The sequence below is a fragment of the Liolophura sinensis genome, chromosome 6 (assembly GCF_032854445.1).
Source record: "Liolophura sinensis isolate JHLJ2023 chromosome 6, CUHK_Ljap_v2, whole genome shotgun sequence".
In the NCBI taxonomy this organism is placed as follows: Eukaryota; Metazoa; Mollusca; class Polyplacophora; order Chitonida; family Chitonidae; genus Liolophura; species Liolophura sinensis.
Window position 1 is genome coordinate 61,531,830 of NC_088300.1, and position 144,179 is coordinate 61,676,008.

General features: G+C 39.5%; 1 protein-coding gene across 1 annotated transcript; it reads right to left on the reverse strand.

Annotated features, from left to right (window-relative positions):
* Nucleotides 1-3,067: 3,067 nt before the first annotated feature.
* LOC135468498 (gamma-aminobutyric acid type B receptor subunit 2-like) lies at nucleotides 3,068-85,996 on the reverse strand. The gene is made up of 23 exons (XM_064746778.1): nucleotides 85,552-85,996; nucleotides 66,900-67,546; nucleotides 43,629-43,766; nucleotides 24,360-24,542; nucleotides 23,839-23,940; nucleotides 23,334-23,435; nucleotides 22,806-22,871; nucleotides 21,559-21,753; nucleotides 20,565-20,783; nucleotides 19,125-19,185; nucleotides 18,475-18,558; nucleotides 17,249-17,399; nucleotides 15,825-15,957; nucleotides 15,126-15,233; nucleotides 13,668-13,790; nucleotides 12,667-12,768; nucleotides 11,628-11,852; nucleotides 10,350-10,508; nucleotides 9,302-9,449; nucleotides 8,624-8,780; nucleotides 6,854-6,994; nucleotides 6,236-6,399; nucleotides 3,068-5,325 (listed from the first exon to the last, which is right to left on the reverse strand). Exons 2-23 carry the CDS (start codon nucleotides 66,963-66,965, stop codon nucleotides 5,264-5,266), a joined length of 2,889 nt encoding a protein of 962 aa, XP_064602848.1. The 5' UTR covers nucleotides 66,966-67,546; nucleotides 85,552-85,996; the 3' UTR covers nucleotides 3,068-5,263.
* Between the last annotated feature and the right edge of the window lie 58,183 nt (nucleotides 85,997-144,179).

Genomic DNA, 144,179 nt, shown 5'->3' on the forward strand with positions numbered 1-144,179 from the left:
AAATAAGAACAGTAAAGAATATCAACAAAACTGAATCTTTGAAGAAACTTTGTGACAGTGGCAATAAAAGTTCCCCACGACCTTGAAAGAGTCCCACTGAAGTAAATCTGACAATATATTCCTTGACAGACACAATTCAATTAAGCAGTATTGATAAAGAGGCTTTTATGCCCCAGCAAATATCCCGCCGTTCGATTAGCTCGCGAATAGAGAGAGCTGTCACGTTACCGTCTTATTGCGCTGCCCCCGTCTACAATAATGGATTCATTAATCTTCATTCTCACCGGTCTTATAACAGGCAGTTGTCTTGACCACTATGCCAGTCGCCCCGGGATCCCGTCCGGCTTTTTGACCACTCCAACCTAGACACAAAGGCAAGAAATTCACACAGTGGTACCCAAACGGAGCGTGATTAAGGTTGACAACACCCCTGAAAGATTCCATTCCACCAACGTTCGTGGATCGATTATTTAGGTCAATGGGAAGAGTAGGTGAAGCGTTCCCTGTCTTAGGCTTAGTGACTGACTGACAGACTGACGAATGGCTCATTTAAAATACTCCAAGACAGGTCTGATTTATTCATTTATAGAGATAATTTTGGAACAATTGAACGTATCACTTGACTACTTCACTAAGTGTTGATCGAATGACTGAGTGGATGATTTTATGATTAAGGAATTGATGACTACCTGACATACTGATTGGCTCGTGGTTTTAAATATTTTAACCACTGGGTGATCAGCCAGGGATGTGGCCGCCGGACTGACTTGGTGTCACTGTTCTTATCTTGTTAGTTTATTATTCGAAGAGATTGTAAGATCTTTTTGTAAAAGAGTGTCATCTGCTACACTATATAACTGCCCCATTAACTAACCTATATGCTAACTGATCGTCTAATTGATATATTAGTCAGTCATGTAGTTAGTTAGTTGGTAGATTCACTGTCTCGTTTACCAATGGCTTGCCGGTCTGACAAGTAGCGACAAATCAGGTGTCTGAATGAATTTACTTGAAGAATGTTTCTTTTAAAATTGATTTCCATTCCTTTTTTGGTAAAAGTGGAAGGATTTTAGTTTCCGTAAGGCTTCAACTGCGCATTGCACGTACTGTGAACTACCTTCGCTGTTTTGATAAAACTTAGCTGCCTGAAGAATACATGCTGTTGGGTATTTTTTTAAAAGTTTCCTATAAAAAAAAACAAATGAATAATTCTGAAATTCGGCAAGAGTGAAATTTTAATAAAAAAGCTCTTTATTGCATGGACATTTTGAATAAGATCTGTGATAGAAAACTTTTGATTCTAACAGTTAAGAGTAAATACAGTTGTGTTGTGGGGCTGTTAGCCTAGATTGAATACAAGGATTTTTATCAAATGATCAACTTACATCTGTACATTTCTTCCGTGTGGCAAGGAATAAAATCTGCTCCCCTCGTGCTTCATCTATTCCATTAAAGCTCTGTAAAAAAGTTTTGCCCAGGGCCTAAGTTGGCCTTAACAGGACTTTCTGTGATGCTTGTTTAAAAAAAAAAAATAGCCAAAGCACGAATTGCCCCCAAAAATTGGTAATGTTCACAACTCGGGATGTTTCATCAAGAGCATTTCTCGACTTCCACGATGCCCATAGTTATACTTTGTCATAAAGATAAGGCTGGGTTAAACATGGGATAAAATATCAAGGGCGTTTTACACAGTGACCCACGAATCGGATCTGGCGTTGGCACATTAAGAAGTATTGAGCAGACTCTTCCATTCTCAGCCCATTCTAAGACTTGTGCGTATGTCTCCTGATCTTACAAGTCAACCACCCATAACGATCCTTCCACTTCAAATATACTCTACGACATCACACATAAATTTTCTTGATCCCTTCTCAAGTTCGACCTTGCGATCTTTTGACTTTGGTGCCACTTTGCGGTGTTTTATCGAACTGAGCAGAGGTCGCAGTAATGGGTTATCGGCCGTGGCTCGGCCCGACTTTTCCGCTTTGCTCTCTAATGATTCCGCTAAACTGTCTGTAATAAATATTTCTTTGCCTTCTTCATAGGGAGCATGCGCGCCGCGTGAACAATCTTCATTTTTATCTTTGGTGTCCCATAATCGCTTCCACGTCAGCTGAATGGCTTTTCTCACTAATGTCATCGGCTCTTTGGACAGTATCTTTCCTTTCCAACAAGAACATCCAACGTTTTGTCATCTTTGGCTTCATTATCACAACCGACATGTGGCCAGGAACTAAATAAATCCAAAGTATCCACTGCGACATCCCTGGTTTTATCCAGATTGTTGTCTTCTCCACATAAGATATCCATGCTGATGGTTTCTTGAGTGACACTGGAACCAACTACATCACCATACAATGTATCAAAATTCTTAACATCATCATCATCACCATCATCACCATTGTCACAATCAGTAATGGTTTCGCCGTTGTCACCAAATTCGTCTGCAATGTCTTTATCATCTGTGTCTTTCATACCACAACCTTGCATTACCTGAGTGTTATTCTTGATGACTGTATCTTCTCCAGACATTTTTTCCTTTTCATTGATGTCAGCGATATTACCTTCGGCAGTATAGACAGCACTTTCATATTCGAACAAGACATCTGGCTGATGACACAGAATATCTTCTCTGCGGCTGAGATCGCTGTCATCAACACACCGTATGTCGTGGTCACCTACTTCCGTGTTTTCAACAGTTATGTGCACCGCGTCATCAACATTTACTGCTACGTCATTCAACTTGACGTCAACTAAATCCGTGCTGTCGTCGTCAGGGGCGTATTCATCTGGCCGTCAGTTGAACCTTCTGTTACTGTGTCATGCCCCAAGATACAAACCAATTTTAAACTGTCATCGCACGAAGGACTACTGTTAAGAGCTGAGCTGTTTTCGCCAAAGTTTAAGTTGTCGGCAATTTTGTCCGAATTGTTGTCCACCATGTTGGTATCGGGACTGGCAATTGGCATAATGTCATCCGTAAATTCTGTGTTTTCACCTCTGGGAGAATCGGGTCGTCTTTCAGAGTACTCCTCTATCATTACACATTCCAACTCTTCATGCCATCCACTCGGTATTATCAACGTCATTATCGACATTTTCACTTTCGCTTTCGCTCTGAATCTCACAGAACTGATTCTCGCCAATCTGTTCACTGAGAAGCCCTTCTTCCTCAGGACTTTTTCCTAGATTTTAAAAACAGTGGCTCAAGTAATTAGGGAAACATTATTTGGACAAAGTAATAAATACTTAACTTAACCAAATAACACGTATTCCAGGTTTTTCATACAAATTCTACGTTAAACCCCAAGCACTATCTCATTCATACAAATACTTTTTTCAGTTTTAAAAGAAAATCTTACCCTTTATGTAGACCTTTCCGCTTATAATATATTCCATGAAAGGCTAATCAATGAATTTTACAATGCTGGTTGAAATTTCAACAAAACAATTGTTGGCAAAACCATGTTTTGCCATGCATATTTCAATGCGTACTAATTAGGATTTATACTAGAACACTAGCATCATTTTGAGGCTTGTCTTCGTAAGTTATTAAGTAGTTAAAAATTGTATGCCTCGAAATATTTATTACACTCAGATTGACCATTTCTACATGATACAGTTAATTTAAAGGGAGTAGATAAATTTACCATATGGAGAATGGTGTAAAAATAATTGAAATGAACAGAATTTCTGGCACGCAATTAGACAGATGGAGATTTCATAATGTGTAAATGATTTGTAGGTTTTGATTGATCTTCAGACACCAACTTTAGTGGTAACCATACAGCGGTCTTTCCCAGTAATTCCAAGTGTTTGATAATCCCAGAGTATAATGATTTAGTTCATGAGTGGAACCTATACAAATTGGCACAATAAAAACATTAATCTGTTAATCTTAACCGAAAATCTGTTGTCTGAGTGATGTTAGAATGTAATCTGTTATTATAACACAATATTCTGTCATAATATCCTTTTAGTTCTGATATAATCTTCATGTTGAATTAATAGAACACGAGTGTTAAATTTTACAGGAAAATCTGCTGCTACAGCAGAATATATTCTGGAATCACTCAGACAACTGACTTTCTGTTAAAAATGAACAGTCATTTTTTGTGTGTATTTATGATAAATGAATGTTATTACGTTGATTACACGCATTTATGTTGTCAAGTGATAAATATTAGTTAATATGCAGTGATAATTACAAACTTCCGGTCGTGGCCTGACCGCGGATTTAACAGTCATGAAAACAGATGTCTTGGATTCTTCTAACAATTATCCCTCGAGAGAAAACAATAGATGCGAGCTCATGGCAGATGCTGCAAAACATCGAAAGCTTGTTAGTTTTTGTTAGTAAAAAGTAGGCAGTTGGTTAGTACTTGTTAGTTAGGACAGAAATGCAGCATACAGCTATATGAATGTAAACAATATAATATGTACATATGCAATTACTGATAAAAAAATATAGAGATGATAATAACAAATGTTAGTAGAGTTACAATGTAACGAAGAAAAGAGTATTGCCACATACCACAACCAGTGTTATGTTAGTAAGGAAGGTAGTAGGATCGAAGTCATCTTCATGCTCTGAAATATTAAATAGGTGTTAGTAGGCTAGCTACATCACGTGGCCACTGGAGGTGGTTAGTAGAAGCAACAGGAAGAAGACAATGCGCATGGGTGGTACGAACAGTTTAAGCAGCTTGTGTACAGTCACTTGAAACACGGCTTAGACAACATAGCATGCACCAATACAACAGGAATAACGTAAAACATTGGCACCGCAAAACAACCAAACAAACCAATTTTAGTAGCTTTTTTTGCACGTATATTCAGCTCAGAATAAAATCAGAAAAAGTAACGGAAACCTATACACTCAAACTGAACAAAACCACTTGAAGAATCTTGTCACATTTTTACAACAGAGACTGTTTTAAGTTTTAATAAATACCGCCTTTGAAAAGGTAAACTTTTTGGTTGATCTTAATCGCCTTCTAAAGTTTAAGTGGGCTAAATCTGGACAAACGTCCCTGTATTGTCAACAGAGACGAGTTTTCACAAAGGTAATCGCCCATATAGGACAATGGTACAAAAGAGTGACGTCCAAATATCGCACGACAAATGTACGATAAAAAATGTCGTACGCCGCTAGGTGAAACTGGGCCCTTGAATCTGAAAAAAGTTCTTACTTAGGCAGATCAAGTTAAAATGGGTTAGTTTTTAGATCAGTCCAAACAAATCTATATCTCTTACCAAATATTCATTCTATAACACTTGCTTTGTGGTCCTGATCAACATTTTCAGAACCAGACACGAAATCCACTGAAACATAAACAAAACATAAACAAGAAAAAAAAGAAACGAATGCATGCATGTATAAAATAAATTTACATAAAATCAGTAATAATCAAGCTGTAACAACACCAATTACATGCACATTAATTTATAGGCAATTTCGGCCTGAGCCATTTACTGCCTTGACTTCGCAAATAACGCGTTTCGTTTTTAATTTCGACATTTTGTGATATCCTTTGGCGCCATAAATCAAATTTTACAAATAACTCTTTAATTCCATAAAACAGAAAAAAATTAAACACTTCGTTCTATATTGGCGAAGTGAAGTACTGAATCTGAAGCGTAAGTTACCGGACCAATCCAGCATCCGAAAGTAAAGACTTTCCCCTTTTCCAGGCATTATTTAAACCTAAAGCATATTTTTTATTTGTGTACGGTCTTTAGTTTACCAATGATCAGGACAAACATTTGTGTTTCAGCACCTCGTGAATCTAAGAGAGGTGTTGCGGGTACCTTACTAGTCAGAATCTAGATTTAATTTAGACTGAAAATTAAAAAATTTAAAGCTAAAACCTGCGGTCGCTGTGAGTTCAAATCCAGCTCATTCTGGCTTCCTCTCCGGCCGTAAGTGGGAAGGTCTGCAGCAACCTGCAGATGGTCGTGGGTTTTCTTCGGGCTTCGCCCGGCTTCATCCCACCATAATACTGGCCGCAGTCGTATAAGTGAAATATTCTTGAGTACGGCGTAAAACATCAATCAAATAAATAAATAAATGAATAAATAAATGAAGCAAAAACCACATTGTCTGCTTTGCAAAGATATGATGTAAGTAGTAAATATAGAAGTTGGGGAGAAATTTGAAGCGCGGTTTGTTTCAGAAGGTTACAGGAATCCTGATTCGGCAATGTGTGGCTATGATGGAACAAGCCGTTCAAACCTGGTAAACTGCCCCCACTGTGGACACTGTTATTGTTGTCTGGTTCGGACTCTTCCTGGTCGCTGTCCTCGGATAGGTGTCCCGGATGACCTGTCTGACACTCATCCAGGAAGGACACCCCCGAGTACCGCTGTATGATGGGATGCTCCTCTGTGGCTGGGGGTCTAAAGAAAAAGAAAGAATGAATGGTTAAGTGAATGATTCAGGCTAAACGCCACTTCGGCATCACTGTGGCCATATCATGAGGGGAACTTGTTGTAACTAGGAGATAGTATATATTTTTCAATGCAATACAAAGAACGTCCAAAATCAAACCAAAATAGACAACTTTTTTTTAAAAATCAGTTAAAGTCTGATACCGGTAAAAGTCGAACCCACACTACTTTTTTCAAATACGTAATCTACAAAATGATATATTGTAATGTATCAAGAAGGAAAGGTGTATGCTGAAGAACATAAGATGAAAAAAAAAAACAGCACATTTTTAAAAGCTAATTAAAGCAAACATTTCATATTATTTGGTAAAATTGCTGACAAACAGATTTAAGGTTTGGGACAAAATGTGAAAAATAGGAGGAACAGATATTTGCTCAATTAAGAGCATATTTCTCGACGCACCTGTAATTTACATTCTCCACTACCGTCACTTCCGGTTCTGAGGGGCCCAGGTAGACCCCGCTGTAGGGATCGTAACTGTCTACCTCTATGTATTCACGAGAATCTCTGATTGGTGATAGCTTACCCGTTGTACTTTTGCGACTGTTTAGGGGAAAAAATGACAATATACAGCTAAAATGTATTTTTTGAAAACAAGGAATATATTCTTTCCAAATTCAAGTTCAAATCTAACTGCCATCAGTTCTCCTGTGGTTTCACAAATATACAAGATACAATATACAGTGGTTTCTTTGTTGCTCTGATCAATTTTTCGATCCATTGACCTGGCGTTTGTAATACAGGTAAAACATTCTTCAACACCGTATAAATTCGCAATTAAATAAGTAGGTAATACTGTAAGGTTACTCTACCTGTTGTTTCAATGCCATCAGGCATGGCCATGTATGGTAAGGCGCCACTAATTACTCAAACATAGCAACGGAACAGATAAGTAAGTGACTATTGTTGTCTTAGGGAAGTCCTTCATAACCCATCCAACTTTTAACACTAACCTGTACTATCTGTAATCTCAAATGAAAAGAGGCCGTAGCAATAGCTAAATGTGACGAGCTGTGAGACATGGGACGAGATAATCAAGTCAGTTTTGACTGCACAGCTTTGTCTCTAGACAAAGAAATACGATAAATGAAGTTCGACCTCTCCCAAAACCTACTTATCCAAGAAAATGGCCTCCACGGAGACCTTGTAATTGTTCCATTCTCTTACGTTTAACAGCAAAATGTGTCTGGACAGGAAGACAGTGACAGTCTTGGCTTATAGCCATGACGTTTGATTGTATATAGCGGGATTCAGTTTCCACTTGTAAAAACATGCTGTGAAACATCGTTGATATTAGTCTATAAGAGACGTTGCATCCAATATGTAAAACAGAATGAAGTCGTGCCAAATCAAGAATCGTAATTCATACAGAATTCCTCACCGGCCGAATATTTGCCGACCTGGATCAGTGGGGATGAGGAGTACAATAGAATGACATTGACATTAGGGATTGAAAAGAGGTATTTCTGGCCAAAGTTAGACAGAGGCATAGCAAATCTTGGAGCAGATTACCTACACAGACTGGGTATCCGTGGCCAGTTTTCTCCCATTTTTTTGTTTTCCTGAGCAAGCTCTTGTAAATTCCTTGTACTGTAAAAGCTTTAATGCTATCGAAAGTATACGGAGTCTAATAAGCAAGAATAACACATGCCAAATCCAGAGTAAAAGCTTTAGGTTTTGTAGGGATCCAGGTTGATAAATCACAAGACTCTTGAGTGAAAGCCACAATTCAGTTGGCTGGATTTAAACGATTTTATTGGCCAGTGGATATTGAGTAACAGACGGCAATTTGCGCATTCTGTGCACGGAGGCTTAGACAACAACACTAAATATTTGTATGATGTATCACATTGTATCGTGAGTGAATGTCTAGGCGTCCAGTACCGACATTTGTATATCAGCCGTCAACCATATTGATCGTTCCGTGTCAATAATCGCAAGATCAATTTTCAAAACACCTTCCAAAAAAATGCACCAATGAACTAAGGAATTACAGAAAGTAAGAAATTAGGACGGATTCCTGTAAAGAGAAGCAGGCAACAGTTTTCAATGATGAGGGAGTGATATAGGGAACGTCCTAGACCAATAGATTGAATCAGTACTCAAATCTTGTACCATGCTAGTTCATAAATAGTTGTTAAGGCAAAATATGTGTCCCAGTGAGACTGTTACCCGATATCCGTGAGCTCAATGCTTTCCGTGACGGAATTACTGTTGCGTGAATGAAGGTATGACGAATGTCTGTGATGTTCAGGCGAGTCTATATACAGCTGAGTGAGGCTTGAGTCCGAGCAGAAAGAAGCATTATCATCTTCGGTACCTGCGGAACCTACAATGATAGCAACACGGGCTGCAATAACATCAACACAAACGTCAGCTGAAATGCCTGTGAAAACACGTTGTCACCTCTACTGCAGTTCCCTTACCTAATGACCAACTCCCTTTATTTTAATGAACTGATGCATCGATCAGGGGAAGTGCAGCACCATTTGGTGTATAGAGTTTAAGATATTAACATATTCTCTAAATGTACTCTCGACGACAGGATAATGGCAAATGACAACTGAAATATATATTTTGCGTCTTCGGGTAATTGAATGTCTATTATTATGATCTAGTCTCCAATTTATATGAGCCAATTCAAATCTTTGTATGAATGGCTATAGATTTACAGCTTACTGAATTTCTGTTTAATGGTTTTCCAAGTTTTCTCTTCCTTTTCTGGGTATTTAGCCTCAGATTTACTTTACGGATCCAAAGATCTGTAGTAAATAATAGTTGACGTCTCTTTGTCTAGTCAATATCAACACCCCCGAAAACAGAAAAAGTTGCACAAAATAAACGACTTACTTCTGGAAACTTTACTAGGCGACATGTCCGGGTTCGTCTTTTGCCGCAGTGTTAATACCGACTTGTGCATCGGCGATTTTATTGAATAATCGAAAGAATTTACATCTTCTCCCAACTCTCGTAATAATTCTCGTATTTCTCTGTTTTTCTGCGAACAAAATTTGATAAACATGGGTGAATATCATGGATGTGCTGTCAAAACTAAAAGATGGTGTACATCACAACAGAACCAAGCCTTGTTTATCAAATAATTTAACCCTGCCCTTGTAAGCCGAGAGGTATTTGATTTTATCCTTGATTAGGTTTTAACACCGGTCTCAGGGAATGACGGAAGACGGACAATTAAATTCATTGTTGGAGGAAACCGAAGATTCAGTGTTAAAATTGGCATGGAAACATATTAAGTAAACCAACTTAATAAGTGATCAACTTCACAGATATTTTCATATTTTGGTGTTTTTGACAAATTTGCGTTAACCTGATTGCCTCCGATACACAGACTCAGGAATACATGCTGTCTCTACAGCACTTTGGTACTTGCACAACAGCTCCTGGAATAGCCTCCATCATGTCGCGCCGATGTGTGATCTTTCACCATTAAACAGAGCCTTATCTTTTTATTAGACACAAAAAGCTGTCACATATAAAACGGTGGTTAAGTTCTCCTGACTCCTGAATTATTATTCAATTCTTCAGAAAATAAATTGGTGCCAAAGTTTTTCTTGCCTTAAATGTGAATATTATATGTGTTTATAAATGTTTTTGTTGTTTGGAATTAACTGGGTTTTTGTTATTTATTTATTTACTTTTTTTTTGAATTGTGCTTGATCACGTATATACCTCAAAAGCCACATGACGTAAGATCGCAAAAGAGCCAGCGGAAACCGGATTCGAACCCGTCACCGCACTGATCAACGGCAATGGTTAGTGGGAAACAGAACATTACAAACTATGAATGAAGGGGAAACATACTACAGAGAATAGGATTTAATTTAATGCAGCTGTTGACAACCTTCACGGAATTTGACAGGAGATCGTTTATGCTCACCTCTTCCAGTATATCTTTATATCTAATATTTTCATCACTAAGTATTTTGACTCGGTCGTGTAAATCTGAGACGCCGTTCTTATCTCGTTTGGAAGGCTTTTTTAACGTCGCTCTAACTCTCTTGTCTTCTCCTTCCGGGTCTCTTTGAAGTTCTACCACCTGTATTACCGAAAGACATATGAAAAACCAAATTGCATGAATTAGGCGAACAATATGTACAATCTTTTTTTGATCATTATATGTCTACGTAATTTGTGATATTGATCAACAAATATCGGTTCTTCCACATGATGCAAATATTTAATTTTAGGTCACAGACATGTTTTGCCTTTTATTGGCCTGGTGGTGTTTTACTATACATATACATGTATATCGTTGACGCATGTGATGGAAAAAAATACTCAGTTACTGTCCATGACCAAGAGAGGCATCGCGCCATTTGGGTGTTTTCTAAGGAAGGTTAAATCAATATACAGTATAGCAGAGTAATGGACTATATCACTACGTTGTCTTTATTTAGACAACATTCGGATGGCACTATGGCTTTCTTGGTTCATGGGCCATAACTGAGAAGTGATTCCTATTGTCAAAGTAATATTACGCTTGGAACGGCTCATTGGTCCACATTCCATTTGGCAATAAACCGACAAATATACCTGGCCCCGGGATCACGAGGCGATCTTAGATTTAAGTCAAAATTTCTATAATCACTTTAAAATTGTTATTTTTTTACGTAACAAGGTCAAAAGATTGCTTGACAAAGTAAATTCTGGGAAAGTATTGTGAAACAAGTTTGAGTTAAAAAGCGGATCGGAACATTTAATGATCGAAATTTCGACTTAAGTCTCAGATCGCCTCTTGATCCATTACATTGTAATGATTCAACAGCTAAAACAAAAACGCGTGAAATATATTCTTGTAATGGTTTTTGTCGATTGATAGTTTTGATTTTAGCTTACATTTCCGTCGTGCAAATGCGGGGATCGCAATCTTATATTGCTAGCGGACAAAGATGTTATATTATATATTATATATTATATTTCACTGACGTCAGTGAAAAAATTGAGAGTTATTTATTTGAAATTATTAATTTCAGTTTTCCTTATGTAGTAATTTTATGTAGCAATATCCATAGAATAAAATAGGCCTAAACTTCCTGCGCATGCCGATTGAATGCAATTTGAAATGTTATTTCCGCTGCCGGCTATTGTGCGCAGCTGGAAGCTTGAAGGAGTCGATATTTATTACTCTAAGAAACAATTTTCCTCGTCGGCTTACCTTTGGCACAAAGACTAAACACAGGGTTATTGTGGTACAAAATATAATAAATAAGCCAATGATGATGAAAGCGGCGTTGGGTTGGTCTTTGATGACGAAAGACACGGCCGCTCCACACACGCACATTATCACCACGTTGTACACACTCATCCCGATGTACTTGGAATCATTCAGCGCCGGAATGCTCACTTGGCGCGTCTCCCAAGCAAGAAAACATCCAAAGACCTGACAAAACAGTAAAGAAACTCAACTCATATGATTGAAGAGGTTGTTTGTGCTATTCGCGGGTCTCCAGTAATTCTTCCCGAACAATTTCCTGTTGTTTTCGCACACAACGTTTTATGTCCGTCATAAAAGCTGGCTATGACGTTAACAGTAATTTTAGTCTGCAATAGCAGCGACGTAAATTAAACAGTGAAGGCGACAAAAGCAATTCTGAAGGAGGCTGTTAGCAATCAAATGTCTTATTTCTAGTATAAATCAAAGTCACAATGTCGTAAAAAAAAGGGATCACCTACGAATGCTCTTTAGATCGAAACTTCAAACCAACCAGCCGCAGTCCCTTTAATCACTTGAGTTTACAACCTGTATATTTAGAATGAACCTAACAAAGCACAATTCGTTTTCTAGATTCTTAAACTAAACCGTGCCCTTTATGATTACACCCAGATGACGACTAGCGTAAATCTTTTGAGGTGGCGAGTTCAAATACAGCTCCAGCTTTGTATTAATCACTCATCACGGAAACAATTATTTAATTTATTAATTTTCTTTACCCAGTTTTGAAATAATATGACTATATGCTCATCTGTTTATGCAATCAACATTAAATTTTCCAGGTGTAATATTGCGGAACCAATTTCCCGAGTTTTTAGGCAATGATGACGTCACAAACGAGCACTGCACTAGTATCATTCAAATGGGCGATGTTGATATTGTTAGACATTGCTCAGTCAAGTAACGTAAGTGTGATTGTGGTGTTGTGTCTTACTCCACATGATTTTGTCTTGTCCATTTTAAAGAGGTTATTTATACTGACCAAGAGCAAACCTTTATAGACGTAGAGCGTAGCCATCCAGGCTGTCATGTGTTTACTGTGACAGAATTCTATTAGAGGTATAATCTCCACGTCACCAACGATCTGAAATAACAGAAAGACTAAACACATTGTGAACTGAAAGCCAATGTTTGTCCGTGTGTAGAAAGCCATATCACGCCATGTACATGTACTCCTCTACACTTATCACACTTTCTGTGAAACAGAGATTAAAATCATTATGGGTACAATGCTGCTCACCCACTCCTTAAAATACATGATTTATGTATCCATCTTTTTAAAAAATACACACAAAAGCTTGTACTCTGATCAGAACCGTGACCAATGTCTGAACTGTTGTCGCATGGGCATAATATTGCCATGAGTTGTTGATTGTCACCCGTATGATTTGACCTGTGCATGTGTATTGATGCGCAGTCGAAACATCTATCTGGCTACACACAACAATTAATGCTTCCGGGTCAGGATAAGCCCTGCAATCCCTTGTTACTGTTTGATTAATTTTTTGGTTCCATTTTTTGTTCTACATAAGTAGCATCATTCTGTAGCAGAGGCTTCGAAGTTTCATTCTAGATATAAATTTGTGTGTTTTTCAGGAAGAAATGGAAATCGATGAACATTAGACAAAAGCAGTCAAAAGTCCCCTTTACCTGCCTCTGACTGAATGGGTTGCACCCCTGTCAGCTGTTTTTGTGAAAAATGCACAGCTCAAAATTGCCTGTCATACAGGCTTGGAGCGTTCGGGCATTGGATATTGCTGAGGCCAGATGTTAACATGTAAGTAAAATAAAAGATTAACTTTGGAAAGTTTGAAATACCGTTTTAGAGCCTATTTTACAGATTTTGAAATTTAAATTTTGAACTCCTCATAAATTTGATCTTAAGGAATCAAATGTATCAAATGTTCAACTTCTGCAAGAACTGTGCATTGTGGCGAATTAGAAATGGCTTTGTGGAATTGGCGTCTGGGTTATAATACTCACCTCTGGGGCAAGGCTCTTGACTGAGCGCTGAAGCGGGTCGATTCCTTGCCACAGCGCCAAGATGACAGCGTCCAACAACAACAACACACACACAATGAAGAACAGTTTGTAGTCCTTTATCACCTGAAAAGAAATGAAAAATAATTCTGATAGTTGGTTCCTAAGTGTTCAAAATAACTAATTTGCACCCGGTACATTTTGGAAAAACATATGACTAAATATTTTTTTTTTAAGACACTAACTAATAAATATTTCAGTCAAAACATTTCGTATACTTAAATGTTTGTGGAGTTTTACATAGTACCCCTCTATGACGTCAATCTGGGGAGAGCTAACATGAAAGATAATTCAACATATATCTAAATTATCGTTTCATCATAAATGATAACACAAAGACATTCCCATAGGCAAAGGGTTAGAGGGGAGAGTTGTGTTTTTGTTTTGTGGCTTTCCATGCCTAGGCTTTACCCGTTTTCTGTTGTAATAATTTAAGGAATTTAAATATTTAGTCTTTGAATGAAAGATGCGGTTACTGTAAGTTTGCAGCATCCTGTGGATGGTCGTGGGCTTAACACGGGCTCTGCCCGATTTCCTCCCACCATCATGTTGCCCGGCGTCGAATAAGTGAGTACGGCGTAAAACATCCATCAAAAAGTTAAATAAATTAATTAAATGAAAGAATCGTTAAGCAATTGAACTGAGCGGCTGTCCCTTGCAGTTGCTTAATTCTTTTCCATGTCATTTTCCACACTGCTCAATAGCCACATTTCCTCAAAATAATATTTCTACTTAAATAGATACTAAAAATAAATAATCGCATATAAGAAACTTATCGCATTCGGCTCAACAATTCTTTGTGGCTACAAAGTGAGCACTGTGCTATCTATTCTTAATCTGGACAGATTTAGTTTAATCGATTAAAATGTGAGGAAAATTTTGAAATGACTTCTCAGAAAATCGTTTTAGGGTGTTTGTTTGATTTCCCTGTTTGGAGAAAGACAACATTTTCATATCATTGTCTGATGGATGACCGGCAGCTATCTGACGCCATCTGCCTTATGCAAGACATCGTATGCCGACGTTTCACCGGCCAAACATTTTATGTGTATTGACATATATGTTCAAGTTTTGTAGTTTTTCGCCGGTTTTATTTTTGTTGATCAACAGTGCATGGTTTTGGCAAACAGCGTTATGACCTGTAGAACTGAGAACGACGCCGCTCCGTCGCCTCCAGCCCAGTCTCATCGACAGCGCAATCATTTTTCTAAAGCACAATCCGTCTCCGGTTACCTGCGTAAATTGAAAATAAATCAAGGGTGATCCTGCTCTAGGAAGAGCCCATCACTCGCCGAAATAACCACGGGCAGCACATTGGCATTATCCCTGTTAAAGGCCACTTTCCAAAGAGAGCTAAGATAACAAAGAGAATCACGAATGTGTCCGCAAATCGAACAGTACCTTCTTGTTAAGTTTGATGTTGGTAAAGATTGCATGTACTCTCCACGTTTTGCTGAACATAGCCCCAAAGGCTAATGTAAACCCAACCGCTAGAACCCACGCACGTGCCTGAAACATGGGAAAGATGGTAAAAACGGTCAATACAGGAGACTTTCTGATTAGCGACCCCGAGGCTGGGATTAAAACTATACCAGCACACTAAACCTCAGCTTTTAGTGTATTTCTGACAATTTAAACATAATTATTCTCAAACTAGCAGTTCACAGATATATGTAAGGTATTACTGCTTTTCGCATAACGGATCAAGGAAAAAGAACTCAGTTAAAATTAATGTTTACATATTACTGAAGGAAGCTCCTGTTGGAAATACGAAGTTATGTAGTGTTGATCTATGTGTAAAAACAAACATTCCTATACCAGCTGTTAAAATGAATGCTCCGGGTCAATAATCACAAGTCTAATTCCAAAAGCAGCGTTCAACAAAAACCATCAAAGAACTGAGAAGTCCGAAATTAGGACAGTTTTCAGTGATGATGGTACCGCTGATTGCAACGTATTAATAGTCGCAATGCTTTAGTGAACCATCTGGAATAAACGGCTAAAGTGTATCACCATACTAGCTCTACAACTGTTCAAGTCTCAGTTCTACCTTCCTGAAAGGTGGACGTCACGCAAGGGTACTCCTTCTTTGCACCTTACCGAACACATAAGAGGAAATCGGCTGGAGGGAAGCAATCCGCCATCTGTACCCAGCAGAAACACGCTGATGTAGTTCATAATACAGCCGACGATAATGATGTTGTTCATGTTGGGACTGGACATCTTGATGTACCTGAGTAATAATAACATTTTCAGTTTATATGGCGAGCTTCTTCCCTCAGCACTGGTACACTCTCAAAACTAATCTTTTAAATTTAACACATTATGTTTTCTGAGTTATGCTAGATGGGTGAATGGATGAAACACACCCGATGTCCAACCACCTCTTCTCGTGATAACTTTACTTTTTCCATCCATTCCCTGTTAAAACAATTGTGACGCCATGACGTCAGAGAAAGATTGAACATTTGTAGCCAATGTGAGAAACATCCGGTTGACCTATTTGCAACAGAACTGTTCTGTTGGAATAACAGAACAATTTTGTCATATATGACATAATAGTTTGTAACAATAACGTTCAGCATCACTCAGAAAACCATGTAATTGATCAATTAAACAGATTAGTTTTTACAGTGTACGCTAAGTGACAGCAGTATCTGCTCAGATTGCCGTACTTATAATGCTACCTTGCTACAACAAAAAACAATCCAGAAAGCATTACCAGTTGGGCGAGGTTAAAAAACAATGCGATTGATGTGGTCATATTAACTCCTTCTGCAGACCTGGCTTAATTTCTTCTTTCATTCCTTTTCTTCACTTCATTTCATATGGATTTGTGTGGTTGTGAGCAATAGTACTTTGTACAAATCGGTGAGCGTCACACCACATTTTCATCTACTGTCGAAATAATAAGTTAAAGCTATAAAAATGACACTACCATTGATTTTTGTAATAATATAATAAACAGAACCATGAGTGCATAGCGGTCCTTGAAAATATTTCATAGTACTGGTTCATAAAGGCTGATTACTTGAGCTTACAAACATTTCAGCTTACATTTATTTATTTCTTTGACCGAATTATGTTTTACACCATAATTTAAACTGTTTCACTTTTCCCAAAACGGGGTTAATGAGTAACAACAAACCGAGGGAAACGATCAAATCCAGATCTAGGTTCTAAACTTCACTGGTAACAACCAACAACGCCTTAAATCTCTGGGTAAGAATAGTACAAACCCTACATCTCTTAAGTGAAGTGCGACAGACACATGCTTTAGGGCCAAGGTCACGCAGAATTTCTGCGTTTGGGGAGGATTCTGGCTGTGGGATAGGTAACATGTAAACAACAGTTGGAACAGAACCCTGTAGTGGGATGGGTAACACAGAAATAAGCGTTAGATCCTCCTTCAGACTAGGAAACGAAAGGCAACTTTTTGGCTCGGCTACTAGTATAAAATGACTATCAAACCAGGTTACAAAGCAACCACAAAGAATCCGCGGAGCTCAAAAGGATTGTCTTACCGATGTTTGCGGAAGTAGATGTTTGTCGTGAGGAAGACAAGCGCCATGACGATACCGATCCCGGACAGGACGCATAGAGCGGCATAGATAGGCGTGTTTACTCTCTGCATCTCCGATTTCTGTAAATATCCATCTCTTGGTGGACCGTTACCTAGATGGCGAAGTGAGAAAATGATTAGTCACGAGACTGATTGCGAACAGGACCCAGTATCATGATACTGTCTTAGACTTAAGTCAGATTTAGTCTTTACTAAGTAGGATTTTTCCTGATTTTAGATTTGAACTTATATACTAATTTTCAAAATGTACATGAACGACTAAGGCAACTCTCTAAAATTTCTAAGGTAAGTCATAGCGCAGTAAACTATCTTAAAGTCAAGACTAAGTTTGTCTTAAGTCTAAAACAGCTTCGTGATCCTGGGGCCTGGTATTGAACTTTGATATATCTTCTTTTCAGATATGCACCTTATAATACGGACATTATATATACATATATATTGGGCGGGCATAAAAAAATGGGCCGTTCTTTCAAACTCAATAACTCCGAAACCCTCTTTCGTCAGCTTCTAAACATTTACACACTCCTAATTATACAGACTGAATTTTAATTTCATCCTTTAAGATTTCTGTTCATGGGACCAAAATCAAAACAGAGTCAAAAACCCATGTTCCGAATATTTCAAAATGACGTTCTACCTTGTTTTACTTGAAAGGGTGATCAACTGGTCCTTCATCTTCTCGGCAGACAGCGCACAAACGTTTCTTTCATGAACTGATTGAGTCCCGAATCTCCTTAAGAGACCTTTTTTCCAGCAGTCCCTGATGCGTGTCACACAGGTGCAGCGCGCGCTCTACTCATGACACCTGACAGGTGATGCAATGTGGGTCACCGGGACGTGCGTTTTTGAAGCTATGTTTTCATTTTAACCCTGTGTACGGACTACTCAGGCGATGACCTTGGAAAATGGTCAGTCAAAATCATGCCATGTCTAAAGTTTGAAAGAGTTTGGACAAAGTGTAATGGAGCAATGCAGCATCAAAGTACGACTCATTGCCAGCCCTTTATATATCTAGCATGGTTAGTAAAACGAATATTCTTTGGACAATTCTACGATAATAAAGTAGCTATTTGAATATGTATTATTTAACGATTAACGGGGTCAAGAAAAACACAAAAGTTTCAGAATGAAGAGGACAGATCGTTTTTATCATTAAAGCTCACGAACCTGCCCATATTAACGGGTGGTATCCTTCTAACGTCAAGTGGTCGCCATCTTTCTGGAACTCGCCAACTTTGACCAACTTTCCGTCTAAGCAAAAATGTAGAAAATTTTCTCATAATTATTTTTCTATGGAGCATGAGATAAGGCCTCTTGTACTGTTTGTCAGCCATTTTATATATAAAGGTTATGAAACAAGGAATACGTATTTATATGATGAGAAATGGTACAAAAAGTGGGTCATTAGAGAATAGCACTATGATACATTGTACAAAGGGATATAGAAGACAGCAAACTTATTCATAAAATTAAGGAAGGTCTGGCAGCAACCAAGTGGATGGTTGTGGCTTTTCCCTGAGCTCTCCTGATTTTCCTCCCAACATAATGCTCCCGTTGTATAAATGAAATATTCTTGAGCACAGCGTAAACACCAGTCAAATAAATAAATAAATAAAATCAAGGAATTTTGAAAATATGTCTATAAACAAAATAGTTACTTCGCAATCACACTCTGCTAAACGAAGCGAACGAAATGTGTGTTTCTGTTTTCTAGAAACAAAGCTTTTCTGAAACGAAGTTGACATATTTTTGTTGACTTTATTCGTTATCCAATTCATCAAAAAGTAGGAACATTATTTACAACCTGTTTTTCGTACCTTGAAACTGTTGTATTTCAATCATTCCAATCCTGTCACCATTCTGAAACTTGACAGTTCCCTGAAGAGAGATTAAAACGAAAGGTTGTATCCGTAGATAAAAATTACTGGAGTAGATGTTGTATATTACTTTTATATGAAGACTGCATGATGTCTATTTGAAGGTAGCAAAAAAAAAACACAATGTGAAATACAGATGGTACACCCTTATATTCAAAATTTGGAATACAAATTAATGGTTTCTTCTCGAAAAACCCTGTAAAATATAATTAAAGTGATGGCTGGCAAATGGTCACACGTAACCGGAGAAGTACAAGGCCTCTTGTCATTTTACTTCATTTAATTAGGATTTTATTCTAACTGTTCATGTAACGCTTAAACAGCAGCAAATTACACGCCCTCTAACACTGTGGCTTAAGTAGAATTTAAGAAAAAATGCAGAATGTTAATTGCAATTTATTAGACGTCATTGGTCTAGAATTACTCAGAATACTGTGTTGTCATCGCATTTAACATACAATAACATTAAAACAAAAGCTATTTTTGCATATCTTAAACATTCATAATTTTTAGAGAGAAATGTCTCAGGAAAACGTTCACACGATGTATGAAGTTTTATATCCTTTTGTTTTTTATATAATCATTTGTAACTATGGAGGCATGACGTAGTTATGACGTCAATTGAGGCAATGAGTTCTTGTCGTTCAAGCGGAGTTTATGCAGTTTAACAAACGTGTTCTAGCCTCGTTTTTTGGTGCAAAAATAGCAACTTTCCACTTATCCATGTGCAAAGCTTGTGCTGGTACGTATAAATGACAAATAGCAATTTTGATAGGGAGTATGACTGATTTTACGGACAGCTGAATACAAGCGACTTGCTAGCTGTTTGGCCACCCAGTTAAACGATATTCATTTCAAACATACTGGCACTTTTAAGAAACTCTGTCACAACCTAACTACTTCCCTTCATATTTCGCAAGTAACATATTTGCACAAGGTGCCGCAATTCATGGAAAACATAAACCTAAAACGAAGCTATGCTGTCCAGCTTTCACGAGTTATGTTAAATATTTGAAACCCATATATTATCATGTTTAAAACTTTTCAAAGCTGCATTTCTAGGCAACTGTATTGCTTCCTCGAGTTCAGCCTTCTGCACTGCATCAAAAAATTGAATTACACATATCAGTGACGGTTAGCATTTTGAGCTGCGCTTTCAGCTACCCTTGAGTGATAAAGCTTAAAAAAAAGAAGATATTTCTGCCATGGGCCATACAGTTATTAGCCCTTATATACCTATATAGATATGTATGTACATGAAGGCGTTGTTCGGGTGATTACCTATGGACCGGAAGGGCATTTGGTAACTGGCAGTTTTGAATCCCACGTTGGCCTAGAGACGACAACAACAGTCAAGATGAACATGGAATACATACTCACGGTGACGCCTTGAAAATTAGTTTCATCCAAAGCTTCCTCCATTTCAGGAGTCCGGAACACCATCTCCCAGTCTTCGTCAGAGTCGTCTATTTGGGCGTTCTTCAACAGTTTGTCCAAAGCCTTAGCAATCACCCAGACTCCGTCGAAGGCGTAGCCGTGAAATCGACTGAAGTCCTTTCCGCGTTTCTTGTTGTACAGTGTCAAATACTCTTGTGGAGTCTGGTGAAATAATTTGTCAGATTCTGCTGTAAAATTACTTTACATATGACTCTTTCGAATTAAGATGAACAAGGTATGAAGTCGTAAAGCTGGACGAAAAACGTTTTGCGTTTTATGATTTGTCTTTTTCGTTAAATTTTATGAATTTTTTAGATTCTTCAACCCTCCGGTTTTCTCCAGACCACCCATGAATCTGAACGCCGTTGTATGAGAAATATTTTGATGGCGTTAAACCTCATTTAATCAAATATATTAAAATACTTCTTTTCAGGCTAGGCCCGATCAATGGAGAACTCTTAATTGTAATTTGTATAGAACAAAGTAACTCTGATCTATACAGTTACTTTACATAATTACGTACACGTCTCACACACCTAATGACTCCTTCGATATGACTGAAAAATTGTACGATGTTGAAACCCAAATACACATACATACATACATATATACGAAATCGTCACAACAAACAAAGACTGAAACGACTTTATCCTAGCGCACAGATTGAGATAGCTCTAAAAAATACATGGCCTGGAACAGCTCTGTCATGTATACTATACAGAGTGGTACTGCTTTGGCACAGTACACAAACTGGGAAAGCACAGTCAGAGTCATTCAAAGATCGATAGGTTTTACCGACCTATGATGTGTATTTAGAAATGTCACGACTGGCCATCTCCTGCAGGGAATCTCCACGTTTTGTTGACTGCAGACAATGAATTATCACCGGAAGCGCGTAAGACGCAGGCCGGAAATCCTTCCATCTCAGACCACTTACCAGTTCTGACTCGGTCTCTTCATCACCACTGCTCAGGGGTAACATGTCTGTGGCTATAAACCCGTGCATGGCGGTTTTTATCTGATCTTCTGTACAGGAAACGGACTGGTCTACGCGCTGTCCCCAGTCTGCGCTGGACGAGTCGCCTAAGATGATCCACTGATATTTAGCTCCGTACATATTACGTTTGTACGCCTACAAAAGGACGGTGCATAAAACGTTTATCTTCTAGATGATTTAACCATTTTAGTTTTCGACCGTGTCAACATAATACTATGGTCTATTTCTTTTAGAGAGTCGCCTACAATCAGCTGCTTTTAAAATCAGTCATACACGCTACCAAAATTGCCTTTAGTCAGTGTCACTTAACAACCCAAACTCTACATATTGATATGTTGAACGTCCATGTTATTACAAAGAAGATGTAGTTAGAATACTTTTTCTAATTCATAATGTTAAAGTCTATCAGCTTAGTTTCGACACCAAGAACTCACTGCCTCGGGTGACGTCATAATTATTATTGTCAAGTTGTCTGCTGGACAATTGACGTGGAGAGTAATTTCTTTTACATTAGCTACCAACAAGCGGTTTGAACAAACTCCATGCAATAACACAGCCTACACTACTGTCTCTAAAGGGTAACTAGATCGCTTTAATTTCCTGGTATCCATATCTGAAACTGTACTACGGAGGGATCATATGCTACAAGAGATAAAGTAAATTTCATTTATTACGGTTATATTATATTAAAGCGTGCGAAAGATTTCAAATATGTCAGTGTCAGAAACAGGGTTTACAGTAAAGTCGATAGCAGTTCAGGTAACTGGTGTTACCCGCCTTCAAAACATGTTGAGCTCCTAATACCGAGCATGCCGCCGTCTTTTTTAAATAATTACGACGCCACCCGAGGCAACTGGTTCTTGCCATCGAAAGCGAGCTTATGGAGTTTAGCTGTATGAATTAGAAGACAGCTGAATATAGGCGACCGTCTAAAAGAAATGAGTATAGTATGATAAACCTATTTGGTCCTATCCATTAACCCACTGACTGATTCCCATGGCACCTTAGCAACAACGTGATTTTTGAGCATTTTTGGAATAACTTCCGTAAATCGGCACACACGCCTGATAATGAAAAGTGAACGGTGGCGTATCTTGCCAGTAGGGAGATTTATTTGTTATGTGCTTTATCAATTACCAAACTGTATCTTCGAGTCTGTAACAAAACCACAAACGTGAATGACTAACCTCACAGAAGACCCGCCTTGACATGTTCGGAGAAAAATTTCCCAAGATAATCCTTACATCTCGGTCCTGAAAAATAAATCCAAGGAAATGAGAAAAGGCGTATAACGGTATATGTTCAACTATAAAAATATTGCAACCAAAGGCAAAAATATTTTACTCCATGCTTTAATGTGTGATACGCCAGTCCTCTGTTTGGTTTATTTCTCTAAGTAGTAAAGTGAAGTATGTCTATAATAGTAAAGGCTGTCCAGATGCCACCAAAAGAGACAGTGCTAAATGCTTAATTTAAGATACTTCAAAATAAGCAAGGTGTTGTGAGCTAGGCTACTAGGACAAAGCGACCATCGGGAGCCTTTCGTACATGACGTTGTACCAAAACTGTGTCTGGTGTTCGTTACTTCCTTCGTTTTAACACCATTTTTCACGCCACAAGAAGAAAGCTGTGGAGCACTTTTGTACTTTCATATGCCAATTCCTCCATATGAAATGAAACCAAGCGTTTCGAGTATCTTTTAACTAATACTCTACCAGGAGGTTTTGTACGGCTGAGGCAGGGTCATCTGCGAAGCTGTCAGTTATGGGCACCTGGAACGTGAAGTTCTCTGACCTGTGCAGGAGATGATGATGTCCCTGTCAAACAGATGTTCGTTATGAAATCCACACTAGAATCCAGTGGAAACAGCAATGAGTTTGTCTCGACGGAGACTACAGGCGTCATTCCGTCTCGATATGTTTTTGTTGAGAATAACTATATTCATTTTTTTCTGAGTACACTTACATGATTTGTCTCGAAAATAAGTATAAAATATCCTTGCGTATATACTGTATGATTTGTCTCGAACAGTGCATAGGCCTGTAACAGAAGGCGCAAAATATTATGTGAGTTTTTCCAAAAAAATTGAATTTTTACCACTATTTGAATTTCTGTGGCCATACACTACGCATTCCTAGCTTTTGACTTTAAATATATGTATAAAAAAACAATCAAACAAACAAAAAATACAATCTTTCAAATCCACTACATAATTCTAACCTTCGGGTTCTGAACGTCATTTGCCGTCTCTGCGTTGTAGCTCTCAGGGTTGTGGACTTGTATAGTGGAGTTCTCTAAGAGACTTACCAGACGGTTGTGAGCCTGTGGGAATATAAAGTCATGTTAGAGGCCATTTGTTTGAATGGTACTTATTTGTCTACTTATGTGATTGGTGTTTTATTTACCTTCAAATAGAACTATCTAATTGATGTAGGGACCAACTATAGCGTTATAGTACTTAGCTTATCACATTAGACTGTGTCATGCTAGGAAATATTAGACTGCCAATATTATAAATTCTCGGGTATGATCCGACTTTAAATTGAAACGGGGACTCCAACCAAAGATCGTACGTGTTCGAGTTACTAACAATCCGACTTTATTGTTTTTTTTTCTGTCAGTTTTGAACTGACCGAAAAATATTCTCCTACCAATAGATAAGTCTCTATATAAATAGATAATATATAGCTTAATTAAAGTAACGTCGGTTAAAACAACATGAAACAGTTTTTGTAACTTACGTAACCATATCTGGGTGATCCTTTAGAAGCATCCTGGAATATTGTCCCCACGCGCCTCCACATGAAGTGGCGTAACAACGCAAGTCTGGCGGGATTGAAGTCGCTATCACTTGGTACAACTCGGAACAACTTTGTGTACTTGGTTCGATCCGACAACACGGGGTTAGTATCCGCATACGACAGCTGAAAAAGTAAAGGGCTTCTTGTATGGAAGTTTGGTTACCTTCATTAAGTAAGCTTTATCTACAGGAAAAAAACCGACTGGGAATGGTTACGAACTTGTTTGTCATGCGAGTGCTATTGGTTTACTTCACATCCATTATTTAAGCCCTAAGACAACATGCAAAATAATATCTATGAAAATATTTGGCCAAAAATCCATATTTGTTAATCAAATTAAATTTTCTGTATTTACCAAGAATAGATCAAATTATAGTCTTTAAGTAAATATCAGACTGGTACCTGAATTGTTTATAGTGTTAAGAGGATCTACATGCACATATGATGCAGCTTTTTAGTAATTATTTGAAGAATTCTAAACTGATAGCAAATATTCGACTGGTTTTGCACTGATTGTTTTTTTTTTGGGAGGGGGGGGGGGGCAAAAATATCCGGCGTAGCCTCTTTAAGATTTCTGATCAATATAATTTTCAAGGAAAAAAATTTGTTTAGCACGTCGTCCACAAACTCCTTGAAGGAACTGTCTTCAACTTTATGGCTTTGCAACGCATGCAAAATTTTCGCATAAAGCTTTGTGAACATGGAGTTCAAGTGTTATATTCAAAGTGTGTGTGTCCAGTGTAACGGTCTATCATGACATAAGAACTGCAAGAGTCACCTCCCCTGGAACTGTTTCACTGCACAAGTCTATAGGGTGTGTGTATCTATATGTGTATGCATATGTGCGTGTGTATAGTTATATGTAGGTATATTTATATTTATATATATATATATATTTATCATTCTGTAAATAATTATTTTCTTCTTATCTTTCTGTCATAAAAATTCAAAAAAATGATAAAATATGTTTTCTTTCTCATGAAAGAAATGATGTATAAATTTCTACGAATGTTACACGCTATAAGCCTATGGCTTATTGTGTCTACGTAAAGGAAAATAAACACGTTTAAACTAAACACAAAACGACATACTTCTTATACTTTTATATAGCAAGCGCATCTTCACTGAAGAAATGTGTCCAAAACAATCTTAAGACGAACGGCTCTGGCGGTTAATTATAATAACATTAACATTATTAAAATACTCAAGTCGGTTTTGTTGCACTAAACAAAGCTGTTTTGGCCTCTGGGCATGCGCAAACGCTTAGGGGCAGACATAATGGGTTTAATCGGGTGAATAAACTTGAATTATAGCCAGAGGACAGGTGTGACGCCATGTTGAAACTCCTCAGTATCATTTGTCAAATCTAATAAGTAATATTGAGAATTTACAGTCCGTGGGCGCAGACTTTTTTAGTGGTAATCACGTGACCTTTGTGCAGTCCATCATCTGTACCTGTCGGCGATAGAAAGTGCGATTCCACTCCAGACGGCTCGTCAACTGACTGACGCATGTTGTCAGCTGGCTGATTAGATCAGTGTTTTTTTAGCACTCCTATATCCCTCCAGTGACAACATAAATCATATATCCGTAATGAGGCCTCGCTGGCTGAGATAGGTAAAGCGTTGCCTCTCCTTGATCAATGAGGTCAGGGGTTCGAACCTGGAGAAGGTCGGTGGTTTAATCCGGGCACTCTATCCTGTTTCCTGGACTCATAAACCAGATCGACGTCATATTTATAAGCACAACGTAAAGCACCAATCAAATACAACAGTATCAATGGCAACGTCAGCAGAAAACACCGACCGGGATTCCACGCTTTATGAAGCCTAAGATATGTTAACAACCGTACAGAAAAGCATACTTCAAACTTCCTCTTTCAATTACATAAGGCCTTTATACTTAGAACAGAGATATTCCCCTGGTGCAGCGTAAAACCTTGATGGATTCGCCACATCTCGGGTTTCAACTTTCGAAGAACTCTGCGGAATTGAGACATCGATGTATACCCAAAGATCTAAAAAGGCACTAGTTCCCTTTCAAGAGAGTTGCAGACACTGCTTTCTATATGGCATCAGGAAATATAATCCCGACACTCACATATTTCGGCGATAACCCAGTTATCATTGTTTTCGTCATTCTCGTTTCCATTCGGGGAAATGGACTACAATATTTTTGCGAAATAAATCGATACGTTTTAGTAATGCCTGTTACCTTTGACAAAAGAAACATGAACCTCAAGACGAGACAGCGATTACTTCAGATTCCTTCAGGATATCTAGACAGCCTCATGCAAGGCTTTGTGGTCAGCGAGGATTTCGTGATAAACAAGGTGAATTCCATCGGAAGAGCTGGTAATTCCAGATCTTAAAGGCTAAATTCCTTGACTCGATGATACACCCGACCGAGTTTTCTCGTGTATAAGACTGGGGAAAGCCTGGAGAATCGGGAGCAGGGAGCCACTGAGAACCCTGAGATAAAGTGCTAATGTAAGCCATCCAGATGCTCTAATTCAATTTATTTTGGTGGCAAATCTAATTCGACTACCAAGGACAAGGTGTTTGGAAAATGAGCTCGACGCCGAAGAACGCGATTTTAAGGTGTGCGTCTGCTCGGTTTGACATCTTAACCCCTCACTCGACTTCTTCTCTCTTGTAATGAGCTAAAGTGACAATTGAACTCAGTCGACCAACAGAGGAATGTTCCATAACATCAACAAAGATGGGCACATATTCCATTCACCGCGGTCAGCTTGGTCCACTTGGCGTAGGGCAACCAGACGCCAAAAACACTTACAAGTCATCAGGTGGCTAGCTCTTAACTCGAAGGGAAAGGAAATGTCCACATGTCTGTTATCTATCGTAAGATAAAAAAACGTGAAAATATCACCATGTATAATAAAAAATTATAATTGTGAATAAAGAAAGGTAACGCATCAAAGAATGATTTTTTCTTCCACACTTTGTCTGAACCATGACGTCTTTATTTAATGTTGTGCTGGCTGCTGTTCATGAATGTTTCATAAAACTAAGTCGGTTGTCTACTAACTAATGCTACATGCAACCGACGAGATACAGAAAAAGAACGTCTTTCATGTAGTACGACCCAGACAATAGCTTCTCGCTTCAGGAAGCCTTTAAAGTCGTGAGGTAACAAATCAACGCTGGGTGGATATGCTTAAATTTCACAAAAGCGAGTATCACAACGAAGCAAAAAGCGTCAAGCTTCGTGACGTGTTATATAATGGTTACATAATGAAGCGAAACAACAGACGAAACCCATGTTAGAGAGGAGGAATTAGAGCCTTCAAAAATGAGACGCAAATGCCATTATGTGTAATATCCTCACGAAGATAGCTTAAATGACTCTCGGTTTAGTCGTCGCTGTATTCTTTTGTACAAACAAATAAAGTTTAAAGGTTATTGTTCAGATGTTCTCCTGTTCAGGATGTCTAAAAGTGAGTTTCATTACTGTTTTCAACAGATCTTTTTCACATATTAATGAAAGGATAGTACATCTTGATCCCTAAGTGCAACAAATACCTATACATATACACAGACCACTTCTAACATAGGTCATTTACACCGGTAACAATATCACACAGCATAATGAGTGGGCATTCCTGTGCACTCAAGTAAGGTTGGCACAACCACAGGAGATTGGATTAAAATCGTTTGACTTATCAACATGTCTGCGTCATTGGCACAATTCATTTTCAAATTTTTCCGTCTTGCCATGCGGCTTACATGATGAAAACATATTTCGAAGAAATAAATTCTTATTATTGATAGACTATATCTAATAAAATTCTTCTTTCTAAAATTCAAACGTTCAAAAAGCATTATATCCTTTAAAGCCCTCACCATAAGCAACCCTTATGAATATCTCCACAAATGTTATAAAAAAGTTTTTATTAACAAAACTTCGAGATTTTATACAACTTGCATTTAACTTTGACGATATGGAATTGGGATCAAAGTAAAGCTGAAGAGAAATGCCTCTAGCGGGTTGTCTCTTCAGTGAGCTGTATCCCATGAAAACTGAAAAGTCCTCATCCAGCGGGCGATCAGTGGTTTGACTAGTAAATAATTTCTCTCTAGCAGACCATGAGAGAGAAGAATGGAAATACGAGGAATTGGAGACTCGTTAGCGAATAAAAAAATCCTCGTTGACAGTTGTGCATTGTATCCACACCAATTAAAATTTCAGGGTTTCAAACACGCAAAGATTGCATGCTCCATGCGATGAGAGTCAGATAATAAGGTCAACGAATGATTCTTCAGGTCTTAGCGTCATTATACGGATTTGTCGCCCTCTGTCAGCTGACTATGCGGTCAGCAGTGGCCACGCTTGGTTCTACCTCAGTCGGCTCACGGCGATAACAAGCCGATAGTGCTGGACTCTAGTCCATTAAACGCCGGAAGAACAGCTTGTACCACTCCCCTGTTTCCTTACACAAGAAATCGATAGCGTTTTTTGTCAGACAGAACATCGAAATAAGCTGTTGACATTCTAATCAGAGCCTCTTCTTCTGGATGCAGTTTGTGATAGGGCTAGTACAGTTGACGTCCTCTAAAGTTTAAGTCCAGCCGCATTTACAGATTCGGCTCAAGGTGCAGGCATTCAAAAACTAAAAACATTTAAAGTATCACTCGCGGGGTATCAGCGTGATTAATTCTAGTTGTCTTTGCGATTTAATGACAGCTTCATGTCCGTTTTCCTGGAAATGTCGTTAATTATAGATGATCTCTTGACATGAGCAGGTTGGATGATGTTTGAAAGGTATCCATTTACCTTCGTCGTATGTTCGCCTAACTAATAGTTCGAGCATGAACTGTTCATTTGTTTAAATACCGGAAAGAATCAGAGGTACTCTTCTCTTTGTTTCAAGAAGCACCGATCCTCACATTACAATTAAGTGACGTTAGTTGTGCAACCTCGTGACACACAAACACTTTGTTGCAATCATTGATTTTTGGAGTCAGCGAAAAGTCAGAAAATTTGGGCAATTCAAGCCTCATGTTGCCAGCTTTGGTTTGAGGTAAATCTGTTGGTGAGAACAGTAGCAGTTTACGGCTTTCTCCTGCAACTTGTCCATTCCTTCACCTTGCACACCATCAGTTCAGGAAAAAAGAAAACAATTGATAAAATTTCTTTCCACATTGTATATTTACACTGTACAAATACTAAAGTAATTTAACAGGTAACTGTCAACGGTTAAGGGATTTCTTGTTTGTAGAGTAAATCGTCTAGTGTTAAACAGTCAAAATATGGCCCTTATACTGCAAAGTCTTTTACGAAGGGAGGTTACTTTGTTTCCCTCATGTTGCATTTCGGGAACTGGGTCAGCTGTGCCTCTGGGGTCCAAATAATCTTTCTCAAAGCCTATATACTTATCAGGGTTTTGACGCGAGGTATTTTAAACGAACCAGAAAATTAGCAAACAACCAGGCTTGGTGATTAACAGACGGTTGGGTTGTCTTAACTCAGCTCTCGTTAATTTACTCCAGACAAGTAGCTACATTACACGAAAAACGACAGGACCCATATCATAACACAGGCGACTGAATGGTCACTTCAAACGATGATTTGGCTCGATTCTTTAAAGCTGAATGGTTTTCGCCTTGAAGGTAGACTAATACCTATAGGTATATGTAGAAGCCTTTATACTTTCAACCATTGATGCATGTAGAAGCTTTTATGCTTTCAGACGCCGAGCAATGAGGCCGCAGGTCGTATTCAGTCCCGTATTCAAGCTCATTAAAGCTGTCAACTAGTGGTACATCGACTATCTGAAGGCTCACTAACGTTGTTTACTAGTCCTACTTAGGCTATCTGAGGGCTCCTTAAAGCTGTTTACTAGTGGCACCTAGGCTATCTGACGGCTCCTTAAAGCTGTTTACTAGTTGTACCTGGGCTATATGAGCGCTCCCTAAAGCTGTTTACTAGTGGTACCTGGACTATTTAGAGGCACCTCGGCTATCTGAGCGCTCCCTAAAGCTGTTTACTAGTGGTGCCTAGGCTATCTTGAGGGATATAAAGCTGTTTACTAGCGGTACCTTGGCTATCTGAGGGCTCCCTAAAGCTATTTACTAGTATTACCTAGGCTATATGATCCTTCCCTAAAGCTGTTTACTAGTGGTACCTAGGTTATCTGAGGGCTCGCTAAAGCTGTTTACTAGCGGTACCTCGGCTATATGAGGGCAGTGCCTTAAGCTGTTTACTTGTGGCACCTTGGCTATCCTAGTGCCCTCTAAAGCTATTTACTAGTGGAATATCGAGTGTTTCAGGGTTCACTAAAGCTGTTTACTAACGGTGCCTTTGCCATTTGGGGGCTCCCTAAGATGTTTATTAGTGGTACCTCTATATCTGAGGGATCCCTAAAGCTATTTACTGGTGGTACCTCAACTATCTGAGGGCTCCCTAAAGCTGTTTACTATTGGTACCTCAACTATGTGAGGGCTCCCTAAAGCTGTTACCTAGTGGTACCTCAACTATCTGAGGGCTCCCTAAAGTTGTTTACTAGTGGTACCTCAACTATCTTAGGGCTCCCTAAAGTTGCTTACTACTGATACCTCGGCTATCTGAGGGCCTTTAAAGCTATTTTTTTTAGTGATACCAACTTTCTCTAAAGCCCTCCTACCCGAAGACTGTTTACTAGAGATACCGTGCTTATCTGAAGCCTCCTTCAGGATGTTTACTAGTGTTAGCTTGGCTATCTGAGGGCTCGTCAAAGTTGTTTGCTAGTGATACCTCGTTTGTGCAAGGCCTTCCCGAAAGCTGTTTACTTGTGGTACCTATGCTAACACAATTTGATGTTTCTAATTAAGATCTCATGAATCGATCCGACGCAAACCTTGACGTTTCTACGACGTGCTATCATAACTGGAAAAAAGACAATCCTCGCTGCCCCCTCGCAGTTGAATCATGCAGCTGGTTATTCTGAGGGAAAAGGAAGACGACAAAATTTCAGGGTTATGTGATTAGCAAAAAGTGCCATTGACGAATTTTTTGTACATTGTCAGTTTGAGCCGTTGAAGCTTGTTCGGTAAGGAGAGAGTGCTAAGTGGATGTCCACAGCGGAAGGAAGTGGATGTACCCGTTACGCATCCGGTCAATAGCCAGGCTCCCAAGTCCTTTTAAAGCCTTTGTAGCGCTGGCAGAGGAAGAGGGAAGGAAAAAGAAATAGCTATGGCGCGAATCGAAACAACATGGCAAAAGGGGTTATTTAAAGATGATGGGATTACAAAGAAGTTCGATGCAATTACGACGGATAAAAGTCCAGAATGGAAGAGTGGCACGTTGTCTCCTGTAGCTTGGTCGATCCCTGATTCAGACAGCTCCAACTAAAGGATCTGTCTCCGCGGCTGCGCCAACATGGGATATTTGCTTATCAGTAGTGCATCTATCTTGTCTTTCTGTCTGTGAGCCTTAAAGGTGTTGTATGAATATAACTTCCCTTTGTAATATTTAATTTCTTCTCCCTCATTTACGTTTTATATTCATGTGTATACACTTGTTGAGCTTTGCCGAAATGACACTGGTTTTCTCGTGCTGACAACACGATATAGTAGGCAGCTTTACAATCAATGATTTCTTGGAAATTCGATTTTTCCCCAAGTTGCGTGCTAAGTGCAATAAAGTCACTTCAGTTAGTCGTTTTCGACAACTGGGTCACTGTAACATATCGTCTTACATCTGACCTCTATCTTGTTTTGTTACAAAATGAAGATTTTTGGGTCACCTCTTTTCTCAGCAAAAAATTAGACGGAAATTCGATTTAAAGTCAAGAGATGTTTGTTCCTTAGAAACCAGTGAAAGTGTGCAAATCTAATACAGTCTTGGATGTGTACAGTCACAAAAATGAAATTAAGCAAAAAATTGTTTACACGAGTGGACGTAGATTTCATGTAAGGCTTACATAAAGCATGCCATAAATCATTAGAACTAGCAGGACATTATCTCTCTGGTCGTCTGGACGAGCATACACATATCTCGTCTACATGCACATACAAGAGTTTAACGAGCATAACCAATCCCAGTATGCCTAGCCACGCAAATCTATGATTTGCATCGGCATCACATACTTCTAATGCAGTGCTGTTAACGTAAAACGTTACAATATAAACGTTACAGATACTTCAGTTATGTTTTTCACTTACTTTATGAAGCATAATATATTGTACTTACATTGTGATTTAAAATCCGAATCTTGCCGTGTTTATACGCACAGTGCTACGAAATAAGTAACGTGATTGGAAGCGAGGCTACTATAGATGCTGTGTCTTTCCGATATCATTGAAAACTTCTCTTTCTTTAAACAACCTTTTTAAAAAGCTTATCCAAAAAACGATCCAGTAAAATGGGAACCATTCACTCTTATTCACTCACCCCATTAACCTACAATGAAGTTAGCCATGGTAGAACATTGACTCTATGAACGATCAATTATCTAACTACTACTGCTTTGCTCGGAATGTCAGTTTACAAACAGAACTGGATTCACATATTCGGTTCTGTTCGCAACCAGCAGCTAGCCTCTCACTGGCAGGAAAGAGTCACGCCCATTGAAAGTGCTCTATGCCAGGTTGTTCGTAGTTTTAGCAATTTGCACATACGATCCTATTTTAATTATATCATCTCTTTCGGGTTATTAGCATTTTTGTTCAAATTACATATATCTAAGAGGGATTACAATGCTAACTCACGCAAGACTGAATGTAAATGGTGGACACTGTTTTCCAGTTTCAATCTACACCGTGATTTTGGCACTGTGAGTACTGTATCTTACAGACTGGAGTGTCCATTGACATCTCGTATATGTCACTATAAAACATATATGGTGCCGTGGCTTTGTGGTTAGCGTGCTAGTGCAGCGCAATGACTCAGCAGCGGTCGCTCTGAATTCAAGTCCTATTCGTGCTGACTTCCTCTCCGGTAGTATATATAGGAAGGTTTGCCAACAGCCTGCGGTTGGTCGTGGGTTTTCCCCAAACCTTACCCGGTTTCCTCCCACCTCGCCGCGGTGGTATAAGTGAAATATTCGCGTACAACGTAAAACACCAATCAAATAAATAAATATGTGGTACGGGACCAGATAGCTGCAACAGCGATGTCGCAAATGCAAAATATTAGGATGCTGAGCTTCACCACATTGAATATTTTTGCCTTAGTCAGGTGGAAATATCGCATAGTCATGGCAGATTATGAAAGTGGATTCAGGTCCCTATAGCCAAATTCATTTGGATCCACATTTAAAGTCTTAAGTTCCTTGAGTATTTGAACTAAAGTTTCGTGTGTTACTGACCAGTAAAAATCACATAGAGAAGTAGTAAACCATGCCGAATTTCAGATCTAAATTTCCTTGAGGTCAGGAAGAGAATAAAAGTCGATGTCAAGTAGCTGGATTTAAACTTCTCTTGCAGAAATCCTTATGATTTATCTTTCTAATTTTCAACTCCACATTCATCACATCTGACAAGTGAAACAATCCATTTTCAGCCAATCAATGCTGCTGAGAATTCCTGTGGAAAAAATGTCGGGCCAAATTATCTTTCAGCTCGAGGGTTAAAAAGGGGGAAAGGGATCGATTTTGAACCATACAAGCTGGGTTCCTAAAGCCGGTGGGTTGTAATCCAAGATTCAGAACAGATTAGTCTTGGATATTCAAATTACAGATTGGATAAAATGCACGATTATTTTATTAAGAGAAAAAAGTTTTCGGCAAATTTTTGCGTCTATTTGTTCGGAGTATTGTTAGAGGTCTCCCGTGTAAATGGATTTATTCGCCAATGGAAAAGCGCGTTGATAATATTACTCTTCGCTTCCATTCTTTGTTATTGCTTGAGAAAAAGATCCACGACAATGCAAATACCAACAGAAAAGGAATCACCGGGGATGATAGACTTAAGAGAAAGTTCAACGCAATTATAGAAGATAAACAGATGGCCTGGGACAATGGATTTAGGACGCCCCCCCCCCCCCCCCTCCACACACACACACACACTTCTTGGTTCGCGCATCTTCAGGTATCTGGTTTTGTTTGAACAGCTAGTACAAAACAACCCTTCACAGGTGTATACGAGGATTGAGGCAGCCCAAATCGATTCGCTGTGTTACACATTTAGACTTTCAATAACCTGCACAAACACAATTATAGACACGTCGGCAAACAGCAATACGATCGGTAAATCACACGGTAACTGGTTTGGAAAGTTCAGCGTTCACGACAATAGGGTAGGGAAGTCCATAAATCGGCTGTCACCAAAGCGAGTTGTCATGCAGCGTTTACCGTCATGTTAGCTGACTGAGTTATCACAAGCTTATTATGACTTGAAACCCCATATGTTAGGGGAGATAATTGAAACACATTCACGTATGGTGATAAGGAAAATGCGCACACACTGATAAATGCCAATTCCTCGACACACGGCAAACGTCAATGAAAATTACATGGAATTATTAATGAACCGTAATGCAAAATCAGATAAAAACGGCACAGCATCCAAGAGGATGGAATTGCTTTAACGTGCGCCTTAGGAGAAGACGTTTGAATACAGAGAGGATGAGGCATCTTTCCCACCCTTATACAGACTCTAGTCCAAGCTGGATTGACCATTCTTCTTTACTAATGAATGAGTAATGTGTTAGGCTACCGATTTGTTCATAAATCGTCATCGTAAAGGCAAGATTGAACAAAACACTACAAGCCTTGGCCTGAATTACTTTAGCCGGGAAAGGTTCGCCATTATATCAACGATAATGTTCTGTGTGAACAAAAATCACAAACATCTCTTGAACGGGGACAATTTCCGTTTAATGAGTACTTTTTCTGGAAGCGATGTCTTTTTCTGGAGAGAAATTTAAGTGTTTTCTTTATGCTTGAAAGGAACGGCCGTTGGAGCCATAACACGTAATGCAAATTTTGGCGCTAATGGAAATGGCATGTATAAGCTTTCGCTGTAGAAAGTAATACCATACTTAAGTTATATCGAATTTCTTTTCGAATTATTTAAGATTTTCACAAAATTATGACACCTAAGCGAACGGTCTTGTTACAAATTTGTGATTCTGGGTGAAATGTATCCATCACAAACATGGTAATATGGTTTATTAACTGCTTTGAGGAGCAATTTAAGATGTACCCAAGCTGTTTAAGATTTATAATTCTTCTGGCATGTCGTATGATTTTAATTATACCTCTGAAAGTCGTATCTTGTCCTTTCAACATTACCTCCTAAACAATGAAAACACATTCACATGGATACGTCAATTCACTGATTCCGGCTAGCACAGAACTCCAGCCAGGTTTTGACACAGAAACAAATTTATCTTTATAACTAGATATCGATCAATGGATCCAATCTACAGACAAATGCTGTCGAACAAACATCGAACGTTGTGCGTCTGGACAGGGAATATAAATTCTCGGAAGTTTTCATATATATGCTAATAAACTGGACATGGCCATTGGCTGTCTGATTGATTTGCGGTCTGTGCCACTGTGACAATATCCCCGGGACTTGGGGTCGAGCAGCTGTCTAGTTAGCGGGTTATTTAATGAGCCCTGGAGTTCGAGGTGACAAACACCGGGGGTGGCAAGGTACTAAGGCATTTATATATGTATATACATGCAACAGTATTTACTAAGATTATATAGTATAGTGTTTGAAGAATTAAATATACTAAGCGTCCGGTTCGGGAGCAGTAGATCGAGGGTCAATCCTGGGTCGAGTCACACCTAGGACCTTAAAAGAGGAAGTTGTAACTTTCTCGCTTGGCGTTCAGCATGAAGGGGATAGTGCAATGACTAGTTGACCCGTATCAGTATAATGGCTCGGTCGGTGCGGCTTACTTGCCTTCGGTAAGGCGCCTCAGTGAAGCAGCACTGGATGAAAGAGGGGTGGAAATCCGTCCTGCAACAAGCAGGCATATAACATGCACTTCAAGGATTCCTTCGTCGTCATATGACTGAAAAATTGTTAAGTACGACGTTAAACCCCCAAGCACTCATTCACTTAAATATACGAATTTAAAAATGCAACTATGTACATTTTCCATTTATTTTCTTTGGTGTTTTTTCACTACTTTCAACAAATGTGCTTGCCCTTCAAACATGTGTCTTAGGAGAACAAGTTTGAATACAGAGGGGATGAGGCATCTTTTCCAGCGTTATACAGACTCGGGTCCAAGCTGGGTCGACTATTCTTCTCTTCTAATGAGTGCTTTGCTCAGGGAAGTCGTAAATTTCCCCGATCTCGCTTTTTGGGGCATTGGTGATAATAAGCTTTAGACGACGCATTTGTGGTCGTTTGCACAGTCCCCAGCTCGAGACGAGACCACTTGTCTTGTACTATCTACACACCACACGTGAAATAATTCGCCAGTGATTTGCCAAAGTTCGGTGGTTTATTCAAAATACTCCAGTTTCCTCCACCCTAAGAGCTGACCGCCATCGTATAAGTGAAAAATTCTGCAGCATGGTACTGAACAACGAGAATAAATGAAAAATATACACATAAAATATTTTCAATATTTCAGTGAAACCCTAGGCTGAAAGCATCAGAATTGCCGCCTGTCTACGTCAGAATAAGCTGGCATCACCTCGATTTAACCATGAAATGGTTTTTAATTGTGTAGGTGTATTGACGCAGGCCTTGTATGGAAACAACGCAAAAACCGGTCAGAAACGTTCAAAAAGTATTCCATTCGCTTGGAAATGACAATTAGATCGCCGCGTTGGATATATGAACAACTGCAATCAAGGCGCACCTGAGATACATATTTTATTATCGACAACTTATATACTAGCAAAATACACGACTGGAATACTGATTTCACTCAGAACATACCGTTTGTCTTTCCAACATCTTTGAACACTCATGACTGCTTCTCCGTCCTGCATGATTCCGTCCTACTTAGGCACTTTATATACTTTTTAGTGCTTTGGCTCCGCCGTTATGTGAATTGGCTATGTAATTACTGACCTGGAACGTCCATTTTGGTTGACGGCTGGTATATAAATGTCTGTTTCGTGGTATAGATTATCAGTTACCAGGTTCTAACCTGATTTGAGTTTACATCATGTTTTAAGATGAAGTGCTGTTCTTTATTAATTACCCGTACCTTTGCAGTAGTTATCTTGAAATCCTGTCTTATCCATGCTGTTAACTTTGTGCTACCAGTAGTTATTATGACAGCTTTCATCTTTGCCTTCCTGTTCTTTTTTATTTCGTTTCCTTGAATCTCTGTCCTGTTCTTTTTGATGTTACTCCGTTTTTCATAGCCAACATTTCTACCGCACTTTCTAGTTTACCTGCGTAAAGCGATAAGGACAGGCTTTGTTTTATAACTGGTTGTTTCTTTTTCGGGTAGCTATGCTAACAGCATTCTGAGCAATATTGTTATTTTGTCTTTGTATGAATCGTCATTATATGACTGAAAATTGTCTAAATTCGACGTTAAACGCCAAGCATTCATTCATTCATTTTTGGTACGAATCGTGTTAACGAATGTATCGCAAAAATTCGTAAATCTATCTGTCTGACACCGGATCATGCAGCAGTTGACCTATTCACTTACACGCAAAGGAAGCGGGGATGTTTCATTCAGTTTTAAAAGTTTTAGGTTAGCCTTGCATGACCGGGAATTTAACCTGGATCTCCCGACGACACGTACACTCTAACATCTCGGCCATTATGGTACGGTTAAACGTCTATGAAAAGGAATTTTTTTCTTGAACCCTTTTTGTCATGAAAGCAGTATCATGTGAACACGAGAAAACTATAACGTCAGTAACATATAGACTAGTTGCTAAAAAGCCTTGTGTACAATGGCTTATCCATAGACCCGACTATCAGTTGACCAATGAAGTCGCTTGTTTGAATTTTAATATCTGAGTAACTTGGAGCTGAGATGCCAGGTACCCACAAATGTACAGTAATTCCACCCGTGCTCCTCTCGCCGGCCGCTAGACTGAGAGAATATACAAAATAAGTGAAGCGAAAGGCGCAAAGCAAACAAATACATGAAACACTTGATACTATAACACGACTACAGATTAAATGCGGTGAATGATATAAGGGAAGTGCTGCAATTGCGGTTGCTGTAACAAGATGTGATATATGTAAATGTCATGATTATCACACTGAAATCATATATGGTTATAGGGTCGGTAAATATATACATATCATATTGTATTAATTCTTTAATAAAAGGGCCCCAGAAGTTAACTAGGTAAGTTGGGCTTTGAACTTTACAATGCAAAATACAGCCACAAGAACGCTAAGGCTTCCAGCGTTCCACACAAGACTTCAACTCAAGCTCCAGATGGTCATCAAGGGGATTTACGGGTAATTCTGGAGACCAAACGACTGGCAATAAGATCAAACTACAAGTCCAGGAAAAGCTTTGTGGAGCTGAATACGAGGTCTTTGATTTAAACGAATCCTCGATCTGGCGTAATGCTCGATGCGGGAAAGCTTCACTGACGAGGGATCGACTGCGAGCGACGCCCGTATCGGTTTCCAGCAACCGTCTGTAAACATAATTATCGTCGAGCATCGGAGAACTAAAACAAGAGTATCAAACAAATAAGTCGTTGTTAATGAGGCGTGTGAACGTGCGTGTACCTTGTTGTTTACGAGTAAACTGAACTATGCTGTACAAAAATAAGGAAGAATAAAAAACGACAAATAACAAATTTAGCTATCAGCCCAATGCAACGAAACTTAGCATATGCACTTACGAAATATTTGTATAGTTGATCGACCCGAAGGCTCCATGTAAAACCTGATGACCTCCAGGTTGGTCGCCTAGGGTAAATGCCATTACCGCATCGGACAGCCAAGATGTTTAGTACTAATGGAGCACGACTGGAAATGTCAAACGCTTCGTTGTTCACGTGCATTTCAGCACTAAAGCACCTTCCAAAATTGGTTTGAGTATAACAGCTTTGTACAGGCTGTAACCTTTGCCTCGACAAGCATTTAATAAGCTGTCTATGTGGATTGGTGTCTAATGTACAACAGTGCTTTCGATAACTCGAAGTGGGGATTGTCAGATGCCTTGTGGATGATGCCTTCATTTCATCACACCTTTACACAAACGTTCCACAACTTGGCAGAGCGTTGTTTGTCGATAGTACATTGCGGTGGGCGAGAATTTCTCAAATATCATGACACTATTACCATTTTTGGTATGCTGGGGCCGTCAGATATGCATCCGGAAGGAAGATTCTTGGGAATTTACTCTTGGGGAAAATTTTTTTCGAAACATTCCCAGGTTGTTTACTATGAAAACGATTTATCTGAACTTTAACTTTAACATAGCTACGTGTAAATTTTCGCAAGTATAACTCAAGTTTATAAACTAAATACACTTTAACTTGTCGCATCTGTTGAACGTTTTTTCAGTTTTATATGATTGGGCTAACGCCATACTTAAGAATTTTGTATTTACATGATGGCAGACATTTTTACAGGTGCAGCAAAACGGAATACCGGAGTAAAACAACTTACAGTAAGAATGAGCAAGCCGCCCAACGGACGCCATAAGTCTCTTGATGTCACCAAGGGTCCATGAACCAACAATGAGTGCGGAGTAGTGTACAAAAATCCCTTCAGTTGTATAAGAATCTAGTCTGCCCAATGCTTTATAAAACTCTACGCAAGTGTTATGATGTTGCGCATCTGGGGCCTGGTCACAATAACATGTCATACAAAATAGTGTATTTCATTATTTGAAAGACCTAATATATTAAGAGATTTTAATCCTCTTAGAATGACCACCTGGGGGCGTGAAATCGCTATCATGGTTCACTATCAATAGATGATGCTACTAGTCGTCGATTTTAATGAATCCAAACAAAATAGGAAGAAAGTAACGTATTTCACCTCAAACATTGGTAATTTTCCAGGAAAACTTATAACAGCATGGTATAGTGAAGATGACATGAAATTATTGCGTATGCCGAAATTTGAAATATGTACCTCCAGACTGCAAGTATATATGCAGTATGAATGATTAAACTTAAAGAATACGCTCTTCCCAAAAATAGGACAAAGGTCACTGGAAAATGTATCCAAAACTAGCTGTGTTAATTGTTCCTTTTTTATGATTCTTTAGTTGAAGAAGAAAAAAAAACAACAACAACGTGACAAGCTTAAATTTTCCGGTGGGCTTTACTGAACGTATTCATGTTGATAATGACGGATGCCAGTGATGTGAAACTGAGTCATTTTATACAGTCAAAAAGTAGTATTGGATACTGGTTTTAGGGGTCTTTCCACTCATGCTTAAATGTTCGTGCTTTTTCGTTTGCAACTTCATTCACTTTCGTTAAGAACGGGCTTTAAAAGTTTATGCAAAAAAATTCATGAAACAATTCTATATTTCATAAAGAAAGAAAAAATGACCGATGCACTTTTCAAAAAAGATGAAGAATAGAAAGCATACACTCTCCCCAAGGCCAAGAATAGGAACATCAAGATTACGAGCGATCTTGGACTTTAGTCAAAATTTTAGTCTTTAAATTTGGTATGTTTGTTTCCGTTATTTTAGCTGAAATTTGTGATGCAATAACTTACCAAGAATTTACAGTGTCCAGCAATATTTTAACTGAGATCTCTTCGCGATGCTGGGGCCAGGTTATCGTGAGTGAGTTCAACACGTACACACAAAATCATACTATCAATATTTTCTACATAAACACAGGATTTGGTCCGTTTTTTTGTTAACCGTGGCGGTCGTGCCTAGACAACTACGAAAACAGATGCAAGATGGTGCCAGCAGTCCACCCGTGAATAAGTGCAGAATGTAAATGTGTTCAATTCCATGCGCCATGCATTATGAACACATTAGCTACACAGTTTGCCAGGAAGACGATAGCACACGGGAAGCTTGAGTCGGAGTGGTTTCTTATCTTCCAGAAGGCTTTCAGCGAAAATGAGCCAGACGGGATGCCTTAATGGCTTCTATCTTTCTCAAGGCCTTTCGTGGTTAACGGGACAGAGGAGCAAATGCTTGGAAAGGTGGAGGAAAGCTGATGAGGCTGTGATGTCAATATTTTAGCTCTGTGTATATATGCACCAAGTAGCGCAAATGGTGAGAAAGGGATAAACATACTCCGCTCTTAGCGTATACACGCTACCAGCTGGCTAACTTGAAATTTTATACATATGACCATTTTTCGTTGGCTACACTTTTTTTTCTTACGGCGTTCAATCCAACAACATGCACATTGGTGAAGCAACAACGATAGAAATGCTCCACAAGGACATGGGTCCGTATTAAGCCGGTCTGAAATCAATCAAACAATCAATCGTTCGGGCAAACACGCCAGCAGGGGGATCAATGGACTGTAGCCAGTAGTGACTAGATTATCCATGGGAGCGTTCAATGCAATTACCGAGAGCAACCAGCTGTCAGGAGCCTGGAGTGCAGACTCTTCCCCATGTGTGGCCACCCCTCCCGTTTGTTTGCTTCCATCGAGCTGTGTGCCCGGATCCTTCGGACAATACTCTGCTGAAACCGTCCTCACTGTCAATCACTTACCGTGGCCGCGCGCTTTTGCTAGGGTTCAACATCGATCTGTTGGCCTTATAATATACACTGGCTAACACAATGGTAAATGTGTTTAAAAAGCGACAATGTTTGTTTCATACACAAGTGTACCCTTAGCAATTCGGCGTGACCAACTACTCCCTCTGTACATCGATAGGAATCATGTACTGAAACTTCATGTACTGAAACATTATGTAGTGTTAAGAATTTACCGGATATAAAAAAATTACAAATCAATAGGCTCTACCAGTTCTACCGATTATTTGACTAGTTGATTATTTGTTAGAATACGATTGATATAGTTGCACGTCATATGTCATGGCCTTCAGCTCAGTGTACCCTTACACTTTCTGATGTGTAACGAAAGAGAAAACAAAATAATTTGTGTGACCCAAATGTGTTCAGATGGACGGAATAGTTTGATCTTTCAGTCAGTTCCTAGAGCAAGTACAGTGACATAGTTATTTCCGATGGGGTAAACCAGAAGAATACCGTTAGTAAAAGTTTCCCGCATCAAGGAGCATGTGCAAAGACACACAATATCTCATTTAAGTAAATACCACGGATACCTTCTACCCGACGTCAAAGTTGAACAAATCATAAAATTACACTAGGCTGTCATCGTATACCAAAAACACTCTTGAGTACGGCGTAGAAGATCAATCCAGTAAGCAAATAAATAAAATTATGATTAGCTGGAATCAGTTTCGATACTCATAGGCAGTTTTTAAAATATTTATTAACAGCTAGATATACTTTTTACAGAATTTTCCTCAGTTTCATTTCGTTGTAAAAATCGAGATAGCGGATTCATAAACGCTATCAAAGAGTGACGGTATCACAGAGAAAAACCTCAAGAATATTTCACTTATACGACGGCGGCCAACATTATGGTGGGAGGAAACCGGACCGAACCCTGAGGAAACCCACGACAATCCACAGAAACTGTCTTGAACCAATGTTCTTATTAAAGATGTGTCAAACCTAATGCAGTTATCATATTTACTTCGCAGAGCAGTTCTCTTCTTACATCGCCTATGAATACAAATTTGGATTAGTTCTTATATGTTATTCATTGTAAATTCTTTTAGTAGTCATGATATTAACCTGAGGGAAGCCGTATTTGTTCAATATCGCAGGGCAATGAAGAATACATATGGCCTATAGTCAATACGAATGCAATGTCCGACCCCACAGGACGCTGCAAAATACACCTGCCTTCAGGTCAATACAAAAGCAATGTACAAACAGAAGCAATGCACAGCCGCAGGTGATCAGATGCCTAACAGTTAACCTTGGCAAAAGGGAAAAATGACAGCCAACACCAACAGTGCCCCTCTGTGCGTTGTTATAAATGAAAACACTAGGTGTCATTGATACTTGTGATTTCATCCTAGACCAAAACAGTCGACTGTTAATGGATATTTAACATAGTGTCCACTTCACACAACGGTTATGAATTTAATTTTCTTTGATTTAAGTCAGAACTGCTTTGTTATCATGTACATCTGTGTGTTTTGGTCTCCGGGAAGAAAACACACTAGCTTTGAACGACTTAAGAACTTAAAGTCGACATTTGTTAGGTTTATTTGAGTGTAAAAAAAGCAACCTTATAATAAAAAGTTGAAACAAATGTGAACTTCCTACCTGTGACATATTCCACCATTTTGAAATCTGTGCCATGGGCCCCGTGACTTCGAAACAGGCGTCTCCAAACAACATGGCGTTGTCCTTACGATCATGAAGGGTGTCAAATAACAGCTTGGTAGCTACCGCCATATCACACTGCAAATAAAGTAAGTTTGACATCTGATTGTGTGGTCATATTATCATTGGCCATCACAAGGATGAGTTTTTCATTGTATCACAAACTCATGCCATATTTTACAGGCTAGTATTAAGAACAAATGCTTGCAAGGCTTTGTATGTTATATTGATGCTATATCAATACCTATACACAGTTAAATTTGCTTAACCCAGAAAATATGCCTCAGATGTTTGAATGCTACCATTCTCGACTTAGGAATCCTTTATTACTTGGGAGTTTCTGATGCATTCTTTCATTCAAGTACTTTTAGAGACTATGACTTCATCAGCGACGAATACAGGCGCAAGCCATATAATTTCACGACACATCGATGGAAACTATGGGATAGATGCTAAATTTGGTGTAAAAGGAGGGTACTTAATCCGATTATGCGATGTTATTAGTCTGGCTTCTGTTGGTTCTTATAGAGTCCCTCTACCACCTTAACCTGTGACCGCAATATACTGATTGGTACCTTATAAATGTCCACTGATTTACTACACCATTAAACAGGTCTCAAGACACTGGATCATATGCCATATATCGACTGAGCCCTTCGTTACCGAAAACTACTTTTCCCAATCTACCAGTGCTTAGTTTCTGTCTTGCTTTGCATAATTTTACAGATCTTTCTACAGATTGGTGATAATGGTGTTTTGGGAAATTATACAGCTTATGCATGCCTTCTAACAATAAACGGGAGATTTACGTCTGTTATTTAATGATGGGCGTTCGGTTTACATTTGCTTTGTAACGGTGGACCATCAATTTACGTCTGCGTTGTGAGGGACGATGAATGATTTACGAATACTTTTTGAAATATACAGGTTGGTTTATGAATATCTGACGTAGGATGATCATTGGTCTACGAATGCCCTGTGTTTTGCTATGATTGACTTACGAATACCTTGTGTCATGCCATGATTGGTTTACGAATGCCTTGTAACAGCTGACGAACGTTTGGTACACAAAAAGGTTGCTCAGAGTGCCAGCATTTAAATACAACTGAACTTGCGGAGGACAAGCTTGCCATCTACTTAAAGTAAACTATTGTATAATGAAAACTTTTAATGAAACCATTCTTAGCTTGGAATGTTATCTGATTGAAGTGGAAGTTATAACTAGCGTGTTGCGTCATACAGCGTGCAAATGTACTTGAACCCAAGCAGAGTCTAAACCTTTTTCGTCTATAAGCAGTTTTTGTTTTCGGAGAAGAAAGAAGTAAAACACACGAAACTACTGGAAAACATGTCCAAGAATTGTTTTTACACAAAAATTTTTGTTTTCTTTTTTACATTTACGTAGAAAAAACAAAACAAAATTCACACATGAGAACATGACGAGAGCAATACGGTTTCATTCATTCTCAGGAGGTTACAGATTATAAACTGAAGTTCTTTGTGTGAGTAATACTAGTACATGTAGTTGGTTGCTGACGAAAGCGATGTCAGGCAGGGGAAGGATAAAAGTAGCAGTGTGGAATATGTGCCATAAGTACAGCACGACAGATCGATCTTAATTAAAGTTTGTAATTAACAGGTAGAGACAGCCGTTGGTATTAACAGACGAGCGCGAGACTAATAGGTCTATCATGTCGCCACACACGTAAGGCTTTAACTTGGGTGAAATTACGGTTTTAATATCCGTAATTACATCTGTAGACAGAATACATTTGTCCCCAAGCTGCCAACGTCGTGGAAAGGAATCGTTTAGAGACTCGGCCGGGAAAAGCTCTGTATTGCTTTTTTTCGCATTTTTTTCTTCTTCTTTTTGTTTTGTGTTCAACGAAGGAATCCTCCCGTCGAGACTTTTGCTCTTTAGAGGAAGACGTGTGCCTCTTAGATTACTCCGACAAGAATCTTTTAAAAGTCACCGGCCGAGCGACCGCCTTTTCTACAGATGAACTTGCCGTGTTCGCGAGGAATTCCTTAAGAGTTCCAAGATTGATAAATGTTACCAATTGGTGGAGGCTAGTTGTTGTAAGTGGCATTAGCCTCGCTTCATCGGACCAATAACCATACATCACCAGGGCGTTTTGTCAACGGCCAGCAGACTTTTCCTGTACCCTGAGCGGGTTGGAGGCTCAATTACCGGTCTGCCACATGATGAATGACTGGAGTACAATTTAGCCAGGAAACTCCCAAATAAATAAAATACTCACATCTCGCAAAGGCGATGAAACTTAACTAGATCAGTCCAGTGAAACCAATATATTGTTTCTGATCGGTTTTTGAAGCGCTGTACATGTATTATATATGCTCAGTTTGGAAGATTTTGATCATAAGAGACAAATGATTACAATCTTACGTAGGATGATCATTGGTCTACGAATGCCCTGTGTTTTGCTCATTATGTCTGACACAATGAATATTCCAAAGGAAAAGTTCATGATAGACTCACAAAAGTAAAAAATAGCCCACCTTGTCCTTAACACTAGATTTGGGAACTGTAAATTCCGAAATCCAAAAACTCTAACGGAAAAGTCCAAGTTGCCTGAAAGGCTAGATTTACGAACAGCAATATCGATATAGTCAACCTGTAGACTTACTAATGGAGAGATGAATTATTGTAATGATTTACAACAAAGACTTAAGACCAAAAAGTCGAGCACGATTTAATACCAAGTGAATTCCATAAATCTTTCAATGACGAAGCCATAGAAAAGTCTATTCATGTAAAGAAGGGCCCGCTCGAATGAAGCCTTCTTACCGTTACGAGCACGTAACTACCAAGACAATCAGTAATGTAGCCATTAAGTCACCATGGGTCCATTTCTTCTCAAACACAAAAGTTAATGTTATCGTATGCTAATCTCAAATACTATAATTTTTCCCAAGGAGAAAGTTTACCAGAAGGACTGAAAGAGAGATTCACAATGATTGAAACATTGTACAGAGTATTATAACGCAGGACGCCAGTCGCTGCTTTCATAATTGAATTCATAAAAATTTTCCTAATCGCTTCAAAATTGAAGCGATCACAAACCGCTAATTTTGAGAGATATATATCTGATTTCAGCGACATGTGAGAAAAGCTAGAAGATCGGTGCAGTGTATGTATATATTGTAGAAAAAAACCGAAAAAAACCCCTATGATTTCCGTGGACTTATTCTGTGAGAAAAAATAATGTCGCTACAGGTTTACTGACTATTTAACGAGAAAACTTGTTTATTAATTAGATAAGATTTATGTCAGCTTGAAAAGTTTCCAGGAAAGTAGCTGTGTGGTATGACCCGCTTGTTCCCTAGCATTGCCAACAACGAAAGTTTACTGCCGGTAAGCTGGGCATTCCCTGATCTCGGCTGACATACTCGCCCAGATTTAATACCTTGCCGGACAAGGGCTATTTGCAGGACCCATCACTCACAGTAAGTGTTGTACTGGTAAATATAAACTTTCTTCAGTCGGAATAATGGCATCTCCATTCCGCTACACTATTCGGGCAGAAACGTTATAGAGAGGTTTCTGCTAGCTGTGGAAATCTCTCTTTTATTTCTTTTTTTTTGCGCATGCAGCGTTACATTGGATGCATTAGAATTCTACTCTTCCGTGAAATTTCCCTAAGTCATGGTTCCCAGGTTGTTAGAGTGATAAATGGTACCATTTGCAAAAAGAACATCGACGTAAGTGGTAATGGGCAAGCCCTGCCAAACTCATAACTACCCATCACGCTAACGCTTCGTGTAGAAGGGTTGACCATTAAAACCAACTCCAAAACCATTACCCTTGTAGCATACATGATAATTGGACGAAAACGTATTCTAGGACACAAATTCGTTTTTGGACTGTCTAAAACCCAAAAAACTTGTCACATGAAACGATATATATAACTTCGCGAAGTTCACTTGATAAATTTTAAATGGAATTTTTGAGAAAAATATGCATATTGGCGCAAGCTGACTTTGGTGTCAAACTCAACTACTCTCTGGTAGTTGAATATGGATAATTATCATTAAACACAAGAGACTTTTAATAATGATTTTGGCAGCATTTATTTTTTCAAATACAGGAAATTATGGTACAAAAGGTAAATGAAGAAATATGATATTGTTAACATTGTCTCAAATAATTGCGGAGATAATGGGAAAAGATTGAGCAATATAATTTCTGCAAAATGACCAAAATGTACGTTAGACATCAGGTCTGGAGAAACGTAGAGCAGAAAAAAAAATATTGAAAATTTCAGAAGTACGGTCAAGTGGGAGTACAAGCCTGGAATTGGCAACTGGATTTTATTAAATGTAATAAGGCATATTTGACAAAACATCTCCATTACTCAAGAAAAAAAAACGGCACACGTTTAATATACACAACAGAAGCAATCACAGAAAGGCTTTCTAAATGCAGAGACAGAAAATATACCGGCACAGCCAGATCTCTGGGGAGATTCTCCCAATCTCTGGTGATATTCGTGAAATTTCCCTGATTATTCCCCTAGCATGGAGAATGATGACAACACCACTGGAAGTGTTCTCAGCAATCGGCGTGAAAGATCAAATTATGTGCATTTATCATTTAGTTCTTCAAAATAGAACGACTTCAAGAATTCCTGATTATAATTTTAAAGCTTTTGCCACACGGTGTCAAGACGGCTGATTGCTAATCGATTTTCATTTCGACAACTGACTGGGGTATTGCCTAGAGATGAACGGCTAAGAGATGGAGAGATGTGGGTGAGGGAAACGTCAAAATTGCGAATGGGAAAATAACAGGGCACTTTTATTAAGCCTGTCATAGAACCCAATCGCGAATTTAAATCCTAGGCCAATATTAGTTATTTTTATCTCTCGACCCCCTCGATTATTGCCGAATGTTTAAGGCGTAACCCAGTAACCGAGAGAGTTGCCACAGATTTAAAATTGAGGTCAGTCACAAAAGTACGGGTTGAATCTGGCATTAAGACACACCGACGCAGGAAAGCTAAAAGATTTGTTGTCAAGATTACCAGACTTACACTCTGTAACATACCTAAGACGATCTCGCAGAGCGATAATTGAGGACATGAACCCGAAAATCTCCTGATCCCTCTTAACCCAAATGAACTAGTGCAAAAATGTCCAGCTTAATTCAAAGGGTAACAAATGCGCAAGGAGCTGAATCGAACTCACAATCTAAATGGTGGAGTACTCCAACAACAGTTAATGCTTAGTCAGCTCAGTTTTTCGCCCAGCCTATGGGAAGCTGATGGTAGACAGTCAAATCGTGCGCTGATGATAACATAATATTACCAACGTAAATGAGCCCATGTCGGAAGTATACCACATGATGAGGACCGATTATGAGAGCCTGGAGCTTTATGAGGAACTAATGGTCAAGTGATAATGATTTCGTCATTATAGCGCTGTCGCACCTTCTGCTGGCTATTTTACCTTAGCATAGTTCAGGAGTCTACACCAGTTTTACCTCTGCGTGAGAGTGACATCATTCTGCGTCCAGAATACGGCAAACGAAACGCGCCGCGTCTGGTGTATTCAGCATGGTATTCCAGCAAGCTGGTAGCACTGTAACTTTGTTCATATTCTAACATCAGCTTGCTTCAATGAGATATCGCCGTCACGACATGGCCATATAGTGTTCAATGTGTTCATAATTCAACCATTGAGCTGTAACCCAACGCCTGATTCCAAAAGAATCGTGAACGCAAATAAGAAAATTTGTGATCCAAGACAGAAGATCCCGGTGTACAGGTTGCATCGACTCTAGAAAGCTACACTGTCCAACTCCTTAAGTCGTACAACATTTATTCGTCCAGACTGCACGCAGACAAACAGATTTTTCTGTAATTAACCTTTGTTCACTTCAGCATTATAATGGCGCAGCGTTTGAGACGCCGTAATACGAGAGCAGTGGAGAATGTCAACTTTTATTAATGCGAAGGCGTGCTGAACTCACAGAGCGTTATTCGGTCAACCAATAGTCCTACTTGTGAAGCAGAAGCCATCGTGTGGAATTCGGATCAAATTACACAGGTTTGGCAAAATGAAACCATTGAGAACAAAAGCAATCCCAAGACTTTTACCAAGTTTTCCCTTTAGTGTGGTGTAACAAAATGTTTCATCTTCTAAGGTTTCTTTTGTTTTCATCAGATCCAAGCTGCCATGATCGAAACTTCCAGAAAGGCCCTTTAAATAAATTCAAGTAACTGAGTTAGCAATCATCTCTGCCACACAATCACCGATGTTTGTTCACAGTAGGCCTCTTCATGATGACAATGCTAAAATGCTGGTTTGACTTAAAACAGTCTGTTGTAGCCCCAGGAGAAAGGAATTAGCGAAGGGAAAAACGTAAGTAAGGGAAAGATCCTCAGACTGGAGCTTCCTTTTCAGTTACGACAAGAAAATTGTCCTCCAGCCGTGAAGTAGGTTCCGTTTCCGCCCAGATCCACTGATAAAATACGAAAGCTTTTTTTTTGTTTTTTAAAGGAGCTGTTTACAGCTCTATGCGATTTGTAACAAAAGAATACAATAGCTTAGCAGCTGACGGCATTCCACAAATCCCTGCTACATATCGCTCTCCGTCAGAGAACATACGGGGATACCATGTTACTATATCAACACGCTTATCTTAACGTCTACTCAAATGATTAGTACGATATAGTTATAACCACTACTATTAAATGAATGTGTGTAAGCTCCAAACTCAATCTGCGGATGGTCATGGGTTTTCTGACTGCCTTCCCCCATCATAATGCTGGCCGCCGTCGAATAAGTGAAATACTATTGAGAACGGGGTAAAACATCGATCAAATAAGTAAATAAATAAGTTCCAAACTCTACACCACAATAAGTAAATCAACAAAAAAAATGATAAGAAATGGCATTGGATTCCAGATGTTTAAGCATTTCCGTCATCAGTCATACCACAGTTAATGTAAGTGCAGTTCCACAGCATTTTTTTTGTTCACATGATCATTTTAGTTTGCACCGTGAAAATATATATTTAGGTAACTTGACAGCAGCTTACATATTTGCTTCAACTTAATTAATACGTGTATAACACTTGGTACGGTAAAACATTTTTCCAACCTGCGGATGGTCATGAGTTTTACCGCATGATTTCCTTCCACCATAATGCTGGCCGCCTTCGTATCAGTGAAATATTCTTGAATACGAGGTAAAACAGCACTCAAATAAATAAATCAAATAAATGTAAAGCATTTTTCAGACTTTTGCTGCTCATCAGTTTAATACTGGTAAGGTGATTCTGCTTTGATTAAAACCATACGTTACAGAATACACCTTTTACAGATCTGACCTGATTCTGTCAAAATGCATCAGGCTTTGACATATTTAAACTGCCAGCCATGCCTAAGGCTAGATTTAAGTCGAAGGCTATCTCTGTCTAACAATGGCATCAGGTTGTAACATGTTACAACCGAAAGACTATAGGGCTAGATTTCAGTCTAAGGTTATCTCTGTCTAAGAATGGCATCAGGTTTTAACATGTTTTGAGCTGCAAAACTATGCCTGTAGGGCTTGATTTCAGTTTAAGGATATCTCTGTCCAACGAGGGCAGTATCTGTTAGTGACAACATAATCTTCACGTGGACAGATTCAGTGCACTGCTGAACTCAAGCGTTACCACATAGCTTTTTACGTTCCATTCATCACATGTGAATCGAAGTACACAAGGTAACGCCGTGTTCAAAGGGGGATTGATATGGATAAGGCCTGGAGATGAGCCAGAGATTTGGCTATGAGAGACTCTCCTGCTGGAGATCGGAATGCTCCTATCGTGAGAAATGTACAGCTTGGCAAAACAGAAACCTAGCCAGCTGACTATCCCAGCATAATGACCGACAACTGGGATAATCTCTGACTATCATTACGAGATCGATCACCGGATAAAAACAGGGAAATTGGACTTGTGATATATCGGAGTTGTCGGTTGTAACCCTGGAGAAGAGTCAGTCTGTGTTCCAATTGCTCCCTAGAAAGCAACGGCCACGCGGTCTTCCGGTAAACTAGCTACGACCCACAGAGGTTTGCCGTCCCCTTGGACACAGGTTTCGATTACGTTCAATTCAGCACTGTTTTTTTGTGGCCGAGATCTGTGACCCTTGAGGACTCCATTTTAGAAAGGGTTTCTTCGTTACCGTCTAGATAACAGTTTACTCCCATTTGTCATTTTCCACATACGGTTTTGCGGTCGTAAATTTTGTAATACAGGATGTCTTTTTTTCTCTGACGAGAAATATGATTGTGTGGAATGATATGTATTGCGTGCGTTTGAAGAAAACGGATCTGACCAGAGGCTTACATGAAGAGAAATCTGCTTGTCTATTCGCATCTTATTCATTTTTTACTTTCCTCCACGGGATATGTGATTTAAAACTTTGCTATTTACTTAATTTCCATCTAGCGGCTTGAACCAAATCCTCTGCTTTGTCGTCATATAAAACGCAAGCTTTGTTCTAGGTATGTCTTCAGGGACTGCATCCGCTGAGTTTGAAGAAAAAAGGAATAGAAATTGTATTTAGAGATCAAAAGCCCATTACTTTATAACAGCTTCGGGCCGTCATATAGCAGCTCTAAGGGAGCCCGGAAGGGTAAAATTGTTTTGAAAGTTTGATTGCCATTCATGCTGGCATCAGGGTTGGTGAGTACATGTGTATTTACAGTTTGACGCGCATTAAAATCCCCACAGTGCGATATTGCCAAGAAAGTACCAAGACATATAACGTTTATATTACATGTTAAATGCTCTCGAAGCCGTCCCTGATCTAGCAATTCACGGACGTAATCCTTTTATTTTCTCCCTAAAAACCTACCATGAAATTCGATTGTCCAGATTTTAAGCTTATCTTCAAAGAGCGGTGAAAAGAAAAGCGGTAATACCATTTGCTTGATGAGAAGATTACAATAGCAACGGGCCATCAGAGAAAAGAAAAGATTGTACTATTTTCTCCGGCAGATAAAGTCCCATTTGTTTAATGGGAGCATCCATCGGTCAACTAAAATATCCCCTTTGCTGCGCTTTAGCTTAATGTGATATTAGTGGTAAATAGAAAATAGATGACGAGATATACAGTACAAACGGCCAAAATGTATAACGGAGGTTAGAAAACGTAAATCCTCCCAGCCTAGATGCTGTCAGCGGATAACACAACTGATTACATATTGATATTCATAGACAAAGATGACCTGGTTATTTTGGCGTCCAAGAAAATGACTCTCAGAAATTAAGAATTAAGGTATTCGGGTTGTTGCCAGCGTGACAAGAGTGAACAAGAACCCAAAGCCAATGTCTGGAGGTTCTTAACGCAGTCAAAGATGTGCACGTTATTTATTTATTTGATTGGTGTTTTACGCCGTATTCAAGAATATTTCACTTATACGACGGCGGCCAGCATTATGATAGGAGGAAACCCGGCAGAGCCCGGAGGAAACCTACGACCATCCGCAGGTTGCTGGTGAGGATGTGCGCTTTAAGGCGACAAAGAAATTCCCAAACAAAGTCTAGTGAGAATGTAAGAAAATGTCATGTGAAGGTATGGGAAGTCATCAGTAAGTCAAGCAAAGGTCAAAATATATAATATAATAAACCTCAGAGTAAATTCTTCATACCTTTAATGTACATACGGTTCAGTGTGGTCGTAATGACCAGTTTGTTAATCTGGCCAACCACGGTCATGGACACATAGAGGGGAATGCTACAGAGAAATTACAATAGCCCTTCTGCGAGGAACGACCACAGATTCCTTATTCTTCAAATAGTTGACACCATAGTTTGTTACATCAGCAAAGACAAAACACAGGTATCAGGTGCTAATAAGGCAGGCGAAACAGGCACAGATAAAGCTATATATATATATATATATATATATATATATATATATATATATATATATCCACAACACGATAATGACACACTCGGTGTTTTGGTGGTTTAAACACTCGCTGTCGGCAGGTGAACTACATGGGAAGTATGTTGAAATTTTGGCAGCTGTTTTTTTTATATTAACGGTGAAAATCGAAAGAGAATAAATATCTGAACCCTTCCTGATACACGCGAGATTTCACCTATTTTGACAGCATGTGTTGTACTTCTAGCATGCACTATGCTCGGAAGAATCAGATATTGCGTTCTGACACTTTAAACAGTTCAACCACGTCGAAGATTAAGGTTAAATCAGATCCGTTTGTTTTGTTGATATGCCTAATGTACGTTACCTTTACAATGGAATGTGTCGCTATACAGATACATATCACGAAGTCCTAGCTATTCACAGTCTGGGCGATTGGCCTAGGATTAGTTTAACTCTAACACTCTTTCAGGTATAACCTCAAGTCAGGCGGTTTGTCAATTTTCTGGCCCCCCGGGCACTCTGCTTTTTTCCTGTCCTAAACCTGACGTCAGATAAATGGAAAGCTCGCAGCATTAAATAAATATGTCCCACTCCTGCTTAACCTAACAAACTAAAGTGTTCTCTTGGCGAAAATAACAACACCACCACCAAAAATAAAAGCAGCAACAACATCAAAAACTCTAGGGAGAAACGAAAGACAGGCACGGAGAGGCTAAAGGGCGGAAGCAAAGGGCAGTGATCTGCATATATAATAGGGGTGTTCCACTGATGAAACATCGGTTGCTAAAGATTCAAATACAGAATATCGTGAAGCAAAAGAGCACTGCGGAACGAAACATGGAACTGTTATATACGACGTGTGCAGTTATGCGGTTTTGCGGAACGCGGCATTCTGCAATGCTAAGAATACGGTCTATTTTTACAGACGCTTTTTGTCTGCAGTGAGCTGCACTCTCTGTAGGCTGACAAACGCGATATAAAATTGCTGCGCGAATCTGAAAATACAACACTCATGGGATACATGGCTGTGGTATGATCTGATATATCATGGTGTTCCGTGGAGCATGACTTGGAACATGCACAAATCAGCGTTCTGTTGCTGCAACATGGCTTTCTCTGTGGGAAACGACATGCCTTCAAGGTGCACAGATATGACATACATATGCCGCTTCGCAGAGCGAAACATAAAACAGTCATAATGTAGATGACATACGATATAATTGATAATAACGCTCCGAGGTACACATTACATACTCAAGAGGTGCGCACATACACACATTAGGTTTAGAAAACTGAATTGTTATTTTTGCAGTTGGGAGATATATAATGGAAACTGTAAATGACAGATGTGAAAAGTATCAATGACTACACAGAGAAAACCGCACATCATTGTGATTTATTTACTTGATTGTTGCTTCAAGCAATAGTTATTAATACTTTTTTCACTTATTCGATGCCGGTCAGTTTTATGGGTTGGCATGTGGCTTACAGATATGCACACTGGCCATACTGGTAGAAGACAAATAATCTTCAACGAACGTTAGATCTTGCATAAGGTCATAGGAGTGTGGCCGACCGCTGAATGGCACCAAAGCCCCACAAGCAGTGAGGGCGAGGAAATGGATGGTGATGGAAAGTTAAAATCGTTGACTGCTTTATATTTGGCTGCTAAGTTCGAAAAGGGAAGATAACTGGTTATATGTACCACTCAGCCACGGCTTGCTTAAAAGCATAAAATTGCATGAAAAATTACTGTCCAACCCAAGAGTTGGATTCAAATATGTCGGCAATGGGCCGATAGGATTACATCGAGAGACCACATTAAATTTTTAACGCTAAGCATTATTATAATTGGGATGAGTATAAACTGCCTTGTATAAATGTTTTAAATTCAGGAACGTCTTAAGGCAAGTGTCTTGATTTCATATTCCCTTTAGACGCTTATCATCATAGGGATCAAATATAAAATCCAGGAATGGATATTGGATATTAAATACTTTGTATAGGGTCATTTTGAAGATGTTGCCAGAACACAAAAATCAACTCTTAAACTGTTTTTAATGTGGTATCATTTTGCCGCGCAATAGGGATTCGGGTCCATGCTGAACAGACTACTGTTCTCTTGCAATCCACAAACAATATGTACAATCAACTATCGTAGTCATTCCACAAATTATAGACTAGAAAGCTGTAAGGCTTCAAAACTGATTTAGGTGGGGATGGTTCACTGCTCGATGACACTCAATGTTAACGGATTCTGTTCCGTCAGAGTGTTGACAATATAAACCATACCAAGCAGACTTCCACAGTGAGGTTTTAGCGTTCAGGTTCAGTCCCCAGTTAGGTGACATAAAACATTATTTATTTTTTTATTCTTTTGGGGTTTCACTCCGTACTCAAGACTATTTAACATATACAACGGTGGCCAGCATTATTGTGGGAGGAAACAGTTCAAAGCTCGGCGTAACCTATGGCTTTTCACAGATCACTGACAGACCTTCACAGGTGCATGCGACCTGTGAGGAATCTAGCATGAGCTGAACTCTCAGCGATCGCAATGGTGAGAGGTTCCTTGGTCATTTTGCAACTAGCAACCCAGCTACTAGTCTACGAAGGCCTACATAAGACATTGCAATTGGCAGTCTTGGTACGTGGGGACGTGGGTCGCTGGTGGTCGACATGAAGGGATAGGCTAAGTTCAGCTCGGCCCGTTAGTCAGTTTTCCGTAACTGAATATCATGGCGTAGCGTTGGACAAAATATGACTTGCGAAGATCAGGGCTTCTTTACTACACACCGACTATTTAACTTTGCAAATGGGGCTCAAAAGAACCTCGGGCGTGCAAGAAGCTTTTCGGAGGGACTGCGGGACTTCTGGTATTTAACAACTGTCAACAGCCTAAAACCATTCGTCACGATTTGCAAACTAGACGTGAATTACTCCTCAAGTGTATCGAGGAAAACTTTCGCCAAAGAAGAAACACAACCGACGGCGTTTCCGTGAGACGGGGCGAAAACACAATAACAAAGTAATTATTGTACTTCATGTCGGCATGATGCAACACTCACCGTTGTTTCCGGAAGCGAACTCTACCGGTACACGGCAAAAAGTTTATATTTAGAAAAAGAATGTAACCAATTTTGCATATGATATGTGGAACAACAACATCTGGTTAAAAAGACTGAAATCACGCTGGAATAAAGACCCTAATCTGTAGGCGGGAAAATTGCCACTGTGTGTGTTTCCCGATGGTGAAGGAGGGTAACAATTCAAACGCGACAGTTGTATGACTGGTGTTGTGTCAATGGTTAATGAATCAAAAATTTATTTGTAGAGATAAATGTATCTCGGAAATCGAGTTTTGACAAACCAACAAAGGCGGTTTGAAAACTTGTATCTAATCACAAAAGTCCTACGACGTGTAATAACAGCCACTTGTCAATGCTTGCCTGAGTTCGTTGTATTACTCCATCTCTTAAGGACATCCGGCTCTGCACGCATTAACAAACACCATAAAATGCGTTGAATCAAATGAATGGTAATAAGCACTCTTTTACGGTGAAACACAAAATTGGAACGCATGCAGTAAATTGTAATGCATGCAGCTATATATGCCGAGCGTAACGTGTACGGTTCGGAGCAGTGGTCCAAATCAAGATGGAGCGGGATGTTGGTATGAGGGGTGAAGATAACACAATTGAACATGGTGTGTTGGTTCATTTGTACCTCCGAACAGGAAATTTTCGACATTTCCTGTTCGGAGCTACAACTAGTTTTAGGTGAACTGAGAGGCAGTTAACAGTCTACAACGTTCGTGGGGTTATATGAAATTCGTTGGATATCACCAAGAAAAATAGGTCATATAAATGAAATACTACGGGAGTACGGCGCTAAACGCCAATCATTCAGTTAAACATTATGTAATTTTTTTTCAAAGCTGTTCACATTACTTTGTAGTGATAAAACCATGAATTTGTCATTGTTCCCACCCCCAAGCCCGATGAAGTGACAATTTACCCAGAGTCGGAGACGAAGAAACAGCTACTGTGGATTTTGTTGTTACAGGCGAGACGAGGTCAAAAAGTACCGGAACTTCACGACCAACTGTGGAAAGACAGTTTCCATCGTTTATTTTCTTCTTGTTACACATGATGCTTATCGGATATCACGCCTTCCGGCTACACAGTTTTGATTAAGAGCAAATTCTAGAGAAAACAGAATGCTCCAAAAGACAGCAGAGCACGAAGCAAAATTTCGCTCGTCTAGGAATTTCAATCCATCATCCATCATCGGTTTAAAAAAAAGTGGTAAATTGGATTTCTGCTACCCAGAACCAGTGGCTTGTTGTATTGGGGTAATCCAATTTAGTGGTGAATAGATTATAGCTACTCGGAGCTGGCAAAACCGATAATGAAAAGGCTCACAGATTTTGCTGAAAAAATTCCCTTCCAAAAACATGGACACTGACAATTCCCGAAGACAGATCAGCCGAACTTTGAATTTTGACTTTCTTTCTAATGATTTCGAAACACGGATAAAAGAATAATCTAGGTTGATCTTATGGGTAAAACTGTCAGAAATCGGATCGCTGAAGTGATGGAATTATATAAATAAAAGATAACTAGCCAAATATATGGTCGAAAAATAATCCACATTAAGAAAGTATCAATCTGCGTATCGCTCTGGTCACAGGAGTTTCATCACATATTATTAAAAAAAACAGGACCTTATTGATTTTCGTTTAACAACCGCGGCGTGATATTGAATATAATGACAAACCAAGTTTAGCACTGGCGGTTAAGAGTGGGAGGTGGACGGTTTATAACTCAAGAGGCACGATGGCAACGATATAAGGCCTGAATTGTAATTAGGCCACAGAGCCATGATTTTCTAGATGACGTGTGTGCAGTAATTTCTGACTATGTTTAAATTATTGTTTAACCTCCTGCCGTAAACCGGAATTTAACTCTGTGCACTGATTTTTTTTTTACTTTTGCTGGACAGTCTGAATTGTAATTTTGTCCGTCGGTTTACACTGAAGATCGAAAAGGTAGGCAAGTTATTTAAAAAGAAATGTATTATACAGGCGTTTTACTAGCAAGTCTTCGTGATAGCAGTTATGCTCCGCTTACTCCTGCTGCACAGTTTGAAACATAATTGAAGGTAATTATCACGCAGGTCACGCAGGTATCCCGATGTACTCGTATTTAGTTTCTCCCAAGAAAAGGTGTACCGTGAGGAAAATTCAAGAAACTTAAAATGGATACGACATACACTCCTCTTAGAGACAACTGAACTGTAAAATAGCTGTCATAAGTAAATAGGTGGTGCGAATTCTGGGAAAAATATGGTTTCTAGCTTTCGGCAGTTTTCCATGCAAAGTGCGCTTTAACAGCTGTTACCAACCAACGAAGCAGAAAACTGTAATAGATGTTTTGACAAGCCTTAACTAGTGGCTGTCTGAATTGTCCTGACACATATCTTCACCGCGATGTAGAGGCACGTTAGGTATGAGCAACATAAGCTTTCTATTCGGGTGGTGTCCAACATACACAGCACGAACACGTGAGCTCTAGCCCCTACTTGTAAGTGTCTACACCGCTTACTTTATACGTACATACTTTTTAAGGCTTGTAGAAATTGTACGTATACATGAGAGAGTTTCAGACTACTTTTACTACAGTCTGTGCGAGGGAATGTTTGCCGGGAAGGCAGGCAAAGAGATGGTTTAAATAAATAATTAAAGGGTTTTCTGTGTATAAAAGTCTTGTCTGATTTGGTTCTCGTAATCCCGTAATCGTATATAAAAGAACCTTTTCCCACAACTACGCCAAGGTAAACATACAGCTGTAAAGGTTCCAATTAATCTATCGGCCCCGATAGCAGAGAGTCCGCTTCGGGAGCGGTAGAGTGACACCTAAGACTTTGAAAGAGGCAGTTGCACTATCCCCTTCATGCTGAACGCCAAGCAAGGCAGTTCCTCCCTTGGCGTTCAGTATGAAGGGGATAGTGCTACAACTGGTTGTAGAGCCATTATCAGTATTATCAGTATAATGGCTCGAGCGGGGCGGCTAACTTGCCTTCGGTAAGTCGTCTCAGAGGATCAGCGCTAGACAAAAAGCGGTGGAAATCCGTCCTGTAACAAGGAGGCACATTACATGCACTCTGGCGATTCCTTCGTACTGAAAATTTGTTAAGTACGATGTTAAACCCTAAGCACTCACTCACTCACTCGCTCACTCCAATTAATCTGTAGCATAAGGCGTTAAAACAGTGCAGGTAATTTAATTGCTATGTATCACTCTATATTCGGTTTGAGCAGTTAACTTGTAGACTCCTTCGCTGTCATTATTCACAGAGCCTGGTGTGCATGGTGTGCAAATATGTATGTCACACGTCGTGAAGTTAGTCAGTACTTTACCTAATGTCCTTGGGTTGAATCGCGTAGTACAATAATTAGTCACGTAAAAGTTACAAATTCTTCAGTGCGATGTCAAACAACCATCAAATCAATCAAATTCTTTCATTACTATCCTGGAAATCACAGGTCATGTCAATTGCCTAGACATCACAAAACTTCGTCGGAAGTTTTCTCTTCTTTCGCTTCTCGTTTTCGCGTCGAACTTCACAATTATGTGCCATTTTACAAACAAACTCCACTCAAACACCTCGACCTGTCTTATAGAACTTTCTACAAAGATGTGGTATTTGTGCACCTACAGTTAAATGACAGCTCGCTACACCCAATTACCGTCCATAATTATCGAGCGACCGTTCGACAGCGCCAATAAATCATAATCAGCTCCAGCTTGCTGATGGCAGCATAAGTGCGCCATTCACTTAATATGTATCAAACTCAATTGATTTTGAAGGATGGCTCTCCAGATACCTATTGCGAGGACCTCTCAGGAAGCAGGTCACTTAAGACGAGTGGCACGTTCACCCCCATACATTGCCACAGTGATTCGCGAGCCTTCGTTTCCTGGACACTGCGTGACTCACGATCGATTCGATCAAAGATGGAATTCTGACGCAACTCTAGCCCCCAACCACGAATTCAACCGTCGTGTAAGATTGTTTCACATTTTGCAAGTGACTTTGAGTTAAACCTGTTATGAAACTCATCATCATGGCTGAAATCGGTCTCCTATATCTAGTGCATGACCCTTGAGAATTCCACATATCATGGACAGCAGAGGCAACCCACCATGGCTGGCTGTCCATAATTATGGCGATACCCCTTGATCGTGGCAGGAATTACCTCCAGCATAGTCGCTCCTTCACCCCGTGTTCCGGCGCAGAGACGGGCCCTGGCGAGAAGCCACAGCGGGATTAACCTTAAAATTAGCCAGGTGTGATGAATGGGTGCGGAATACCTACTACTGTCATTAGCGTTGTCTATTGACAGACGCGAGAAGCGAGTGGACATAAGCCATTATAAATCCCTCAAGCCGACCGCCAGCTCCTAACTACCACCCTTAAGGTTTAATCAGACGTTTCGGCCACAGTTTGTTTTCACGTGACACCTTGGAGGCCAGGTTTACTGATCGATGAATCAATACAACCGACAATAAAATCCCTTTTAAGTTTTACGATAATCCAACGATCTAAGATTCATACCAAGCACAAGATTTAAAATAAACAATGTAAATGTCACGGTTTGAGCGAATGAAGATATCACTCAGGAATGAATGAATAAAATAACTGTGGCTTAACGAAACATTGGCAGTATTGCAGCCATATGGTGGCGACAAGAAATTTAAACCATAAGACAGTGTCAAAGGTATAATACAGCTTAAGACTGACAACTTTCCCTCTATTTCCACAGTACGTGTAAAATGTAAATTTGCAAGAGCTACTAACACAAAATCATAAAAAGTGATTAAATGAAATTTTCATTGCGTTGTTAGTTTGCTTCCCATGCCTGTAAATATCTCAAAATGATTAACAAACGCTTTCAGCAAATTCCAATTCTATATTTTTGACTGTACGTTATTGGAACAGCCAGTAGAATGGTACCACATTTTTGCTTGAGGTTTAACACTGCATCCAATGTCGCCTGAATCGGCAAGCCGATATTGATAATTCTGCATTGCTATGTCGATGACACTAGGTAATAAACCTCATCATTCACAAGATGTTGACTCTGGCTCGACCAGGATTTGGCCTGTCCTCTAATACTGAAGGTATTCGTACTGATAAAAAGGGCCAAACTCTAGGTGACCAAATGTCACCGGCCTCAGATACTCGGCCATTTCTGGCCTCAATCAAATATGAAGTTGAAAAGGTGCTATCCAACCACGAATTTGTATTATTCTGTGTATTCATGTCGAGGAATAAACCGGAAAGTGGAAAAGGCGGACAGGTAATCATAGGACTATGCTTTGTATTGTGTGCATTCGTACCAATAACTTCCATTATATAAGCTTTTGTTATTTACCAAAGAAGATCAATCGTCTTGAAAGGTATTAGAAACAGTTGTCGACATCTTATGTTCATAGAACGACGAGGGGAATAGTTGAATAGTCACACACCATATGTCCATATTTCATTTATTAACTACATCGAACACCCAACGATCTGCCAACGACGTAGAATTTGCTTAATTTGTCCTGTTATATTGTTGCACAACGCTGTGGTCAAGAGTGTGTTACGTACTGTTGGAAGGCAAGAGGTCTCTGAACTTTGTGTAACACAACATAGCATTGTCGACCGCTTTTTGTCACGAAAGCCCCCAGAACAATATGGAAGTGGAACAATCGGAAAGTTTCCCTGCTCGAGACGATGAATTTGAAATGTACCATTGAACAGCAGGATACATCACAACACAAACCTCATACTCTGTACGTTTGGAGATTTCCTTAGATTTTATTCATTGCCCTCTCGTAAACTCCTTCAATCAACCAATCAAATTAGCGAGACCCAGGAACATCATCAAATTAGGCCCGGCGGCCTTAACTTACTCCCAAGAGCGCTGTAAATCCTCGTGTTTCCTATACAAGGCTCTCAATGTGCACCAGAAATAGGCGAAAAGGAAAACATTGATTTTGTCAATGTGTGATAAGAACATTAAGTGGCTCTAAAACACGTAGAACGCGGAATGGTACAAACCCGTTTAATCTGATTAAAGAGCTACCTCCGTGTTACAAATGGTGCGTCTGGTACGGTCAGTGGCAAACGTTATTTTTGACTCTGGCATTGTTCAAGAGCTCCCTGCTGTGCTCCGGGGTGCTCCAATCAATGCCTATTAAGTGAGGGGAACATTTCAGTTTGAACACGGCGTGGATGGAAACACACTGCTAGTGTCAGACCAAACTGCTATCAATCAGTACTCGATTAACAACTGACAGAGTCCGATAGCTCGATCTTCTCCAGACAGTCAGTGAGAGCAGAGCCTCAGCTCTATAGCCCTGTTATCCGTACCCACTGCCCCGACCGTGGCACGTCGAGCACACATGTGTCGCAGACCAGAACCCACTGGGGCTAAAGCACCGAACACTCTCCTTCCCAGAGAGATCGATCTGGTAATTTCACAATAAGAATACCTAACTAATCTGGGATTGGTAAGCGCCTGAGGCTAACCTAGAGCAGACAATGACAAATGGTCCCAGTGTCACACGATCTGGCATTCCACAACGTTATATAACCCAACACTTAGTATCTCCGTCCGTGACAAACTGTTATTCAATTATTCACAGAACCAGTCTTTCCTGACTGAAAATGTGACTGCCATTTGTTACGCAGTGCACGAATCCTATAAAAGGTTTAATGAAATACACCGAGGGATTGTGTCGATTGACTAATGCAAAGAAATGTTTGTGTTACTAAGTACGAATCCGCAATTGCTGACACGAGTACATTTCGTTCTGATCTGAATTAAAACTTGCTCACAGATTCCTAAGAAGAGCTACAGACAGCTACATAGGTCCACTTGTCTACCAGCCGTAAACCCCCACAGGTTTAGGGTTGCTTGTAGTACTTTCTGTAAATTGCAAAATTTACATTTACTGACACAAAATGGAATCTAAACAAGATGATAAATCGGGGTATCCCAATTTCAAGCAACAATCTGGAGTACTAAGTGTATACGTAATCAGGTAATGGAAACCGAGGGCGTCATGAGGTCACAGTTTGTAGGGATGCAGGTGATTTCTTTTACAGATGAAAAAAATGGGCTGATAAATGGGGCAATGAGATAATCATGAAACATACATAAAATGATACAGATATGTTATATGACTTTTCTCTAGAAAATATAATTACGTCTTAAAAATTTCCTCTTTGGTTCTTCCAGGAGAACACTGGGACAGCATACAGAAGTTTTACTAAAGACAGCTATTTTACTTAGCTTGTAGCAAGCAATATTAGACGGTACATCATTCTCCCGTTCATAATAATTGGCAAATGTTGACAACTGTGAAATTTTTGAATGATTGATCAAATGCAGATTGAGTAGGGGTCACTTTGACACAACTGCCTGAGCCTGATTTTTCTTCCTTTTTTCGTAAATGACTATGTCGTACCTCATTAGGCGACCTGATTTACGAGGAAAGTTACGAAAATATGATTTACGAAGTTTTGGAATAGAGGGCCTAAGGTAGAAAAAGGAGTGTGTAATTGTTTTAGTGAAATTTTCTATTTAAATATGAAGTCCCAATGCGTTCCAGAATTACACGGTAATGTGTCCCACGTGACCTGTTTAACTTTAGGACTAAAATAAAATCAAATAAATTGCAAAATGTGAACATTATATTTCCCATGACACTGAAAAATTGCACGCAATAAATCTTGAAAAGAGCATTTTTTCTTTAAAAAAAACAAAACAAATGCATATGTTTGCAAGACAGTTCACACGAATATGTCTGAGAATGGCTGTACCAGCTTGTCGATAACATCAGATGTATACCCACACGAACCGAGGTTTCGTCAGACATACTTAGCTACACTCTACAGACTTTATACTCTGAAAAATGAAAAGAAATTCATTCGTATGAGGTCTTGTTGCCAAATGAAATGATGGCTAAGAAGATCTGGAAATCAGAGGACAGAGTTACTACTAACTGGTACTAGGCGTCTAGGTCTTGTGAGAATAAGGTGACGAAGCCTGTGACACAGTGCTCAATTCAGTCAAAGATAACCATGCAGAGCAACTTGGTCTAGAAATGTTTAATTTTCTAAAGACTCTGAACAAAGCTTTGACCATAACATATAACGTTGTAATATGTGATATGTAACTTTCAGGTTTTGGAGAGTAATAATTCGTAAGGAAAGTAGAGCAACTCTCTGACATGTGAGAGATGCCGCTATCAGAAAATTTGTCATGTAGTCCTACACAGAAATTGGCTTGTATAATTATGGACCCGTAAATACGTGTTTTTTTCACAACCAAAAGGTTAATAATGCTATTATGCTATTAGCCTACTCATGCACTCACTGCACTTGATATACACAACCTAAAATCTACCCTTCAGATCCAAAATGATTCTGCAATGTTCAACGCTGAACAACGGCGACGAACAATTAAAGTAATATAAAATCAACATGTCAACAAGCTTTTCACAACCTTATGTTTGCACAAGTGGAGCCACTGAGACTCAGCCATGCTCAGAGAAACGGCTATGTACAGTGACCTACAATGTTCACGTTTTGCAATGTATTTGATTTTTTCCCAATTCTATAGTCAGCAATGTAAGTTAAACAGGTTACGTGGGACTCATTAACAATGTAAACCTGGAACACATTAGTACTTAATATTTAAATAGACAATTTCACCAAACAATTGAACAAACCATTTCCGACCTTAGACCCTTTATCTCAAAAGTTAGTAAATCAGTTTTTCCTGTAAATCACCTGGCCTTATGGCGCTATAGAATTTAGGTGATGTAATTAAAGGATATATTAAAGGACACTTGGTTTTAACATCTTAGTGTGGAGTATATGATGTGGCCTAACATCGTATAATAAAACTACTCCGCTGTCTTCTAGGGGCGTAAAAACAGCTTTCAACTACAGTTTTTCGAAGGCACCCACGGTCATTCCGGGCATTAAGAAGCCTGCTTTGGTGAGAGCTGCCAAAGCAACTTTGTTGGGGGAGAGCCCGAAGTGGGGTCGCTAAACTGGCCCCGCTTTCCCAGTATGTTCATCGATGACGTCATTTCCGAATATTTCCGACCATTGACGAAAATTATGCATAAAATAGAGGGTTATTAAAGAAACATAAAATATGTCTCAAAGATGAAAATTTTTACTCTTTGTTTTCCTTTAACGAAACAGTTAGGGAAAATATGATTTCCGAAGCTTTCGGAAAGTGACCCCTGAATTATATCCACCGTGTGTTCCGTAACAAGTGGTTAAGGCCGTTGATTAATGTCAATGTGCAAAGTTCCCTGGTATCTATGATAGTACTATAAAAGGGAGCTATAAAAGCGAGCTATAAAATGTTAAAAATTATCAGCAAGGAATACACAAAAACAACGGTATTGGATGTACGCCTATCAGGTGATAATGGGTAGGTTAAGTACTCTCATACACAAAGACTTCAGACATTCATGTGAACAGCGGTATCAGATGTCAGACCCGATGGTCGGATTCTGATGTGCTGTATTAATGATGTATGAAGGCCTGTATAGTGTAAAAGACCCACAAGACTACCACTATCATCATATGGGTCTACTTACACTGATGATTAGATGACGACAAGCCAAATTGGTTAAATGTGAGATCATATTACCGACTCATCATCGACCTATAAAAACTGAATACTCTTAAGATCCTTATGCTATGGTGGTATACCTGGAAAAAGTGACAAAGAGCGAGGCAGTTGGGCTAAGCATTATTATAATCGATGAGAAGGAATATATGGCTTCAGCAAACATCTTATGGTAACCGCGATGTAAGGAAGCCGTATTTGATGATGGCAATATAGCAAAGGTTCCAAGAAAAACGGTACGGCTGTGTGCATCAGAAAAGATAGGAAAGCCAAATACCAAATGTATAACATTACTTAGAAAACGTATAGGGAAGTATCACAGTTTTGGGTGATTACTATACAAAGGATACCGTTGTTTGGTAATCTCGTGAGTAAAAACAACCCCCCCCCCCCCCCCAAAAGACGACTTTTCGAGCTTGTTGGACACCTACCCTGGGAAATAAGTAGTTTTATTACTGAGATTGTCAATGTTAACCTTCTCATTGTAAAACTGTGCTAACGCAAGCTTTACTCTCTGCACACGCTGTGACAGTTACTATTGTAACAGTTAAACATACAGATATACTTAGAAGGAGGACATAAAAGGACACATACCTTACTGTCGTTGAAGTACATCTTAAGCTCGTAATCCTTCAACAAGGTGCTATTATCGTTGACCATTCCTAAGGCCAAATCCACGGCCGGAATCACACCCAGGCCAACATTGCCTTCACTGGTAGGAAAAAAACCCTATAATGTTTATTTCCCGTTTCGGTGTCACAAGACGCACTCCACAATTGAATAGAATAACCAGTCGAATAAGCTGCTGGACTATTTCCATCTTACCTAGACGTTCCGTTTCCCATTCTAAGCAAGTGAAAAACAGATCTGTATTCCTTTATGTCTAATGAACGAAGAAGAATTTCTTAGACTCAGATATATCCGCTCCAACACCGGGGAAATCCGAAAAGCATTCCAAGACTTAGTAGCTAATGCTGTCGTCTGACTGTACCTAAGTCATCCCTGAACAATTTATTCCCTTTCCTGGACAGCACACAAAATTCCTGGTTGATCCTCCATATTTTTTTCTCGTAGAGAATCATTTAGGACATGTCATCCAGGCTGTAAAGCACGAAGACTTTTGGCGCATTCTTGGAGCCCCGCTAATACCAGAGCAACCAACGATGCTATGGTGATACAAGTGATAACATTTATCCGGGTCTTCCACGCTCACCCACGCGCTGCTCCTTGTAGCTGGAAACCTGCAGTGGAAAAAAAAAGGGAGATACAATAGTATACAATTATTGGTAGACTATTGATGAGGTAGGACTACAGCACAGCTGTGATGGAAAACAGCCGGAAGGAGAGGGAAGTAATAATCCAGACTTTCACCGCTGGTAATTTAACCATGAGCACCAGGATAAAACACAAACTTGTTGATTTTGAACTCTTAATAGCCTACGCACCATTTGCGCTGAGAAACGAAGGAAAATAAACCGCGCTGTCGTCAGAACGTTTTCTTGCCTCTATTGGTTTCTGCGGATAGGGTCGGTATGTTATAGACGGTGGCTTCGCCAGTCTAGGTTTGATGGGTAAGCCTCTCCCCAGGGATCACTTCTGCTGGTTACAGCTAGGCTTGATTTTCACAACATGACCGCTACAATTACACATCATCTCCCCGCTGGATTCACCAGAGCCTGTGTTAACTACCAAACGTAAAGAAACGCGAGGGGAAAAAAGTTACTTTTAACTCAACCGGTTACAACTAAATACGTCGGCAAAATATTTCACTAACGATTTTCCGCCTGTGGCTGGAGGCAGTTTCATTTCCACTGGTGAAGTTCTTGACGGCCCCACTTTTATTGACTGACGATCAATCTATCGAGGTCTCCCAACGACCTACTTCCCGATAATGGGATAGTTCAGGTGCCCAGACCAGAAATTTTCCTACCAATATAACGGTTTTCCTAAAAGCCAAATGTTGGGTTGGAATTTCGTTGCTTTCCAAATGAGCCCGTGTAGCTACTTGTCCGTGCTGAAATCTTGTAAGGAACTTGTTAAGACTCATTCCTTTTACGCAGTAGTTTGAGTATAAAAAGGTTTGGCCCAATTTGGTGTTTGTGTGAGGTGTATAACTGGGGCCAGTGCAGTTGGCCACTGGAAATCAGCTAGTCGTTCAGTCAGTTGGTCTTGCAATCAGTCAGTGAGGTCATTATTGTTCTGAACAGCCAAACAATCAGTCAGTCACTCTCTCAGTCAACTCAAATAATAAATAAATTTGGTTTCGGATATTTTATTGGTATTTGCTGTATGTATATGTTGTAATAACCGTATGTTAAAGTTAAAGGAATGCCGAACTTGAAGTTTTAATCATTCAAAAAGACACCATTGACAGGTTTTAAGGACATATCGTCTTTGTCATCGAATGACTATGACTATGACAGCTAGTGGTGATATGTTGGTAGTCTCTGCAAAGATTATTCATCACCATTACATCAAACGAGGGGATGTTACGAAGTGCTATCAACGTATGTCCCGCTCGTATACGTTTGATAAGACACTATTCATCTACATAGCAGTGTTTCAAATACTCTGCATTCACAACAAGATTTAATTGCCAGTAAGAAAATTTGACCAAAACTGAAAATCTCTGTTGTCTTACATATATGCACAGCACATGCATGAAATTGCTTTGAAGCAAGTGTAACCGGTTGAAAGCTTGCACTGTGCCGAATTTTGGAACGAATGAATGATTATGGCTTAACGACACATCTGCAATATCTCAGCCATATCTGGATTTTAGGCTAGTTCTCATCAATAGCATGCTCTGGCATTAACGGGATGTCGTAATGAAGGTCTGCAGCAGTATGTGTTTAAAACTCATTTATGGACAGGAATTACTTAAATCAAAGGTTAACAGATCTTGTCCAGAAATTCAAATTTCTAAATCCATTCTAAATTAAAATGATTTTGGAATCACCATGTTGTTTATCGGGTTTCCTGGAGTTGGGCACGAAAACTATGCGGTGTGTTTTCGCTTCATGTACAAAGTTTGTCTTTCATGTGGGCCCAAAAACATTGGGGCGAATTATTGAAAAAACAGATTTCTCTCAAAGTCCATGTTTAGTTCATGAATGTAATAAATCCTTTTCATTACCCGGGAACATCCAGTTATTTACACAACTATAAAAGCTTGTATTCACATTAAAATTCAAATAGTTTCCTCTGTGTGGCATGTCTATGGTTTCTCTTCAATAATCAATTACATGGACCGTTATGCGATTTTCTCTCGCCACTCAACCCCATTAGTATATTCTACCGGATAATCACACTGATGCTCGGTGCGCCCGGTTATCATATTGGAAGATGAGTATTTGCAATAATGCCAAGCAAAACCATTTCCATTATAATGGGGAAAATGCATTATTTAATTACTCTTGGGTGCGATGAAGCTTGTCGCACGGGGCACGTTATACCACTGAAACAAAAACCCGATGGGCACTCGGCGGCAACTAGACCACCCCTTTAAAGTCCATTTAAGAGCAATTTCCGATATTAATTCACCCCGATGCGACTGGAATCAATGCATGCGAAAGTTGGAAAGGCGAAACACACCTGAAGAGTTTTCGTTTCGCTAACAGAGTAGACCTGATCGGTTGTGGACCGACTGGTTTTAAGGTGGGTCCCCAGAGGCTCTCTCATGCAGTAAAACGAATTTATAACATCACACAGGCCGCGCAATCCATTTACAATATTATTATTCTAATATTATGTAATATTATGTAACCCTTCGCTTGAACTCGACCAATCGCTCACGTAACTAGCTGTTGGTGTGAACGGGTAAACCTCGGGTAAGCCTCAGTTCACGCTTCCACTCACAAAGTAACAACTAAATACACGTAGAACAATCGACTTTTACATGCTGGAGCCATTTTGTGTTCAATACTGTAACGTTCTACGACGCTGATTTCTAATTATTTACTTTTCGAGTGTGTTGTAGTTTCCGCCAAACTTAATGACAACATGGCTTAAGAGAAAGCACATCACATGACTAAAGACATGGTTCAAATCAGCTTACCAAATATCTGAGCTCAGTTGGTTAGCGCGCTTGCGCAGCGTAATGACCCAGGAGTCGCTCACCAATGCGGTCGCTGTGAGTTCAAGTCCAGCTCATGCTGGCTTCCTCTCCAACCGTACGTGGGAATGTCTGTCAGCAACCTGCGGATGGTCGTCGGTTTTCCCCTAGCTGGTGCCCGGTTTCCACCCACCATAATGCTGACCGCCGTCGCGATAAGTGAAATATTCTTGAAATAAAAAAATAAAAAAAAAAAAAAATATCTGACAAACTGATGTGGATTACTACAACGCATTTTTAACCAGTAAAATGTTTCAAACACATTGTTTTAATCTCTTGAAAATCATCCACTTATTTTATTTAATCTGCACTTCTCCAGAATAATACGACCGCACTTCATCAGGCTCCAAACACACCTCCTGACGTAAAGCCTCAGCTGAAACGGCCAAGTACCAAGAACGGGTCGGCTGAAGTGAAGGACCGTCGTCTTTGTTCTCACTGGTACTGCCTGGCTTAAGAGTTCAAACTGTTCTGTCAATACCACTATCCCTTGGACAGTAGTAGAGGTTGTGAGTTCGAATACAGTTCTTTTTGGCTCGGATGCAGCTTTGCATATGGTAAGATGTGGTTATTTGTCCCGGTTTCCTGCATCCACAGAGCCGATCGGATATGTTTAATACTCTTACAGTCCACTGCACACACGAAAGACAAATAAATAAACAAATTTAAACTTGTGTTACCAGCATATCAACATTTATATTTGAAACCGGGTGAACAAGCCAGAGGTTTCTGAGTTATTGGTATAGCAATATCACATTCTTCGCTAAGCGCTGGTTTGGGCGCATACTTTCCACCACCATTTACACGCGCTGCTGTTTATTCCAGCTTTCACATTGTCACATTTCCATCCATCAATCAATAAATATTAAAGCTTTGGTAATCCGCAGAGCAATGTTTTTATATTTGTAGTTTGAAATTATCGGAATATATCAAAATGTGTCGATCAAAATACGAGCTGACAATAGGCATGCCTTCGTGATGGACGAAACCTTTTAAAGAATCGCTTGATGCCCTAGTTTCCACTGCCAATGTTGTTTGAACGTTGGTCCTTAAGACCTTCCATACATTCCTCATACAATTCAGCCATACAAGTCACAATCGGCAAACAACATAACGGAGTGAGAAACCCGTGAAATGACATGCGGCAGTGTCAACAGACGCTTCCATACCGGGGCGTTGAAGATTGACTCACACAAGAAAGCCATACATTCTCCGGTTCACCTTAATAGAGGGCCTCCTCGCTGAAAAGTACGCAAAGCTGACGTACACATTTCACCGGTAACAAGTAAAAAGCGTTGATAATTTGCGCCGAAAACGTATATAACAGCCATTTCCGGTCTAAACCGGAAATGAGGAAGGGTGGAGCTTGCAGTCGATCTATACATGCGCAGACACGTTGGCAAACATCATTTCCGTTTGATCAAATAGGAAATCAATGCAAGTACATAGCACAGGTCCCTACACTAACAGAGTGCGGCACATATACCGGATTCTAAGCCCTTGGCCTGTTGGTCCATCCTTTGTCCTGCCTGGCGGAGCATTTGTGTTTTCTGCTCCTCGAGCTGTGTCAATAATTTCATATTGGATTCATCTTACATTTACCATCACAAAATAAGTATTGATCGCCTGGCGCCGTGTTACGACGCTAAGGAAAGGCCTCGCTTTTGAGCTCCTATAGACAGTCTAACGCCGTGCTGTTACTCCAAGTATTTGGATTAGCGGTAACCGTCTATGTCCGGCCATCAGTATCGATCTATTGGTGTATTGATTGCCGATTAACGATTACACATGATCAAGTTACGAATGTATTGATAGCTCTATATTAAAATCATATGATTCACAGATTTAATGCATATGTTTATCGATTTATTGATTGCTTCATTTATGTTATATTAACTTTGATGCTCCGAGCCACTCATTAGATACTTAGTATAGCATATGATGTTTTATGGATATAGGCTGTTTTGCTTCCTGGTCAGTGCAGTAATCAGTGATGAACAGATCTTGCGACTACCTCTACGTGCAACGTATATTTCAACCAACTTCTCAAGGGGACGTCTGATCTGAACTACATTGTTAAAGCGAGCATTCAGATAGTAAAAATCATGGAAGTGTTTTGTTAAGCACATGTATGCCTTTTTCTTTTCCTAGATTAGTTGCAAAGGACTTCTCCAAACATAATAATGGTAATCTTTTTAATCCAGCGACATCGTATAGTAGTACACTCTCTGTCTTCAACACGATTGTAACACAGGACTCACTGAAATCCTTCACTGCATTTTGGTATTCTTTTTATTTATTTGTTTATCTTCTTCATTTGATTGGTGTTCTACGCCATACTCAAGAACATTTAACTCATACGACGGCGTCCAGCATTACGGTGGGAGGAAACGGGACAGAACCCGGGGAAAACCCACGACCATCTACACGTTGCTGGCAGATCTTCAGAGGTACTACTTTTAACGTGAGTAATAATGAGATATAATGTTAATGACACGGTAACGTCGACAGACAGCTTTCAATATTTTTATATAGTCTTCAACGAGACTTTGGAATTAAAAAGACAGAAATTCAGTTTTGGAAAAAGTCCGTACAATTTTAGAACTTTCTTGCGCTCATTAATACACTATCTTTTTAAAACATTTGGCTGATTGATTTTGCAGAACATGAGTGAGTGAGTGGGTGCTTGGGCTTTAACGTCGTACTTAAACACTTTACGCACAAAGCAGTACTTTGATCTAGTGCTGCTTCACCGAGACGACTTACCGAAGGTAAGTAAGCCGACTCGCTCGAGCCATTATACTGATACGGGCCAACCAGCCTCTGCACTATCCCCTTAATGCTGAACGCCAAGAGGAAGTTACAACTGTCTCTTTTAAGACCCGAAGGTGTGAAGCGGACGTTCTGCCAACTGAGCCATCGGGCGTGGTGCAGAACATGACATCTTGCAAAAAGAAAGTAAATGATCACAAATTATTATTCTAAAGACATCAAGGTAACGGTTGGTCTTTTCCAATATCTTTTATCACCATTCGTCATTTCAATAGGAAAGCGTATTATCCTCGAAATCAGCGGGCTAATCAGAGTGCGTTCGACAAAGCCCAAGGATACTCAGGATTTCTTTGTCAGAATTCTCTCTTGTTTTTCGACTTCCGTTGAAGAATTCCTCTCTATAAAAGAATTACCAATCTGATCAAGTCTTCAATGCATTGGCTTGTATTGCAATTTCGGCCCTCGCTGAAAGAAGCCACTCTAATCTTCGGCCACGTTAATTATCTAGATACAACAGCTTCGTCAATATGAACTGCCCCGCTGGCAGAATATCTTTTTTGTGTATTTTAGGAAATCGAGAGGTAAATTCTACTGAGAAAATGACTGAATTAACTTCACTTTTACTTCGGCAAGAGAGAAATATGAGCCTGTATCAAGGCTTTGAAGTGCAAAAATACTCTTGCGCCGTCCGCGCTGGCGAAGTTACTTGGCCTGTTTTGATAAATTGTGTATATCTCTCGCAAAACAAATATTAACTTTCATTATTCTAGAGCTACCACCACCAGCGTATTAACGCTAATTTTTCTACTAGGCGCCGAAGATCAACGACGAAAATCATGAGAATTTATATGACGAATAAATAACTTTGTTAACTGAAAAATTTTAGACATTCCGTGACATCTTATTGCAATTCTAGCAACTGCATCAGCACGCATACATGTAAATCAAAAAACCATATCCTTAAACAAGTATCTGGGTTGCGCATAAGGAGACTCACCAAGAATACCAATTAAAGTTCGAATTACCTAGCCTACAATTCAACATAATGACCATGCGCACAGTGACCATATTGTGAAAAATTACCTTTGCAGCGCTTTTCATTAATTTATTTATCTATTTCCTTATTTATTTATTTTGATTGGCTTTTAACGCGGTAATCAGGATATTCTCTCTTATGGCGGTCAGTTTTAGGTTTACCTCTGACATATGCTATCCGAGTACGGAAACTAATAAACGAGCATTGTACACGAATTTGATACGATACAATACATTCACCTAGAATATCTTTTCTTCGTCACTGAAACATTTCGACTGCTTCTCTTTGGGTGAATCCTTCCTAATTTCTTACTTCTTATTCATATGGGGTTTGTGTTGAACGTTGTTTTGAAAATTGGTCGGGCGATTATTGACCTGGAACTTCTATTGTAGTTGGTTAGCTGGTAAAGGAATGCCTGTTTCGACACCTAAAACACATACTGTCACCTGTAGAAGGAGGTCAGGCGTATTGATATTGGTGAAAGGCACGTGATAATCAAACTTTATGTAAGACAACTTGAGCGGCCTTTTGAGCGCTATCGACCTATAGCTAAGGTGAGAAATGTGAACGCTCAGGAATCCCTGGTCAAACCAGCAACTCGTATGTTCTAGAGATTGAAACATCATAACTACTATAGGTCACCATGCGACAAACGCTTTTGGGTTTGTCGTACAAACGGTCGTGGGTTTGCCCCGGGTTGCAGCCAGATGCCTCACACCATTATGCTGGCCACCGTCGTGATTGTGAAATATTCTTGAGTACGGCGTAAAACACCAATCAAATAAAGAACTAAATACCAACGATTCCACTGTGGCCTTCTTCTGACCATATTGGGACCAGTGATGTCACTTCAGCTTTTTGCCAGTTGTCACACATAAATTGCTATGTTTCATCATTCGGAATGCATCTTCATTTAAAGCTATGAATGCATTTAACAAGTGGACCTTGAAACGTACTATTTCAGGCCAAAAATATTACTGTAACTTCACTGAAACCCTCTGGGTCCCAAAAGGCCACCACAGAATCATTTTTTTGTTTTAAATGTATTTTAGACGGTTAGAAAAATTCTAAAAAAAAATGTTGAAACTGTTTCCTTGACAGTGTTTAATGTGATAAATACTTTATTTTTGTGTTTTCTTTGCGTTTAAATCTATCTGAGAGCTTCGAGGTCATGAGGCCAGTTATTCACGGCTAATTAGCACTAACAAAAGCGGCCATAACGCGTCTATAGCTACTCAACTGAAATTTGAAGGCCTGCGGCCTGAAGGTCTATGCCGAATTACAGCCGACAAACGCCAAATAGTTTTGTACTTTACTTGAAGTAGTGCCGTGTGTAAAAGATACCGTACTTGGATGACCTTCGTATTAATGTAACGGTGTTTCAAATGATATCATTCTCTATAAATAATTAAGTGTTTTGAAGGGAATGTCTCCGATCAGTTGACAGATGCACGCCAAAAAATACATCGTTCTGCCGCAGGCTTTTTCCATTAAACACAGACCCCCAGGGTGGCGTGTGACGAGACTAGCACTCCCCGTTGTCAACAAATAGGCTGTGTGAAGATCATCGAGGGACCAAATATCGACAGACTCATATTTTAAATATTTTTTCCACGGATAATGCACACACCACAGAAAGTAATTCTAAAACAAAAGTCTCAAAAGTGAGAGATACATGAATTTCTACCTGACGATGGATGTCTAGGGGATTATTTTCGTAGACGTTTAATGATAGCTGTATCTGGGCTAAGAATTTACACTAGCTCCGTCTCACTGCACTCTGCTTATTGCATTGTAAGGGCCTATGGGACGTGTATCGTCTATATGCCTTGCCACTCTCATGCTTATCTGACTGTACTTCACCGCAATATATCACATCACGATTGATAAACACAGCCCTGTCAGCCGAATCAATGTACGTAACACTTAGGTCTGTATTGTTCGTGTCAGGTTCTTCCTGTCCGTTTGTTTTGCGTCCTGTTGTATGTACCCTGTATAAGTACAAGTGTATGTACGAGTGCAGATTCTAGTGAACGCTAAGACAAGCACACACGAGAAGAAACGGATATAGATTCCATGCCTTCATTACACATTGTCCAGCGTATAGTCCCGTCGCCCAGTTATTGCGCTTATTTTGTTATCGTCAGGACCTCATACAAAGGGGTTGGTAAATTTTTCACATCTCATCATCCGCAGTTCACAAGAGAATGGTTAGTAAAATGTGCTAAGTGAAAGGGGCGTAACATATGTATTACAAATTCCCTGATTCTGCGCATGATCACGGTAAATAAATCTCACTATCGTCAGTTAGGTAGTATACTGCTCCATCTAAAATGATATTTGTTAAGTATTATCTACTATAAAGACATGTTAAAACGAACACTGTCAGAATTATACGTTCAATAAAATAATCAGGTGAGGTTATATACAAAGAAACATGATCACCCTAGTCCATCTTCAAAAAATTTGTAGATAATGGTTTTGAGTATATTGTGCACAGTGATAGATACAAAGTGCATTAGCATTATTAGAGTATTTATTGACCTATCTGACGATATTACGGTTGTTTGCGAAGAACCCGTTATGGCGAAACACAGTGTTAACTCGGTGGCGTCCTGTTTTTTTTTTACATTTACTGCCAGCACACAAGCTAATTCCTCAGCCCGCAGTAATTCTATCGCAAACAAGCACTGTTTATAGTCTTCAGTGAATCACAGGCAGAGTCATGACAAACGTATAACAGCTTTTGATGACGTGAACAGATATACTGATCAATAAACCGCATGGTAAATGCTGGGATATTAAGTCATAAATCGGTAATACTATACCCTTGGTTAAAGGCATACGTTGGTCACGGTCTGATCTATTAAGGATTCTGTTTATTAGCCAAGGGTTGTAGTTTTTTGCACCTTTTTTCTCTCTCACGACATGATAAGGTACTTTGTAAGGACTACGATAAAAACAGTACAATAAATTCAGCTTCATGACTTAGTTATGAAAAAACAGTACCAGGTGTCATAAAACGGTGAGATTTACCTTAGATATAAAGCAAATTCTGAGAATGGATTCAAACAAAACTGTTGAAGCTTAGCGGGAAAGGCAGAAAAAATGGAGTCAAAGGCTTAAAAAACAAAAACAAAAAACAAAAAACAAAAACGTTTTTCGAAATTGGCCACTTGGTCCGTCCATATATGTATGGGAATATATATCTACTGCATGTGTGGGATGAACGATGAAATGCCTGTTACATTATGTTATGTTTCGATTAGGTAGCATTAAACATGACTGTTGAAAGTGCTCACTGATGCCGAGTGCTAGCTGTCAGTGAATACAAACTAAAAAAAGTTTTCTCATGGGTAACATTTAGCGAAATACACTCATGTGAATTACATAAAGAGGCAGCACAGATTTATCATTTTCTCGGTACAATATTTACCACACCACATGACATATGATTATTATCTGCTTGAACCGGAGGTAAGATCTGCTTTTAGTTGAACAATTGTAATTTCCAGGTGAGGTTACATTCAGATGAGAACAAAGCATCATTCCTGTTTATATACTTTCGATTCCGGTTCCTATTCCATCCGCTTGTTATACACTTGGATACAATGTTATCAAATTCTTACCCTAGGTGTGTAGGAGGCCATGTTCTCTTCCTACACTGTGTTTTAATACGAATGTGCAACGGAGGGAAATTAGAACGTAACAGAGTCGAAATATTCTTCAGGCAAATTGGAGATAGATTTCAGGGTAAATTGGAAGAAATAGCTTCTTCAAGAAAAACAACATACAGGTTAACATCCAATTTCCTCTGCTTCAAATGGCTTCCAAGAAAGAAAAATGAAAGAACACAAAAACGATCAAAGAAAGAAAAATTATTCTTTATTTTTTTTCGATGGCATTGGCAGAATAGAGGGTTCTTTATTCTTAGTCCAGAACACATCTTTCCTTGTTTAATGTCAATATTCACCGTTCAAATGTCTCAACTTTCGGGTTTGACAAATACCTATTTGCTTCTGGGACTTCGTCTTTTTCCCTCCTCCTTAATATGTTCAAAAAATACCAAAAAGTTGAGTTTGAAAGATTGGAACGCAGCTAATGGGAGTCTGTTGCCTGATACGTCAAATGTTTCTGACGGAAAATGACGGACGTTGCTTTTTGCTTTAGGAGGCTGAAACATAATAGCCCTGATCGGTTGTCCACAAAAATAACAGGCATGTAACAGCATATTGCGCATTATCCGTCCTTACATCACAGAAAGCTATGATTAGTCTGCATAGCTTCTGCACAAAATCTAATTGCAACATCGCATTACTAAATACAGTATCTATGATCTGTACGAATACAGGTAACATTACCTTTTGTTTGTGACGAAGAGTGACACGTAGCCGTGGGAGGACAGGCATAGTTGTGTCCGTATAGTGTTTCTGGATGTACAGCTCTACAATTTGAAGCAAAGAATGGTGAAGACAAAACCGTCTGCGGTCGACATTCTAGAGGCCGGATCAAGTAGCTCGTTTTGCACAACGGGCTTTGGCCAAGTTCCAGCTCAAATGAACGAGAAAGCACTTTGCATGGAAGAGAACAACCCTCTCCTACAGGCACAGGAATGTAATGAGTCCGTCAAACAGCTCGCATTGCAGAGACCGTTTACTGTCATATAGTTTTCAACTGACTATAGGAGAGCATTCAACTCCGCCCAAAAGCCAAACATTGCAGAGAGATACAGTTTCAATCCATTCGGTTATTAACGATTATCCCCCCTCCCACCGTACTGGAAGCTTTGATCATCAAAGTCAACGCTTACGGCCAATTATCCGCCTAAAACAGCTGTAACCGGAGATACTTTCGGTTGACTTTAAATTGTCGTGTATAAGTTGTGATACCTTTGGATTTCTCACTCTGAGTACTGAATAGCGCCGCATACAGCCAAACCCAAAAACCTTCGCCCGTCGTTTTCCGGACACTGACTGAGCACAAAGATGGCTTAGTCGAGTCACAGAATGGACCGTGTTCACAACACACATCGATCCACATCGGCATATAAAACTCTCTCTACGCCTAACATCATATCGTGCAGAGCACTACATTAATTGCGAAAGGGACCACTCTGAAGAGCCTGTTATAATAGTTAATATGTTTTCAAAGAGAAATCATTATCAATACAATAATGGATTCACCAATGCAACTCCTTTGAGGACTATAAGAGCGGACGGCAAAATAAATACAGGGAAATTTCTTTTCGGATAGACATTAAAAAAACATACGTTAATGCAAACAGTTCCAAGCTATTCTTTGTGGTTTGACTATTTATGGCAGATATTTACTGCAGCAATTCCCAAACTTTTAACTGTTTGAAAACTTTATTTACCAAAAAAATAAGAATGTATCGTTTATAATGTAGCAACAGAGAATATCATACACATCAGGCATTTGTTGGAATAACCTAAACAGCTCAACTTTATTCATGATATAACTGATTTAACGTTACATACCCAAATACAGGTTAAAAAGCCACACTGGTTTCATTTTGATGAACGCCCACATGAAGTACACAAAGAACCTTTTTGCAATAGCCGTGACATTTGATGCATGTTTTGCAATAAAACAAGGTTAAAACTGTGGTATGATATGCCTGAAACATGTTAGGAAAAAACATGTATAAAGTCGAAACTTGTAAGTACATGCAGCCCATACCATTCGTCAACTTCGTTAACAAGTGTAAATGTATGCGACATCGCTCGTATTGGAGTTCGTGTCGTCTTGCACCCAGGTCCCTCGTTAAGTGAATGTTTTTGTTGAAGTATAGGAGCTCAATGGTAGGGTGACCGACCTACCGAGTGACCGACAGATATGCAGACGAACAGATGAACGGACAGGCAGGCAGAGGGACACGCAGACAGGAAGACAGGTAGACAGGCAGACGGACAGACAGACCGACAGAGGCAATTGGAGGAACACGCCGACAGGAAGACAGGTAGACAGGCAGCTGGACAGGCAGACGGGCAGGACGACCCACTTATATAGCCGGTTATTTGCAGCAATAAACGATGTTCAAAATGGTATGTATAAGAAAGTGTGTAAAATCTTACACGCAAGTCTTCTCCTGAATGATGGTTGACTTCACACTAATAACGTCTGAAAGTAATGGTCAAAATTTAAGGCAAAAGTTTAAATACAGACTTCCAGCTCTAATTCCCAGCCTCCAGTATATCCAGGCCCAATGTAAAGGACCAATCGAATCAAAGCATTTTATTGCAATCGTTCAAAAGGACACAATGGTTCTCACCTACGCTCAATTCTGCTGATGGTTTGAGCTAGATTTGTTTTTATTTAATCAATTTTTACGCCATACGCAATAACATGACGGCAGTTAGAATAAATGGAAAAAGAACAAGAGAATGACCTGGCAGAAACGATTGCAGTATGATCGTGGGGCGAGTTTCTCCTCTAGAAAGTAATCAAGTCGCCACTTAATTCCCTAAAAAATGGAAGCATAGGTCTAGCATTTATAGGTTCGCGCAAAAATTGCTTCCTCGATCAACTGCAAAGAAAATTCCATTCGTAAAGCAGACCATTACGAAATAAAACTTATGATCAAGTGCCAGCCTTTATTTCACAGCCTTGCCGTGTGGCCCGTACCTAAACCAGATTGAATATAATACCCTTCTCTGTCAAATTTTCATTTCCCCATTGAGCAAACAAACGTCTTTCAGCAGCAGTGTCCCTATACGTACAATTTTAATTAGGGAAATGTATTTCAAAAAATGTCTCTATTCTCTATTTCATGCAATCCATGATAAAACCTCCATCAATCAAATCTGAGAAAGGATGTCCTTTATCTTATCTCTGCACACCACTGACCAACGACAAAGAACACGTTTCGCCTGTAGATATATAGAAAACAATCCAATATACCTGTGCAATAAATTTAAAAGGAATTGTGGAAGGAAGCATGCTATGGGCATACAATCCATATAAACGCCTGGGCATAAAAAATCCAATTGCTACACCCCCACCCCCAACACACACATACAGAAACACGCACACACACTTAATTAGGTCTATTACTGAGTCTATATTACAATAGGGGGCCACCGTGACCTGGGTGTTAGCGTGCCAGCGCGGCGCAATGACCCATGCGGGAGCTTCTCGCCACTGCGGTCGCTCTGAGTTCAAGTCCAGTCTACTTGCTGGCTTCCTGTCCGGCCGCACCTAGGAAAGTCCGCCAGCGACTTGTGCATGGTTTTGGGTCTCTCCCCCCCCCCCCCGTCTCTGTATCCTTCCACCATAATAAAGGAAACATTCTCTCCGACTAACTCCAATCAAATAAATCAAATACATATATTAATAAATATTACAACAAATTGTTAATACATTTCAGTGAACAATGCATTCGCCTGTTTACAATAATACCAACCATTCGTCATGTTTCTATAAAAGACAAGCGATTCTGAATACAAAAGAGTTGCCATTGCCTTTGGCCTCCTAATAACTCTTAAATCCCTTTCTATAAAAGACAAGAAATTTTTTGAAGGCTTCATTTTTTGAAGGCTTCATGATTGGCGAGATATTTACAAGTCTGTATATTCGCGTAGGTGTAAGTGCACTGATGTACCAGTTAAGTGAGGTTTCAGGCCATAGGAACTGTTATCTCCCAAGACATTGGAAATTGTGTGACGCCTTCAGTACTTTGGTAAACTATTGTCCTCTGGGACCCTCTGGCTGGGACGCGTCATCCAGTGCCATTATCTAATGAGCCCCTCAGTGCTGGTAAAGCAGAAAATTATTTTTAAGCCTGATTATGAAAACTGTTTCGTTATGCACATAAGTAACAATTCCACTATTAGCCAATGTGTCTCACCCTGAGTGTCTGCACAAGGTGTTATCATTATAAAGTTTGTATGATGTCTATCGAAGATCAAGACTTTTTTCGAGCGCTATAGGCAAAGTTCTGTGAAATGGTCTGTCTCCGCGCCGATCTTTTCCCTATACCTCACATTTCTTGATGGGATTAAAACTCAGAAAATGTGTTATGTTTCGTCTTAAGTTATTCCCTACACGAGCTTGAGTGCCCTGTATGTACACTGAAGTACACTGCCTCCACAAATTAGTTCGTATAACGAGGTTTCTGGAAGCATCAGTACCTTAAGTACTTTATATTATTGCAGTTACGTGCCAAGATCCGTACAAATTCTTCGTAAAATTGACTCCGGGTTGATTTTGCACAAGATGTGACAACTTTATGATGGTAATAGTTTAGTCAGCGACGGCACCATCATTGCAATGTTAGCCAATGTCTCTTGTCTGGAGGGTTTGTACAAGGTGCTATTGTTATGCATGGCGTCCATTACGGGCCAGAACTTATTCCGTGGCCTTGCCGTCTCTCTCTTGTACCATATAATCTCGGTGTCTCAAGTACAGCTTTGCCCGATCTTCCTTCTGTTAGTTTATCTCTTTATTTTTACGCTCTGCTCAAGAATATTTCACTCATACGACGGCGATCAGCATTATGGTGCAAGGAAACCGGGCAGATCCCGGGGGAACTCACGACCATCTGCAGTTTGCTGGTAGACCTTAACACATACTTCCGAGAAACTTATTTACTGGCCATCATCCATTGGCGCATGCGCATTCTGCATGTACATAGTTCAAAATTCTGGCACCAACGTTTGTGTACTTCAACGACAGACACATAAAACGTTACAGAAAAACGTGACTGATATCAGTTATAAACAGTCGGCTGCACACAGTGAAAATATATTTCCGATGGGCACCTTTTCGCATTGATAGTAGTTCAATACTGATGGTTAGCCTCAGTTGATCTCTATTATCTCTGTTGATCTAACAAATACACATGACCTTATATCGGTCAATACTATACATTTTTCTCTACAAATGACACTATCATTTACTGAGGTATTTTGAATGTTTCACAACATTTAACTTTCAGGGTACTCTTCACTTTGTAATACTCGCATCTTTATCACATCTTTTTTGTGATATCCGTAACTATAGAGCTAAACATCTGTTATAGGGTTTGGAAAACGAAATGACAATAACATAGACCATTAAGTACCGATATTTTGCATGTGTCCGGGTTTGCTTCAATCGCATAAAGTTATATATTTATAGGTTAGTGGTCCGCCAGCCGTGTTCGAGTACTAAATGAAGAACAGGTGTCTGTTTCAATACAGTTGGTTTAGTTATGGCCCTCAGAACTAAGATATAACCACACACGTTCAGCACGGGTTTAGCATGGAAAATATAACCTTCTACACTCGAGTCAGACAGCGCCTGTTTGTCGGCTACAAGAAGATACGGAAAGTAATGACAAAGTAAGTTAACCCTCTCAACCAGCAGTTACTCAGTTGTCTTAAATGTTTTCTAACATGTGCCCAATAAAGAAGATGTAAGAGTGTTGACCTTGAACCCATCATTTGCACCACGGACCGCCCTCTTGAGAATTTAGAAAACAGATGGACTAGCCAAACCAGCCCTAAGGCTGCGTGATGTCAACTCTAATCTCAAACTGACCATTTCCGAGGCCCTAAAAGAAGTAAAGTCATTATCATTTAAACTATGAAAACTGAGTGAGATGGTTCCGAGAAGCGTCGTATTTATCACCCATTTAACCCTGTTGTCAAACTTCACAACAGGCTCCCTTTTTCCTTTTCTGGTAGAGAAAAGCAGAAAAAAAACGAAGTGTTTCCGACTTCGGTCAGGACATCTCCCAGTTAATAGCTACTTAAAAAGATTCAAGGTAAGAGATTCAGATCTGTGTAATGTTTGTCAGGCTGAGGAGACCACTCATCATGTTTTACTCGTGTGTCCGCAGTACACTGCTCAGAGACAAATCTTCTTTTCTGACCTTGTAGACTCGGAATTGTTAACTCAACTCTGAGGAGTGTGCTTTGTCCACCGAAAAATGCAAGTTTAATTTTTAAAGCTGTGGGGAATTATTTATGTAGGATCCACAGATTTTAGGCTACAGGACTGTGGCAATAGTTCTCTATGGATTGACTACGGCTGTTTAGATCAGCCTAAATCCCTGAAACACATCTTATTGCCTTGGGGCAAATCATCCCATGGAATGGAGTCGCCATGTAAACTAATACAGGTATGTATGTATGATAATTAAGAAATGTACCAGTCTCTGCTGAAAGCAGCCTTAGAATGTTTAACATTAACAGTATTTACCATTTGGTTATTTACAAGGTATTTAGCAGTTTCTTACCTACACGGTACTTAGTATTTGTATAGCCAAAAAGTATGTATTTCGAATATGATTGGCCAGAAAACATTTTAGTACCTGTTTAGCCATGAAGTGGTTAGTCACAGCTTGTTATGCATTCAATGATATCTCTGAGAAATAAAGTACAGTTGCTTCAAAATTTTACCTCGGTAATAAATTATTTTGGCTGTAGTTGGCGGTACTGCCTGAATTACTGTATTGAAACGGCTTAGAACGAATAAATAACAGAAAATATACAAACCAACAGAAAAACAGAGTGAGGTTTAAAGTGGTAGGTATACGGTATCCAGGAAGATGGGATTTGAACAGGGTACAGCCGTATAATACATATAAAATGTTTGGTTTCACAGGAGTCAGAGTCATGGGAAGTGGAGCAGTGAGTGCAAGGTGCTCGACTCCTAAACTTGAGCCAAACAAGGTTCTGGTTCAACCCCGGATGTGGGCAGGGAATTTGTAGACTCTTTCAGTCTTACGTTCGTCTTTCAATTATGCGTGCTAATCTGTAAGTTGTCAATTGTAAGTGGTTTATCGTTACGCTGCGCCAATCCATAAAAAATTCTTTGGTATGGTATTAAGCCAAATTCAATAATAAAAGAAATCATTAAAAACTGCTATCAGTTTTGCTGACATTAGGGAAACGAATAAAACAAATCATAGCTACAGTGCAGAAATGGCAGATTTAAAACGTATATATGGCAGTATTAGAAGCGATATGTTTTGAGTTGCACTATGTGATTCATGACCAGGTGATTATTTATTTATGTGGTGGATCAGTGTTATAGAGACTTAACCGTGGATCTAAGTACCATCTGTTAGGACAGGACTGAAAGAGTGCTCTACACAGAAGTGGGATTAAAGCCGCTACCGTGGAACATTTCCTGCAACCACACTTATAGTAGCCGTGAAAAGTTCTAATACTAGGCTCTACCCGGCATTTACGGGATTTGATAAATTCATAGTAACTTCAAACGGAATCGACAAAAACGACAGTCATTCAATTTTGCCTGTGGTTTAGTAGAATGAACACCAACTGAAGTGGCACAGTTAATAAATCAGTTACACTTACCTGTCTCTTGAGGTGACCGTTATGTTAAAATGCCTCCACTCTCCCTTTGGACCGTGCTCATAGTGGCTTTTATATCGCCGGCTGTGGTGGACGGCGGCCAGAACGTTCTCAACACGTATGTTTGACAGATGGGCGTCTCTTACAAATCAGAGCTTGCCGAGCTAACAGGTCGCCTGTGTTGGGATATATCTGATCTGGCGGGCTAGCTGGTGGCCGAGCCGCCACTGATACTTTAGCCGCAATCAATACCTACATGTAACGATCACAAGCCAGGAATCCCCCAGGGTGGAATACCGTTACAAGCTAATACATCTTCCGGGGAAGCGCATTATCCGTGCTGGATTACCCATTTCAAACAGGGAGAAAGATGCCACGACGTACTCGAAAAATGCTAAAATCCAAATTGCCTTTTCGCTGACAGCTTTTTCATCACCGCATGGATAGGGGTCCCTAGCCGGCGAGAGAAGCTGTAACGCTGTTGATGGGGGACAGTTAGAGACTAAACGCTGGCTGTCGACAAAGGCTATAACCATTCACACGTCCTGATGTATCCCCGCTTCACGCAGAATTTTCCAGCATTATTATAAAACCGTGTCTAACACAGACGTTTAATTCCAAGTAACATTTTTTGGGGGGAGGGGGGGGGGGTGAAAGCAATTTAAAGTGTGAGAAATCTGAAAAAAGCTTTGCCTGTACAACTTCACGCCGCAATCGAAATTCCGTTGGGTTTATCTATCAAATCTCTCATCTCCACTTTTTATCTTTCCTTTTTTTGTTTTTCCGATGGAAGTCGTGGGTTGTTTATGGAAGGTGAGAAATCAAGTGGGTTCCTCCACATCAAGGTCAATAGGTTGCATTTCTTTATATCTGCCCACTAGAAGTCTTCACATCAGCACTGCAGGCTCTCTTTTATCTAACGGTGTATATAGAATGACTTTCAAGGTGTTCGACTTTACAGCACAACTAACACGGTTTTTAGAATAACAAAAGAACATGATCTGATGAAAACAATGTATACATATTGTTTTTATTTTAAATGGGCTTCCTTTAGTGGAATCTTTTCAGTCACGAAATATCGATAACGTCGTGGTGGTCATAAGTCACGAGTTGTAAGATCAGATTGAAAATATCAAATAATTTACATGTATAGGCTAAAATTTAACGTACAGCATAGAAAGAAAAACCAGAGCAGCGACGACAGCGTGATAGCTACTAAATGGTCACACGCAACAGGTGAATTTACCTCAGGGTTTTATTATAATGTAAATGCATAAATACTAGCAAATTACATGCCCCCTAGCACTATGGCTTAAACAGAATAAGGTAAATAAATTGCAGTGATGTCAGTTGCAATTTATTAGACGTCAAAATAAATTTTTTCTAGAAATACTCAAAATGCTGTTGTCATCACATTTAACATACAATGACGTTAAAAAATGAAAAGAGGCGTTCAGTCATCTGGTGATGTTTCTGGTAGGTACGTTTCGTTAGGTCCCAATAGTGTGATATATGCCTGGTATTAACGCCACTAATATGATAGCAGATACATTAATGGGTGCGAATAATTTGAATTTTACAACGACTTGCACTGCGTTACTATATGGACTAACAAAATCCTTCGTGAAACCGTATTCTGGCGGATACTCAAGAACAAGAACAAGCCTCGCCACAAAGAGAAGCATTGAATTAGTTTACCATGCGACCCCCAAAGTTGTCCCGTAAAGTAGTTTGAAATGATTTTTGACATTTGCTCAGATCTACGCTTTTTCCAGCAAAAAGCCGATTATGGTAATCAAAGTGATGTACGTTTACAGAGCAGTATTGTTCTGTCAGTTAAAACAGGATTACGCAAAGTCCACACAGACAAACGAATAAATGCTTCTTTTGAGACATTCTTAGATCAAAGCTTTTCGCCTTGCGCCCGTCGATAATATGAGCTGAAAGGAGATTACAAGCAGCTTCTCTGTATCTCTTAAAGTTATCTTTGGCACTCACAGTTTTGCGGTTCACGTATGTATGGAAGCCTGTTATAAACATTACGCATTCTTAAACATCATAGTTCTGGCCTCTTTCAAACAAAAAGCGAACACATTGGCAAGGTGATAAAATAATGCAAATTTTTAAAAGCTGATCCAGGATATACCTGTTTTTAATAAAATAGTTAAATTAAAGACTCACTTGGCGAAAAGCACTCAGCATTGGAACAATCTTCCATCTATATACAGCAACGCGGTTAGCGAACTGGAAGCATACCGGAATTCCATTAGTGGAGGCACAGTAAAGTGTTATTAAATTACAGTTACAGTATTTTTACATTACCAGACCTGGGATAAAAATTATATTCTCCACAGTACAAGAAAAAGTCTTTTTAATGGCTAAGAATTTCTGAGCCTGAAAACATACATCAAAGAGCCTATAGTTAGACCATGGCCTTGAAAACTTTCTTTGTCTTCCGTTATTCGAAATCAGTGTTTTATTGTGTAAAATTCTAAATTTGGCAAACATTCCTCTTCCTATCAGGTTGGTTTGCAAGTTGTGTTATAGTCCAGTCTTATGTGTTTATTCTCTTGCCCACCTGTGCAAAACTCTGGCACATTTTGACATTAGCATATTCTTATCAAGTTGGTTCACAAATTTTTGTTCAGTTTTGGCCTGTGTACATGTATAAATTTGCCAGATTGCATAAACATTTCTGTTTCTATAAGGTTGGTTTACAGGGTGTGTTTTCGTTTTGCTCTGATGTGTTTACATCCTTGCCCACCTGTATAAAACTCTGGCGCATGCTGACATATAGAATTCAAAACTTATTCTTATCAAGTTGGCTCATAAACTATGTTTCATTTTGGCCTGTGTTCATTTATACAATTGTCAGACTGTGTAAACATTTCTGGTTATATATGGTTCTTTTTCAAGTCGTTTATACAACTGCACACCTGTGCCAAAGTTTGTGCATGATGACATTATCCTTGGAAGCTAAATCCTATTGCGTTATTTGTACGACGTTAAACCCCAAGCACTCACTGACTCACTCACTGACTATTGCGTTATTTCATCAGTTTTGTTTCAACTTGGACTTTATACATATACCCAACTGTGCAAACTTTTGGGTACGATGGCAATGGTCAGAATGAGAGACAAATTAGGTATCAAATGTGACGTCTGAAATGTATACTTTTGTCCAATTGTGTAAACGTTTGTACATAATGGCATTTGGCGTAAACAGCCTATTTGTACAGGAATGGATGTAAAGCTGTGAATCTACATGTATTTAGCCTCTGAACATGTATACTTTTGCACAACTCGGTAGACGTTTATGCATAATCGCATTAGCCGTGGAAGCTTATTCTTGCTCTGATGGTTCCGTTTAATCGTAATACCTTTATACTTTTACCGACCGATCTAAACGTACGACCATGATGGCATTGGCATTGGAAGCCTGTTCACATAAGCTTGGTTCACAAGTTTTGTTTCCGTTTAACCATAATACTTTACCCACCAGTCTAAGCGTTTGACCATGATGGCATAAGCACTGGAAGCCCGTTCCCATAAAGTTGGTTCACAAGTTTTGTTTCCGTTTAACCATAATACTTTTATACATTGCCCACAGGTCTAATCGTTTGACCAAGATGGTGTAAGCCACTGGCATTGGAATCCTCTTCCACAAGGTTGTTCACTAGTTTTGTTTCCGTTTGGCCCCTGTTCTATTATACCGTTGCCTTTCTGTGTAAACGTTTGGATACAAATGGGACTTGGGATATTGTTTCTAGTACGTATATATCACCCAGTAGTCAAGCTGAGTAAACGCAATCTTTTATCCCGCAAGACTGTCTCCGTTTCAGCCTTTGCAAAGTATTCTTGTGCCAAGCAGTGTAAGCGTTTATGTGTGGCAGACTTGCCCTAAAACGTTATTCCTTCCAGACTGGATACTATGATGTGTTTCCTTTCGACCAGTGCTCTGTGTCATGGTGTAGGTATGATAGTCATGGACTTCAAAGCTTATTATCACAAGTTGGCACACAGTTCTTTTTTCATTTGTGGGTTAAATACGTTTTTTAAAAGTCATGCCATTGTGATTCGAGTAAACATTTAATCTCCTTTCACAGTAGGTAGATGCAGCCGAACAAAAAAATACGTTCTCAATGGTCGTTTCGGTTAATATGGAACTAATAACCACGATTAACTGACGTAGGTCGCGTAGTCGTATATACGGTATTGTCATGCTGTCAGCCTGTTCCTCGACCAGCGGCTACCTTCAGTCTGTTCTCATTCCCTTGAGCAGGCTCAAGCTATTGTCCTAGCCATCTCCCGCTCCGCTGACCAATAAAAGCGCCAATAATTGGCGCGAAATGCCCTCCCTGACTATTTCCGTATCACACCGGAAATGAAGAAGGGTGCGCCGCTAGACATTCTCTGCATGCGCAGAGAGGATCCTAACCTCTATTTCCGGTAATTTTACGTTTGATCAAATGCGAAATCGATGGAAAGACAAAGAAATGGCGACATTTCGAACTCGGAACGTGAAATGTGACCGATTTTGATCAGCTGGTTTACCAGTTTTCTCCACTTCCGTTTTCAACCTATAGTCAACATAAAAAGACAATTTGCGACATTTCAGTCAACAAAAAAACGGTAAATTTACACCTCCGGAAACACCTGAGAACAATGGCGGAGCCCGATCTTCATAGCACATCGACCAAATTGTGTAGCCCGTCGTGCTCACTTGTAGACACAGCCAAATAACCATGCTACTGGCATTCATCACAAAATGTGATGAATCGATATCGAGTACAATATGGGCGTTAAGTAGCGGATTTTCTACTTTGATCACAGGCGGAAAAGTGCTAATCAACAGTTCTGACTGAAAGAACTTGGATTTTTGCACAGGTGATCAGAAATTTTCAGTGATAATGAATATGGCAGAGCATTATAATTTCCAGTCAATGGTGTGTGACACTTTAAAATGATGACGATAACTATAATGCGGAAATCCAAATGCTCCCACCATATCCAGGCACAGAACGTGTAACTTATTACAATGTGAGTACACGAGCTCAACTATGTGAAATAGAGCAATGATTGTAGTATTGAAGTTGCAGAAGATTTCAGACCCGATGATTGGGTCAATTCCTAAAAGATACTCTTGATATTCCTTTGGTCCATATAAAGTTTAAGGCGTGTTATAGAGTGTAGCTAAAGATTTGAATGTTGGATTTCATTACACACGGCGAGTCCTAAAAATACACCGGCTAACATTCAGATAATCCATATGTAATTTAAGGTTGTACAGTTTAACTGAAGTTTAATGTTGCATTGCATCCATGGGAAACAGCCTTTGCATTCTTGTGTACTGGAAAGATTTTCTGATATCAACTGGGTATAAGGACTGAAATATAAAAGATTTTTGAGTTCATCGGGTAGCCTAGATCACACCATAACGTTGATACAATTTGGCGCGGTAACTTGTATATAGATGTCTATGTACATATATTTGCATTTTAATTATTTCAATACAATGTGTAACTAGTTGGCCTTGTTGTAATTTTGGTTGATCATTTGTTAATATCTACCACATTGATTGATTTCATCAAAAAGTCGGCTTAATGCCATCTCACTATTGGCAGCTCTTAATGTTTAGTTTTACGCAATACCAACTCATGGATGATCTAAACGTAGAATGTGTGGCAAGAAAATGGCCTGTGATACAAAATTAATAATTTACCATCCGTTCTATAACAGGCGTGGACATTATGGCGATCATCGTTAATGTCAAGGTATAATAAACTGTCAACTTTACAATTACCAGAGCACAGGTCTCGCTGAAAATTTGCGAAGCTTATATGTCAGAATTTGCACTCTAGGGAATACATCCAGTCCTAAATTCTGAAACTAATTAGCCAGGCAATTTCATCGATTGTGGTGTGAAATGTCAATGTGTTTTCATAACACTTGTGAAGTAAAGCCCGTAGGCAAGGTGTCGAAATATGAGATCCATTTATGCCTCACCACTATGAACTAATGCAACAGACTTGGAGAATACGAAACTATGGCTGGAGATAGAACCAAGGGCACGGCTATTTAGACAATCCCTTAGTTCATCTGTCCTCAGGCTGCTACTGACTTACCATTTACTTACATGATAACGTTCATTGCCATTGAGCATTCCCTAAATCTGCAAGCCGCACACTCTTTTAACTTGTTGTTGACAGACTAGTGGGACACTTGGGACAAACTTTGCTCTCACGACTGTGGAAAAAATTTTTAACTACAGTCCATCCACTACATGACGGATCTGGAGGTGTCAGTTTCACAGCAGCGACGCGGACATTTGCCTAAGTTTTAGCTAATACACACTAAAACACCGAGTTCAGACAAGCAAAAACAATGTTATGTTAAGTTTTGGTCGTTACAAACAGTGAAATTTAAATCCCACGACCCAGAGGTCTAGGGGACTCCGTTGCTCAATTCGCTAGCGCAGCGTAATGACCCAGGAGTCTCTCACCAATGCAGTTGCTGTGAGTTCAAGTTCAACTCATGCTGGCTTACTCTCCGGCCATACGTGGGAAGATCTCTCAGCAACCTGCGGATGGTCATGAATTGTCACCGGGTTCTGTCCGGTTTCCTCCCACCATAAGACCGCCGTCGTAGACGTGAAATATACTTGAGTACGGCGTAAGACACCAATCAAAAAAAAATATCGACAACTAACTGGACAGACTGATGGACTTACTGGTGTATTGATCCACTTTTATAGCCTATGGATTACATCACGCCTCAACGTTATGGTGTAAAATAAAAAATATCCTTTCTTAATCATTTACCGGGGCGTTAACAGTGTGGTAGAGAAATGATGACCAGGAAATAACACCGCCTGTGTGTGTGCCAACCCATGTTCAAGTGTATAGCTGTATGGTGTTACAGACTGCAAAGTGCATTTATATCAACAACATCATTACACTGAGTTTGCCTAATTAAACGTGTCATGACAGCGTGAAATGTCACAGCCTGTCGTTTTCAGTTGCGCAATCAGTTCCATACCGATGCTTTTATTTACTGTTGGCTAATGTGATATTATATGAAGGAGCAGCACCAACAGTGCTAACACTGAGTAAACAGCGGCTGATTGCGTTCATGATACGGGGATCCATTCGACGGCACTGTTATGCGTTTGATCTTCAAAGCTGGTTAAATATTTAGTAACATCCACTAACCACCATTAGAAATCATGCTCTTGCATGTCTGTACACATAATTGCAGATAAATTCATGCTTTAGCATAATAACCGGTCAGACTGGAAACCAAGGAAAGTTGATCAAACAAAGCACACAGTAATTTCACCACTTATCTTTGTTACACATCAAATAAACTAACTCTCCACACATTTGTTCTATGAAACCAGCACGTAATCAGCCAAACAAGCAAGAGCTCATTAATCATATTTGTTTATTTATTTACGTATTTGATTGGTGATTATCGTTGTACTAGAGAATTTTTCATTAATGCATCAGCGTTCAGGTTTATCGGAGGAAGCCTGAGTGTTTGCCGGATTCATAATGATAACATCACCCAATGACAAATCTTATTAAATCTGCGTTCACACGGTGCTGTTTCGAATTTCATTAATCGCATGAAAACAGGACATGCACTGTATGTCGTGAGGTTGTATCAATCCAGAAATCGTATCATCTGAACGCGGCTTACTAAACAGACTACTCTTTTTTCAGTCTAATTGCTGAATTCGACTAAGCTAAAGTACTTAAGTTTAACAAGAAAGGATAGCAGTATCTATACAAATACTAAAGTACTTACATGTACAACGGTGTCAAGTCCAAACGGACGCATATACTACACAATGCTTAAAAATTGCACAGAGGCAATATTCATCAGAGGGAAAATCCACTGAGTATAACTGAGTGTATGACGAAATATACACAAAATTCCATAGACAGGGTCCGTGTACTAATAAGCACTGTGTACACAAGAGCACAAATTAAATATACAAGTTCAGACTGAACAAGGGCTCGGTGGAGATATGATATAACAAAGCCAGAGGCTATAAAGACACCAAAATTCAGCACAAAATGCTTACTAAGGTAACACACAGCGAAAGCATCCAAAACTCTCAATAATTCTCCTTTTTCCTCCTTTGACCTGCTTTCATAGGTCTTATATAGACTGGTGGAATTTTCTAGAATAAAGAAAATTCTTGAACACTTGTTGTAAACAAGCAGGCCCCAAACTGAGCATATTCTGGAACATTCTAAGGCAGGGACGGACAGCAGGCCCTGAACTCAGCATATGTAAACAGTGGCAAGCTAAATTTAGAAGCTGACGGCAGTCGTTCACATAACAATATAATCAAAATCAACAATAATATATACTACATAAAATGTGACTAAAAATGTGTCACAGTTGACATTATGCAGATAAGGCTTCACATCACTTATTTAAGGCTAGGTAAAATTGTATACAACGAAAAGACGATCATTGTTCACAAATGAACGACCTCAGTGATCATGGGCATTGAGAAGTTGAGTGGTACAGAACACTCGATCAAGCTGGTTAAATCATACATTTGATGTACCTGGAGTAACATTTTTATGTCCTAATCAATGTCAGTTTGGATTGTTTTGAATCTGTGCATATTTCACCATACATTCTCATTGGCGCCAAACATTTCAAAAAGTCATGCGCTTGAGATTCTCAGCTGAAGTTTTCGAGAGTAAAACTCTAATCACCATGTCTATTGCTCCCCTTTTAAACAGACTTATTTGGTTACATTGTTTTCTATACGCAGTTATATCTTTTCCTGCAATAAGACTTTAAAAGAGGCAATTGGGGCATCCTCGCTTGGCATTCAGCATTCAGTGCAGTGACTGGTTTACCCGTATCAGTATAATGGCTCGGGCGGAGCGGCTTACTTGCCTTCGGTAAGTCGTCTCAGTGAAGCAGCAGTAGATAAAAGAGCGGTGGAAATCCGTCCTGCAACAAGGAGGTACATTACATACACCCTTAGGATGCATTCGTCGTCATATGACTGAAAAATTGTTGAGCACGACGTTAAACCCCAATCACTCACTCACTCATTCCTTTTGTCTGATCCTTAACAGGACTTTCCACTGGACGCCAATTAACGCAAGAAAAAAAGAGGTTCTGTTGAACTAGATTATGTCTGAAATATGAGTACAGGGGATGTACTTATTCTCCTGTATAGTGTTACAAGATTAGTTTACTAATTAATTGGCAAAAGAAGCAAACATGACATCAAACAAAACACTGTACCTCAAGGGCAGAATCACATTTTGTCCTACCATGAGATATGATTTGAAAGATGGAATTAAAAAAAAAACATCAAACAAGTGAACTTCAATGAGCTTAACGTGATAGCAGTTGTTGCGTAGGTATCTCATTCTAACCCATGCCAACAAATATAATAACCACTTTCGTTGTGCATTCCAACAGAAACGAAGCAGAGAATGAAGTATATTGAAATTCGCAGGAAATATATTAAAGTGTGACTGCAGTAGCCGAGTGGTAAAGGTGGCTGCATTTTAAATCACTAAGTCATACCAGATCTGATTTCAACCCTATCCTCTATCTTCTTTCATTGTTCTCGAGGCCTTGGTGTGAAAAAGCGCTGCATGGACGTAATCAGTCATGTAAGGTGAAATCACGCTTCAGAGCGAGATTTGTGGGTTATTGGATAGACTCATGTTCACGTGTCAGTCTTGTCATTTTGAATTCAGTTCACGTTGAGAAGCGGGATTTCGCATTACATGAACTCTATCCTTTACGTTCACTAGAGATCACTTGGCTTCCACCAGTTACACATCATAACACATCTATGTAAGAGCGTCACTTTGATCACACCGACATATGCTTAATAGGCAAAGCAGGGTTCGGGTGACGTAAGCGGAAACAGCTGCGTTCTCGCGTCATAGAAATAACTAGTGATTGAGTGGACAAAACTGATAACATGACGGCGCTTAATGTGCGTGATTTTGCTTACTTTGAACTGCGATATCTCCGTTGTCTAATATTAGCAGCGTTGTGTAATCCATAGTAGTGGATATTCCACGCATCATTCAAACTCTGTACTGTAGTCAACCAGATAACCGTGGCAACTTGTCAGATTTTCTTCTAATTTTAGCGCGAAGTATAACCATAGCATCAGATTTTTCTATTTTCTGGCTATCTTGAAAGATATCCTCAGCAGTGATTTTTTTTAAGCTTTCTGCTATGCCAACAATTCTCTTTTATTTTTTACTGTTATAACCGTACTTTCTGTTTTTCAACAAAACAAGTGTATGGCTCCTGCTGAATTAATAAGCACGGGATAAATGTGTAAAGCACTCATAATCCCAGCAGCAAATGTTGTACAAGATAAACTTTCTATGATTTTAAATTGGACATCCTCACGAACGAAAAACTTTCTGTTGTACTTTCTCACAAAGCTATTTCCTTACTTCATATAAGTTTTAAGTTTTTTATGATTGTCGTCTATTTTCCAATGGATGTATATATGTTTGTAGGTCATTACCTAGTAGGCGGAAATGTTATTTGTTACTAATAAAGCAATTACATGAAGAGTTAGAATAAAAACCCTTGGACAGTTTGTTGTGCTCTTCAACGTATCCTTGATCTGGAATTTCTGCCGTGAATTATCGTATTTTATAGTCCACTTATTAGTCCCCACCTGTGTAGCTGGAGAGGACGAAAGGTTTACTGATGTTTTTCAACCCGGTCGTTATTCTGAATTTTAACTCGGCACATGACCTCACCTTGACAAGGTACAGATCGAGTTTTTGGAAGTTTCGTGCATTTTCGACAAAAATCATGGCTTTTTGGATTTGGATTCTGTTTTGGACTATGACATGTTATTATTCATTCTGACGGCTGAAACCTGTAGTTTACATATATTGCGAAAGCAATACTCCCAGAACTGTTCTTAATTAATTTTGCTTAAAATTAAACCACTTTCCCTTGCCTTTAAACTGGTCTGCTTTGTTATGATAAGCACGGCATGAAATGTTACTCCGCCATGGATGCTCGTGGCTCAGTATACAGATCTTTACCTATTATTGGTGTATTGATTCTATAACGTTGTTCATGAAGTGCTGGCTGGCGAACTTTTGACCTGCCTCTCTTTTCACCAAGTTAGATCTGAAAGAGGGAGGTAATTGACTCAAACTTCCTACATCGGCTATTTCCCTTGCTTACCGGAAATGAGGAAGAGAAATGGCGGTTAATTCCTAAACAGGCGCGAATTTGTCATTTGATTTCATTTCCTCACATACTGATATCACCTTTAGAATCAGTGGATCGAAATATTTTCCTACGTACTTACAATATTCTTAAAAATATTGACGTTTTTTCGCTGTTAAGTGGTAAGTAGTGGTTCATGGAGTAGGCCAATTCTTTAAGAAATGATGCTCTCCTCAAATCTCAAGAGGTAAGATGAAGGTTCTAATTCGCCAGTGCTGCGACATCCCACAGAAATTCGTTGTGATTTTACACTTGTGCTCTGTTATGTGGATGACACATGCTGAAAAAGCTGAACTACAGATCGACTGACAGCTTGTCACAGATAAAAACGGTCGAATTATGGCAGCCTTAAGCACTTTAACAGGTAACATACCGCCAAAAATGAATGTGGTCAACACAAAAAATGAGGACAGTCTTGTCAATTTTACTTAGCAAGAACATTCCATTTGTATGTATCCCTCAAGTATTAGCTGCCACCAAGAAACGACATAAACCCAACGGAAGTAGCACGTGTTATTGATTAAACCACGTGTTGTACAAGCTGGGCCAACAAGTTGAATAACACATGAATTATTCTTTGTGGTCACAGTGGGATCTATATCCCATTACAATGAGGCAACGTAGAGTTATCAGAGATCACAACACAATGATGTCCACTGAGTCAATGTTATGTTTATGAGTTTGCTACCATTGAGACTATGTGCGGAAATTTGTATAGAGTTCAGGAAGAGGGGAAAACACAGCAGGCACTGAGCTTTTGGTTAGCAGCGGTTTACACAGTCGTCTCTAATACTAATCGATTTAGTTATAATACGTTTAGATAGCTGTTAGGGACAGCCGACAAAGCCTTGTCGCTTTGACAAATAAACCTTTGTGGCTCTACGGCATGAGTGTGTCAAAATTATACTAGCAAATGAACAAATGGCACATCAGGAAAAGTAACAACAAAACCAACTGATATCACTCGTTACAATCAAGGTAGTGTGTACATGCATTTTTCCTGAGGCTTTCGATAATTGTTTGTTTCTCCCGGCAAATATTTGGGTACCATTTTATCTAATTTCTGGTTTCTTTTGAAAAAAACCAACAGTTAGGAGACAATTTGTAGTATAAGTGGGGTTATTTAAAGTTAGCATATACGAATGTGTAACTTTCCAGTTACCCAGGCAGGTAACAAACCTCCTGACCTTACTGCAACAGACGAAGAAGCGGAGATTCATCAGGCCATGACGAGAACACATAGTCATAATAACACCGAATGTCACTGGAACCGACGCTAAACTCTGAAAAGCGCACGTAGGGCTGTGAACAGCCATAACAGATTGCCATCGACCGTTCTTACCAGGAAACCATTATGCTGCTTGTCACGGCATTATACCTGTGTTAAGCAAGACAATTATATCGTCTGGGCGCTCATGATAACGTAAACCTATACAAAATGCGTCAAGATATAAGCTCTTCACGAAATGGGGATTTTGATTATAATTCTCATGTTGTAGGGTAACTTGATCAAAACGGTTAGTGTGTATCTTTTTGGTGGACACCAAAGTCAATAGTGGGGTTGCACAACTGGAAACTTTGCTGTCCATGTAAGCAGAATCGTTGCGTAAATTAAATTTATTTATTCTTAGACATATTCAGTGCTTTGCGAAACGATATACAAATAGTAATTCCATAAACGGCTTATCCTTTTTTTCAACACTCTTCTGCATGATACCTGTTCGTATTCGTATGTTTTGTTGTCTTGGAAATTTAGAAAGGGTTATTCCCTTAAAATTTGATCTTAAAGTCTGATATGTGTATTCTCTATGTTATCGTGTTCATACGGATCAGTCATTCACGGAGACTTACTCTCGCTTTAAGCATGCTCGACAGGTAATGCAAAACAGTGTTTTAACTGTTTTGTAGAACATCTAATACTGTTTCCGAAAGCTATACCTTGGTCGTTTCCTCCAAGTTTTGCAGGTACGAGCGGAAGAAATCCCTGCCCGCATATATTGTCAGCTCGGCAGTTTTTGTACACGTCTAATTAGACATGCTATGGCTACAATTCACCAAGCAGTCGTAGACTTCACCATGGAGATTCCAGGAATGTTTTGATTGGATTGCACAGATTTGTGACCAGAACAGCTCGTCGAGCTTCCGGGAAACTCTTTCATCGACCCAAAGTCAAGTACATTGTAAGATCTGCCACGCCAGCTGCTCTCCAATTTAACACCCTCTTCTAGCGAAGAGAAACGTCGCGAGAACGTAAATATGGCAATTAACTGATTGATGTATTGGTCGACTGGTTGACAGATTGGTTGTTCTAATCTTAAGTTGTAAGATCATTGCCATAAAAAGAATTTCTGCCCCTAAATGGATTTTGAAAATGAAGTTCAGCTTCGAATGCTAAAGTTTCATGAATTGCCCGAGGTAACAAAATCATACTCCGTTTTTATGGCCACTGCCTCAACTCTTACGTAAAATATAATTTTTTTACTTCTTTTGTTGTGTATCTGTAGATATATTTCATTCTCTTTTAAATTTAGACGTCCGTACATAAATAAAGTAACGTTTCTTCATTTAGTGTAGTAGTGTAGTTAGTCACCCGGCGTCAGTTACATCAGCGAATCTTGTAGATGGGGAACATGTTTTTGTGTCGCACGCTTTAAGTGTAGGGAAAGTTGCAGAACTTTGGAGATAAGTTCATTGTGTCGAATTCCAGAGAATTCTGGTACCATAGTATACAAAGTCGCCGAATCCGTGATTAGTGTAATGCCGTTAATGAATGTCCTGAGCTGCTATTATACATTCGTTCGTGGGAGCATTCGTGGGAAGGATAGTGTTTGCCTTGGTTCAAACAGTTTTGGTGCAGTATTGGCCTAAGAACCTTACGACATATTTGTGGTCTGGTGTTTGTCTGTTGTGTTTTAATTTAGTGATTTAAGGAGGTCTGAGTCTATTGTAAAGTAAATGTATCAGTGTGTAACTTCTTTTAGTATCAATACTGTGTCAGCTATGAATGAGACTGAAGATCCCAGGGTCTTCCAGCAACCTGCGGATGGTCGTGGCCTTCCCTGATGTGCTGCCAGGTTTCCTCCCACCGTAATGCTGGCCGCCGTCGCATAAGTGAAATATTCTTGAGTACTGCGTAAAACAAGAATCAAATAAATAAATCAGATAAAGATCCCAGGTTTTTCAGTTCCGTGTCACTTGATCTGTTTGGAATTGGATTTATAGGATATTTTGTCTGAGCGATATTCCGACGTTGGGTATTTGAGGGGTGGTTAGTTGTACATTGATCAGGTGTGAATTCGGGAGGGCTCAAAAACTGTACCTACTAATGGAACATTGAGGAGGATTGAGCTCTTGATCACATTATAGCATATGTGAATATGTGTATTTGGTGGGGGAGGGGGGCGTCATACGTAACAATTTGTCTATCATATGGACGAGGAGTCATTAGGAGTATATTTGTATATATGTATTGTATCTTCTTGTAGCAGGTCGAGTCCATGCCGCCAAAGTGTTGGTGCTATTGAAGTATCATGCTAAAGGCACCAAACATGACACTCCACAGAGTCACGTTACACAGGGGACGGACAAAAACCCCGGCGGGCATAAGCCCCTCGATCAGTATTAAGTGTATATGGTAAATGACATAAGTTATTTGCGTGTTTGAGAAAACTTGAAACATTCTCCCTGAATTGACGTTTCAGATTTCAGTACATGTTTGCAATCAATAGATCCTCTTCTTACTCGCGCAATCTCCGTGTATTCTACCGTTTTTGACGACATCGGAAAGAGTTATATATCTCTCAGCGTTATAGAGAATGCTTGACCTCCATTCCAGGCTTATCTGAAAACTAAAGAAGTCTACAAGTAAGTTAAACACTTGCTGTATTGCAGCTTGTGATAGACTCCCCCGTTTCCCCATTCTAAGAACACAAATCTTACATGCTATAACCTGGTTGATTTCAAATACTTGTAGCAGTGATAGCTTCAACATCAGAAATATAAGAAATAAAAACTTTTGTTTCATAGCAGAACCATCTTTTCACAATGGATATCTGAGTGAGGCTCATTGACTAACAAAAGAACAAACCTAGTCTTTTCAACTGCCGGGAATTGTGCCCATGTAAAGCTACTTTTGTCACTTGGTTAGATACTTTAACATGCATCAAAACCTTGACTCAGAGCAACTGCTTTGTGTTACTAGACTTTGACTAAATCCTGGTGGATTCTTAATTGCAAATTAAGTACATTAACGGGAATTCATGCAGAGTTCTAAGCAATATGACGACAATAAAAGCATGGAACCGCTTGCACAAAGAGATCGTAAGTCTGAGTTTATTGTAAATCACGAAGATCAGGATCGTAGCTTAACTTACATTTGACACCAATTTTGAACGAAGGGATTGTAAGCTACAATTACGTAACTTATAATCAGAAATTACAAGCGGATGTGCCCTGTTGTAAGTATATTACCATAGCCGAAACAAAAAATTCACATTAAGTACGATTACTTGCCGTCGACAGATTATTAGTTAGTAACTTTGGACACAGTTTGCAAAAGTCCTGCTTCACACTAGAACCTCCTCACGGGATTGAAATATGCAGCCTCCCCATTTCTTCATACAAGCGGCGTTACCTATTTGTACAATAAATTTTAAACCCAGGACCCCAGGGTTTTTGCAAGTTCGGCATGTTAAGCTGAGGCCATACCATGGACTCTAAGGGCATATATAATTGTTTATCGACTCACATGTACATAATCAAGACTCTACACGGTTTGCATGCAGAAAATAATAACAAAACTAATTTCGCATATAAATATTGGCAATTATAGAAAATCACGCATAATTTTCTGGAATTTCCTGCTGTATGAGGGGTGATTAGTTGGTTAATAATTCCATAAAATTATGGGTGATTTACGGTATTACTTACTGATATATCAGTGTTTCCATCACGATGTAAAGTGTTATTTGGCTGAGTTAGCTATTATTTCGTTATTACGATTTTGTAACTTAAGTCCATGATACCATAATGACCACTGAATAAAATTACATTTCCACCAAACCATTCATACCATAAATGCATCTGATGTCAGAACATGAGCATTAACTACTTGTTAAGTATTTTATGGCCACTGTTAGGTTTGAGCCATTAGCCCACAGTTAATGTATACAGTGCAGATGTCGAGGTTTCAGTTTCGCTAAATGTACATATCACCACCATTTAGTCCGACACTATAGCTCACAGTAACAGTTCCCGCATATGAGGTGTTCTTTTTCAGTAATATTGTCCTTCCTCTTTGTGCGTTTGGTATTTGTTATGTATAGACCAAATCCACATAATTTTAAATGCTGTTATATATTATTGTAGATCTTAGACATGGATGATAACGAAGTTGAAATGTTAGCCAGACATCTTGGCCATGACGTGTGGGCACATAAAAGGTGTTACAGGCTAGCCATTTCAACGTTATCCTAGGTAATTAGATATAACTTTGACTTTAAGATATTTACAAAGATATACAGGATACATTATGAGGAATATCAAACCTCATGATTACAATCCATTGGTTAGATTTTCAGCTGTGTCAAACAGCTCTATATGTTGGTTGGCAGGTCACGTTTTGACAATGTGTCTTTTAACATTTGACATGAAATAACTTATTGAGGACCCTGAAAGCAAGATGACATTTACGTTTTGCATAATGTCGTTGCTATTGTGAATTTCCACCTGCCAAAGCCCAAGTCAAAAATAAAACTATTAAAACTATTCTTGTGGATCATTTTACTCCTTTTTTAGATTTGCTTGGAATTGAAGATTTGGGATTATCAGGGTCAACATCTACATGTGATTGTTTTGGAGTGAACCGCTAATCTATGAGTTTTTCTTAAATACATTAGTTAAACGGAACCATCTGGTGTTGTGGTTTTATTTGGCCAGTTGTTAAAACCCATATCAGTGGCTAATTTGATAGAAATTACGTTGAAAACAACCTTTTAAATTAAGGTAATTAATTTATTAAGGAATAAACAATCAAAGCTGTTGATGGATGGCAAACTTGACCTTCAGTTGTCATGAAAATTTCTGTAAACTTTAAAGGCCATATTTTCAGAAATTTATTTCTCCATTATGTTATAAACATTTAACCCGCGGTGGATCACTAGCTGTGATAGGTGCTCTATTGCATAATGTACGTTTACAGCTATATATGTGGACATAAGCAATCACCGTTGTTCTTCACATGTTATAACATTGTCTCTCACATCTGCGAGTAGAAATTCAAGCAGAGAAACCGTGAACAGCCGTGTACGTCTAACAAAGTAGAAAAAAAATAAACAGCTACTACAGCAGCTCTATGAGATGCCAATTCTTTCCCTGTACTCCACGACATGGACCAAAACTGCTTAAAGTAGTTTGTATCCGTGTCTGTGATCACTGTTTAATGCCACATTCAATATGTTCAATTGCACAATCAGGGATCCAGTATATTATAGACGTGCTTTGAATAAACAAATAAGTTTTGGCAAGTCATACCGACGAACTTCTCAAGATGTGACATATGCCTCGTTTTGGTGGAAGGCATATGTCAAAGGTGGACGGTCACAGTGTTCTACCAGGGTAGTTACGACATCTATAGACATGGTCATTATGGTAAGGTTTATGGGTCTTTGGGAATATGACCTAGACAGATACACACGATTTTCCCTAAGGCACAAAAATAAAACTATTCTAAAGTATTCGACTTCAGACTATAAAACCACAGCCGTCTGGGGTATTAAACTCCGTCAGAAAAGCACACCCTTTGAGATGTGGTAAGACATGGAGCTTAAGACGTAATTGTAGCAGTCCAGTTAGGACTCCCAACTTGTGTTTTCCCCGGGGTAAGTGTCCAGACAGTCACACAGACTGACCTCTTTGAAGCTGGTTAGTTTCATTATCCGGGGGTAAAGTGCTACTAAACTGGGGTTTAAAGTAAACTTTACTAGATCTGTTTCTAACGACTCTATTGCAGTCTGATCATGTCCTCACATGCTGAAATTCAACGTGATTGGTTGGCGGTGTAAACGGAAAGGACAAATAAATAATAATATATCTTTGAGCCCAGATCGGCATTAGGAGACAAAAGTTACCTCGATAAAAACGACGTGATCCTAGAAGTTTCACTCATCTTTATAAGGTTCTCGCCGGTATTGTATGCAACAGTTCTCAACATTTAACTGCATGACTACTTTATTGGTTTTATCACAGTAGTCAAGTTAATTTCCCCAAATATCGGATGAATTGCTAAAGAATCAAAACAAGAACATTTCAAAGCGATAAGATCTTTGATCATGTCAAGAAGTGTTTCATGGATTTTAAAACCAGGATGTCTGCATGTTAATACCAGATGTACTTTCCGCACTGCGTGGAACTTTAGCATAAGTTCAAAGACCGACCCTGTCAGTCGCTATTAGGTAAAGTAAAGTAACAGCTTACAGACCTCTCAGTGGTATTACCTTTGGAAAGGAAAGTGTTTACAAAATTGTTTTATACCCGTTACCATAAACTCGGCATTTGTACCTCATACATTCTGTTACAAGATTTCACATTTCACATTTCACAGGCTTGGTTTTCTCCAAGCATCCGATCATCATTATAACTGTTCCTAACCACGGTGTAACACCATAACACCAAAAAGAAACAAACAAATGAAAATTAAACTTGTGAATGATGGATACATCAATCGGCGAATTCCCAGCAAGACAGTGGCATTTGTATCTTCGTACAATAGCTAAAACCTTAGTGTGGGTCCACGTTACTATAAAGCGTCCCTGTCATCAGAAGATTGGTCCTTCGTCCATGAAGTCGAAATTTGTCTTTTTTAGGTTTATTTGATTGGAGTTTTACTCCAGAATAATTCACGTATAGACCGGCAGCTAGCATTATGCTTGGAGGAAAAACACGGCTATCCGCAGGTTTCTGGTATGACTGGAGAGAAAGCCAGCATAACTGAAAGACGAGGGTCGGGTTTTGCTCGATTGGATGCAGCTTTAAGTCAGAGTGTTTGTCAAGCACCTGGTGAAGTGAGGTAATTTCCCCTTGGCTCATCCTGGTTTCCTCTCCCCGTAAACCCGAGCGCGGTCTCGTCAGAAGCATGGTACGGCGCTAAATAATTAACTGAGCACATTTTCATCAAAAGCCTAAATATATGGATACGATCAAATCATTGACGCCTGTATCTGGAGTTTGAGATACACTTATGGTTCAGTTGGTGCCACTACTTCGACGAAAGAAAGAGTAGCGGCTGAATGAAACTCCTTGGGGCATGCTTAAGACTGAGAGTGATGGTCAAGGGACAGTGTGGCAAGAAGGGACAGGCTAGCGGCCGTGATGTGAGACTTTCAGGCCGACACACATCGTCTTTACGGAGGTCTAAGCTCATGCCCTATCATGGATCTAGCAATACCACGATCTGGACAATGTACGGCGTGGTTGGGGGGTTCTGCTAATTTCATGCCCTGTAAACCAGGTGCCTGTGAAAGACGTGTGCCCCGTGTTTTAAGGTGGCTGATGTAGTCACGTCCAGGGTCCCTATCTTCAGACCGCCTCCATCGATCCGAGCCGGTCCTATTCTGAGGACGTGTCTGTCCCGAGCAGCAACTGGATTCCAATGCAACGTCACTCGAGGGACTCTCAGACCGGATTGTTTACACCTGATTGCATATTACCCGGCGATGGAGGAAAAAGGCACAATGGGGTAGATCCAAGGAACACACAATGCCTTCTTTTCCGTGCATTTCACTGCTGTTTTCAAGTCCGTTGAAGACGACTTGCACAGCAGCGTGACTGTTCCATATTACTTTTCAGTCAGCGTCGCCTGGAAAGTTTGTGCATGTGCCTTGCGCATGAGAATAAGACACGATACGCTTTGAATTATCTTAGTAACTCACGCTCCTGTGCGTTTCCGTTTAGCCCAGCACACATGGAGCAGACCTCCCGAGAAACTGTCCTGTAAAAGCAATTTTAGGGCAATTTTTTCACCACGGAATAACTGAGATTCGTGAGCTAATGTATCCATCACACTAATCACACTAATCACATCACACTAATTCAGCAGGCTAAACTGCAATAAATAAACGACACCAAATGAAACTTAAGCAGCCACACAGGAAATTGAACACGATCTCATTCTCGAAGTGTTGTCTTCATATTTTCAAACAAATTAGACCACAGAAGGAAATACTAAGTTCGCTAAGTATAAATAAACCAAAGAAATAAGGATCTTATAAGTTGATATAATGCAGGAAAAAAATAATGTGTGGAAACAAAAAACGAGTATCCTATTCTGTGCAGCATTTGGAACTTTGACTCGTCATAATGGAAACAAATGAGCTTGCCATAAATCGTACCAACATTAATATGCCTGTATCTTCTATCAAGTCTATAAAGCATTTTGCCCTGCATCTGCAAAAAAAAAAAGACAAGTTTCAGCGGTTAGATGAACATGTAAATGTGTACAGACTGTTGTTGTTCTAATTTTAATAGAGAGCTGCACTGGATACTCTGTCCCACAAGGAAACGTATAGCATATAGCATTTTGCTCGCATCTGCAGAAATAAATACAAGTTTCAGAAGTTACATGTGCAGGTAGTGATGAAAAGGCTGTTATGGCCCTATACTTGATACTCTGACCCACAAGGGAACATTCAAACTGGGTTACATATGTCACGCGGTCAGTCAAGGGAACGTTTGAACAGGAATGCACCTCGTACACTATCTTGGTACACAATAAGAGGTGTTTAAGTGTTACACTTACCACAGTGTCGATCAAGAGAACATTTACACAGTTCCTGCACTGGCTACACTTGCTCTCAAAGGTACATTCAAAGATTGCTACTCTTGTTACACCATTACTCTCAGGAATGCTCAAACAGGGCTACATCTGATACACTATTTGTCTCAAGAACATTCCAACAGGTCTACACTTCCCTCACTGGGCGTTCAAACTAGAGCACATTTGCGACACAATCTCTCTAAGGAAAGTTCAATCAGAGCTACATCTGATACACTATGTGTCTCAAGAACTTACGAACAGGTCTACACTTTCTACATTTTCCCTAAAGGGAAACAACAGGGTTACATTTGCTACAGTTTACCTTAAGGGACGTTCAAACAGGACTATACTTGCTACACTTTTGCTCAATGGACGTTCAAACAGGACTACACTTGCAACACTTCTGCTCAAGGGACGTTCAATCAGGACTACACTTGGTACACTTTTGCTCAATGAACGTTCAAACAGGGCAACACTTGCTACACATTCGCTCAAGGGATGTTCAAACACGAACAGGACTACACTTGGTACACTTTTGCTCAAGGGACGTTCAAATAGGACTACCCTTGCTACACTTTTGCTCAATGAACGTTCAAACAGGGCTACACTTGTTACACTTTTGCTCAAGGGAACAGTAAAATAGGGCTGCTTTTACACTACAATACCCCGTTGATCAACCGATCCCAGGTGCACTCTCTAACAAATTAGTCACAGCGTTTACTAGATGAATCAAGGCAAATTGCTAAGGTGACGTGCCGTATGTCTTAAGCATATGTTGCCTATGTCATTACGCCATGCGTATGTGGCAGTGTTTTTGCAAAAAGAACACCTTAGAGTGTTTCAATAGCCTGGCTTTGGCAGACGTCAACGAAATTGTAGCTCGTCTGAAGTCTTACGCAATTGCCCTCGACAGCATTTAACTCAACGCCTGTCTTTCTGCACAGCTTCAAGAGCCAGCGGAAACCATATAATTTTTTACAAAATAAGTGTTGACACAAAAACCTCACCTGAGGGCTTCCTAATTATACCAACGGTGAGAGGTGAAACACTGCCAGATGTACCTAACTGAATATTTTTTATAATTATACTAAAATGAAACAAAGAGGAAAACATGAAATGTTTAAAGAGTAAATAAAATCTAATCTCTGATCTGGTTGGGAACAGCACTTGCAGAACCTCTTACTTACATACCAGGGGAGTCCAGTGTTGGAATACAGCATACGGTAAACCCATTGGTCTCAGATCAGGGGAGTCAGTTGTTGGAATACAGCATACGGTAAACCCATTGGTCTCAGACTAGTGGTCCGGTGGTGGAATACAGCATACGGTAAACCCGTTAGTCTCAGATCAGGGGAGTCTGGTGTAGGAATAGAGCATAACACGAGGAGGGGTCTGGACAATAGATTTGGCAACTTATTATAGAATTCAATAAACTTAGCGTGACGCCCAGTGGGCGGTTCATAGATATAGCTTTAACTAGCAGCTCTATGAAGGGACGCCGTTGTTGTTGTTGATGGGGGTAGTGTTCTTCCTGGATTTTTGAAATGGGCTTGTGGTGCAGCTTGTGTTTGCTCATATCGGTCATGTTTTCTTCTTGAGTTTCTGAGACGAGCCGGTTTTAATTCCCCGAACTTCAGAGACATGTAACCTACTGGAGATAACTCAATCTTGCAATGGGTATGTTCTCAACATCTAGAACTTTATCGCGTTCGTCTCACTTGTTGGGTGAGTTTGTTTCAGATTGTAAACATCAACAAGATTTCGATTCATGTCTGGAACATGTCGTTCCCTGACCTAAAAACTTCAGGAGGTACTGTCTTGTTTACACTGAAAGAGAGCACGTGACTAATGTTTTATGTCCACTGAAAGACTACCATTCAAAGTATCTTAAACCGGCATTAAATAGTTTTTGGATTTGTTACAAGCCAGTAAAAGTTTAGTGAAACTTCGTCTTGACACACCTTCAGCACGTCTTCATCATAGAGAGCTAGGTGACGTCACGTTTACTCTAGCTCTCTAACGTCGAAGTTATTTTCCGTATTATAGTCTGAGCACTAGCCTATGGCAGATAAAAGTTGTGGATTTCGGCGATGAAGGCGCGAGTGATCAATATAGTTTTCTCGGAAACTATTCATACTAGAAGAATATTTCTTCCGCTGCTTGAACTGTTAATTCAATAAGCCTACTACATCTTTTACGAGGAACTCCATCGACCCTGTTTAAATAGCCTAGCTGCTGATGCACAGCAGCGGTGTTCCTGGCTCAGGTCGTAGCCTCCGGAAGAGTGGTGCTGATAGTTTTGACACCTATTAAATGTTTACAAAGTTACAATAGGATTGTTGTACAGCTAAATTCATGTTCGTTTGTGAAACAGGTGGAAATAAATCTAAGTACCACTGAGGCTGATTATGCTTTAATTTTGTAGTGGTTGCTTGTAAAATGAAAGCAGCGCTGACCTAGTTATGGCGGACATCAAAGAACTGCCTCGGCTTGAACACAGCGTTTCAATAATTTTAGTGTCTTTTATAAAGAAAACTGAAAAAAAGTCCCTTGTATGCGAGAAGACAAAGGAGCAAAATTGAAATTCTTCAGTTGTAATAAATTCAGAGAAAAAAGTGCATCATAAGATTTAGTGTTATTAATTTGAAGTGTTGTCCGGTGAGGTGCCGTCTTCTCATTCCCATAAACCATCGGCATCCCTAATGAAGTTTGCACTAACTCTGATATTTGTTATTTAGAAACTGCTCAATAAACACTGAAAAGAACGACAAAAAATGAATTTGGGGAGATGAATGCGGTTTTGGCCGAGACGATATGCTACTGTCTGGCATAATATAATTGTGATACCGTCGTTGAATATTTCACTGCTTGTAAATCACCTGATTTACAAATCATTTACCTGATTCCGTAAATGATACAGACCTGTCCTATCAACACTTTGTGATATGGCCCTACGACTACACGTAACTAAATCTTTGTAAACGATATCCAAATGATGTCTTATGCAGTAGTTCTGTGTTATCATGGAGTGAATGGGTAAAGGCTACGTCCCAGCTTAGCCTGCCCAATCTAATAGCAACATGTTTCATTGGATAAAATCTCAAGATGTCTGCCTCGATTCATCCCAGCCATTTGTGCAGTATTGACATTTTGTTCTACATGTTACTGGGTGAAATCTCATTAACATAATAAAGTATGATACTCTTTAGAAAGTTTGAGTATCCTGATTTTGATTGAAATATGTCTTAACCAGGTGCTATCTTGTGTCCTTTAATATACAAGATCTGTGTTGTTTCATTATTACGCAGTTTTGAAGGTATAAACATGTACACTTTTTCGTTAAAACTAATGTTATGCGGGCGATGCTCCAGAAGACTGGAGTCTAATATGTCTCTGCTTGGCGAAAATGGCCATTAGAGATTCGAATGTTTTCTGAGACGTCACCTGCTCGGCGAAGGAGACGCTGGCGAGGCCATGAAACAAGAAGCCTGGAGACCGTTGGCTTTTCCCGCGAGCGTTTGCGTCACGTCAAACCTCGTTTCGGGAGCTAGTGGTGATATATTGACTCCTCACTTCCAGCGACAATTAGATTTTCTCTCAGATCTCCGAAGAGCTGTTTTTCTAGACGTTGCACTAGCATCTTTGATAGATTTGTCTCCCGGCAACACCACACCGATCCCGGAGCTGACGATAATGAGCTCGGATGCCTGTCACTGTGATTTTTTTCTTACCAGTGAATTGTAACAGGGTCTAGTCCATGGCCAATGATCACCTCCGCTAAATTAAGAGATCACCCGCCGCTATCGCCGTATCGTCTGCTGCTGACATTTTTACAGACAGATTGGGTGACAAATCCAGCAAAATTGAGTATTGCTTAACAACATTTCCCGGAATTATTGCAAGTATTAACACCAGATGAGCTCGGCTAGGTTCCAAGAAATTGAGGCTAAATGGATCAAGTAATAGATCTGAGAAAGCAGGATATACATTGAGAACCACTGGTTCATTTAGAAGCCAAAAAAATGAGGTTTTCTCGTATGTACGTGATTTCCTTTCCAAGACATGGGAAACCCTACCCACTAACGAGCATGTTGTACTTGAAACTTTTAGATGTTTTAGTCCTTGATCAGGAAGGAACTCAAGTACATATGTTCAATTGTCATTTCAGATCTTCGACGAGGATAACACATCTATAGACATGAAGTATAACATCTCAAAAACTTGTTTCTCACCCGGAACGATCGACTCTACCAGAGAGATCACGACTCGAATTCAGTCCAGCAAATGCGGGTTAGGTTGTGTGTTTAAATCAGGAGGCTTGTCAAGGAGGTGTCCAGGCGAGTTGGCTTTCTTCGGACACTCCAGCTCCTTTGCTCATATACCTGACATCTCTCTTTCGGGTGACAAATTTTTGGCGTTAAATACAAATCAGATGTATAGTTTAAACTATTAATATTACAGCGTAGTGATCTGAAAGAAATGCATGCCAGAGGAAAACTCATTACACACAGAAATTGGTTTGTTGCATTATATCGTGCCGAATTCTCATGAAGATGTACAAAGAAAAAAATACAGCGGGAAAACTTTCGTGAGAGATGTTTCATGTCATACATTATTCGAATCCGAGGTATAGTTCAGTCTAATTCACTCTTGGTGAAGAAAAACACGTTAAACACTAAACAAAGGAACCACAATAAAAAAAGCTCTTTGCGGGAGATAAAAATGATTTGAATACAAGACTTACGTTAGTCTTCGCCATCCAGGAAATAAAAATAAAAATGAAAAAACTTGACAAGTAACGGGAATGTTTAAGTTGGATTATCGACTTGTCATAAAAGCAGACGGGCAGGCAGGTGCCAGCTATATTTTTATAGTTGTTTTAATATCTTTCAGTGTGTGAAGTAGGAGCTAAAGTTGTCATGAAAATTTCTGTAAATTTAAAAGGCCATATTTTCAGAAGTAGGCTTTATTTCTCTGCTATATTAGAAATATTTCAGCTGCGGTTGACAGTCGACCGCTTATAATGGAAGAAAGGTAATAATGAAAATTGCCTGTATTAGTTTTGTGTGGCCTAGCGATTGAAAGACAAGCTTCCAAGGCACTGAGCCACAACCCGTTCTCTTCTTTTCACTAGTAATTTTCTATGATGGAGCAAATCGTGAGTTTGCACTGAAAAGAAATGACTGAATAAGAATTTTTCTTCAACATTTTACATTGGAATTTTATACCAAGTTAACCCTGTTGCTGTTACCATAGTTTAATTGCCTTCTTCACAGCTCTAAGTTGTTTTCTCTTTATTTGCGAGATTGAAGATATTGGAACAGAACCACAATGAACATGTTCACCCCAGTTAGCATGAACTTACCGTATCTACCATGGTAATACGTCATCTATAGACATGATAATTATTGTACGGTTTATGGGTCTTTGAGAGTATGACCAAGATAGATAAATAGGATTTTCCATAAGGCACCAAAGTAAAACGGTTCTAAAGTATTCGACTTCAGATACCTATAAAATCTTGGGTATTAAACTCCGTCAGACAGGCTCGCTCGTTGATTTTGGTGAGACATGGAGCTTAAGACGTAATTGTAGACTCATTGGTCGTCCACTTGTGACGCTCAGCCTGTCAGGCTGCCTGTTTCCCCCGGAGTAAGTGTTCAGACAGTCACACAAACCGACCTATTTGAAGCTGGTTAGTTTTATTATCCGGTGGTAAAGTGCTACTAAACTGAGGTTGTAATCCTCGTCTGGTGACTCACAAACCATCTCTCGCAGGCCTAACGTGTAATTATCTCTTGATCGTGCACCTTCAATCCATTATGAGAAACTTCTTTAGACGTTTGGAAGGATGTTGCCAACCAAATACTCTAACCTATCGTCAATAGTAACTTATCCCCTTTTGTTCTCATGATTTAATTGTCCAGTTAACACAGGATATTGGTCTTAACTCCAAAACATAAGTGCTCATTCATATTTCCTGACATTTAGCTTTCGGTTTAGCCATCAAGAACATCTGACATCCGGTGATTAACTCCCTTTAAGTTTTTGTGAAGAATATGCATATTTGTCATGTGAAATGTGGACGATTCTCGTTGAAGTAATCTAGGCAATATTGTATATTTCAAATTTAAAGATTACTTAAATATAATTGTCGATGACTTTACAAGGTCGGTTTCCAACGACTATGTAATGCGGCCTGATCATGTCCATCATAGTAATCTGGTTATTTATTTATTTGATTGGTGTTTTACGCCGTACTCAAGAATATTTCACTTATACAACAGCGGCCAGCATTATGGTGGGACAAAACCGGGCAAAGCCCGTGGGAAACCCACATAGTAATCTGGTTGGTGGTGTGAACGCTGAGCACGAATGAATAATGACCGACCCTGTCTGATCGCATTAGGTAAAGTAACAGTCTCATTAACACCTTACAAACACCTCAATGATATTACGTTTGGAAAGGAAAGTGTTTACAAGACAATTTTTTTATACCCGTCACCACAGACATTTCAGCATTTGTACCTGATACATTCCGTTACGAGATTTCACATTTAGGCACATTTCATCAGTCTAACTGCCCCTGACCACGGTGTAACACCATAACACCAAAAAGACACAAACAGAAATGAAAATTAAACTTGTGAATGATGGATACTTCAATCATCGAATTCCCAGCAAACATGGAAAAGAAAGTGACATTTTCATCTTCGTACACTGGCTAAAACCTTACACTGGGTCCACACTGGCTCTCCTGTATAAAGCGTCACCCCTATCAAAAGATTTAAAACGACATTTCCTTTTTTTGGGCTGATTTGATTGGAGTTTTACTCCAGAATAATTCACTTATACAACGGCAGCTAGCATTATGGTTGGAGGAAGTCCATGGCCATCCGCAGGTTGCTGGTAGACCTTCTCATGTCCGACGAGAGAGAAAGCCAACAATAGCTGCAAGACGAAGCTCAGGTTTTGCTGCACTGGCTGCAGTTTAAGTCAGGGTGTTTGTCAAGCAACTGGTGAAGTGCGGTAATTTCCTCTTGGCTCATCCTGATTTCCTCTCCCCTTGAACCTGAGCGCGGTCTCGTCAGAAGCATGGTACGACGCTAAATAATTAAATGAGCACATTTGGATCAAAAGCCTGAATATATGGATACGAGCAAACCCTTGACGCCTGTATCTGGTGCTTGAGACATACTTAGAGTCCAGTTGGTGCCACTGGTCTAACGAAAGAAAGAGTATCGGCTGAGTGGAAACTCCGTGGGTATGTTGAAGAATGGGTGCTTTGGTCAAGGGACAGTGTGGCTGGCAGGGACAGGCTAACTGCTGTGAACGAGGCTTTCAGGCCGACACACATCGTTTTGACGGAGATCTAAGCTCATGCCCCATCTTGGATCTAGCAATACCACGATCTGGACAATGTTCGGCATTGTTGGGGGGTTCTGCTAATTTCCTGCCCTGTAAACCAGGCGCCGGTGAAAGACGTGTGCCCCGTGTTTTAAGGTGGCTGATGTAGTCACGTACAGGGCTCCTATCTTCAGACCGCCTCCATCGATCCGAGCCGGTCCTATTCTGAGGACGTGTGTGTCCCGAGAGATAACTGGATTCCAATGCAACGTCACTCGAGGGACTCTCAGACCAGATTGTTAATACCCTGACAAGAGTTTACACCTGATTGCATATTACCCGGCGATGGAGAAAAGGGCACAATGGGGTAAATTCGAGGAACACACAAAGCCTACGTTCTCGTACATTTTACTGCTCTTTATGTCCATTGAAGAAGGCTTGCACAGCAGCGTGACTGTTCCATGTTACGTTTAAGTCAGTGTCACTATGGGCAAAAGATACGATGTATGATTTCAGTTATCTGAGTAACTCACGCTCCTGTGAGATTCCCCTTTAGCCAAGCACAAGTGCACTAGACCTCCTTAAAGAGTGTCCTGTAAACGCAATCTTTGAGACTGTCTTTTCCACCAAGGAATAACAGAGATTCGTGAGGTAATGTATGTGTCATGCGGGCATTCAGCATCCTATACTGCATTAAGTCAACGACATCCGGAGGTATTTAAAGGGGCTTACAGGAAGTTAAACACGATCTCATCCACGAAGTATTACCCTTCATATTTTAAGACAAATCAGACCGAAGAGGGAAATACTAAGTTCGCCAAGTGTACATAAACCATGTGATATAAGAATGTTATAAGTTGATATTGTGCAGTATAAAAGTAAACGTATGGAAACAGGAAACACCTACCACATGTTATTCAGCTTTTGGAACTTTTTGTCGTCATAATGGAAACAAATGAGCTTGCCATAAATCGTAGCAACATTAATATGCCTATATGTTTTATCAAGTTTATATGGCTTTTTGCCCGCATCTGCAAAAATAAAGACAAGTTTCAGCAGTTACATGAACATGTAAATGTGTACAGACTGTTGTGGTTCTAATTTTAACACAGAGCTGCACTGGATACTCTGTCCCAGAAGACAAAGTTTAAACTGGGTCAATAAAATTTGTCACACTATCAGTCAATCGAGTGATTTCCACAGGAATGCATTTCGTACAGTATATCGGTACACAATAGGAGGCATTTAACTGTTACGCTTACAACATTTTCTCTCAAGAGAACCTTTAAATAGGTCCTCCACAGGGCTACATTTGCTACACCATCTCTCACTGGAACTTTCAGTCACGGCTACACTTGCTACACCATCTGTCACAGGAACTTTCAGTCACGGCTACACTTGCTACACCATTTGTCACAGAAACTTTCAGTCAGATCTACACTTGCTATACCATCTGTCACGGGAACTTTCAGTCACGGCTACACTTGCTACACAATCTGTCACAAGAACTTCCAGTCACTGGTACACTTGCTACACCATCTGTCACAGGAACTTTATGTCAGGTCTACTCTTGCTACACCATCTCTCACAGGAACTTTCAGTCACGGCTACACTTGCTACACCATCTGTCAGGGGAACTTTCAGTCACTGGTACACTTGCTACACCATCTGTCACAGGAACTTTCAGTCAGGCCTACACTTGCTACACCATCTCTGACAGCAACTTTCAGTCACGGCTACACTTGCAACATCATCTCTCACAGGAACTTTCAGTCACGGCTACACTTGCTACACCATATGTCACAGGAACTTTCAATCAGGCCTACATTTGCCATCTCTCATAGGAACTTTCAATCAGGGCTACACTTGCTAAACCAACTCTCACAGGAACGTTCAATCAGAACTACACTTGCTACACCACCTTACCAAGGAACGTTCAACAGGGCTACATCTGATATATTTACATGTCCCAAGAACTTTCGAACAGGTCTACACTTTCTCTCAAAGGGTTACATTTGTTACACCTTTGGTCAAGGGAACATTAAAACAGAGCTGCTTTTACTGTGCAATACGCCATTGATCAACAGATCTGAGGCGACCTTTCTAACAAACCACCCACAGTGTTAATTGGTTGCATTGGTGATGTACTGTAAGCCTTAACTATACATTCCCAATTTCGTTACGCCAGCCGCATGTGGTGGATTTTTCGCGAAACGAATCCCTTGTAGTATTTCAAGAGCCTGGCCGTGGCAGACGTCAACCAAATTTTAGCTTGTCTGAAATCTTGTGCCCTCGACTACATTTAACTCCACACGGTGGCAGGAGCGAGCTGAAAGCACATAATTTCCCACAAAATAAGCAGTGTTGACACAATAATAAACAGACTGCATCACAGTGAAGTTTCCCTCGCTGCCTGTTAGCATTTGTGTTGTTCAAACCTCGTCTGAGGGTTCCTCACTACACCACAGGTGGCAGTTGAAACACTGCAAGGCATACCTAACTGAACTGTTTTATCATTATACTAAAATGAAACAAAGGGGAAATGTTTTCTACATATGTGCTACATTCCTGTGTTAGAATACAGCATAGTAAAGGCTAAACTCGTTACACTCGGACCGAAATACAGCACACGCTAGATCGGCTCTTGTGTTCGAAAATAGTAAGTTGATTCGACTCATTATGTAGGGAAAGTACCTCACAGGTCACTACCGGCATAAAAAGTAAATAAACACGATGGCAATCATTCTTCATGGATTTTAAACGGTAAATTAATCTCATTTAAGACTCTTATGAAGAATTTCCCATGTACCCTCTTTACAAAACATATTTACTGATGGCCCAAATCTAGGTCTATATGCGACCGGTACAAAGTTTAAACATCAGTGACATTTCAAACTCGTAGCCCGTGAATTACTTTTTATTTCCACACGGAATAAAAATTTTGGGATCCCTATCGAGCGTTATTGCAGTGCTTCATAAAATGACCATGATGTAATAAGCACTGAATACAGACCTTATACCCCCTTAAAGCTCAGGGTTATGCGGATTATGTACAACACTGACAACTATGAAACAGAGTCCGATTTGTCTTGAATAATATATTTATATTTGGCAGCTCATTATAGAATTTAACAACCTTATCGTGACACCCAGTAACAGTGTCACGAGCAGCTCTATGCAGGGAATCCGTTGTTGTTGTTGATGGGGATCGTTTTCTTCTTGAACATAACCGAGGGTGGGATTTTTGAAACGGGTTCTCAGTGCACCTTGTGGCAGCTAATATCGTTTTATTTCCTGGAGCTTCAGAGACTTGTAGCCTGTAATGAGTATCTCACGTTTATTACGTTCGTCTCGCTTGTTGTACGGTTTGTTTGAGATTGTAAACATCATCATGACTTCCATTCATATCTAGAGCATGTCGACACATGACCTAAACACTTCAGAAGGCACTTTCTTCTTTAATGTACAAAATCTATGTTGTTTCTAAATTATATCACGCAGGTTTGAAGGTATAAACATTCACAGTTTCTCGTTAAAACTGAAGTTATGCGGACGATGCTCCAGAAGACTGGAGTCTAATATGTCTGTGCTTGGCGAAAATGGCCATTAGAGATTCGAATGTTTTCTGAGACGCCACCTGCGCGGAGAAGGAGACGCTGGAGAGACCATGAAACAAGAAGCCTGGAGACCGTTGGCTTTTCCCGCGAGCGTTTGCGTCACGTCAAACCTCGTTTCGGGAGCTAGTGGTGATATATTGACTCCTCACTTCCAGCGACAATTAGATATTCTCTCAGATCTTCGAAGAGCTGTTTTTCTAGACGTTGCACTAGCATCTTTGATAGATTTGTCTCCCGGCAACACCACACCGATCCCGGAGCTGACGATAATGAGCTCGGATGCCTGTCACTGTGATTTTTTTCTTACCAGTGAATTGTAACAGGGTCTAGTCCATGGCCAATGATCACCTCCGCTAAATAAAGAGATCACCCGCCGCTATCGCCGTATCGTCTGCTGCTGACATTTTGCAGACAGATCGGGTGACAAATCCAGCAAAATTGAGTATTGCTTAACAACATTTCCCGGAATTATTACAAGTATTAACACCAAATGAGCTCGGCTAAGTTCCCAAACATTGAGGCTAAATGGATCAAGTTATAGATCTGGGAAAATAACATGCTTCCTTCGAACAGTCCGGTGTCCTCCCGTCATATACCTGACCTCCTCTTATGAGTGACATGTTTCCGACGTTAAATACAAATCAGATGTATAACTTAAACTTAAACTAAACTGTAGGTCGAAGGCGAAGACTGAGACCTAAAATTTGCAAGTTTTTAAGTTGTAAGTAAGTTTGTAAGTTTATATTCAAGGTCGAAGACGAAGCCTGAGACTTAAAATTTGTAAACTCTTGATGTCAAACTACCGATAGACTACCCTGACGCGAACATTAATTTCTATTACCTTGGTAGCAGCAAAATGTTTTCGTAATTATAACAAAAACGCCATTGCGGTATAGATTAACAGCAAAAAATGCTCCCACTTTTCCCTAGACGTTGTTTTCGTCCAACCTAACGTTCTAAAGGGGCGTGACCTAATCCTGGACGAAACCATGATGTGTTTTACGATGCGATGCTAAATATTACGGACGTGCTTCACGACTAGGATAGAATAAAAAAAGAATACGTTTGTTTCTCGAAAACAATTGCGCCTATAAAATATAGCACTATAAAATAAAATATCTGCAGGGTTGCTTTCATATTATCCTGCTTTCAGCTAAGACGCTGTTATCAGGGTAGGCTTCGGTGAGACAGGCACTGTGCCGGGGGAGGCGCTCGTTGCTGGCAGCGAAAGTTCAGGCAGGTCAAAAGATTTCCCAAACTCAGTTTGACAGCGGTAAAGCAGCTGGAAACCTCTGGCATCAGACCAACGACAACAAAAGCAGCAAGTTCAACTCTTTAAACGTAATCAAAGTTTGACTTACGTATGAAAAAAAATAATTGAAACACACACAAAACTAGGATAACACTAGTTTGATACTGAACTTGTGTAAATGCTTTGCGGTCGTGTTGTATTCTGTATCAAATTTATAAAAACTGGGTAACGAATGCTGAAATAATGGAACGCTTCAGTTCACATTTTCAATTCAATGTTAATTTCTCAACATATGTTGATAAATAACAAAACAATATAAGCATCATAGATATGTGTTTATGCTTATTATAAGTAAGCAAATAAATATATTATAATTTACATGTTCAAGTTATCATGAGGATAAATATGATTTGCGTTTATAGTATTGTGAAATACAATGGATGTCTATCTATTTATAATGATGCAATCAGTACAACGTTATATGTACATTAAACCAGCCCCTTGCACATGTTTCACACAGTACGCCGTACCAGAGTTGTGACGTAAAATATACGCGTCACACTCATGCATAAAGGTCACATGATGTACCCATTTTGAAAATCTGGGTCAACGGCAATATGTTCGCGGCAATTAGACAATAGCGTTTGCGTAGAGAAAACATGGACAAACGGACTGAACATTGTGAAAAAAACAAACAACAGTTTAACACGGATAAACATCAGACAAGGATTGAGAGTTAAAAAGGACGATCTGCAGCCAGTCCACTATCCTGAGGATGTGAAGTTGATAAGAACTGTACTGTTATTTATTGTTGCATTGTTGAACAACCCTCCGAAACTTTGAGGCGTAACTGAAAACTGGGATTTTGCCCTTTGGATGGTATTGCCGCTGTAACGTGTAACATTACAGTCGACAGCATCGGGCATTTGCACTGGGAGTGGCTTGACCGACATGGGAGTATTCTCAACGGCATTTTCACTTTCAGCACTTTCTGATAACGCACTTGAACGATGCAGGATATTGCTGATTTCACGGCGTTTTGAAACGGACTGTTTGGTGACATAACTCCGTACACTAGACTCATTGCGGTGGCCCGTCACAGACATAACGTCCATCACAGAAACCCCGGCCATCAGCAAGAACTGTGGCTGTCGTAGCCCTGACGCAGTAACGATGGCTAAGTTTTGCATCGCGGGAAATATAAGACATCATGGATCCGATCGTTTTGTGACCCATTGGCTGATTGCCATACCATGGTTATTGTCAACTGGGACGTTTAGGAGAGGCCGCTGAAAGAAAGACTCGCAGGTGATAGAATATCTCTTATTGTGTAGCATTCAAACGTCCCTATGAGCTTAAAAACATCTGTAACCTGATACTTCCCTCCTTTAAAACAAACGGTCGGTCCGACAGTTAAAAATAGCCATTTTGTTTCCTTGTTTATATTTGTTGTCTGCTTTATTCAGTGTAAACAACAACCTCCATCCACCCATAGAACCACAATGCACCCGTCCAGAAGTCAAACGCTTCTCTCTCGTGATTTGGGCATCTAACGACTCAGATAATGTACACTTGGCACAATGCCAAGCAGTGCGTTGTATGTAATAAAAAGGAATTGAAGGGTAATAGAATACAGGGTAGTGATCTGTATTCACTGATTGAATAAATTTACGATAGAGGCAAGCTCAGTGGTTAAACGGAATGTAATTCTTCTATAGTTTTATATCGTGCCGGATTCTCGATGTATAACTCGTACGACAGAAAGCAAAAAAAAAAGAAAGCAAACACACTAGGACAATGTAATGTCATACTTTCATCGAATTCGTGATATAGTTAAAGCTATTTCTCTCTGGGTGTGGAAAGCCACGTTAACACCAAAACAACGAAACCACAATTTGAAACCTCTTATTGGGTGATTTGAAAACAGGGATATAAGGCTTACTACTCTTCGCCAACCAGGAAATGAAAAAATAAGTATTCTTGGTGAGTAATTTGACAAGAAACGGGGCTGTTGAATTTTGATTTCAGAAGATTTTTCATGGAAGCACACGGCAGTTAGCAGCCAACTACATAATTAGCCAATCGATCATTCTGGCAGACAAGAAGTACTTGAGAATGACGCAAGACTTCCGGCCCGGCTTTGATCTTCCACTAACTCAGCCAATCATCGATCAGTATAATGACTGTGTCGTCTGCCAGAGATGTCTTCCCAAACGGCCTCTGATCAGTTCTGCCGAGACGGTCGTCCCTTCCTCCGGTGTGGCCTCCGGAAGATTGATCACGTGACAATCTATAGACTATTCTCAACTTCTCTGAAGCAGACAAATTAACCGATGCCACATGATCGTGTAAATTTACACAGTTCGCTTCAACCGGGTAGTTAAAGGACTTCCGATCCGGATTGTGTGTGCTGAAGATCTATAAAACACTTACGATCAGTCTAAATCAGTTGTCTAGGTATTTCACTATGGTATTTTCTGACGGAGAAGAGCCACAGCAAGGGCGATAATTACCCGAATGATTGATGTAGTAGGTCATCAGGACGGCAAAGGAGGTCGTGTGCAATAGTCTGCCTTTGACTTGTACTACAACGTTCATTGCCAAGACACGTACTAAACTTCGAAAACCTGTGACCTCGTAATACGGGCTTTCAAGAATACCCTTGCGTCAAGACTCTCACTAACACGAGCCACGTACATATACATTCCGACAGAATCTGGAGTTCACGCCATGTAGCTTAAGTAAATCCAGGACATAATTAATGTTGCTATGTTATCTAATAGCGAAAAAGTGCCTAAGTAAAACGGAACTGATCTATGTGCTGCAGGCTAAAGATATATAACCATATCTATCTTGTTATTTTTATCTTGTTTTTATATTAGTGTTGAAATTAAAACAGAACTGAATTGAACTTAGTGCACTTCCTCATATATACCACCGTGCCGGATATTTGAGTAAAATTTTAACATATGTAAATAGTATTTGGGCCATAGATGTGTAATTACATCCTAGTTATTATATATACGCCAACAATTTACTTCTGCGGTCAGAATTATATGCCATCAGTTTTCTGTTTGCTGTTGCGTGAGTGGAGATAGGCAACATGTAAAGCTCAGTCGAGGGTAATTATGTACGAATTTACACAAACCATTATTTCTTTGGCGTTTGCTGATGGATATCCTCTATTTCACTGCGAATGTGCTTTTTTTTTGCAGTTGTGATCTTGAGATGTGTGAAGGGTTTTAATATTTATCAAGCCTCCATAGTTAACTTAAGATGTATTCCAAGTTGGTTGTTAGGCACAAGGTGGGAAGCACAAGGTGTGAAGCTATACTTTGTCCAAAAGAGCTGTGCGTAGCATGCGTCCTTTGACGACATCGAGGATGTGCATGGCGCAACATTCACAACATACAGTGATGAACCGAAAAAGTATACCCATATATCCATATATATCTCTATTATTACATCGTGTGGGTGGGGAACTTGAACGTTGATAAAATAGGACTTTTGTGATTATGGCAAGCATTGTTTGTGTAAACGTATTTAACACAGAAATGTAAGTCTATGGTCAGATATTTTATTGTCCATTGATAGCATGCAAATTCTTAGGCATCCTTGTTCAAGACCGAAAGAGTCGACATAAGTAAGTGAAGTCTGCGTTGTTCATTATCAAACACGATTAAGCGTATATACTTATTTTGGCTTTGATGATTTGATTGATAGATGTTTACTTCCGTGCTCAAGAATATTTCACTTACAGGTGTATAATTGACAGCTAAGTTCGTGGGCGAGAGAAACCAAAGTGTAAGGAGTAGACTCGTTACTTTACTTTAAACAGCACATCATTGGTGATTGATTCATTTGGTTATTGACTGTAAGCTTGTATAAATGTGGCTAGTTTTACGGTCTCAGATTAGGAACTGGAGTCTCCGGAGTAAACCACTTATCTTTAAAAAGTTACTGAACACCATCGTACTGGTGAAAGACAAAGGATCTTCAACGAACTTTAGATTACACATTCGTCAACCGTTTATTTGTCACCAAGGCCTCAGAAACAATAAGAATAAACTCTATATCAACATCCGGTGTTGAGCCTCGGTGTACTCAATCAACCCCTTTCTGTGTAGTTTCATGGTCACAATGGAAGTTTCCTCTATGATAACTATCCCTTAATGCCGTGCTGAGGAAAGTTTAAACTTTTTAGCTTTTCAATAGCGCCTGGTTTCTTCGTTCATTGCCCATGAGTTAAAAGTAAACCCAGTTATTAACGTTTTGTATTTATAATCCTGATCATCAATACGCTTATAATCAGTTGTTAATGTCGGCATGTGGAGCTGAGGTGAAAGCTTTCTTCAAAGGACTGAATAAAATAAGAGCGAAATTTCTTCATGCAATTAAAAATCTAAAAATAGAAGGGGAGATTAATGGTAAACACGTGCTTCAAAACGACCTGGAATGCACCTTTTTACCTCAGGCTAAGGAGAGTTTGCTAAAACGCTGCACTCAAACAGACGATAGCCATAATGCCATACCTAAAGGAGAAAAATATCTGGCTGTTGTTCTCCTTGGTATCCTGTCTGTGTGAAGGATTTAACCTAATTGAAGAAGGATTTGAGAGGTTAGTTCAAAGCTTTAAGGAATTCCTCTAGGGAAAGCTGTCGATGTAACGTTCCCCGCAGCCCGAAGACTGTCAGGGATTTTTGCAAGACACAGAAGAGATATCTTAGCGTCTAGCGAGGACATAGACGCAAGGTTTTTTCCATGTCGACTTTAAGTAGCACATCAACCACATGTTAAACTTTAATACGCTCTCCCTGAGTAAACCTATAATTCCGGTGTATTGTGCAGAGCCAGCAGCCACTGCAGCATTGTCTTTTTTCTCACTGGAGTCAGCTTAAGCCTCAATGAAATTGCACATTCAGTTTGACTAGAGCCAAGGGGTTTGGATGCATCTGTTTGGTTAAAAATTTAACAAAATTGCACTTACTATTTTAGCTGATTGATCCATTCTTTGGAGTAAGTAGCCCATGCAACTATATGTCAACACCAACTTGATAAACCAGATCTGTACTCTGGACAGTCTGGATATATTCATTGTGCTGTCCAAATGTAACGAAATGTTCATGACACCAGACATTCGGCACCATTTAGCGGCAGTATACTAGGATTGACACCAGACAGACCAAGTTGCCATTTGTCTCTCTGGTATCTGCAATATCTTGTCTGCAGCAGTCATGAGAAAAATATCCACAGGGGACGAACAGGGGAAGAATATCACAGACTTTGACTACAGAAGGTGTCAGCAGAGAGGGTTTTAATAGCTTAGCTCTCACGTGTATATTTCTGCGACCTGTGATTTATTAGATTATCGTCGGAGACAAGTTTGTTTGAGTGGTTACACTACACAGCTTTCCAAGAATTTGTAAAGCTCGCCCTGTCTGAAAAGTTATGGAAATTCACAGCACGTTAAAGGCAAGAAAGAAGGGGCAAAGGGCATGTTGTCTGCAGTTCACAATACTTAACACTAGCAAAACAAATATATGATGGAACTATGGCAGACCTTAATTGAAGGCGAAAATCCATATATATCTAGACGTGCTCTGGAATGTATTGAACAAAATGTGAATATGGTTTCATCTAACGTTTTGCAGAACAATGGTTTAACATATGGTTTTCTCAGCATAGATTCTATATCACACAGACTGTGTTGTCTAATTTGTATGATTAGGGCTGCAGGAAAATGAAGCGACATGGAGCACAGTAAAAGCTTGGCCTTTACAAGCTGAGCTCTGAAATTACTCGCCTTTTATCTGGATCAAAGTTCATAATATTTAAACATCAAAAGGACTGATGCAATCCGTAAGCTGTGGATAAAATCGGCATTGCTATTAACGTGATCATGGTATTGATCCTTCTTTTTGATCATTTTTGCTGTCGTGTTTTACGACTGTTCAGATAAGTTGTTCCAAGTCCTGTTTGCCCGATGTCGATGTCATTAACATGAAAATGTAATTACAAGAAACATTGCATCATTGCGAGGAAAGGGATATACACTGATTAAGTCGACTGGGGAAGTAAGTGCAGATAGCGGTGAATTTCCGGCACAGGTGTAATTTCCACTGGCTAATGGCGGTGTTGAATCGTAATACTTAACACTTCCAAACCAAAGAGATAATAATCAGAGAGCTAATTGTGATATTAAATCTGAATGGCAAATACTTCTCATCTACAGTGATCAAATATTAGTTGCCTAATGATACTGTATTGAATCCTATTGAGGAACATATCTCAGTCACAGAGATGAAGGCCCCATTGGGAACCAAACACACCAAAACTCCCACAGCTGTCTTGTGGTGTTGCTTTCTGTTGAGAAGTACTCGGCAACTTATCAGACGAAAACCCCGTCAAGTATAGACTGTGGTGCTCAATTCCGTTGTGAAACATTCCCCATCCATAGAAACAGAAAACCCTATAATTAATTAATGACTATAAATGATGGTGTTACATTCTTTTCAGAAACATTCCACAAACACATCGGGCCACAGTTATCATATATTTGAGTTTTTCAACCCCAGTGGAGACCATTTCTCAACTAGATAGGTTGGATTTTGAACTCTAATGTCTAATGGTTACAGCTGTGATGTTCAATACGCATAAAGATGAATTTCTCATCCTGATCCTAAATATTAAACACATGGAAATAGAACTTTGTTGGCGTTATATGAGGATTGGACGTCGAAAGTTGTTAAACCTTAGTCTTCAATGAAAGTAATTTTTGTAAGATGCTAAACTAAATATTCTTTGCTTCTCTATTTCAACATCAGCTACTTTACTTAAGTACGCTCTATAATGAGGTCTGAGTGGAAAATCGCACTGGAGAGACCACATCTGACCCAAAGTTGACAACGTACCGGAAACATTTTGCTTCTCTCCGGATAAGAGTAATCTTAAGAACCGCATTTCTTGAAGGTATTGCTATTGTACCCAATGCGGAATCATCCCGTTGTAATTCGGACCAAAAAGCTGAGCAGTCTTTTGTTCATTCCTTGGCCTTGGCGATGATTATTTGTGGGTAAACTGGTAACGTACAGTACTGATTTACATGTAATAAAGGAGAACAATGGTCAGCCCTAGACGCCATTACGCGTTCAAAGGCACCCGATTATTACCAGGTTCTTATATTCTTCGTTTTAATCCACGTTTACAAGAGGTTTAGAACCCAGTTTATGCTGTAATCCTTGCATAAATATTTCCTGTAAATTACAGAAACCATTCTCTGTTTAAGAATACCATTTATACCGTTACATTACCAACGTATGAGTGTACCTTGGAACCAGTTTAAAAGAGAATCCACGAAGCTACAACATTTATTTATTTATTTATCTGATTGGTGTTTTACGCCGCACTCAAGAATATTTCACTTATGCAAGAGCTGCCAGCATTATGGTGAGAGGAAAGCAGGCACAGCCCGAGGGAAACCCACGACCATCCGAACGTTGCTGGCAGAGCTTCCTGCGTATAGCCGGAGAGGAAGCCAGCATGAACTGGACTTGAGCTTATATCGACCACATTAGTGAGAGGCTCCTGGGTCATTATCCTGGGCCAGCGCGCTAAGCAACTGAGCTACAACATTAAATGTTATGTTTGTTAATTGAGATCAGAGTTAAGTTTTAGGATAATGGGCACAAAAATTCTAATTTTGCCAATGATAATGATTAAACAGGTGTAAGAAGAGCCGAATCCGACTCTTAAAACCAGCCATGTCTGCTAATTGAAGCTGTGAGGAATTATGTAAGTTCCAATTTAGTATTCAGTCTGATGCCGTCGTGCTTTATTGGATTAATGTCCGATCCTGGCACTTAGAGCGGAAATTGATTTGAGAATTAATAAATGTGTGTAATCACAGTGGAATTGTTTTTATGACGTTTGTGTGATTTCATGCAGAGAAACACAGCCATTATCGATCTGCGCAATGAGACCCCACTTTTAGTTGACATATGAGTATTTTTTTTCTTTTTTTTTTATTATCGTCTTGCGTCAGTCTCCTTTGACTGTACCAGTACGTGATGTATATTTCTTGTGAATCGATCTGTTTTAGGTGATATTTTGGGAATAAATCCCTCCATCTAGAGGTCAAAAACAAAGTGGTTACACGCCAGATTTCTCTGAAAATTTTCTCTCAGTATTAAAAAAAAAGAAACATCTATGTTTAAGGCTAACATCATGTTATAGGTGTTATAATTGGTAACTCTAGCAAACCTTTGGTCCTTACGCTACCCATATACTAAATAATCGTCTGATGGAATGGGTCCTTTAGGGTGACGCGTACATTCGTGAAAACACAAACAGGTGCTGGAGACAGCCACAGAAAGGCTTTTCTCTCAGACGAATAAGACAAGACTGAATCAGGAGATTGTCCGAGACATCAGGGAACAAAAAGGAGGAGTAATGTACGTCAGACAACACTGTGGGCGCACCTGGAGAATTCTGTGCGTATTTTCGCATTGTTTGATGTCATTTAGATTAACAAATAAATAGATGGGAAATATTTTCAGATCGTATACGTGCTCTTAATTAATAGATTACTCAGTTATACTTAGATGTTGCTCTCTTGTATAGAGGAAAGAGATAATGTCTTGAGGTCTTAATTAGTCAAATCGTACCCACTGAGTGACCTTTGTGAATTGCGTATGCACCGAACAACCAATAGCGGAAGCCGTATAACTACATGCAGGAATTGGTAGATGTATATGATGCGGTTTTAACCACGTTGCTATTTATACCTATGCTACAAGTTGACATACTTTAACTACAGCTTTGGAGCCGGGTTTCCAAACTTCGCCTGGACGTAACCACGGTGTTAGCTTCATGCCTGTATTACTTTCTGGCTGCCATGTTGGTTGCGTGCGGTCAGGTGTTTTACATAATATGCTCGAGTGTAGAAATGGTAGAATGTTTTACAATAGCCACAAAGGGTTTGTTTCTCCGAAAGCAAAGAAATTCCGGTCATGCGCACACAAAACCACTATCTCGCTTATTATTAGCGAGTTGAAGAGAATGAAGAGAATAGCTAGGTGACGTGATCACTCTTCCTGGTTAGGACTCGGAGTACTAGACAAGCGTGTGAGTTGACCTCTACAGTCTAAGGTTGCCACAGGGGATCTCCAGGGTCATCGGTCGTCGTTTTCCGGTATCTGACTGTGTTATCTTAGTATGTCTTTGTATACATATTATTGTCAAGGGTTCTTTTATCTGGTTGGACACAGTTAGGGATTCAGGTTAGTTGTACTTTACAATCTTTGGGGTGATCCAGTCTTTAATTTGTTGAATGGAACCAGCCTGGGACTGCACAAACGAGCGTCTGCATAGCCCAAATTTGAGAAAGGTGGAATATACAACTTCCGTATCCAAGGCCTGTTAGAATGTTATATTATATATTATAGTATATTTGTGTATAGATGATATTGTTCAGGTTGCTTGTAACTTAATAATTTAATAGTTATCCTGACTTTGATTATTTGAATAAAATGACGTTGGTCTCCATCAATCAACGGCCTTACGACCCACTGTCACCAAGGGTCCAAAGCGAGAGCCGTGAGATATACCAATCGCATGCCCAAGGCCGGTTAGAATGCTATTTTATTCCGTCTTATCTAAATGACGTTTTTATCATCCAGTCCCAATCTCTCATTCTTTCTATGTAGGTAATGTCGGTAATCCCCATACCTGACGATCTCAATGCTGCTCGACTGAACTTCATGCTTTACATTTATAGATCATAAGGAGCAAGTTTTACGGTTATTTAATGCAAGAATATTACACGATTTATAACATTATTCAGGCATTAATACAAACATTAATCAAACATTAAGCCCGGCAGACCCGACATGATTCCGTCTATCCCTAGTTACCTCATGAATAAGGTTCCGCTCTGAGAAAGTTGTCCCAGGAGATAGACATACTTGGGTTCCTAATTAAAGGAATATATGCATATAACAACAGCCTATGCATATACATGTCGTGCCTGTCTTAAATGAAAAAGTATTTGGGATGAAAATGTAGTATTTTTACGGTGTAGCCCATGCAACATGACTTAACCAATTCTTTACTAATCAGATAGCTTCTTTAGCCCTGTAATAGGGATAGTTTCAATTTTGACATCGTAAATTATCCTTACTTCGACAGCATTATATCGAAGGGTCCTGCAAATTGCGTGAACATATTGTACACGGCTTGTTGGCATTTGTCCCGTGTGTTGTGTGACAATTTCAGTCAACGTCATAAATTATAACTGCGAAAACTAGTGTATCAAGGTTATTCCATCAAAGGCCTTCAATCCAATTTCCTTAAGTATAAATCCCTTGTAAGTAAATATGGACAGAGCGTTCTCTGGCCCTCTGTTCTATGATTGTATCTAATTCTAATGTAACGAAGTATGTTCGTAGTTTATATACTTTCTGAGTTCTTTAGGGGGTTTGTGTTATAAATTATTTTGGGAATTGGCCTTGCGATTATTGGCTTTAGATTACACAAGATTCGTCAACGGGCCTCAGAAACAAAGAGAATAAACTCTCTATCAACATCCGGTGTTGAGCTTTGGTTTACTCAATTAGCCCCTTTCTGTGTAGTGTCGTGGTCATACCGGAAATTTCCTCTAGGATTTCTATGGCTTAATGCCGCGCTGAGGAAAGTTTAAACTTTTAAGCTTTTCAATAGCGCCTGGTTTCTTCGTTCATTGCCCATGAGTTAAAAGTAAACCCAGTTATTAACGTTTTGTATTTATAATAGTGATCATGCCGACATAATACGCTTATAATCAGTTGTTAATGTCAGCATGTGGAGCTGAGGTGAAAGCTTTCTTCAAAGGACTGAATAAAATAAGAGCGAAATTTCTTCATGCAATTAAAAATCTAAAAATAGAAGGGGAGATTAATGGTAAACACGTGATTGAAAACGACCTGAAATGCACCTTTTTACCTCAGGCTAAGGAGAGTTCGCTAAAACGCTGCACTCAAACAGCCGATAGCCATAATGCCATACCTAAAGGAGAAAAATATCTGCCTGTTGTTCTCCTTAGTTTCCTGTCTGTGTGAAGGATTTAACCTAATTGAAGAAGGATTTGAGAGGTTAGTTCAAAGCGTTAAGGAATTCCTATAGGGAAGACATACATACTGTAACGTTCCCCACAGCCCGAAGACTCTTTTTTTTTTCAAGACATCTTAGCGTCTAGCGAGGACATAGGCGCAAGTTTTATTCCATGTCGACTTTAAGAAGCACATCAACTACATGCTAAACCTTAATACGCTCTCCCTGAGTAAACCTATAATTCTGGTATATTGTGCAGAGCCTGCCACTTCGGCATTGTCTTTTTTCTCACTGAACTATATGTCAGCTTAAACATCACTGAAACTGCACTTTCGGTTTGACTAGAGCCAAGGGGTTTGGATGCATCTGTCTGGTTAAAAATTTAACATGAAATTGGACTTACTAATTTAGCTGATTGATCCATTCTTTGGAGTAAGTAGCCCACACAACTATATGTAAACACTTCCAGCAACCTGCTGATGGTCGTGGGTTTCCCCCGGGTTTCCACCCACCATAATGCTGGCCGCCCTCGTATAAGTAAAATATTCTTGAGCAAAGCGTAAAACACCAATCAAAAAAAAAATCAAACAATAAATAAACAAATATGTCAACACAGCCTTGATAAACCAGGTCTGCACTCTGGACAGGTGTAGAACTTGTATTTTGTACACGAACAGTATTACGCACAAGTATCTACACTAACGACCCGAAGAGGTAGATCCGGATTTCATTTCCGAATCTAGTCATACCTATTAAACTTTAAAATTGGTGATTAACATTGGTACAGCTTGACATTAAGCACAAAACAAAAACAATTCTGCCTGATTGAAGGGTAACGCCGCTTTTAACAACATTTCGATCATATCCTGACCATTTCCGTTTATAAAAAGCCGGGGCAAATATAATGTTATAATGTAACATATCGCCTAGACACATTTTAGTGACTTGGTCTATCTGCTTTCTGCTTAACGTCAAGCAGTACCAATGTTAATCACCAATCTGGTTCCAATGACTGTATATTTATTGTGCGGTCCAAATGGAACCCCATGTTGATGGCACCAGACATTCGGCACCATCTAGCGGCAGTATACTAGGATCGACACCAGACAGACCAAGTTGTCATTTGTCTCTTTGGTATCTGCAATATCTTGTCTGCAGCAGTCATGAGAAAAATATCCACAGGGGACGAACAGGGGAAGAATATCACAGACTTTGACTACAGAAGGTGTCAGCAGAAGAGGGTTTTAATAGCTTAGCTCTCACATGTATTTCTACGACCTGTGATTTATTAGATTATCGTCGGAGACAAGTTTGTTTGAGTGGTTACACTACACAGCTTTCCAAGAATTTGTAAAGCTCGCCCTTAATTGCTTGAAAAGTTATGGAAATTCACAGCACGTCAAAGGCAAGAAAGAGGGGGCAAAGGGCATGTTGTCTGCAGTTCACAATACACTAGCAAAACAAATATATGATGGAACTATCGCAGACCTTAATTGAAGGCGAAAATCCAAATAAATCTGGACGTGCTCTGGAATGTATTGAACAAAATGTGAATTTGGTTTCATCTAACGTTTTGCAGAACAATGGTTTAACATATGGTTTTCTCAGCATAGATTCTATATCACACAGACTGTGTTGTCTAATTTGTATGATTAGGGCTGCAGGAAAATGAAGCGACATGGAGCACAGTAAAAGCTTGGCCTTTACAAGCTGAGCTCTGAAATTACTCGCCTTTTATCTGGATCAAAGTTCATAATATTTAAACATCAAAAGGACTGATGCAATCCGTAAGCTGTGGATAAAATCGGCCTTGCTATTAACGTGATCATGGTATTGATCCTTCTTTTTGATCATTTTTTGCTGTCGTGTTTTACGACTGTTCAGATAAGTTGCTCCAAGTCCTGTTTGCCCGATGTCGATGTCATTAACATGAAAATGTAATTAGGAGAAGCATTGCATCATTGCGAGGAAAGGAATATACACTGATTAAGTCGACTGGGGAAGTAAGTGCAGATAGCGGTGAATTTCCCGCACAGGTGTAATTTCCACTGGCTAATGGCGGTGTTGAATCGTAATACTTAACACTTCGAAACCAAAGAGATAATAATCAGAGAGCTAATTGTGATATTAAATCTGAATGGCAAATACTTCTCATCCACAGTGATCAAATATTAGTTGCCTAATGATACTGTATTGAATCCTATTGAGGAACATATCTCAGAGACAGAGATGAAGGCCCCATTGGGAACCAAACACACCAAAACTCCCACAGCTATGTCTTGTGGTGTTGCTTTCTGTTGAGAAGTACTCGGCAACTTATCAGACGAAAACCCCGTCAAGTATAGATTGTGGTGCTCAATTCCGTTGTGAAACATTTCCCATCCACAGAAACCAAAAACAAATAAACTATAAATGATTTATTATTATAAATAATGGAGTTACATTCATTTCGGAAACATTCCACAAAGACATCGGGCCATAGTCATCATCATGTTTTTGAGTTTTTCAACCCCAGTGGAGACCATTTCTCTAGAGAGATTGGATTTTGAACTGTAACGCTTCCTGGTTAAGGTTGTGATGTTAGATACCTGGAAATAGAAGTTTGTTGGGGTTAGATGAGAATTGATCTTCGAAATTTCTATATTCTTCAATGAAAGTTATTTTTGCAAGATGCTAAACTAAATATTCTTTGCTTCACTATTGTCTGTGTGGAAAATCACACTGGAGAGACCACATCTGACATCTCGTCACCCAAAGTTGACAACGTACCGGAAACATTTTGCTTCTCTCCAGATAAGTATCAAGAGTAGTCTTAAGAACCGCATTTCTTGAAGGTATTGCTACTGTACCCAATGCGGAATCATCCCGTTGTAATTCGGACCAAAAAGCTGAGTTCATTCCTTGGCCTTCTCGATGAGGATTTGTGGGTAAACTGGTAACGTACAATAATGATGTACATGTATTAAAGGAGAACAATGGTCAGCCCTAGACGCCATTACGCGCTCAAAGGCACCCGATTATTACCAGGTTCTTATATCCTTCGTTTTAATCCAAGTTTGCAAGAGGTTTGGAGCCCAGCTTATGCTTTGGAACTGGTACTTTGGAACTAGTTTAAAAAAGCCCACAATGCTACAGCAATAAATGTAATGTATATTAAAAGAGATCAGAATTCTGTCTTAGGATAACTAGCACAAGAATTCTCATTTTGCCAATAATTATGAGTAAACAGCTGTAAGAAGAACCGAATGCTAATTGAAGCAAGCTGTGAGGAATTATGTAAGTTTCGATTTAGCGCTGATGCCATCGTGCTGTACTGGATTAATGTCCGATCCTGGAACTTGGAGGGGAAATTGATTTGAGAATTAATAAATGTGTGTAATCACAGTGGAGTTGTTTTTATGACGTTTATGTCATTTTATGCAGAGAAACACAGCCATTATCGATCTGTTCAATAAGACCCCACTTTAATTGACCTGTAAGTTGTTGTGCTCTTGGTTATTTGATTTTTGCCTTCCTCTTGTGTCAGTTTTCATCGACTGTACCGGTACTTGATTTACGTTGCTTTAAAATCGGTCTGTTTTACGTGGTACATTGGTGTTGAATCCGACCATTTAGAGGTGAAAGACATTTTTTCAGCAACAACGACAAAGGAAGCATTAATATTAAGATAAACGTCATATTAACCAGATTCATTTACATGTACTACATCTCAATAGTGGTAACAAGTCTTTTTAAACATCAATTCAAACATTTACTTAAAGTGTTAGTAGCAGTTGAAACAATCGCTTTGGGAACTCTTAACAACATAAATGATGCACAAAATTGATAATTACATGATTCGTTAGGGAAACGATCTATAACATCTATTCTCCAACAGAGGTCGTCTTTTACTGATAGCCAACCATGGCATAAGACATGAAAGGTTTGCATTTGTTATCAGATGATGGAACTATATCCAACTCAAGGGCTGGCACACATACGATATACGCGCTTTTGGAACTTTTTCAGGGGTTTCAACCTGCGTCGTTGCAAAGCATAAGAAATGGCGTAAGGGAATCACTGTACAAGATGAAAGAAAATTCCAAAAGACTACATCATGTGATAAAGATTGCATGTGTGCTATACAAGATAATATGTACTCTTCTCTTGTTACAAATATACGTCTCATACCGGACTAAGCTTCTTACCTTTGGTTCATATTTACAAATATCATCTCGGTGCAAAAAGTGGAGGTTGTGCATTGACAATTTATTGGCTAATAACCAAAGTACTCGGTAGAATTTCTTATAAATGCTGTTATCAGTTCTGATCTTTTGGATGTTCTGTTTATTCCAAAGACCACACTGGCTTGTAAGGTAGGCCGTGGGGTGCGGAGAATTAAATGGGAATAATTTTTAAGTATGATCAGAGGAATAAACACAAGTAACACTCTTTTTGAAATAGGAATTTTATAGAAGTGAACTTCAAAGAAAAGTACTCAGTTGGTCAGCGCGCCAGCGCGGCGTAATGACATGGGAGGCTCTCATCAATGCGGTCGCTGTGAGTTCAAGTCCAGCTCATGCTGGCCGTAAGTGGGAAGGTCTTGCAGCAACCTGCGGATGGTCGCGGATTTCACAGAGGCTGTGCCCGTTTTCGACCTAACATAATGCTGGCCGCAGTCATAGAAGAAATGTTCTTGAGTACAGCGTAAAACACCAATCAAATAAATAAATAAACAAAGAAAAGTATAACAATCGTATTAAGGCCGCTAAATGTTAAATCTCATGTGTCACTCTGCATGTCGACTTCTTCTAGAGCATGTGACACTCTGTGTTTCTCCTAAAAGAGTTGAAAAGAGCTGTCTGAGAAGCGGAAGGATTTGAAGCTAATGATCCTAGCAAATCAAAATGAAGAGTGGTATTCTTTTTTAATATGGCTGTCCAGATATACTGGGTCCAATTCCACAAAACTGTTTTATTAGGTTAAAGTGATTTATTCATTTACTTTTTTTTTTATTTCATTGTTGTTTTACGCGGTAGTCAAGAATATTTCTCTTACACGACAGCATTATGGTGGGTGGTAACACGTGATTTGAAGGCTAACTTTAACGTCTATTTGCGTATAGCTTACGGGTATTATAATGGGTAACTTCAGCAAACTATTTGGTCCTTAAGGGACATTATACTGAATAATCGCCCGCATGGAATTGGTCCTTTAGGGTGATGCCTACATTCGTGAAAGCACAAACAGGTGCTAGAGACAGAAACAGAAGGGAAATATTTTCAGATCGCATGAGCGCTTCTTAATTAATACATTACTTAGTTATACTTAGATGTTGCTATATGGCATCGAGGAAAGATATAATGTCTTCTGTGGATTGACGTCGACAAATAGTACACACTGAGTGACCTTTGTGAATTGCATATGCGCCGTACAAAGAATACCGGAAATGGTAGATGTATAAGGTACGGTTTAAAGCACGTTGCTATTTATACCTATGCTACGACATGATTTTTTTTTTTTTGATTGGTGCTTTACGCCGTACTCAAGAATATTTCACTTATACGACGGCGGCCAGCATTATGGTGGGTGGAAGCCGGGCAGAGCCCGGCGGAAACCCACGACCATCCGCAGGTTGCTGGCAGACCTTCCCACGTACGGCCGGAGAGGAAGCCAGCATGAGCTGGTCTTGAACTCACAGCGACCGCATTGGTGAGAGGCTTCTGGGTCACTACGCTGCGCTAGCGCGCTAACCGACTGAGCCACGGAGGCCCCCCTGCTACAACATGACATACTTCAACTATAGCATTGGAGCCTAGTTTGATTTATGTATTTGATTGGTGTTTTACGCCGTACTCAAGAATATTTCACTTATGCGTCGGCGGCCAGCATTATGGTGGGTGGAAATCGGGCAGAACCCTGGGGAAACCCACGAGCATTCGCAGGTTGCTGGCAGAACTTCCCACGTACGGCCGGAGAAGAAGCTAGCATGAGCTGGACTTGAACTCACGGCGACCGCATTGGCGAGAGGCTCTTGGGTCATTACGCTGTGTTTGCGCGCTAACTAACTGACGCACGCAGGCCCCGGAGCCTCATTTGCAAACTTCGCCTGAACATAACCACCGTGGTGGCTTTATGCCTACGTTACAGGTTGTCATGTTGGTTGCGTGCAGTCAGGTATTTTAAGTAATATGCTCGAATATACCTAAATTCTGCTACTGTGTATAACAGCCATGCGGGGTTTGTTTCTCCGACAGCAAAGAAATTCCGGTCATGTGCACACAAAGCCACTACCTCGCTTATTATTAGAATAATAGCCAGGTTTGTCACGTGATCACTCTTCCTGGAACAAACCCGGAGTAGCAGACAAGCGAGTGAGCTGACCTACAGTCTAAGGTTGCCAGAGGGGATCTTCATGGGACATCAGTCATCCTTTTCCGGTCTCTGACTGTAATATCTTCATTTGTCTGAGTAGACATGACATTGTCAAGGGTTCTTTACCTGGTTGGAGACAGTTAGTCTTTAAAAGTATGGAATTCAGGTTGCTTGTACTTTACAACATTTGGGGTTATCCAGTCTTTAATTTGTTGATTGAAAACAGCCTTGGACTTCACAAGCGACCGTCTCTATGGCTCAGACCTGAGAACGGTGGAATCTACAACTTCCGTGCCCAAGGCCGGTTAGAATACCATGCATTCCGTCTTCTCTAAATGACGTTTTTACCATCCAGCTCAAATCCTTTCGTTCTACCTAGGTAATGTCTGTGGTTCTCATATCTGATGATCTCAATGCTGAGATTGACTGAAATTTATACTTTACATATATAGCTCATAACGAACAAGTTTTATGGTTATTTAATGCAAGGACAAAGTGTGATATTACATGATTTATGACATTATTCAAACATTAATACAGCATGTCAGGAAGACCCAATTTGATTCCGTCTATCCCTAGTTACCTTATGCATAAATCTACTCTAATAAAACAAGTTCTCCCAGGTGATAGACAGACGGGTTATTACTTTAGGGAATGTATGCATATAACAACAGCTTATGCATATACATGTCGTGCCTGTCTTAAACGAGCAAGGAAGAGGGATGAAAATGTAGCATTTTCACGGTGTAGCACATGCAACATGGCGTAGTCTACTGTTTATTAATGAAATAATGACCCTGTAATAAGTGTACATAATAAGATTTTACTATTAAAGTGACCAGCGATATTTAGATGTTTATACATTAGGAGCAATACTATATACCGCGACGATATGTCCTTTCTCACAAACCATGATTCCAGATTGTGCAAACTATAATAGACATCAAACTATGTTTACCTAAACTATATCTTTGTTTATAACCGGCGGATGGTCGTAGGTTTTTCCCCGTGTTCTATCCGGCTTTCTCCAACCACAGTGCTGACCGCCGTCGTATACGTGAAATATTCCTGAGTACGGCGTAAAACAAATCAAATGTCTTCCTTTATGACATGCTGGAAGATGTCTATAGATGTAAATTTCTTAACCACGTGAAAGAGTTGTCTTTGGCCAACTAATTTGTTGATTGAATTAGTCAAGACCTAGACTACTTGGAATATGACCCAGTAAAGGATGACTTCTAACGGAAGTAAACTCGTGACACTCTGCGTCTTGGTTAGACAGTTAAACTCCGTATAAACTTTTCTCAACTGGACAGGTTTGTAATAACGACGCCAACCAAGTGGAGTTGTACTCCAGTGGCTACATCCAATTGAAAATCATATAACCATCAGCCACTGGGACCAACTCAGTATGGCCAACACTGTGTGACCAACTTTGTGTGACCAACTTCGCGTGACCAGCTGAGTTGAGTTGGATCGCGTCTTAAGCTTCGGTGCATGCCGTGCTTAAGAGAAAATGTACAATTCCAGACATAATGCCGGTGCTGTTTAAAATGTACAATTCAAGACATAATATCGGTGCTGTTTAAAATGTACAATTCAAAACATAATACCGGTGCTGTTTAAAATGTACAATTTAAGACATAATACCGGTGCTGTTAACTTTATGCTGGTGATTTACATGTGCTAGCTGGAAGTTATTCAACACACACGGTAGTTAACTGTATGCACACGTACTTCTATTTTTACCCATCATGTCTGGGTGAGAAAATTTAGACTGCGGAGCGGTAATAAACTATGACAAATTTGAGGATATGAAGCAATGTCTGTGTTAGAAACAGAGAAATGCGAGTCATCATATAGTTCATTCTGGCTTCACGCAGAGGCTTTCAAAAAGCGCCTGCCCATGCGTTAAAAGCAAAACCTGTTGTTAAAGTTTTGTATTTATAACACTGATCATGCTGACATGATACGTTTATAGTCAGCTATTAATATCGGGATGTGAAAGCTGAGATAAAAGCTTTCCTTGGAAGACTGAATAAAATAAAAGCGAAATTTCCTCATACAATTAATCATCTAAAAATAGCAGAGGAGATTAATGGAAAACAGGTGCTTGAAGACGACCTGGAATGCTTCTTTTTACCTCTGGTAAAAGAGAGCTAGCTAAAACGCTGCACTCAAAGAACCGATAGCTATAATGTCGAACCTAAGGGAGAAAAATATCTGGGTGTTCTTTCCCTTAGCTGCATATCTGTGTGACGGATTCAACCTAATTGAAGAAAGATTTTAGCAGTTAGTTCAAAGCTTTAAAGGTGGAGAAAACGTAAAAACGACATAAAGTCCAGATAAAAGAGTCCGAAAAGTTAGTTGTGAATGTGGTCTTCAATATTTGTTTCGATTTTTCGAAATAGAAAAAGACACTTGAAAAAAATGTATGTATGGTGGGTACTTGGGACCACATTTTGATACATATAGTCGTTTTGTAATAATGTTATAATTGCTGATTTAACATATGTTTAATAAACATATTTGCACTAGAATTTGGATCATGTTTATATTTTTAATATATTCATAAATATTATCATAATTCAGATTAAATGCATATGTTTGGATATAAACAACAAATTCACAATCGAATATATTTATTAGACATGCAACAAATTCTTATTTCTTACGCAAAGACGACAACAGCGAAAAGGTGGCCCCAAATACCCACTACACAAAAATATTTTCGAGCGCCCTATTTTCCTGGAAAAAAGATGGGAAAAAATATTAAAAACCAAATTTACAAATAAGTACTGACGCTCTTTCATCTGATTTTGGCATCATATTTTTGTTTTCTTCTCCTTTAAGGAATTGCTCTAGGGAAGGTTGTCGATGTAACGTATACAGTCTGCAGAATTTCAGGTATTTCTGGAAGATAGAGAAGAGACACCTTAGCGCCTAGCTAAGCTATAGACGCCTTTTTTTGATGTCGGCTTTAAGTAGCACATCAACCAAATGTTAAACTTTAATACTTTACCTCTGAGTAAACCTGTTTTTCCGGAAGTTTTTTTTTTAAATAACATGTTGTGATTTTCCTCACTGGACTATGTATCAGCTTACTGGGAAAGAAAACAAAAATATGTCAGATGAGAGACTATTAAACAAGAGTTCTCCAAAATGGTTGGATTTACTTTTATAGAATACTTTCAACCCAGTTATATGTATTTGAAAATTTAGATTTTAAGGTGAGCTTTTCTGACAATGTCTGACATATCACATCAGGTTTTCGTCAGTTAACACTCAGAGAATGCTAAATTTCATTCCCATGTTACAAACCGCTTCTGTAGACATTGTTATATATTTTATTTTTTTTTATTTGTTAGTGTCTGACCTATATTTTCCCCTCTGTGTATGTTATTGCCTGCTCTGTAATTCTTTCGAGCGTCCTCAAGACTTCCGTGTTTATGAGTTTTTTGTCATTGTACATAGGGCATAGTGCCTCCGTGGCTCAGTTAGTTAGCGCTAGCGCAGGTTAATGACCCACGAGCTTCTCACCAATGCGGTTTCTGCGAGTTCAAGTCCAACTCATACTGAATTCCTCTTCGGCCGTACGTGGGAAGGTCTTCCAGCAACCTGCGGATGGTCGGGGGTTTCCCCCGGGCTCTGTCCGGTTTTCTCCTACCATAATGCTGACCGCCGTCGCATAGATAAAATATTCTTGAGTACGGCGCAAAACACCAATCAAATAAGGAAATAAATAAATAAATAAAACATACGGTATTTCGTGGGTTTGGAGATACCCTCTTCGGACTGTTATCCGTAGATTGAAGAGTTCATCTTCACTGTGGAGTCTATATTTACGTGGACTGACTGGCCTTTGGAAGCCGGAATATTCTATCCGGATGTGTAAAGTCATTTTTTTTTGGGGGGGGGGGGGGTTACCACATATTATCCTACGGTTTTTGGAGAATGTTCAACATTCTTCCCAATGCCCATGAAATAATAAAAATGCCTTAAAACTGCAAAGCTTTCACATAAACCTCAGGGGTATGCATATTTAGTACCCTTTCTAAAGCGTGCAATGCATACGGTAAAGTCTACAACGTGTTACATTACTCTTTGTTTAATGAACGTTAACATGCACAAAGACTGGGATTTCGCTTATCAGTCAGAAACTGAGAAATCGGATTTCGTCTTTTATTTGCGATTCTCTAAGCCTTGGATATAACAATGCCTAGAGACTATTTCACGTTTTTATGAAAATGCTTATCTTCCACGCTTTGACTGATTGGATATCATAAGAAAAGTAACCACAAGAAACGAACATGAAGACGCCTAGACTACAGAAGATGTCAGCAGGAGAGGACATCGATAGGTTAGCTTTTACGTGTATTTTTGCCGACTGAGATATGTGTTCGCACTTAACTGCAGCAAAGTATATGGAAATTAACATCACGTTAAAGGCAAGAAAGAAGGGACAAAATGGCAAATTCTCTGCAGTTCAAAATACTCGACCCTACCAAAAGAAATATATAATGGAACTATCACAGACCTTGATGTAAACATCCATATATATCTAGACATACTCTGGACCATGGTATTGATCCTTCGTTTAGATCATTCTTTGCTATGTTGTTTTACGATTGTTCAGATAAGTTGTACCAAGCCCTATTCACCCGGTGACGATGTCATTAACATGAAAATGCAATTAGGAAAAACATTGCATAATTGCAAAGGAAAGGGATATACACAGATTGAGTAGAGAAATAAGTGCATACACGGGTGAATTTCCGATACAGATCTAAATACTGACATCCATGGCATTGAATTATAAGGCTTAACACTTGTAAACCAAAGAGATAAAAGTCAGTGAGGTAATTGTGGTATTGAATCCCAATGCTGAATACTTTTCAAACAAAGAAAAAAACTCATTTGGCTAATGATACTGTATGGAATCTTATTGAGGAACCTATCTGAAGAAGAGAGACGAAACCTCAATCAGCTGCATTGTTTTGATCTGATAGTATGTTAAATGAGATGACAACACAGCATGTTGAGTAATTCTAGGCAAGTGAACGTCTAATAAATTGCCATTAACATGACTGCATTTTTTTTTACCTAATTCGGCTCAAGCCATGATGCTAACGGGTGTGTAAATTGCCACTGTTTATGCACTTACATGAACAGTTAGAATAATCCCTGACTGAGGTAAATTGACAAAAAGCCGTATTTCACAGGTCACGTCAGACCATTTCACGTTGCTTTGGTTTTACTCTCTATGCTGTACGTATTTAAGTACATAAATGGTGATGTTGAATTCTGTTGTAAAACATTGTCTGGTCAAAGAGACCAAAATTTCTTCAGTTATAAATGGCGGTGTTGAATTCCCTTAATAATCATTGCCCACTGAAAGAAACTAAACCACGGTGGCGCTCACTTCTGTAAACTTCGCACAGTATTAAAGGTAATCTTAAAAACCGCGTTTCTTGAAGTCATGAATATTGTACACAATTGGGAATCATTCTCGTATAAAGTAATTAGGCCCATAGCTGAGTAGTCTATAGCCCATTCCTGCCTTATGTTACGACCCAAACTGTCTGTATTATAAAGAGATGGCTTGTTCGAAATACACGACAGTTTAGCCGCACAAAAAAGTAACCAAAACCAGCAGATTTTATTTTACAACAATTTATTACCTTTAACAAGAACAGATAACAAGACTTTTACAAATGCTAAAGTACTTAAGTTTAACAAGAAAGGATAGCAGTATCTATACAAATACTAAATTACTTACATGTACAACGGTGTCAAGTCCAAACGGACGCATATATTGCACAATGCGGAAAACCATACAGGCATAAATGCACAGAGGCAATATTCATAAGAGGGAAAATCCACAGTATAACTGAGTGTGTGACGAGATATACACAAAATTCCACAGACAGGGTTCGTGTGGACTTGTCTAGAATAAGAAAATTCCTGAACACTTGTAAAAAAACAGGCTCCGAATTGAGCGTATTCTGGAACATTCTAAGGTAGAGGCAGACAGCAGGCCCTGAACTCAGCATATGTAAACAGTGGCAAGCTAAATTTAGAAGCTGACGGTAGTTGTGCACATAACACACCGACCCTTCAAGAAAAAAAAGTTTTCCCAAAATTTTTTTTTACTTACAATACATGTTAAACAATATATGTTAAACATTAATATACACAACATTGTAAACCACATGTAATGAAACGTTTTATACACAACTTATACACGAGACAAGCAATCTGCAATAACATTATCTTTTCCCTATACATGTTTGATTTCAAGATTGTATTCTTGCCACAATAAACTCCACCGTAAAAATCTCTGATTCTTTCCCTTAACTTTCTGTACAAACTTAAGTGGATTGTGATCAGTATTGACAATCACAGGTTGTCTCGAAGCTGTTACATAAACTTCAAAAATGTTGCAGAGCTAAAATAACAGACAAACATTCTTTTTCAAAAGTTGAATAACTTCTCTGAAACTTGTTAAGTTTACGGGAAAAGAAACAAACTGGATGATGAACACCAAGATTGTCTTCCTGAAGCAAAACAGCACTTACTGCAACATCACTTGCATCAAACTGCTAACTTAAAGGTTTTCTCAAAATTAGGTGCTGACAACACAGGAGAACTTTTAAGTATGGCTTTTATCTCATCAAAACAGTCTGGCACTCATCTGACCAAATAAACTTACTGGATTTTTTCAACAGATGAGTCAGTGGCTCACTAATAATGGAAAAGTTTGGACAGACTTTCCTGTAATATCCAGCCATACCCAAAAAGCGCTTAAGCTGCCTCTTGTTACAGGGTACAGGAAGTGTGGAAATAGCACTGACTTTAGAGTCAATAGGCTTAACTTGACCTTAGCCGACAACATGACCCAAATATGTGACAGTGGCACAACAAAATTCACTTTTTACAAGATTGACGGTAAGTTTAGCCTGACTAAGTCTCTCAAACAACTGGCGTATTCTAGAAATGTGCTGTTCCCAAGTCTCGGTGAAGATAATGACGTCATCTATGTAGACGTGACACCCGTCCAAACCGGAAGTGACCTCATTCATCAGGCGTTGATACGTAGCTGGGCTATTCCTCATTCCAAATGGTATTACCTTGTACTGAAAGAGTCCATCGGGCGTAGCAAAGGCTGAAACTTCACGAGCCTAGGAGTAAGAGGAACCTGCCAAAACCCTTTTAACAGATCGAACTTTGATACATGTTTCGCCTGACCAACAGCGTCAATACAGTCATCAATACGAGGTATTGGATAATTGTCTGATTTAATGACAGCGTTGACTTTCCTGTAATCCGTACACATTGTATATGTACCATCAGGCTTGGGTACCAAAATAACTGGTGAACTCCAGTTACTGTGACTAGGCTCGATAAAGTCATTGTCTAACAGGTACTTAATCTCATTAGAGAGGTACTTAGCCTTCTCTGGGTTTAACCTGTAAGGGTGCTGTTTAATAGGTGAGGCATCACCAACATCAACATCGTGAAAAATGACATCAGTTTTTGATGGTACATCCGGAAACAAATGTAAAAACTCATAAACAAGTTCAGACAGTTGCTCCAGATGTTGCAGTTTAGGATCAATTTGTTTTAAGACATCTGAATTCTGAAGCTTGGAAGAATTGAGATTAGAATCAACCTACTGTTCGCCAATATCATCTGTATTACAGCAACTTTGGTCAATGCCAGCAGCAACAACATTAACAGAATGTACAGCAATGTTGTCAGTGTCATTTCTGTTTACATAGGGTTTCAACATGTTAATGTGACATAACTGACTTGATTTGCGCCGATCAGGTGTTTTAACAACATAGTTAAGCTCACTCAGCCTTTTGTCAACAACATATGGACCAAAATATCTGACATC

Coding starts and splice junctions, on each gene's coding strand:
- LOC135468498 (XM_064746778.1), bottom strand. CDS start 66,965: ATGGTCAACGATAATAGCACCTTGTTGAAGGATTACGAGCTTAAGATG. Junction 20,784..21,558: donor AAGAGACCGAGTCAGAACTG/GTAAGTGGTCTG, acceptor TTATTTCACCAG/ACTCCACAAGAGTATTTGAC. Junction 13,791..15,125: donor ACATCAAACTTAACAAGAAG/GTACTGTTCGAT, acceptor ATTTCTTTTCAG/GTGATAAAGGACTACAAACT.